General features: G+C 39.2%; 3 protein-coding genes and 4 pseudogenes across 4 annotated transcripts; all 7 read right to left on the bottom strand.

Moving 5' to 3' along the window:
• Positions 1 to 3673: 3673 nt before the first annotated feature.
• On the bottom strand, positions 3674 to 4515 carry LOC102415517 (annotated as a pseudogene).
• A 15768-nt stretch (positions 4516 to 20283) lies between these two features.
• Positions 20284 to 22657, bottom strand: LOC102415196 (olfactory receptor 8S1-like). The gene has a single exon (XM_006049130.4). It carries the CDS (start codon positions 21674 to 21676, stop codon positions 20738 to 20740), a length of 939 nt encoding a protein of 312 aa, XP_006049192.4. The 5' UTR covers positions 21677 to 22657; the 3' UTR covers positions 20284 to 20737.
• A 15950-nt stretch (positions 22658 to 38607) lies between these two features.
• On the bottom strand, positions 38608 to 39731 carry LOC102413203 (olfactory receptor 8S1-like). The gene has a single exon (XM_006049128.4). The coding sequence runs from the start codon at positions 39541 to 39543 to the stop codon at positions 38608 to 38610; it is 936 nt and encodes a 311-aa protein (XP_006049190.4). The 5' UTR covers positions 39544 to 39731.
• Positions 39732 to 51208: 11477 nt separating this feature from the next.
• Positions 51209 to 52318, bottom strand: LOC102414852 (annotated as a pseudogene).
• A 22494-nt stretch (positions 52319 to 74812) lies between these two features.
• Positions 74813 to 75817, bottom strand: LOC102414516 (annotated as a pseudogene).
• A 13229-nt stretch (positions 75818 to 89046) lies between these two features.
• Positions 89047 to 90606, bottom strand: LOC102414181 (annotated as a pseudogene).
• A 15822-nt stretch (positions 90607 to 106428) lies between these two features.
• Positions 106429 to 135935, bottom strand: C4H12orf54 (chromosome 4 C12orf54 homolog). 2 transcript variants are annotated; one of them, XM_025284063.3, is made up of 9 exons: positions 135793 to 135935; positions 135033 to 135152; positions 122092 to 122122; positions 120969 to 121007; positions 115363 to 115395; positions 111355 to 111379; positions 109109 to 109151; positions 107758 to 107927; positions 106429 to 106632 (listed from the first exon to the last, which is right to left on the bottom strand). In XM_025284063.3, exons 2-8 carry the CDS (start codon positions 135095 to 135097, stop codon positions 107789 to 107791), a joined length of 375 nt encoding a protein of 124 aa, XP_025139848.3. In that variant the 5' UTR covers positions 135098 to 135152; positions 135793 to 135935; the 3' UTR covers positions 106429 to 106632; positions 107758 to 107788. The 2 variants fall into 2 exon arrangements, with proteins under 2 accessions (XP_025139848.3, XP_044797628.2); XM_044941693.2 differs by lacking the exon at positions 120969 to 121007.
• Positions 135936 to 144179: the final 8244 nt, after the last annotated feature.

The following is a 144179-nucleotide window of genomic DNA, read 5'->3' as shown; positions in this document are numbered from 1 at the left end:
ATATCATGTGGGGTTTTAAAGGAAGGGAAAAAAAGAAAAACAGGAAATAAGGAAGAAAGGAAGGATAGATGGATAGAAGGAAGGAAAGAAAAAACTCTGGCTTCAAATATTTTTGGAAATATTTAATGACGAATAAAATAGAAATTATTTCACAGCATCTATTTCATATTTTCATTCTTATGATATGAGAAATGGGAACAAAAACTAGCAGATGCTAACTTGTTTCATAAATTCTTATATAAAAATGTATGAAAAAGAGAAATAGTAAAAATAAGAATCTTTAAAATATAAAACTTTGGTGAATCACATATTACTATGTAACATGTAATAAATCTTTCCTAAAATAATTCCTTTAAAAGGTAAACTGAGAAGGAAAACTTAAAATCCCTTAAATCATCACGGAAGGTAAAATAGGAAAACTATGCATGCAATATGCCATAATTGTAGGAAAAGTCTGAAACATATGTGAAACTTTGAAATTTTATAAATGCAGTTTTTTTTTCCCCCAATGACTGTCTCTCTAGATTAGAAACAAAAATTTTAAATCTACATCTTCTTTAGAAAAAAGGATTTATGTGAATTTGGGTCATTTCCCAAATCTTGGTGAGGTCTTTTGAGAGGCTAGGTGGAAACAGAGATATCATGGGATGGTTCAGTTCATTTCAGTTGCTCAGTCGTGTCTGACGCTTTGTGACCCCATGAATTGCAACGCGCCAGGCCTCCCTATCCATCACCAACTCCCAGAGTTCACACAAACTCATGTCCATCGAGTCAGTGATGCCATCTAGCCATCTCATCCTCTGTCGTCCCCTTCTCCTCCTGCCCCCAATCCCTCCCAGCATCAGAGTCTTTTCCAATGAGTCAACTCTTTGCATGAGGTGGCCAAAGTACTGGAGTTTCAGCTTTAGCATCAGTCCTTCCAAAGAACACCCAGGACTGATCTCCTTTAGAATGGACTGGTTGGATCTCCTTGCAGTCTAAGGGACTCTCAAGAGTCTTCTCCAACACCACAGTTCAAAAGCATCAATTCTTTGGCAATCAGCTTTCTTCACAGTCCAACTGTCACATCCGTACATGACTACTGGAAAAACCATAGTGGTAGGGCTACAAAAAAGAAAGGAGGAGGCCACCAAAACAAGCCACTTCTTCAAGGTTCCTTGAAAGTTTCTTAGGATTCCAGGGTTGGAAGAAAGAACCATTGACTCCTTCAGACCATATTTTGCTTGAGCATAGAGGAGGAATTCCTTTCTCCTGTAATGTCCTCTTTGTTTATTCGTGCAATAAATTCCTCAGGCCACATAAGCATGCCAATGCATGTGAGAACTGGGTTTCCAATTCCTGTCTCTCATGAGTGTCCCTCTTCCTCATTCTTCTGACCCTTACTGAAGACTTCTCTTTCTTTCAGTTCAGTTCACTCGCTCAGTCGTGTCCGACTCTTTGCGACCCCATGAATCACAGCACGCCAGGCCTCCCTGTCCATTACCGTCTCCCGGAGTTCACTCAGACTCACGTCCATCGAGTTGGTGATGCCCTCCAGCCATCTCATTCTCTGTCTTCCCCTTCTCCTCCTGCCCCTAATCCCTCCCAGCATCAGAGTCTTTTCCAATGAGTCAACTCTTCGCATGAGGTGGCCAAAGTACTGGAGTTTCAGCTTTAGTATCATTCCTTCCAAAGAAATCCCAGGGCTGATCTCCTTCAGAATGGACTGGTTGGATCTCCTTGCAGTCCAAGGGACTCTCAAGAGTCTTCTCCAACACCACAGTTCAAAAGCATAGCAAAATGGCTGTCTGGGGAGGCCTTACAAATAGCTGTGAAAAGAAGAGAAGCGAAAAGCAAAGAAGAAAAGGAAAGATATAAGCATCTTAATGCAGAATTCCAAAGAATAGCAAGAAGAGATAAGAAAGCCTTTTTCAGCGATCAATGCAAAGAAATAGAGGAAAACAACAGAATGGGAAAGACTAGAGATCTCTTCAAGAAAATTAGAGATACCAAGGGAAAATTTCATGCAAAGATGGGCTTGATAAAGGACAGAAATGGTATGGACCTAACAGAAGCAGAAGATATTACGAAGAGATGGCAAGAATACACAGAAGAACTCTACAAAAAAGATCTTCACGACCCAGATAATCACGATGGTGTGATCACTGACCTAGAGTCAGACATCCTGGAATGTGAAGTCAAGTGGGCCTTAGAAGCATCACTACAAACAAAGCTAGTGGAGGTGATGGAATTCCAGTTGAGCTATTTCAAATCCTGAAAGATGATGCTGTGAAAGTGCTGCACTCAATATGCCAGCAAATTTGGAAAACACAGCAGTGGCCACAGGACTGGAAAAGGTCAGTTTTCATTCCAGTCCCAAAGAAAGGCAATGCCAAAGAATGCTCAAACTACCGCACAATTGCACTCATCTCACACGCTAGTAAAGTAATGCTCCAAATTCTCCAAGCCAGTCTTCAGCAATATGTGAACTGTGAACTTCCTGATGTTCAAGCTGGTTTTAGAAAAGGCAGAGGAACCAGAGATCAAATTGCAAACATCCACTGGATCATGGAAAAAGCAAGAGAGTTTCAGAAAAACATCTATTTCTGCTTTATTGACTATGCCAAAGCCTTTGACTGTGTGGATCACAATAAACTGTGGAAAATTCTCTTTCTTTAATTTCCTCTTATTATTACCATTCTCCATTGTGGCTCATGTTCTCTCATCTGGTTAAATTGTCTTCCCTCTCATTCTCTATTGCTCATGTTCTCTCTCTCTCTTGCCTGAAGCGGATCATATATACATGATTATTTGGTACACTAGGTAGCTTTCTGTTAGCTCTCAATCCCACGCTTGTCTTGTATACTTGGTTTTATATTACCAGGACTAGACCACTACAGAGGACATTTCCCAAGGACATTTCTATTACTGCTGGCTTCTGATTAGCCTCAGCCAGTGAGAAGTATGGGCAGAAACTAAAAGAGACAGCTAATACGGTTCTGATGGAGGAAAGGTAGCGTCCCTTCAGTACTCCCAGCATCAGCGGCACTTTTCCATGCTCATGGCCTGCCACCTGGCCTCAGTACTTCCTCAGCACCTAACAGTGGTGCCCCCAGTGAGACAGCAGGGTTGAGCCATCCTCAGAGTGGATTCCCTCCCTTTTGCCACCAGTCAAAGGTGCCAGGAAAGGTACAGAGAATGGGTAACATCTGCTTTGCTTTAATAGCATACCCCCTCTCTCAGTAATTCCTGGCTTCTATATTTTCTCCAAATCCCTCTCCAATTTAAGCTCAATCCCAACCCTGAGTCTAAAATTTATGACTCTTTATTATCAGTGACCTTGCCTCTTTTATTTCTAGTAAAACTCCCCCTATAAATCTCAGATTCAGATAAGAATTCAGGTTCTAGACAATTTTCTCAGTGCTAATCTCAATGGGAATGTTTCATAAATAAAAAAGAGAATTAATCTGTACCAAATTATCTCAATCTCCTGGACTGAAATAATTAACTGATGCATTGCTTTGTCCCTGAGCAAACTGACTGAACAAAAACAGCAAGTAGCTCTTGGATTTTCTCAATAATTTCAAATGAAACAGGTTCTTGTAAGATATTTTGTCATATCTGTTATGAACTAAGAAAAGTTTTCCTCAACTTGTTATTCAAACATCTGATGAGATGCTTTTGCATTTCCCAGTCATTCCCTACCTGTTCTCTGCTGTCTGAAATGCTGTAAGCCTTTTTGCCACATTCTTTTCAGAGCTTCTTTTACTTCCTTGTTCTTCAGGCTGTAGACAAGGGGATTCACTAGGGGAGTGACCACACTGTACTGCAGGGAAAAAATCAACTCCAGCGGGGAACTTAAGGTTGGCATGAGATAGCGAAGAAAAGCAGATCCATAGAAGAAGCTCACTGCAGTGAGGTGGGAAGAACAGGTAGAGAAGGCCTTCCTTCTGCCTGCAGTGGAGCTGATGTTCAGGATGGTGGAGACAATGCGGGCATATGAGAAGAAGACCAGGAGTAAAGTTCCAGAAGCATGCACAATGGTGGAGAACCCCAGGACTGAAAAGTTGATGGAGATATCAGAGCAAGAGAGAGAGAATAGAGATGACAGCTCACAGCTGAAGTGAGGCATGACATGTGCCCCACAGAAGTCCAAGCTCAAAGTCATGAGGGTGTTAATGAGAGCATCCAGAAAGCCCAGTCTCCAGGAGAGCCATACTAGATCACATATAAACATAGCTGTTTACTCATCAGCTGGCCATAGAGCAAAGGGTGACAGATGGCAGTGTAGTGGTCATAAGCCATGACAGAGAGCATGAAGGCTTCCGTCCCTGCCATGGAAAACACAAAAAAAGCCTGGGCAAGGCAACCTTCTACTGAAATTGATTTCTTCTGAGACGGGAGATTCTCTAGCATCTTGGGCACAGTGACTGAAGTTAAACAAAGATCCAGGAAAGAGAGGTGACTGAGGAAGAAGTACATGGGTGAATGGAGGTGTGATTCCATCCTGATGACAGTCATCATCATCAGATTCCCTATCAGGGTTAGGAGGTTCTGTAATGGTGCTATGGTTTCCTAAAGCCATGAGAGAAGGTGTTCCACTGGAATGAAAGCAGAAAGAAGTGTGATGTATTCACCTCCTCTTCATGCCATCTCAGAGTTCTTATTTCATTCCATGCACACATATGTCTCTCTCAGCCTGCTCATCTTTTACAAGGAGTTAAAAAAAAAGTCTTCCTCCTTTCCCCAAATTCTTATTTGACTCAATTGCCAGCTGTTTAACTCCTGGAAACATGAGCCAGTCCATCTATCTATGTTCTTTCCCTTTGTGGCTCCTCTACCAAAATAGCTCTGGAGAACTTTATTTAATTTTTCAGTCTAGTCTATGACTAACTGGTTTCATCTTGAACTATCCCTTGTGATTTGTTTTTTTCAGCTGTACTGCATGGCTTGCAGGATCTTAGTTCCTTGACCAGGGATTGAACCCACACCCTCTGCAGTGAAAACGCAGAGTCCTAACCACTGGACCCCTAGGAAATTCCCTACCATCCCTTGCTTTTATTCTGTAACACTACTGGTCAAAACCCGTAAACCTGGGTGGTTCTGGTGTGCCTCCAGTTGCAGAATCAGGGCACCAATTGTCAGATTGTATTTGTTCTGGTGACCTCATTACTCTTCTATTCTCTGCCTTCAACTGGTAGTCTTTGAAATTTTTTCTCTTTAAATTTTGACCCAAATCCCATTGCTCTTGAATATTCACTATAATTTCTACCTCCTCCCTTATATATGTCTTCCTTCTCTTCCTGCACAGATTATAGAAAAGAATGATATCTGTCATTTTGTGTGTGTGTGTGTGTGTGTGTGTCAGTTATGTCTAGGTATTATCAAACATTTAGCTTTCCCTGTACTGGAAGATCACAACAAAACTATAAGTGCTGAATTATCTCAAATTTTAGAAGAAGGAAATTCAATCTGAAACTTTTGCAGTAACTTGCTGCTATTGAAAGAGTAAGTGAGTGGGTAAGATTTACATTCATACAGAGTTGGACACGACTGAAGCGACTTAGCAGCAGCAGCAGGTCTATGAAGCTATCATTATCTTTGATTTTTATGTTCTGACCAGCTGATATCCATTTTCTTAAACCTGTTTGCTTATCTCCACTCTGTGTTCTCTTTTACTCCTTATTCTGTAAACTCTTTCGACCTTCGTTTGGATATCTATTGCTCTGGTTTTCAGCAGAATGTGTGAGTACTATTTCCTTTTTCTCCAAGCATATTGCTTGCTTATGGAGAACAGATCTGGTATTCAATCATCTTAATTATCTTAAATCTTGAACTACAGCAGAATGAGAGGCATATGATGGGTCCTCAATATTTGTTGAATATAGAAATAATGAAACTAGTTTAGAACATATTGTGTGTGCTTTGTTTGAGGAATACCTGCCTCCTCCCTGCCCTCCCCCATACCAGTTTGATCTCTGGTTTCAGAAATAAACAACTTGAGGATGACTGGGAAGTTGTAAAGAAAAGGAAGGCTCTGTGGGGTTTTGTGATTGCAGAGGACTTACTTTCTATTGTACTAGCTGGCACCTAAAGATTCATTCCCTCTGAGGAGTACCTACTAGCTCATTTTGGGCCACATTCAGAAGGTTGCTTAAAAACATGACAATTATTCATCTATCCATCAGATAATTTATTGATCAGTTACTAATTTGTTTAGTCACTTAATATTTCATTTGTCCACTCCATTTTCCATCCTGTCAATTCAGCAAGGAAACCATCTGTTTCATTCAGTTATGCATTACTTCATCAGTTCTGTCATATATCTAATTACTCAAAGTATTATAGATTTATTTTGTGTTAGGCTTACTTACAATAGATTGGGCAAAAAGACCTTGCTTAACCTTTGCTGAATTGTTGTGTCAATACACTTATTTGTCCTGTTTTTCCAGTTACATTTTTCCAGAACCCAGGGTTGAGTTCTTGCACTGGTTAATTTTTTTGTAGCCATTGTGAAATCTCAGACTCTGTTCTGTCATGAGTGCTCTTTCCTGGTATGATAATTCCTCACTGAAATCTTGATCTGGCAACTAGAACTGGGAATCAACTTCGAATTTCCCAAGCTTTCACCTTGGGAATCTCACCAAAGTCTCAGTTGTTCTTGCCCAAAGAACTTACCAGAGTAGATTCAATTCTTGCTGGGCTAGCCAATGCCCTGCTTTTCCTAACCTTCCTTTATTTTTCTATTTCTGTTTAGACAAGTTCTTATACTTTCACCCCCTATCAGAACCCATAATGAAATTACCTCTTGATTCTATCTGGTGAGTAAGTTGTAGTCCAACATGGTGACCTAAATTAATATTTACTCTTCAGTAAAGATGAATAATGGAATGATAACCAAATGGAAAAGTCAATTTTTCCTGTCTTTGAGTTTGTAAAATCTTACAGAAATAAACAATTCTTTGTGTTCTTCAGTAGCAAAGTGGTCAATCCAGTCCATTTACTTTAACTGGAAAATTTCTCAAAATTTGTAATTTACTTTCCAATTTTGGTCAGACACAGTTTGGCCACATTTGCTCCACATTTATTCTCCAGTTTTCCATATTTACTCTCAGTGTAGACCTAGTTACTATCCAAATTTTGTTTCCAGCACTCAGCCTGAGAAAACTCTAGGATATCCAAAGGACTTTGGAGAAACCGTGAAAGATCCAATATTTGAAAACCTCTGTCTTCTGCTAACGTCTCACAAAGCCCATTAGCAAGGCAAGTGGAAGCCCAGGTTGTAAGATTCTATGATTTTCTCCCTCTGACTCCCAACATAGATCCTCTGACTGTGAGCATGCAAAGACAGAACTTCATTTCAACCTTGCAGTGAAGGTTATATACTAATTTCAAATTCTTGTCACTTACCTTGAAAGGGAACACAGTGGCTTCAATTCACATTAAAGTTGAATGCTTATTTTGAAATTCAGAAAAAGGTAGAGAGAAGTTTTGATGCTTACATAGAGAAGAGGGGAAGATAAGAACATAAAGCTCAAGGTGATCCTCTTAATAGAAATGTGCTATTTACCAATTTGCTGGGTAACTATGTGTGAGCACTTCTTAAAATAGGTCAGCTCTTAATATCTTATAAATGTTCATGTCAGATATTATCTTATAGAGAAGAAGAGCAAGATATTGCATTTCTGGATCACTGAAGAATAATAAAAAATAATTATCACTTTCTACCCTATTATTTTTTACTTGTGTTTACACTACTGTGAATTCATTTTACTTAAATCAACATTTGCCTAAATTTAAAATTCAACAAATTCAGAAAGCAAAAGAACATAAATGCCATTATAAATTATTAATTCATTTATATCCAATGATCTTACGTCATTCCCAAAAAGATATTCTAAGAAAACAGTCTCCAGATTTATCTACTAAGTATATGTGAAAGTTGCTCAATTGTGTCTGACTCTTTGCGACTCCATGGGCTGCAGCCCACCAGGCTCCTCTGTCCATGGAATTCTCCAGGCAAGAATACTGGGGTGGGCTGCCACTTCCTTCTCCAGGCTACTAAGTGTAATCACACACAAAATATCCACTAATTACATTAATGACTGGATGGACAGCTTAATGAAAATAGAAAGAGAGACAAGTATAGTGTTGGAAGGCAGAAATGGTCTGGGTAACAATTATTGGAAATATAAGAAACTCAGAAGAGTATACGGAATATGGGTATCCCAAGCACAACTTGAAAAGGACAGAAGGGGAAAATGAGAGAAGGGATGGAGGACATGTGGTTTGTATTCATGGAAGACAGACTTTGCATACCTTAATATTCTCCTTATAATCTTCACCGGATCCTGCTTTTCCTGGTCTCCTTTAACCATGAATTTTGTTGATGACCAGAGTATTGTTGATGACTAAGATGCTTAATAATAGCAGAAAGGTGAACTATTTTTAGCACATGTATTTAGAGTCTAAAAGAAGGAGGAGGATGTCAGGCTACTAAAGTTTATCAACCATGTTATGCTTTTTCCTATTCCTCCCCAGAATGGGGATCTTCAGGCTCTTGCTTTAAGCTCCCCAGATCAATGAAGATCACATAACCAGTTTGTGCTTACCTCTAAAAAGCATAGATAGGATTTATTTAGTAGATGCTAAGAGCTTCAAAGGAGAGAGACACCCATAAAGTTCTTAGTGTGTGAAACTCAGACTGCAGCACAAGGAAAAGATGATGGGAGAACTTAAGATAAAAGAAAGTGCTTGAGAAAGCCAGGTGCAGAAGGCTGGAGAAGGAAAAGAAAACAGAAACTGGAAGTCCCAGGTGGGAATAAAGGAAAATTTTAGAGAAATCATAGAGGTCTGGGTTTTTGTGGCGTAAAGCTCATCTTTTGCCTCTAGTCTCACTGTGACATAAGAAGTCATCTTTGGTCAGGTGACCACTACTCACAGGGAAAATCAATAATTCTTCAGGTGAATTCCATAAAGTGTACATGTTAAGGTTTTCTATTTACAAATATCACAAGGGAGAGAAAACTGACTACTTCAGATGAAGAAGTTGAAAGCTGCCTTGGTCCTGCCACTTTCAAATCCTGACAGGAGCACAGGAGAAATTTCTCTCATGTCATCCCAAGCCAATTCACAGAAGCTATTCTTCATTTAACACTCTTTGTGAGTTTATATACCAGGCAAAGAATATCAGTGAAGCAAGTGATTTTCAGATAGAATCTAGCTGAAGGGAAGCCAGAGAAGCTGGTGGAGCTGATGAAACTTAGCAGTGCAAGAGAGCTGTAGTCCCTGAGGTCAAATCTGAAGCCAAATTTTGAACTTAGAAGAGTGAAGGCTATAGAACTCCTAGGGGAATCTCACAAATATAAGCTATAGAACTTTAGGATTGAAGTTCTTACTGTAAACCCTGGAATAGTGTGGGTTTTAAAAGCAGGCAAGCTGAGGAACTTACCTGGCAGTCCAGCAGTTAAGACTCTGTGCTTCCCCTGCAGAGGGTGTGGGTTCAAGGGAACTAAGATCCCGCATGTCTTGAGGTGTGGCTAAGAAAAGAAAAGTAGGCAAGCTGAGAAGTCTTTGCCTATTGGCCACTTACTGGAGGGATACTTTATTAGGAAATAATCAAGGAAGGTGTTTAGCAAGACATAATTCACCTGACAGCTCACTTTCCCATATTCACAAGAAACTGTAGTTTGTGTGTGTGTGTGTGTGTGTGTGAATTTATTTATTTTAATTGGAGGCTAATTACTTTACAATACTGTAGTGGGCTTTGCCATACATTCAGATGAATCAGCCATGGATGTACATGTGTCCCCGATCCTGAACCCCTCCTCCCACCTCCCTCCCCATCCCAGCCCTCAGGGTTGTCCCAGTGCACTGGCCCTGAGTGCCCTGTCCCATGCATCGAAGCTGGACTGGCTTAAACACACCTGGGATGAACAATTTTGTTACTAAATCTGTTTTAAAAAATCAGAAACAGTTAGCAATGACACTACCCAAATTGAATTGAATGCATCTATGAAAGCTTATTTTATACAACAGTGCTGTGAAAAGCAATGTACAAATCAGCACAATCACCTTGTGGAAGGCATCCTCATCTTTGGGAATGAGTTGTTGGACTGTAATGAAAATCAGCTCAGTTTATGTGAAATTTTTGCTTTATTTTTATTTAAAAAATGAAATTGAGATATAATTGATAGGTAACATTGTACAAGTTTACACTCTACTGATATGATACAAGTATATACGTATCAATATGATTGCCACTGTAGCATTAGCTAACACATCTGTCAAGACACATAAATTTTTTTTTTTTTGGTGAACAATTAAGATCTAGTCTCTTTGCAAGCTTGATGTTTATAATATAGTACTATTGTTTATAATCTCTATAAAGTACATTAGATCTCCAGAGCTTATTTATCTACTAGTTACAAGTTTGTACTGCTAGACAATATCTCTCATATTCCACTATTCCCCACTATTCCTCAGCTTTTGTTAACTACCATTCTACTTTCTATTTTTATGAGTTTGACTTTTAGATTCCACATATAAATGATACCATGTAATATTTGTCTTTCTCTGTCTGACTTATCTCACTTAGCATAATGTCCTCAAGGTCCATTCATGGTGTTGCAAATGCCAGGATTTCCATTTTTTCTCATGACTGAATAATATCTGTATCTATATATCTCAAAGATGGACAGGACCCTGTGGGGCCTTCTCCAGGAGAGACAGCCCCTCCATGTTCCCTGCCACTTATTTGTAGAATAGCTTTAGCCTCCTAAGCCATCCCTGAGTTCCAAAGAGCAGATATAGTCAGAGAAGTAAGAAAATGCAGAAGCAAAGGAAAACAATCAAGCAAGGCAAAAGAATAAAAGTTTTAGCCATAGAACAATGTCATGGACCCTTAATTCTTCCTCAAGTGCTATAGATAATATTCTGAGTCATGTCCTTGAGTTGTTTATCAGATGCTAAAACCTCCACCAGGTGGAAGAAGTTAATTGTATGCTGACCCCCAGCACATGGACCCCAGACCTGTTGGAATCAGAAGGTTGGTGATTGAGATTCCCAAAATATTATCCTGTTACCTCATCATCAACAAATCGGAAGGATGTCCATAAGCTGATCATGTACTTTTATGTCTAATGTTACCATTAAAAACCCTTCCCTGAAAGCCATTGAGTTTGGGTCTTTTGAGCATTGGCCACTTATTTTTCTTGCTCGGCCCTGAAATAAACACTGTACTTTCCTTCACCACAACCCAGTGGATTGGTTTTGCCGCACATTGGGCAAGTGGATCCAAGTTGGCCACAGTATCTATCTATATCTATATCCATCTGTATCTATTTATATCAATACACACAGTTTACCCTTGAATAACATGGGTTTGAACTGCGTGGATTCACTTAATATGGATTCTTTTTCACTAAATGCTTACTACAGTACAACACAATCTGCAGCTGGTTGAATCTGAGGATATAGAAGGCAGACTGTAAAGTTATACTTGAATTTTTCACTGTGGTATTGGTTTAAGTTATACTTGAACAATCCTGCCTGTTCAAGGCTCAACTGTATATCTGTATCACATCTTCTTTAACTGTTTATTCCTTGATGGACACTTGTTGTTTTTACCCAGAAGTAGAGTTGCTGCATCATATGATCTTTCTATTTTTAAGTTTTTTGGGGAAACTTCCATACTACTGGGTTGGCCAAAAAATTTGTCTGAGTTTTTCATATCTTACAGAAAAAAGAATACTTGAATGAACTTTTTGGCCAATCCAATATTTTTGATACTGGATGCAGTGATTTACTTTCCCCCCAACAATGCAGGAGGTTTTCCTTTTCTCCATATCCTCACTGACACTTGTTATTTCTTGACTTTTTGATAATAGCCATTCTGACAGGTGTGAGGTGATTTCTCATTGTAGTTTTGATTTGCATTTCCTGAATGACTAGTGATTTAGAATCTCTTCATGTATCAATCAATACCTGCTAGCATATCCATAAGTCTTTTTGGGAAAAAAATACCTTTTCAGATTCTCTGCCCTTTAAAAAAATCAGATTATTTTTGCTACTGAGTTGTATGAGGTCTTAATATATTTTAGATATATTTAGATTAATATATTTTCTGGCTCAATGCCAGAAAAATAAATGACCCAATCAAAAAATGGGCCAAAGAACTAAATAGACATTTCTCCAAAGAAGACATACAGATGGCTAACAAACACATGAAAAGATGCTCAACATCACTCATTATCAGAGAAATGCAAATCAAAACCACAGTGAGGTACCACTTCACACCAGTCAGAATGGCTGCTATCCAAAAGTCTACAAGCAATAAATTCTGGAGAGGGTGTGGAGAAAAGGGAACCTTCTGTTGGTGGGAATGCAAACTACTACAGCTACTATGGAGAACAGTGTGGAGATTCCTTAAAAAAGTGGAAATAGAACTGCCTTAAGCTGAAACTCCAGTACTTTGGCCACCTCATGTGAAGAGTTGACTCATTGGAAAAGACTCTGATGCCAGGAGGGATTGGGGGCAAGAGGAGAAGGGGACAACAGAGGATTAGATGGCTGGATGGCATCACTGACTCGATGGACATGAGTCTCAGTGAACTCCGGGAGTTGGTAATGGACAGGGAGGCCTGGTGTGCTGCGATTCACGGGGTCGCAAAGAGTCGGACATGACTGAGCGACTGATCTGATCTGATCTGATGACCCAGCAATCCCACTGCTGGGCATACACACTGAGGAAACCAGAATTGAAAGAGACACGTGTACCCCAATGTTCATGCAGCACTGTTTATAATAGCCAGGACGTGGAAGCAACTTAGATGTCCATCAGCAGTCGAATGGATAAGAAAGCTGTGGTACATATACACAATGGAATATTATTCAGCCATTAAAAAGAATACATTTCAAAATATGGCAAAACCAATACAATATTGTAAAGTTAAAAAAAAAAAGATTACTAGGCATGCTCAGAAAAAAAAAAGAATACATTTGAATCAGTTCTAATGAGGTGGATGAAACTGGAGCCTATGATATAGAGTGAAGTAAGCCAGAAAAAAACAAAACAAAACACCAATACAGTATTAGTTCAGTTCAGTCACTTAGTCTTGTCTGACTCTGCGACCCCATGAATCGCAGCACGCCAGGCCTCCCTGTCCATCACCAACTCCCGGAGTTCACTCAAACTCACATCCATCAAGTCGGTGATGCCATCCAGCCATCTCATCCTCTCTTGTCCCCTTCTCCTCCTGCCCCCAATCCCTCCCAGCATCAGAGTCTTTTCCAATGAGTCAGCTCTTTGCATGAGGTGGCCAAAGTACTGGAGTTTCAGCTTTAGCATCATTCCTTCCAAAGAACACCCAGGACTGATCTCCTTCAGAATGGACTGGTTGGATCTCCTTGCAGTCCAAGGGACTCTCAAGAGTCTTCTCCAACACCACAGTTCAAAAGCATTAATTCTTCAGCGTTTAGCTTTCTTCACAGTCCAACTCTCACATCCATACATGACTACTGGAAAAACCATAGCCTTGACTAGACAGACCTTTGTTGGCAAAGTAATGTCTCTGCTTTTGAATATGCCATCTAGGTTAATACAGTATACTAATGCATATATATGGAATTTAGAAAGATGGTAACTATAACCCTGTATGTGAGACAGCAAAAGAGACTCAGATGTATAGAACAGTCTTTTGGACTCTGTGGGAGAGGGCGAGGTTGGAATGATTTGGGAGAATTGCATTGAAACATGTAAATTATCATATGTGAAACAAATCACCAGTCCATGTTCGATGCATGATACAGGGTGCTTGGGGCTGGTGCACTGGGATGACCAAGAGGGATGGGATAGGGAGGGAGGTGGCAGGGGTGTTCAGGATGGGGAACACATATACACCCGTGGTGGATTCATGTCAATGTATGGCAAAGCCAATACAATATTGTAAAGTAAAAAAAAAAAAAAAAAATCCCTGGGTAGGGAAGATCCCCTGAAGGAGGAAATGGCAACCCACTACATTATTCTTGCCTGGAAAATTCCATAGACAGAGGAACTTGGCAGGCTACAGCCTGTGGGGTCACAAAGAGTTGGATACACACACACATACACACACACACACACACATTTATCTTCTAGTTGGAAGTTTATACCTTTTAATCCCCTCACCTATTCCATCTGTCCCCCAACTCTGGCAACCACCAGTTGGTATTTTGTATTTATTAGTCTATTTCTGTTCTCTTTGATCTTTTTTTTTTTTTTTTTCAGAATCCATATATTAAAAAAGTCATATGGTATTTGTTTTTCTCTGACTGACTTATTTCACTTAGATAATATCCTCCAGATCAAGCCATGCTGCCACAGATTACCAGATTTATTTTTTTATAGCTAGATATTATTCCATTGTGTGTATGTGTGTAAAACCTATCTTCTTTATCCTTTCATCTCTTGACAGACACTCAAGTTGCTTCAATATCTTGGGTATTATAAACAGTGCTGCAGTGAACACAGGGATATACATAGCTTTTTGAATTAGTGTTTTCATTTTCTTTAGATAGATACTCAGAAGTGGAATTGCTGAATTTATATTTAGTTTTTTGAGGGACCTCCATACTGTTTTTTGAAGTGACTGTACCAGTTTATATTCCCGCCAACTGCACATGAGGATTCCTTTTTCTCCACATCCTCTCCAACACTTGTTGTTTCTTGTCTTTATGGTAATAGTCACTCGGACAGGTGTGAGGTGATTAGCTTGTTGTGGTTTTGATTTGCATTTCCCTGATGGTTAGTGACGTTGAGTACCTTTTCATGTGCCGATGGGCCATTTATTTGCGTGTCTTCCTTGGAAAAATGTCTATTCAGGTCTTCTGCCCATTTTTCAATTGTTTGCTGCTGTTGTTGTTTGATACTGAATTGTATGAGTTTTTTGTAAATCTTAGATATTAAAACCTTATTGGATATATCATCTTCTAATCTCTTCTCCCATTCAGTAGGTTCTCTTTTTGCTTTGTTGATGGTTTTCTTCACTGTGCAAAAAACTTTTTAGTTTGACATATATTTTTGCTTTTGTTTTCTTTGCCTAAGGAGACAGTTCCCCCAAAATACTGCTAAGATCAGTGTCAAAGAGGTTACAACCTATGTTTTCTTCTAAGAGTTTTATGCTTTGAAGTCTTTTATCCATTTTGAGTTTATTTTTGTATATGGGGTAAGAAAGTAGTCCTCTATCTCTTTTTCCTCTGGCTGACTAATAATATCCCTGCCCTTTTCCTGTATATAGGACTTTTTTCTGTTCCTCTTGCCCTATAACAGTGGGTTTTCCTCCGTGACCTTAAGCTACAGTTTTGATTCCCTTCTCCCTATAGATTAAAAATTTTGACCCTATTTAAAATTACATTTTCTAACCAATCACTTGAACTTTTATCATTTCGGGTGACACATTTTATCTCATAAAATTCTTTAGCCATATTTGTTTTCTATGATATAATGTAATAATTTGGTTTATATTTGTCTCTAATGCCTTTTTCCACTCTTTGATTTTTTTTGAATTTTCTTAATCCTTATGTTTTAGAGGTGTCTCCTCTAAACAATATATGTTTTTTCTACAGCTTATAAGTTTTGTTTTTTAACTGTGGAAGTAAGCCATTTATATATAGAATTAAGCCATTTATATCTATTATGATTACCATTGTTTGGATTAATTTCTAACATCCTTTTTTTATACTTTCTGTTTATCCTCCTTTCACACTTTTGACCTTAATTGAACCATTCCTTTCCACTCATATCTTTATCCCTGATCTTCAGCTTCCTTTTTTCTTCTCCTCATACTAGGTCTTATTCTTTCCACAGCTGTCTTCTTGAAATATATAAATTATATGAATTGTTACCTATATAATGCACTGAATTTCCCTTTACAAGAAATTTCCTGACTGCATTCCCAAGTAGCAGTTGGTAGCAGACTGCGTATTCATCCTTCTCTCTGGCCGTGTTCCTCTGCTTCAGGGTGATGCATCTCATTGGGCTGGCTCTCCGCTTCTCTGAAGGCACTTCTTCCCCAACTCACTATCATTCCTAAATCTGAAATGTACTGGACTTATTCTCTGAATCTTGTACTGTTGGTTTGATTAGATGACTTTATTCCATGTCACTTAGTGAGCTTCACCTATATGCATTGGAAAAGCTATCAGCACCACCAAGAAACTATCTAGGCACTTATCATACATCTCTCCTCTTCTTCCTTCCTCCTTTCCTTATCCAGATATCTAGTCATTGTTTTAGCAATGAGTTGTACTAAGTATTGATTATTTCAAAAATTATTTATTGAGTTCTCGATGTGTAAGATACCATACAAAGCACACACAGGTCAGAGAATTCTATATGCCTTTGTTGAGCTAACATATTTAAAATGTAAAAAACAGGGCTTCCCTGGTGGCCCAGGGGCAAAGAATCTGCCTCCTAATGCAGGAGACACTGATTTAATCCCTGGTTGGGGAAGATTCCACATGCCCCAGAGCAACTAAGCCTATGTGTCACAACTGTTGAGCCTGTGCTCTAGAGCCCAGGCTCTGCAGCAAGAGAAGCCTCCGCAGCAATGAGAAATCTGCACACCATAACTAGAGAGTAGCCCCCACTGACCACAACCAGAGAAAAGCCTGTGCAGCAGTGAAGACCCAGCACAGCCAAAAATACACAAATAAATATGTAAAAAACTACCTATATAATACAGTGTATGTTGCAGTCACATCTAAATGATTTACTAAGTATTAACACATTTATTCCCCATAAAAATATGTTATGAGGTCACCAAAGGTTTAAAAATCAAGGTTACATAGCTCTAAGAGATAAAGCTACAATCAAAATTTCAGAGTCTATCACTTAACCAGTACACCAGCTATGGAAGTATTCAAGTCATTTCATTTTTTTTGTGTGCCAAGATTTAACCCTGCTCTGTGGCTCAGATTGAGCTCCTTACTGTGACCTCATTGGCAGGTGGCCTCTCAACAATATATTTACCTGTCTACCAGAATTCTGAGGCTTGTTCATAATATTGGCCTTGGCTAATGACACAAACTCTGAATCTTTGAACCCACAATAACAAGTTCCAGTCCTGCTATTCCAGGGAATTTCTCAGTTCTTCACTCTCTTTCCCACAAAATTCCTGTTAGATACTCATTCAACATCCTTTCCTCCTATCTCTTCATACATCCAGAATATCTGCATTCTGACCAGAATAGCAACATTCAGCCTCAGAGGTTAAATCCAATTGTCAGAGGAAAAGGAAAACCAACTGGTCAATTTTAAGGAACTGTTTTAATCTTTGGGTTTTTCAAATTCTGTTGAATTTTGATACTATAATATCAAAATGAAATAGTGAATTAAATTAATTCTTTTAAAAATCTGAAAATTTCCAGGATGTTGGAATTTACCATCTGAATTTTTCAGGTCATCATTTCAGTTTTTCTACACACTAGTGTAGGCCTTATCAGAAGGTACATTTGGTCTCTAAGCCCCAACCTGAGAAAGTTGCCAAAACTTAGAACCCCTTAGTAAGACAGGCAGCAGACTATGTTAGTAATTTTAGACACATCACAGGTGAGTGCCAAAGCCAGAGTCTCTGACTGGTGATAACTTCATGTGAGTGAAAAGAAGCAAGTCTCCAAAATACATGTGTCTTAATTCTATTTATTTAAATTCAGAAACAGGTAAAACTAAATTACATAATGAAAATCAAGGGAATAATTAAAAATTCAGAGTAGTGTCAGTTTTGAGTCATGGCGAAGAGATGGTAAAACGAATACTTTCTTAAGCTGAGGAGTGAGTACATGTGCATTCATTTCATAATTATTCTAACTTGTACAGATGTGTTTTGTACATTTTTGTGTGATTTTTTTAAGATAAAATGATAAATGGAATAAAATAGATTGCAAAGATTTTAACAGTAAAAAAGCAAAGGACATAATGAATTAAGGTAAAATTGAAAAACTTGTCTTGAGTTGTCACTTTGCAAGTCTCATTCTCTGGCATATTTATTGCCTTTTGGGGTCACCTTTTGAAGGAAGAAACTTCAGGCCTACTAAGGGAATGGTGTTCCTGGTAAACTAATACTGAGAATTTCTGCATAAATGTAACCTCTCAGTGATAAACACTCAGGTATATGGTGGATTGTTACCAGTTACTTATACCTCTTGGGAAGACTATATGTGAGCAAGGTCTTCTCAAACTTCTGGAGGCCAGATGGACATAAAAAAACCCGGAGGGAACAGCATGAAGAGCTTCTTTGCGGCCTAGACTGAATCCTTTCACCCATCAGGCAGTCTAGTAAGCAGTAGGGTAACATTATGGTCATTGAAGTTCAAGGGCATGGCCCCTCCAAAGGAGAGAACAGTACTGGGCCTCTTGGTTTATAGGGCTGTCTTCATGCAGTTAAGTTCATGTCTTTACTTATACTAAAGAGGGTTTGACTGAGTTTGTTGGTATCTTTCTCTCAAGCACTATCATCCTGTGGCATCTGTGCACTGACTATAAAACTAGCTTTCATCCCAGGGTGCAGTTCCTTCACCATTAGAAGCTTGACCTTGGAGGTTTAGCTGGTGCTTCACCTTAAAGAAATCAGATAAGGCCTTGAATATTTTGCCTGTGGAAGGTGATAATGCATGTAGAGTTTTCTGGAGAATCAATTGAAAAGAGGCCACAATTATGAGTTATAAATGGCTAGATGAGCTTGAAAAGCCTTTACAGCAGACAACTGGAACTGAGTTTATGAGGCCTGATAAATGTTCAAGTTAATATTAAGTAAATTTAAATATTTTTGCTTAGTTTTTGCCCTTTTTCTTTTTTTTTAAGCAGGAGAATGCATTTTTATTTTTAAAAAATTTTTTTAAATTTTATTTTATTTTTTTACTTTACAATATTGTATTGGTTTTGCCATACATCAACATGCATCCGCCATGGGTATACACGTGTTCCCCATCCTGAACCCCGCTCCCACCTCCCTTCCCATACCATCCCTCTGGGTCATCCCAGTGCACCAGCCCCAAGCTTCCTGTATCCTGCATCGAACCTGGACTGGCGATTCGTTTCTTATATGATATTATACATGTTTTAATGCCATTCTCCCAAATCATCTCCCCTCTCCCTCTCCCACAGAGTCCAAAAGACTGTTCTATACATCTGTGTCTCTTTTGCTGTCTCGCATACAGGGTTGTTACTGCTGCTAAGTCACTTCAGTCCTGTCCGACTCTGTGCGACCCCATAGACGACAGCCCACCAGGCTCCCCCATCCCTGGGATTCTGCAGGCAAGAACACTGGAGTGGGTTGCCATTTCCTTCTCCAATGCATGAAATGGAAAAGTGAAAGTGAAGTCGCTCAGTCGTGTCCGACCCTCAGCCACCCCATGGACTGCAGCCCACCAGGCTCCTCCGTCCATGGGACTTCCCAGGCAAGAGTACCGGAGTGGGGTGCCATTGCCTTCTCTGAAGGTTGTTGTTATCATCTTTCTAAATTCCATATATATGCATTAGTATACTGTATTGGTGTTTTTCTTTCTGGCTTACTTCACTCTGTATAATAGACTCCAGTTTCATCCATCTCATTAGAACTGATTCAAATATATTCTTCTTCATTTTACAGTTATTTAGATGATTGCAAAATACAGATTAAACAAAGCAGAAGCAGCATGAGAATTGATTTATGTCTTACAGGTCTTATGTCTTATAGGTACCAGTGAATTATGTGAGATTGATGCAGTGCCTTAAAACCAGCAAACCATCAGCCCCTACACAGTGACCAGTTGTTTGACAGCTGAGAGGTGAGGGACAAAGATGGTTTCAGGACTCCTGTGTCATAAGATCAAATTATTTATCTAAGGCACATTGCCTACTCTACACGGGGAAGATCTTGATGAGATCAGCTAATTGGAGAATATGCAAGTCTGAATAATGACTATGTGAGAAATAAAGTTTCTAGAGCCATAGAGCCTCCTTATAGCCTCTTACACTGGTGATTTGGCCAGCACTATGCACATACATGAGGGCTTTCTTGATAGCTCAGTTGGAAAAGAATCCACCTGCAATGCAGGAGACCCTGGTTTGATTCCTGGGTTGGTAAGATACACTGGAAAAGGGATAGGCTACCCACTCCAGTATTCTGGCCTGGAGAATTCCATGAACTGTATAGTCCATGGGATTGCAAAGAGTTGGACATGACTGAGCAAATTTCACTTTCACTTTCACTTTTCACTGCACATTCATGAGTTCTTAGAAATTTTATCCTAGTCTTTGCTCCATCTCTGTACATTCATTGTCTCTCTGCAGAGCTTTTAGCTTTTTATGCCTGTCTTCTATGGCCACCCAGTTGGACTTCTTTTATTTTCAACCCTCTACCCTTACCTATGACTTTTTTCTCTTAAAGATCCAGGACCCTACATTCTTATCAAATGTATGGCTTTTTAGCATATTCTCCAGTTAGTAAAAATAATGATAGATTCATGAAACTAATAATTTTACTAAAACAGATGTTTCAGAATGAGAAAAATGGATCAATTTGTTCATAACAAAATTTTCTAGATTAAGGTGATTATTTTAAAAGAAAATAAAGGGAGCTTTCCTTCCTATAACTTTATGCCATTCTCTCATGTATTTCTAATGTAGGTTGTAGCATCTGACATTGTGAGTACTCAAGAGTGCTCCTTACTACTGCAAACTCACCTAATGTCCTTTTCTATGCAGATGTATTCCAGTTCTTCACTATCCTATATTTTCATTTCAGCACCTGATATGCTGCAAATACTTTTCCAAAGTTCTTTTCAGAGCCACCTTCACCTCCTTGTTTTTCAGACTGTAAATGAGGGGATTCAGCATGGGCGTGATGACAGTATATTGCACAGAGAAGATCAGTTCTGCAGGGGATCCTGAATTTGGCATGAGATGGCGGAGCAAACCTGAGCCAAAGTACAGTGTCACTGCAGTGAGGTGGGAAGAGCAGGTGGAGAAGGCCTTGCTTCTGCCTGAGGTAGAGCTGATGCTCAGGATGGCGGTGATAATGTGGGCATAGGATAGGGAGACCAAAAGGAAGGTTCCCAGCCCATGCAGCAGAGTGGAACAGAGCAAGGCAATGAGGTTTCTGGAGATATCAGAGCAGGACAGGGAGAGGAGAGAGGGCATTTCACAGCTGTAGTGAGGGATGATTTTGGCCTCACAGAAGATCATGTTCACAGCTAGGAAGATGTTGATGAGTGCATCCAGAAAGCCCAGGCCCCACGAGCCCCACACAAGCTGAATGTACAGCTTTTTGCTCATGATCTGTCCATAGAGTAGAGGGTGGCAGATGGCGGCATAGCGGTCATAGGCCATCACTGAGAGCAGATAGGCTTCGGTCCCTGCAGCAACAAACACAAAGAAGACCTGAGCTAGGCAGCCCTCTACCGATATCGTTTTCCTTCGAGACAGGAGGTTCTCCAACATCTTGGGCACTGTGACTGAAGAGAAGCAGATATCAACGAAAGAGAGGTGGCTCAGGAAGAAGTACATGGGCGTGTGGAGGTGGAAATCAGCCTTGATCACCAGCAACATCATCAAGTTCCCCATTATTGTCAGAAGGTAAATCCCCAGGAATAGCAGAAAGAGCAGAGCCTGGGTGTGAGGGTTGGCAGACAGTCCGAGGAGGATGAACTCTGTGACAGTGCTGTGGTTCCTCAAGTCCATTTACAAAGGCCTTTCCCTAGAAATAATATAGACAGGCATGGGAGCCAAATGTCTCTTTCCCCAGACCTCTCCCCGCCCCTGATAACAGGGGGTTTTCCTCGGTGACCTCAGGCTACACTGGAATTTTTCCATTGTATTTGTCCTCTGTTCATATCACCATTATTTGTAAATGTTTTTGCTTTCTATTTTGACCTCAGTTTGTGTCAATCACTTGAAACAAAAAGATGATCAAGATATGATATCCATTGAAGAATATGCATATGAAGAGTAAATATATAACTGTAATTACTACAATGGGAACTCAAATTGAGATTTAGTGAGGGCCAATAATGACATTACATTGAGTGAATTTGACAATATCCTTAAGAAAGCAATATGATTGCTCTTGGAAAATGTTTCTGACAGATATTTAGTTTGCATGAACATGAAGTTTGTATTCAAAGGCTCAGAGAAAAATCAAGTTATATTTGGTTTAACATAATGGCAACCTGCTCCAGTATTCTTGCCTGGAAAATTCCATGAATAGAAGAACTTGGTGGGTGACTGAGTAACTGAGCACAAAATCAGATCTAAGATGCTGACACCTAGGGAATAATGTGGGCATCAGAGATAGTGGCTAAAAATGTGGGCTCCTGCATCAGACTAGGTTCAAATTTCAGCTCTACCTCTAATTAGGTACATGACTTTGTACATGATGCATAAAACTCCTTGCTTGGATTTCCTTATGTTTAAAATGCAAATTAATAACAGTACTAAGAAAGGTTCTAGGATTAAATATGAGATTATATATAAAGTTCTTAAAAAGCATCTACTCCTAACTGTCCATTACTGTTATTATTTGAGATTGTAAGTCTAGGCAAAAGTCACCTAAATTCTCACATATGGTGAAGCTCTGTTAAAGACTAAAGTTGTTTCTGTTAATACTGCTGTTGTACTTAACTTTACATACCTGTATATACTTTATATACCTTATATACCTTTACCAAGAGAAGTGTATGAACACAGTTGTAAAGTAAATTTTAGAATTATTTTGGAGGAGAGAAATTTGTAATTACTGTGGGTACTTTCACTCAGAAAGGAGGAAATAAAAGTATTTCCACTATATATATATATATATATTTATATAGGTATTTTCTACTGTAAGTATAGCTGTAAGACTAAAGAGATGACTGGGGAAAAAAAGTGGGTGGGACTCAGTGTGAATCCCTGGGCCCACCTGGAGGAGCATTACTGGGATGGATGTGTTCCCAGGTCAGGTTAAAATCTCTAGGAAAGTCAGCAAGAGGAGTGCTTGAGAGGTTTCATGCTGCAGGAAAGAGTAGCAGCCAGGAAAGAGGACTCTGCCCAGTACCACACATTCTGGACCTCCCTCCAATACAGTGTAGCAAACAGGTTTGGAAATTAATCCTGTAGGACAGTGAGAGTTTGACTCAGAGCTCTTACCTTCTGTTGGAAATACCCACTGCAGCTACTGTCTCTCCCTTTGAAGGAAATCTCTACCGGTTTTTTCTGCTCACATTCAGAGGCCTGTTTAAAATAGGAATAGAACATTCACTCATATTCCTCTTTTGCACAGATATTTAGATGAACTTTTGTCTTTCGTCCTTAGAAATTGTCCTCACTCTCCATATCCCAAATTTCTCCTCCATGGCCAGATTCTGTTCATGTCTCTCGACTCTGTTTCTCATAAGTCTTTGGGTCTTGATTACAACATGGCTCTTTTCGCCTGAATGCTGAATAGTTACCAGTGATTTCCAGCTTTGTCCTCACACCTGGAAGTCTGGTCTTCGGTTACCCACAGGACTCATTGAGGTGGCTCAGTCAGTTTCCTGGTCCTGTCCATTCCCAGCAAGTCCAAAGCTTGGCCAAAGGGAAGTTCTGATTCCTACTCATTAACTCTTTAGCCATAAACCCACCTCAGAATCCTCCCCACTTTCCCAAAGCAGATTACCTGTACATCCTGTTGGAGAAGGCACTCTGCTTTCCAATGTGACTGCAGAACTTTTATTTAGATTCATCTGTTAAGAAGGAAGATGATTCATCTACCAAGAAAAGTGGTTTCTAAGTCTTTTATCGGAGAATTTATAAAATCCCGGTGATGATATGTTTCACTGAATTCTACACTAATAAACTTATATGGCCAGAGAGCAGTTTTCTTTCAGTGGGTCTCAAATACACCTTAGTTTTCTTTGTGTCCAGTATCACATCCCAGCCACACATAGTATTATTTGAGTTTAACCATTCCACAGAGCAGCTACATTTAGGCAGTTGGTTGGTTTGATTCCTTGCCCTTGGCAGCCTAGGAGGTGGTAAGGGCACAGCTTTTATATCACATAGTCACCATCTGAAGTTGGACTTAGTTTTCAAGAACTGTTTTCAACACTGAGTTTTGTAAAGACCAAGGGGGATCTCTTAGGTGTGGCCTTTGGAATGTCTAGGTGATGCAATGACCTTTAAATATTAATTCTAAAATCACCTGAGCTAGTGGGAGTTAGAAATAAGAATGGCCAAAGAGGTATTTATCTGAATCCCCAAGCAGGAAAGGAATAGTTTACAAGTGACACTCCAAGGGCTGTCTTCTCTCTGGCGAAATCACCTCCAGTTAAACTTGCTGTGTAAAAGTATTTTGTTCAAATAAGTAAAAAGACAAAAAATAAGGACAATCATTTTCTTAAACTGTTCTAATTTTATTTACTTTGATAGATCCAATTAGATTCCTAAGCAGGGCTGTGTTACAATTTGTGTGCTCCCATGTTTGGGAGCATTTAGGGAAATGCTTGTTAATAAGTTTATTATAGTCTTAACTAAGAATAGTCTCATATAAACCAAAATTTCTATTTGTTTGTTACAGTGAATTAAAAAGTTTTCATTCAAACTAGACTTTTGTGACCTAATAATTATTCCCTACTGTCACTTGCCAATTAAACTAGTAAGCAAAAGAAATATAATAGATGTTTGGGATAATTAAATTTACTTTTTTTTAGACATTTAATTTTTTATTAATCTATACAGAATTCTAATTTTATGTTTATTTATTTTCTCTTTACAACCTTTGTTCTTATATGTCTCTAAGACTATTCATGTATGTTGTTCAATTGCTCAGTAATCGCTGACTCCTTGTGGCCCCATAGACTGCAGCATGCCAGGCTTCCCTATCCATCACCAACTCCCAGAGCTTACTCAAACTCATGTCCATTGAGTCGGTGATGCCATCCAACCATTTCATCCTCTGTCATCCCTTTCTCATCCTGCCTTCAGTCTTTCCCAGGATCAGGGTCTTTTCCAGTGAGTCAACTCTTTACATCAGGTGGCCAAAGTATTGGAGTTTCAGCGTCAGTCCTTCCAATGAATATTCAGGATTGATTTCCTTTAGGATTGACTGGTTTGATTTCCCTGCCGTCGAAAGGAGTCTCAAGAGTTTTCTCCAACACCACAGTTTGAAAGCATCTGTTCTTCAGTGCTCAGCCTTGTTTGTGGTCCAAAATTATCCATACATGACTACTGCAAAAACCATAGCTTTGACTAGATGGACCCTTGTTGGCAAAGTAAGGTCTCTGCTTTTTAATATGCTGTCTGCTAAGTCGCTTCAGTCGTGTCCGACTCTCTGCGACCCCATAGACTGCAGCCTACCAGGCTCCTCCATCCATGGGATTTTCCAGGCAAGAGTACTGGAGTGGGTTGCCATTGCCTTCTCTGAATATGCTGTCTAGAGTTGTTATAACTTTTCTTTCAAAGAGCTGCTGCTGCTGCTGCTAAGTCACTTCAGGCGTGTCCAACTCTGTGCGACCCCATAGACGGTAGCCCACCAGGCTTCACCGTCCCTGGGATTCTCCAGGCAAGAACACTGGAGTGGGTTGCCATTTCCTTCTCCAATGAATGAAAGTGAAAAGTGAAAGTGAGGTCGCTCAGTTGTCTCCGACTCAGCGACCCCATGGACTGCAGCCCACCAGGCTCCTCCGTCCATGGGAATTTCCAGGCAAGAGTACTGGAGTGGGGTGCCATTGAAAGAGCAAGCACCTTTAAATTTCATGGCTGCAGTAACCATCTGCATTGATTTTGGAGTCCAAGAAAAGGAGATGCAATTTAAACCACAATGAGATACTATTATACACAGACCAGAATCTGTTGTTTATCCATTTAAAATTATTATTTAAACTCTATCTTCTTTTACAACTAAATTACTTAACATAATAACAAAAATTAAGTTACTAATACTTCAAAAATAAAGAGATAAAATGTGTAAAAATTATATTTAAATGAGAAACATCATCACGAACTGGTCACATTAAATGAGGTGGATGAAACTGGAGCCTATTATACAGAGTGAAGTAAGCCAGAAAGAAAAACACCAATACAGTATACTAATGCATATATATGGAATTTAGAAAGATGGTAACAATAATCCTGTATACGAGACAGCAAAAGAGACACTGATGTATAGAACAGTCTTATGGACTCTGTGGGAGAGGGAGAGGGTGGGAAGATTTGGGAGAATGGCATTGAAACATGTATAACATCATGTATGAAACGAGTCGCCAGTCCATGTTCGATGCACGATACTGGATGCTTGGGGCTGGTGCACTGGGATGACCCAGAAGGATGGTATGGGGAGGGAGGAGAGAGGAGGGTTCAGGATGGGGAACACATGTATACCTGTGGCGGATTCATTTAGATATTTGGCAAAACCAATACAATATTGTAAAGTTTAAAAATAAAATTAAAAAAAAAAAAAAAAAAGAGTTCCTCTCACTGAGGAAGGAAAGAATACCTTGCATCTAGTAGCCATCAGACTGCAGCCACTCCTTACACTGAGCCCTGAGGAAGCTCAGGATGTGAAAACACAGGATACTGGCTACAGATAATTAAGGTGCTTATCAAAGAAATGATTTTAGTGAGCCTAGGCTCTTGCATCTTCCAAACATAGAAAAGTGCTGAATTCCTTTACTTAAGATATATATATATATCTTAATTAACAATAATCTTTTGATATTCAGACTCAGTTCAGTTCAGTTCAGTCATGTCCGATTCTTTGTGACCCCATGAACCACAGCATGCCAGGCCTCCCTGTCCATCACCAACTCCCGGAGTTTACTCAAACTCATGTCTATCGAATAATTTGTGAATAAGTAGTGAATAATTCAATAACATCTGCCTGCCCATTGTATAATTGTACCACTTCTTGGTGACCCCCTTTCATCCATTTCCATCCTCTGCACTTTGCAGAACTGTTCCAGCCTCTCACTAGCTGTCCATTCTACAATAACAATTTACTCAAAAAGAGGCTTATTAAATTCCTTTTCTCTAATAATAAATTTTGTCTATAATAATAAAATCGAAACAGTCAATCCTAAAAAAAATCAATCCTGAACATTCATTGGAAGGACTGATGGTTAAGCTGAAACTCCAATACTTTGGCCACTTGGTATGAAAGGCTGACTCATTAGAAGAGACCCTGATGCTGGGAAAGATTGAAGGATGGAGGAGAAAGTGAACGACAGAGGATGAGATGGTTGAATAGCATCACGGACTAAATGGACATGACTTTGAGCAAGCTCTGGGAGCTGGTGATGGACAGCGAAGCCTGGTGTGCTACAGTCCATATGGTTGCAAAGAGTTGGGCATGACTGAGCGACTGAACTGTTTGACTGAATAATAAAATAATAAATAATAAAATTTACCAAATACATTGATTTGGTAATATCACAAATTTTACATAGAAACATATTATACCTTTTAATATCTCAGCATTTTTTCCCTTGGCATTTGATTAACTTCAAGAATAATTAAATTATTGATTTTACACATACATTTTCTCCTAGATGTCAGTTCAGTTCATTCACTCAGTCATGTCCAACTCTTTGTAACCCCATGAATTGCAGCATTCCAGGCCTCCCAGTCCATCACCAACTCCCAGAGTTTACTCAAACTCATGTCCATAGAGTCGGTGATGCCATCCAGCCATCTCATCCTCTGTCGTCCCCTTCTCCTCCTGTCCCCAATCCCTCCCAGCATCAGAGTCTTTTCCAACGAGTCATCTCTTTGCATGAGGCGGCCAAAGTATTGGAGTTTCAGCTTTAGAATCAGTCCTTCCAATGAACACCCAGGACTGATCTCCTTTAGAATGGACTGGTTGGCTCTCCTTGCATTCCAAGGGACTCCCAAGAGTCTTGTCCAACACCACAGTTCAAAAGCATCAATTCTTCGGCACTCAGCTTTCTTCACAGTCCAACTCTCACATCCATACATGACTACTGCAAAAACCATAGCCTTGACTAGATGGACCTTTGTTGGCAAAGTAATGTCTCTGCTTTTCAATATGCTATCTAGGTTGGTCATAACTTTCCTTCCAAGGAGTAAGCGTCTTTTAATTTCATGGATGCAGTCACCATCTGCAGTGATTTTGGAGCCCCCCAAAAATAAAGTCTGACACTGTTTCCACTGTTTCCCCATCTATTTGCCATGAAGTGATGGGACCAGATACCATGATCTTAGTATTCTGAATGTTGAGCTTTAAGCCAACTTTTTCACTCACTTCTTTCACTTTCATCAAGAGGCCTTTTAATTCCTCTTCACTTTCTGCCATAAGGGTGGTATCATCTGCATATCTGAGGTTATTGATATTTCTTTTTTAAATTTTTTTAATTTAAATATTTATTTTAATTTGAGACTAATTACTTTACAATATTATATTGGTTTTGTCATACATCAACATGAATCTGCCATGGGTGTACACGTGTTCCCCATCCTGAACCCTCTCTCCCACCTCCCTCCCCTTCCATCCCTCTGGGTCATTCCAGTGCACCAGCCCCAAGCATCCTGTATCCTACATCGAACCTGGACTGCCAATTCGTTTCTTATATGATATTATACATGTTTCAGTGCCATTCTCCCAAATCATCCCACCCTCTTCCTCTCCCACAGAGTCCATAAGACTGTTCTATACATCTGTGTCTCTTTTGCTGTCTCACATACAGGGTTATCATTACCATCTTTCTAAATTCCATATATATGCATTAGTATACTGTATTGGTGTTTTTCTTTCTGGCTTACTTCACTCTGTATAATGGGCTCCAGTTTCATCCACCTCATTAGAACTGATTCAAATGTATTCTTTTTAATGGCTGAGTAATACTCTGTTGTGTATATGTACTATGGCTTTCTTATCCATTCGTCTGATGATGGGCATCTAGGTTGCTTCCATGTCCTGGCTATTATAAACAGTGCTGCGAAGAACATTGGGATACAAGTGTCTCTTTCAATTATGGTTTCCTTGGTGTGTATGCCCAGCAGTGGGATTGCTGGGTCATAAGGCAGTTCTAGTTCCAGTTTTTTAAGGACTCTCCACACTGTTCTCCATAGTGGCTGTACTAGTTTGCATTCCCACCAACAGTGTAAGAGGGTTCACTTTTCTCCACACCCTCTCCAGCATTTAATGTTTGTAGACTTTTGGATAGCAGCCATTCTGACTGGTGGGAAATGGTACCTCATTGTGGTTTTGATTTGCATTTCTCTGATAATGAGTGATGTTGAGCATCTTTTCATGTGTTTGTTAGACATCTGTATGTCTTCTTTGGAGAAATGTCTATTTAGTTCTTTGGCCCATTTTTTGATTGGGTTGTTTATTTTTCTGGAATTGAGCTGCAGGAGTTGCTTGTATATTTTTGAGATTAGTTGTTTGTCAGTTGCTTCATTTGCTATTATTTTCTTCCATTCTGAAGACTGTCTTTTCACCTTGCTTAGAGTTTCCTTTGTTGTGCAGAAGCTTTTAATTTTAATTAGGTCCCATTTGTTTATTTTTGCTTTTATTTTCCAATATTCTGGGAGGTGGGTCATAGAGGATCCTGCTATGATGTATGTCAGAGAGTGTTTTGCCTATGTTCTCCTCTAGGAGTTTTATAGTTTCTGGTCTTACGTTTAGATCTTTAATCCATTTTGAGTTTATTTTTGTATATGGTCTTAGAAAGTGTTCTAGTTTCATTCTTTTACAAGTGGTTGACCAATTTTCCCAGCACCACTTGTTAAAGAGATTGTCTTTTCTCTGTTGTATATTCTTGCCTCCTTTGTCAAAGATAAGGTGTCCATATGTGCATGGATTTATCTCTGGGGGCTTTCTATTTTGTTCCATTGATCTATATTTCTGTCTTTGTGCCAGTACCATACTGTCTTGATGACTGTGGCTTTGTAGTAGAGCCTGAAGTCAGGCAAGTTGATTCCTCCAGTTCCATTCTTCTTTCTCAAGATTGCTTTGGCTATTCGAGGTTTTTTGTATTTCCATACAAATTGTGAAATTATTTGTTCTAGCTCTGTGAAGAATACTGTTGGTAGCTTGATAGGGATTGCATTGAATCTATAGATTGCTTTGGGTAGTATACTCATTTTCACTATATTGATTCTTCTGATCCATGAACATGGTATATTTCTCCAACTATTAGTGTCCTCCTTGATTTCTTTCACCAGTGTTTTGTAGTTCTCTATATATAGGTCTTTAGTTTCTTTAGGTAGATATATTCCTAAGTATTTTATTCTTTTCGTTGCAATGGTGAATGGAATTGTTTCCTTAATTTCTCTTTCTATTTTCTAATTATTAGTGTATAGGAATGCAAGGGATTTCTATGTGTTGATTTTATATCCTGCAACTTTACTATATTCATTGATTAGCTCTAGTAATTTTCTGGTGGAGTCTTTAGGGTTTTCTATGTAGAGGATCATGTCATCTGCAAAGAGGGAGAGTTTTATTTCTTATTTTCCAATTTGGATTCCTTTTATTTCTTTTTATGCTCTGATTGCTTTGGCCAAAACTTCCAAAACTATGTTGAATAGTAGTGGTGAAAGTGGGCACCCTTGTCTTGTTCCTGACTTTCGAGGAAATGCTTTCAATTTTTCACCATTGAGGATAATGTTTGCTGTGGGTTTGTCATATATAGCTTTTATTATGTTGAGGTATGTTTCTTCTATTCCTGCTTTCTGGAGAGTTTTTTTTTTTTATCATAAATGGATGTTGAATTTTGTCAAAGACTTTGTCTGCATCTATTGAGATAATCATATGGTTTTTATTTTTCAATTTGTTAATGTGGTGTATTAAATTGATTGATTTGCGGATATTGAAGAATCCTTGCATCCCTGGGATAAAGCCCACTTGGTCATGGTGTATGATCTTTTTAACGTTTTGTTCGATTCTGATTGTTAGAATTTTGTTAAGAATTTTTGCATCTATGTTCATCAGTGATATTGGCCTGTAGTTTTCTTTTTTTATGGGATCTTTGTCAGGTTTTGGTATTAGGGTGATGGTGGCTTCATAGAATGAGTTTGGAAGTTTACCTTCCTTTGCAATTTTCTGGAAGAGTTTGAGTAGCATAGGTGTTAGCTCTTCTCTAAATTTTTGGTAGAATTCAGCTGTGAAGCTGTCTGGACCTGGGCTTTTGTTTGATATTTCTCCCAGAATTCTTGGGTCCAGCTTGTGTTTCTTCCAGCCCAGCGTTTCTCATGATGTACTCTTCTGCTGCTGCTGCTAAGTCGCTTCAGTCATGTCTGACTCTGTGCGACCCCATAGATGGCAGCCCAACAGGCTCTCCCATCCCTGGGATTCTCCAGGCAAAAACACTGTAGTGGGTTGCCATTTCCTTCTCCAATGCGTGAAAGTGAAAGTGAAGTCGCTCATCTATTTCTCCGTAGTCTCCAACTCTTAGCGACCCCATGGACTGCAGCCCACCAGGCTTCTCCGTCTATGGGATTTTCCAGGCAAGAGTACTGGAGTGAGGTGCCATTGCCTTCTCCGGATGTACTCTGCATAGAAGTTAAATAAGCAGGGTGACTTATACAGCCTTGACTTACTCCTTTTCCTATTTAGAACCAGTCTGTTGTTCCATGTCCAGTTCTAACTGTTGCTTCCTGACCTGCATATAGGTTTCTCAAGAGGCAGGTCAGGTGGTCTGGTATTCCCATCTCTTGAAGAATTTCCCACCATTTATTGTGATCCACACAGTCAAAGGCTTTGGCATAGTCAATAAAGCAGAAATAGATGTTTTTCTGGAACTCTCTTGCTTTTTCATGATCCAGTGGAGGTTGGCAATTTGATCTCTGGTTCCTCTGCCTTTTCTAAAACCAGCTTGAACATCAGGGAGTTCACGGTTCACGTATTGCTGAAGCCTGGCTTGGAGAATTTGGAGCATTACTTTACTAGCGTGTGAGATGAGTGCAATCATGCGAGAGTTTGAGCATTCTTTGGCATTGCCTTTCTTTGGGATTGGAATGAAAACGGACCTTTTCCAGTCCTGTGGCCACTGCTGAGTTTTCCAAATTTGCTGGCATATTGAGTGCAGCACTTTCACAGCATCATCTTTCAGGATTTGGAATAGCTCAACTGGAATTCCATCACCTCCACTAGCTTTGTTCATAGTGATGCTTTCTAAGGCCCACTTGAGTTCACATTCCAGGATGTCTGGCTCTAGGTCGGTGATCACACCATTGTGATTATCTGGGTCGTGAAGATCTTTTTTGTAGAGTTCTTCTGTGTATTCTTGCCACCTCTTCGTAATATCTTCTGCTTCTGATAGGTCCATACCATTTCTGTCCTTTATCGAGCCCATCTTTGCATGAAATGTTCCCTTGGTATCTCTAATTTTCTTGAAGAGATCTCTAGTCTTTCCCATTCTATTGTTTTCCTCTATTACTTTGCATTGATCGCAGAGGAAGGTTTTCTTATCTCTCTTTGCTATTCTTTGGAATAGTACTAAAATTATTTATCAATAGGCAGACATTGATGTATGACATACTAACTGTGGTTTTTTAAAACATACTTCATTAGCCATGGCTGTTTCTACTCACATTTGGTAATACTTTTTGTGATAAGATAAGCTTATCAATCATAGCACCTACACATATTCATTTCCTTATAGTAAGGGATTACTCTGTGACCAGTGGACTTAGAATATATACAGCAAATTATTGGAAGTTTATTTTATTTTGACTGTAATAATCACTTGATTCTAGATGACTAATAAGGTTTTTCATTTCCCAATGTTAAAAACATAAATTTAAGTTTATAAAATTTAAAATCCTCTACTTATTACAAATAGAGGAATGATCTCTCATATTACCCTACTAACGTCACCTGTATGATTTAGACATGGAAAATATCTTATGGGAAATAATTTTGTGGCCAAATCAAACACCACTGTTTTCCACATGATGAAGACATCATAGACTTCTGCACTCTCTCAAAATATCTTCCAAATTTCTTAGACACATTGGAAACAGGAGTGGCATGGTTAACACTGGCAGATCTGGTCTGGCAACTATTACTAAGGTCATAGAAAAAGCATCTGACCACAACTGTTGGTCATAAAAATATAAATGCTGGGAAAGATTGAGGGCAGGAGGAGAAGCGGGAAACAGAAGATGAGATGGTTGGATAGCATCCCTGATTCAATGGACAGGAGTTTGAGCAAACTCTGGGAGATAGTGAAGGACAGGGGAGCCTTGTGTACTGCAGTCCATAGGGTCACAAAGAGTTAGACACGACTTGGCAACTTAACAGCAACAAAAACAAAGAATATATCTTTTTCTTTGTGAGCCCTACTTTCAATTCTGGCATAAGAGGAAAAGTCCAAATCAATTTCTCATATAATATTCTGTACTTTATGCCTGGTAACAATCATATAATTTGCAAAAGTATGAATCCAACTTACATACCTAATGTTTTAAGAGTTTTTCCATATTGATTCAAAGACATAGTAAACATAAGCTTTAGTTATCTTAACATTTTATTACACATCTTCTTCATAGTTGACTAAGCCATTTCCTGAGAATGTCATTAAAAGCATATTTCACTGTTACATTTTTAGAATTCACTTCTTTTCACTGTTTAAAACACAATTTGAGTTAGACTTTCACCCTTAAAAGTAACATTTTATTAGACTTCTTTGTACAACATTTCCTCAGTTAGAATCACTCCTGAACTGGTTTAGTGGATTAATTGGTAAGAATACTGATGAATTTCTTGTCACAAATTGACAGACTGCTTTCTGAAAGGGTTGACCAGTTTAAAGCCAGAAATGATGCTAACAACTGTTTCTCCTTTGCCTTAGATACCACTGTCTTCAAAAAATAATGTACTAATTTGAAAAGCAAGAAATAATATGAATTTTATGATTTGTATTTCTTTGGTTATTAGTGATAATAAAACATTCTGTGCCTTACTAATTATATTTATTCTTCTGTAAATATTTTCTTCATTATCTGTTTTATCTATCTTAATATATAGCAGTCAGTTTCTCAAGGTCTTTAACAAACTCACCTCATTACAATTGGTCTGATCATGGTTTTTCTTAACTTCATCATTGACCTCCCCCAGGTGAAGCCTCTTCTTTATAGCTGTCAAAAATTAGAATAAAAATTTTTAGAAATTCAATAAGCACTGTAACCCTCCATGAATGTACCTTCCATGAATAACAGGCTATTTCTATTGCTTTTCTGGTTTTAAATTGGGGCATAAACCCTATATATATATATATATATATATATATATCTCCAGGAGTCAGCGTTCCTTAGAAGATCTGGGTCATAGGGTGACTGTTGTTATCACTCTGAAAGAGGCTGGCTATAGTCAGCATTCTATTATCACCTGGATGGCAGTGATTGAGAGAAAAAACACTGAAGACTAAGGCATATACCTTACGAGGGAAAAAGGAAAGGGCACAGTAGTATAATAGCATAAAGGTAGTCCTATGGATCCCAAGGATATCCCCTCTATCATATCTGAAGACTGTTCCTACTAGATAGATGAAAATAGAGGCAGGACAGATTCTTGAGAGGAAATTTTATTTCATTTTATTGTTATATTTCATTTGGTGGGACGTTTGAGGATCTCGAGTCCAGGAGGCAGCAAGAGAGAACTCTCCAAGGAAGCTAGGGGAAGAGGACCCAGGATATACAGGAGTTTTGCAATAAAGGGCAGGTAGTCTGAGGAGGCCTTACAAATAGCTGTGAAAAGAAGAGAAGCAAAAAGCAAAGCAGAAAAGGAAAGATATAAGCATCTGAATGCAGAGTTCCAAACAATAGCAAGGAGAGATAAGAAAGACTTCCTCAGCGATCAGTGCAAGGAAATAGAGGAAAACAATAGAATGGGAAAGACTAGAGATCTCTTCAAGAAAATTAGAGATACCAAGGGAACATTTCATGCAAAGATGGGCTCGATAAAGGACAGAAATAGTATGGACCTATCAGAAGCAGAAGATATTATGAAGAGGTGGCAAGAATACACAGAAGAACTCTACAAAAAAGATCTTCACGACCCAGATAATCACAATGGTGTGATCACCGACCTAGAGCCAGACATCCTGGAATGTGAACTCAAGTGGGCCTTAGAAAGCATCACTATGAACAAAGCTAGTGGAGGTGATGGAATTCCAGTTGAGCTATTCCAAATCCTGAAAGATGATGCTGTGAAAGTGCTGCACTCAATATGCCAGCAAATTTGGAAAACTCAGCAGTGGCCACAGGACTGGAAAAGGTCCGTTTTCATTCCAATCCCAAAGAAAGGCAATGCCAAAGAATGCTCAAACTCTCGCATGATTGCACTCATCTCACACGCTAGTAAAGTAATGCTCCAAATTCTCCAAGCCAGGCTTCAGCAATACGTGAACCGTGAACTCCCTGATGTTCAAGCTGGTTTTAGAAAAGGCAGAGGAACCAGAGATCAAATTGCCAACCTCCACTGGATCATGAAAAAGCAAGAGAGTTCCAGAAAAACATCTATTTCTGCTTTATTGACTATGCCAAAGCCTTTGACTGTGTGGATCACAATAAATGGTGGGAAATTCTTCAAGAGATGGGAATACCAGACCACCTGACCTGCCTCTTGAGAAACCTATATGCAGGTCAGGAAGCAACAGTTAGAACTGGACATGGAACAACAGACTGGTTCTAAATAGGAAAAGGAGTAAGTCAAGGCTGTATAAGTCACCCTGCTTATTTAACTTCTATGCAGAGTACATCATGAGAAACGCTGGGCTGGAGGAAGCACAAGCTGGAATCAAGATTGCCGGGAGAAATATCAATAACCTCAGATATGCAGATGACACCACCCTTATGGCAGAAAGTGAAGAGGAACTAAAAAGTCTCCTGATGAAAGTGAAAGTGGAGAGTGAAAAAGTTGGCTTAAAGCTCAACATTCAGAAAACGAAGATCATGGCATGTGGTTCCATCACTTCATGGCAAATAGATGGGGAAACAGTAGAAACAGTGTCAGACTTTATTTTTGGGGGGCTCCAAAATCACTGCAGATGGTGACTGCAGCCATGAAATTAAAAGACGCTTACTCCTTGGAAGGAAAGTTATGACCAACCTAGATAGCATATTGAAAAGCAGAGACATTAGTTTGCCAACAAAGGTCCATCTAGTCAAGGCTATGGTTTTTCCAGTGGTCATATATGGATGTGAGAGTTGGACTGTGAAGAAAGCTGAGTGCCGAAGAATTGATGCTTTTGAACTGTGGTGTTGGACAAGACTCTTGGGAGTCCCTTGGAATGCAAGGAGAGCCAACCAGTCTGTTCTAAAGGAGATCAGTCCTGGATGTTCATTGGAAGGACTGATTCTAAAGCTGAAACTCCAATACTTTGGCCGCCTCATGCAAAGAGATGACTCGTTGGAAAAGACTCTGATGCTGGGAGGGATTGGGGACAGGAGGAGAAGGGGACGACAGAGGATGAGATGGCTGGATGGCATCACCGACTCTATGGACATGAATTTGAGTAAACTCTGGGAGTTGGAGATGGACAGGGAGGCCTGGCGTGCTGCAATTCATGGGGTTACAAAGAGTTGGACACGACTGAGTGAATGAACTGAACTGACATCTAGGAGAAAATGTATGTGTAAAATCAATAATTTCATTATTCTTGAAGTTAATCAAATGCCAAGAAAAAAAATGCCGAGATATTAAAAGGTATAATATGTTTCTATGCAAAATTTATGATATTACCAAATCAATGTATTTGGTAAAATTTATTATTTATTATTTTATTATTCAGTCAGTTAAGTTCAGTCGCCCAGTCATGTCCAACTCTTTGCAACCACATGGACTGTAGCACACCAGGCTTCGCTGTCCATCACCAGCTCCCAGAGCTTGCTCTGAGTCATGTCCGTTTAGTCCGTGATGCCATTCAACCATCTCATCCTCTGTCGTTCACTTTCTCCTCCACCCTTCAATCTTTCCCAGCATCAGGGTCTCTTCTAATGAGTCAGCCTTTCATATCAAGTGGCCAAAGTATTGGAGTTTCAGCTTCATCATCAGTCCTTCCAATGAATGCTCAGGATTGATTTTTTTTTTTAGGAGTGATTTGATTTTATTATTATAGACAAAATTTATTATTAGAGAAAAGGAATTTAATAAGCCTCTTTTTGAGTAAATTGTTATTGTAGAATGGGCAGCTAGTGAGAGGCTGGAACAGTTCTGCAAAGTGCAGAGGATGGAAGTGGATGAAAGGGGGTCACCAAGAAGTGGAACAATTATACAATGGATAGGCAGATGTTATCAAATTATTCACTTTTAAAATTATGCTCTACAATTATTATTTAAAATTGTTCACTTTAAAATTTTAAAAGGAAGCAGGAGGAAAAGGGGACGAGCGAGGATGAGATGGTTGAATGGCATCGCTGACTCAATGAACATAAGTTTGAGCATATCCTGGGAGGTGGTGAAGGACAGGGAAGCCTGGTGTGCAGCAGTCCATGTGGTCACAAAGAATCAGACATGACCAAGTGACTGAACAACAACAAAAATTATGCCCAGAACCCATGCTATTTTGCCATATTTTCAAAAACTGTAATGACTTTTTAAAACTCAAATGGAGAATGACTGCCCTTCAGTTGCAGATCCAGGCAGGCATTTTTGGACCAGTAACCATCTTGACCCAAAACATAGCTAGTGGTTCTGTATTGTACCAGTGAGTCTGACTTTCCTTATTCTGTGTTCCCAGAGTGTTCCCCTTTCCAGTGATGTGTTCTCAGGTAAATCTTGGTAAAAGAAATTAGTAGGACTCCCCAGGAGCTGAAATTAATCTGTGAGCCACTGCTGGCAAACAGCAGAGTTTGGGAAGGTTTACATGAAACATCTATCCCTAAAAGCAAACTCAACTTTTCTTCAGAACCTTTATCTCTTTTACTTATATCAAGGGCCACTCAGTTGAAGTTCATTGTTTTCCTTCCTGTGACCTCCAAGTTTATGACTCTTTATCCAATAATCTATATTTTCTTAATAGTAAAGTTATACTTAGTAAAAGTGAAAGTTGCTCAGTCATGTCTGACTCTTTGCAACCCCATGGACTATACAGTCCTAGGAATTCTCCAGGCCAGAATACTGGAGTGGGTAGCCTTTGCCTTCTCCAGAGGATCTTCCCAACCCATCAATAGAACCCGAGTCCTGCATTGCAGGCAGGTTCTTTATCAGCTGAGCCACAAGGGAGGCCCACGAATACTAAAGTGGGTAGCCTATCCCTTCTCCAGTGGATCTTGCTGACCCAGGAATCAAACTTGGGTCTCCTGCATTACAGGCAGATTCTTTTCCAACTGAGCTAGGGGAAGACCTTCTCAGTGCATTTTTCTAAATTCAATTTAAAGTAGTGATTCAATATACAAATACTTTACCTAATAAGAAGACCAAAGTGAATATTTGAGGAGTACTGGGAACAATGAGTCAACACTTTCATGACCACACATTCTGGATTGAGATAGTTATTTAGCCCATTATTTCCCCTGAATTTGGACTACCCCAACATCTCTCTGCTATATCTGTGCTCATTTCATATGCACTGCTAATTTATTTTGTAACTTATCACTTTGCATAGAGCCAGGAAATTTTTCTTAGTGAGAACTCTCATAATGTCTAACTGGCATCATTTTATCCTGATTCTCCATTTTCCTCTGGCTTTATTTTTTCATCTGGACCATCGCATATATTTTCCCAGTGTTCTTCTCACAGCTGCCTTTACTTCCTTGTTCTTCAGGCTGTAGATGAGGGGATTCACCATGGGAGTGACCACACCATACTGCACAGAGAAGATCAGCTCCAGAGGGGATCCTGAAGTTGGCATGAGATAGCGGAGAAACCCAGAGCCAAAGAAGAAGCTCACTGCAGTGAGGTGGGACGAGCAGGTGGAGAAGGTCTTGCTTCGGCCTGAGGTGGAGCTGATGCTCAGAACAGTGGAGACAATACGAGCATAGGAAAAGACTATTGGGAGGAGGGTCCCAAATCCATGCACCAGGCTGGAACACAGCAGGACTATGAGGTTGATGGAGACATCAGAGCAGGACAGAGGGAAGAGAGAGGGTACCTCACAGCTGTAGTGGCTAATGGTATGGTTCTCACAGAAGTCCAGGTTGGCAGCTAGAAGGGTGTTAATAAATGCATTCAAAGAAGCCAAACCCCATGAGCCCCATACAAGCTGTACACACAACTGTTTCTTCATCATTTGTCCATAGAGTAGAGGGTGGCAGATGGCGGCATAGCGGTCATAGGCCATTGCTGAGAGCAGAAAGCACTCAGTTCCAGCAGTAATAAGCACAAAGAAGCCTTGAGCCAGGCAGCCCCTTAGTGAGATGGTTTTTGTCTCAGACAGGAGGTCCTTCAGCATCTTGGGCACAGTGACTGAAGATAAACAAAGATCCAGGAGAGAGAGATGACTCAGAAAGAAGAACTTGGGCATGTGAAGGTGAGAATCAGCCCTGATCACCAGTAGCATCATCAGGTTCCCCATTAGTGTCAGGAGGTAAATCTCTAGGAACAACACGAAGAGCAGAGCCTGGATGTGTGGGTCAGTAGACAGCCCGAGGAGGAGGAATTGAGTGACGATGCTGTGGTTCCCCAAAGTCATTTGCACAGGTTATTCCCTAGAAATAATATAAAAAGACATGACAGCAAAGTTCTGATATCGCCCAATGATTTTCTCAAAGCATTTATTCTCTTCTTGTATCACTATTATTCAGTAAACATTTTTGCTCCCTGTTAAACCTAGGCATCTGGAACATAAAGATCATCAAGGGGTAGTTTCAGCTCTTAAAATGATCCCACTCCATGAACAATATGGATTTAACACCAATAAATATTGGGTTGATAAGAAAGTTCATTTGGATTTTCTCATAAGTTGGTATGAAAAAACCCAATAATTTTTGGCCAAACCAATAATAACACAGTATTATTTATGTAATGGATAATACAACTGCGGTTTTGAGAGGGTTCAGTAGTGACATTATATTGAGAATATTTGAGCAAAATTTTAAAGAAAGTATCTGATTGAGCTTGAAAAACATTTACCAGAGACATGTCGTTTGCGTGAACTGAGGCTCAAGACTGAAAAAAATCAAGCCATGTTTGGTAAAAACATGAGTAGGTCTGAAAAACTAATGCCTAGGGCTTGAGTGGGCAATGTTGATCTGTGGCTAACCATGTGGGCTTGTCCTTCAGACTAGGTTCAAATCTCAGCTCTAACACTGATTAGGTGTGTGACTTTGTATAAGATACATAAAACTCTTTGCCTCGTTTGCCTCATGTGTAAAATGCAGTTAATAACAGCATTGTGGACAGTGGTTATCTGGGAGGAAGTTCTGTAGAGAATTTTGAATAAACTCTGAGTTACTAATGGGTAAGAAACCAGTTTGGGCCCAAAAGTTTGGGCCCAACTTTTTAAAGATACATATTAGACAGCCAGCCTTGCCTATTTGTCTGAAATCTTTGTTATGGTAATATTTTTAATATTTCCAAACAAGAAAGAAATACAACATGTGTTCCAGTAGCAGATGTATGAAAAATCAAAATAAATATTAGAAGCATGGGAAAAAATAGCAGTACTGTGGAGCGTTTGGGGTAAATATTAACTTATTATTAGTTTTTAATTTGGCTGCACTGCATCTTAGTTGCGGGATGCAGGATCTTTTTTTTAGTTGCAGCATGAGAACACTTAGCTGTGTTGTGTGGTATCTAGTTCCCTGACCAGGGACCAAACCTGGGCTCCCTGCATTGGGAACATGTATTCTTAACCACTGGACCACAGGGAAGTCCCTAAATATTAACTTATATATAAAACTCTTCAAAAGAACCTATTCCTGTAAGAAACTATTCAATGACAGTAAGAAATTATAACACATTATTGTTTATTATAGTTAGATATATTTATTAAAATATATAATTGGAATATTGTTTAGCCTTAGAAAAGAAGGGGACCCTGCAGTTTTGCTAAATGAAAGAATGGAGAGGACATTATGATACATGGAATATACCAGGCACAGAATGAAAAATACTGCATGATCTAATCTGTCTGTGGAATCTAAAAATGTGAAATCATAGAGTCAGAGAGTAGGAGCATTACCAGGGACAGGAAGGTGGGGAAATAGGGAGATATTGGTACCCATAAAGGGTACAGACTGAATTATGTAGGATGAATAAGTCTTGGAATAACTATTGGACAATAGTTAATAATACTGCTCTGTATACTGAAAAAGAAAAAGATGAAGAGACTGGCTCCATCTCCATGGATTGATGTTCTTCTCTTCCTGGATAAGTTAAGAATTGAGCCAGAAAGGGGAGTAGAAACAGATGGCAGGGCACAGAAAGTGAAGTAGGAGAGGAGTGACAACAGAGGAGAGGCCTGCATCCCAAGAAGGGTGTTTTTAAAAAGTGTGAGTATCTGGTGCATCAGAAGGACACTCAGAAGGTCTCTGGGCTTGAACAGGTATGCCTCTCAGACAGAGAATTAAATCCACACCTGGCAGAGTAAACATTCTTACTCAAATCTCTTTTTCTCCTCTAAGAGTGGAGAATGTACAGCTTAGAAGTGGGAGAAGGAAAAGATGTCTGGGAGACAGACAAAGCCATTTTTCTTTGTTTCAAGTGCTGGAGTGGGGCAAAGGAGGAAAAACCTTGAGGGGCAAAGGACTGAAAAACCCTCTTGCCCACTGCAGATCCCCCGAAAGCCCAGCTCAAGCCTGTGCAGGTGCAGTGTGGATTGAGTTTGAGATTAAAATATCAGTGTGCACAGACTTTTAATAATTGCAAATAACTGGGAAGTTGTGAAATAATTCTGAGGGATCATTAAGGGATGGAAAACTAATATTGGATAAAGCAAGGGGGAAAACAGACATTGAAAAAATAATTAACTGTTAAGACCTTGATGATCTAGCCATATATATACGACTCCCACCCACTCCATCCATACACACACCATATTTTAAAAACATTTGTTGACTACTTTTTAATTTTATAACATTCTGCATCTTTTATTTTTAGCCATATACATATATTATTTTGTCAGTTAAAGTAAAGTGTATCTCTCTTGGAAAAATCATTATTATTATTTCTTGAGATTGAGTCTAGTGTCTAGGCAAAAGTCAAATACATTCTCATATGTTGTGCATGCATGCTAAGTTGCCTCAGTCATGTCCAACTCTTTGTGACCTTATGGACTGTAGCCTGCCAGGCTCCTCTGTTCATGGGATTCTCCAGGCAAGAATACTAGAGTGGATTGCCATTTCCTTCTTCAAGGGGAATCTTCTTGACCCAGGAATCAAACCCATGTCTCTTATGTCTCCTTCACTGGCAGGTGGGTTCCTTACCACTAGTACCACCTGGGAAGCCCAATGTGTCGTGAGGTGCTATCAAAGATCAAAGTCAGTGCGGCTAGTGCTGCTCTTTTGTCCCTTTTCTGTTCCTTTATGAAGAGGGATGTGAGAAAATCACACTGAAATCACTCACAGTAGCTGCCCTCGTCTGTTTATGACCCTAATTGTAAGATAAATTGGAGGTCTATAATTACTTGAGTTAATCCTGTCTTTACTGTATAATTATTGGGGTGTGTACCTTCACAGAAAGGAGGGCAGCTAGTGCCACTAATAGCTGCCAAACTGCAGGGATGTCAAGTGGGAGAGAAAGTGTTGGACTCAGCGTAGCCCCTCGGACCCACCCAGAAAAGCATTACTGGGATGCATATGTATCCTAGAATAGGCTAGATCTCTAGAAAAGTAAGCAAGAGGAATGAAACCTTGCAAGTTTCATGCCAGCAATAAAGGAATGGGTATCCTGGCTGTAGGAGCAGCCAGGATAGAGGACTTTACTACACGTTCCATACCTTGTTCCCAGACAGCACAGGAAGCAAGTGTGGCAATTCATACCTCAGGACAGTTAGAGTTTAACTCAGAGTTCTTACATTCTGTTGGAGACACCCACTGCTGCTGCTCTCTGTTCTTGAGGAAGACATTTCCATCTACTAATTTTTCTCTGCTCATGTTCAGAGACCTGTTTAAAATAAAAATAGAGCATTCAGTCCTTCCTAGTCCTCTTTTGTACAGATGTTTAGATGAACTTTTTGACTTTCATACTGGGACATTGGTCCTCCATCTCCAAATTCCGAATTTCTCTTTAACGGCTAGATTCTGTTTATATCTCTCCACTCTGTTTCTTATCAGTCTTCAGCTATGGATTACAATGCTGTATTTCCTAGAATACTGAACGTTTATTCATGATTCTCAGCTTTGACTTTACACCCTAAAATCTGACCATGGTCACCCATAGCACTTACTTTGGCAGTTAAGTCAGTTTCCTGGTCCTATCCATTTCTCAGTAAGTCCAGAGTTCAACCAATGAGAAGTTCTAATTCCTTAGTAGCCTTTTAGCCATAATCCCAGACTCAAAATGCTTCCCATACTTCAAACACACATTACCCATATTTCTTGTCAATAAGAAAATCTGCTCTCCAACTTGATTCTGGGGTTTTTATTTAGATTCATCTACTAGGAGGAAAGATGGACTGAAGAATGTGGCTTCTAAGTCCCATATCATGGTAGAGCTTACAAAATCCTGTTGATGATGAAATGTTTTACTCAATTTCACTTGTAAAGTTAAATAGCTGTAGAGCAGTTCCTTTTTCAAGGAGTCTCAAATATGCTTAAGTTTTCCCTGTTTATAATATCATATCTCAGTCATACATAGTATTGCTTTGGTTTAAGCAGTCTGCAGAGCAGCTATGTTTAGCTTGTTGATTTGAGTCCATGCTCCTGGTAGGTCATGAATATCAAGGGCATCCTGGTAGGTCATGAATATTAAGGCCATTGGTTTTTATCTTATAAAGTTACAACTTGAAGTTGGACTAAGTTGTCAAGAACTTTAGCAATGTTGACTTTTTTGAGGAAGTAGGGATCTCATCTTTGTGTGACCTTTGGAATATCTGGGTGATGTAATGACCTTTAATCATGAATTCTAAACTCTTCTGAATCTAGTGGGAGTTGAAAGTAGGCAGACTGGCCAAGTGGGTATTTGCCTGGCTCCCCAAGCTGGAAAAAAAAAAGTTTTCAATTTGTACTCTAAAGGCTGTCTCATCTCTGTGGGATTTCTCAGGTGAAATCACGTCCAGTTAAATTTGGTGTGTAAAAGTAATTTGTTGATCAAAGAAGTGAAAAGAAAAAAGTAAGTTAAACATAGTGTAATATTTGCCTAAAATATCTATTCAACTCTATTTGCTTTGATGGATCTGATCAGATTCCCACACAGGGCTCTTTTATTATTTGTGAGCTCCAAAATTTGGGTGTATTTTGGGAAGTATTTGTTTAAAAAGTTTATGATAGTCTTAATTAGGACAAAAACTGTTTTATAGATGAAAATGTCTACTTTTCTATTAAAATGAGCTATAAGGTTTTTAGTCGAACGAGACTGCTCTGGCATAATATTTTTCCTCATGATCACTTATCAATTAAACGAGTAAGCAGTGGTAGTATAACTGGTAAATGTTTGGAATAATGAAGTTCACATTTATAAATATTTTCTTTATATGGCATTGTAATACCTGTGGCGGATTCATTTTGATATTTGGCAAAACCAATACAATATTGTAAAGTTTAAAAATAAAATAAAATTAAAAAAAAATATTTAAGATAGAGCACATAAAGAGAAAAAAAATTTTTTTAAACTTTATTTTTTTGGAGGATAATTACTTTAGAATGTTGTGTTGCTTTCCACCATACAACAAAACGAATCAGCTTTAAGTGTACATTTATCCCCTCCTCTTGAGCCTCCTTCCCACCCGCCCTCCATTCCACCCCTCTCGGTCATCACAGAGCACCGAGGTGAGCTTCCTGTGCTATATAGCAGCTTCCCACTAGCTAGCTGTTTTACACATGGCAATGTACATAAGTGTCAATGCTACCCTCTCAGTTCATCCCACCTTCTCCTTCTCCACTGTGTCCACAAGCCTGTTCTCTATGTCTGAGTCTCTACTCCTGCTCTGCAAATAGGTTCCTCAGTACCATTTTTCTAGATTCTATATATATGCTCTAATATGCAATACTTGTTTTTCTCTTTCTGACTTCCTTCACTCTGTATAACAAGCTGTAGGTTTATTCATCTCACTTCAACGGACTCAAATTTTAGAGCTCACAAATAATAAAAGGGCCCTGTGTGGGAATCTGATCAGATCCATCAAAGCAAATAGAGTTGAATAGATATTTTAGGCAAATATTACACTATGTTTAACTTACTTTTTTCTTTTCACTTCTTTGATCAACAAATTACTTTTACACACCAAATTTAACTGGACGTGATTTCACCTGAGAAATCCCACAGAGATGAGACAGCCTTTAGAGTACAAATTGAAAACTTTTTTTTTTCCAGCTTGGGGAGCCAGGCAAATACCCACTTGGCCAGTCTGCCTACTTTCAACTCCCACTAGATTCAGAAGAGTTTAGAATTCATGATTAAAGGTCATTACATCACCCAGATATTCCAAAGGTCACACAAAGATGAGATCCCTACTTCCTCAAAAAAGTCAACATTGCTAAAGTTCTTGACAACTTAGTCCAACTTCAAGTTGTAACTTTATAAGATAAAAACCAATGGCCTTAATATTCATGACCTACCAGGATGCCCTTGATATTCATGACCTACCAGGAGCATGGACTCAAATCAACAAGCTAAACATAGCTGCTCTGCAGACTGCTTAAACCAAAGCAATACTATGTATGACTGAGATATGATATTATAAACAGGGAAAACTTAAGCATATTTGAGACTCCTTGAAAAAGGAACTGCTCTACAGCTATTTAACTTTACAAGTGAAATTGAGTAAAACATTTCATCATCAACAGGATTTTGTAAGCTCTACCATGATATGGGACTTAGAAGCCACATTCTTCAGTCCATCTTTCCTCCTAGTAGATGAATCTAAATAAAAACCCCAGAATCAAGTTGGAGAGCAGATTTTCTTATTGACAAGAAATATGGGTAATGTGTGTTTGAAGTATGGGAAGCATTTGAGTCTGGGATTATGGCTAAAATAAATTTATTTATTTATGGTTATGGTGGACCTTCATTGCTGCATATACTTTTTTCTAGTTGTGGCAAGCAGTGTTATGGTGGCTTTGGTATAATAAAATATGACGAATGACATCTATTATACCTTTCTTGCCAGTTATTTCCTAAAATAAAAGATTAATTGGGATTCATTGAAATTAAAATTAAGAATTTCTATTAATTGAATGACAATTATGAAAGTCATTATTATGAAAGTGAAAGTAAAAATAAAAGTGAAAGTGAAAATAAACCAATAACTGAGAGAAGATAAATACAGTTCACATATGAGATAAGATATATGTAGGGTATAAAAATATATCCTTTAAATAAATAACAAAATATAAAATAGTAAATTTATAATTAGGCAAAGACTTAAACTGTCCTTTCATAAAAGATTTCAAAATAGTAAGCAAATTAGTATGTATTTAACATTATTAGGGGAATACAATTTAAATCAGTATGAGATAATTTTATACATATCATAATTGGTCATTTGTGCACTTAAATTATTTATTCTTTTTATTTAATTCTAATTGATTATACCATATTTACTTTGCCAAAAAAGGTCCGTATAGTCAAAGATATGGTTTTTCCAGTAGTCATGTATGGGTGTGAGAGTTGGACCATAAACAAGGCTGAGCACTGAAGAAATGGTGCTTTTGAACTGTGATATTGGAGAAGACTCTTGAGAGCCCCTTGGACTGCAAGGAGGTCAAACCTGTCAATCCCAAAGGGAATCAATCCTGAATATTCATTGGAAGGACTGATGCTGATGCTGAAGCTCCAGTACTTTGGCCACTTGATGCTATGAGCCGACTCATTTGAAAAGACCCTGATGCTGGGAAAGATTGAAGGCAGGAAGAGAAGGGGACAACAGAGGATGAGACAGTTGGATGGCATCATCGACTCAATGGACATGAGTTTGAGCAAACTCCAGGAGGTGGTAAAGAACAGGGAAGCCTGGCATGCTGCTGTCCACGGGATCACAAAGAGTTGGACATGACTGAGCAACTGAACCACAACATACCATATTGTATTAGTTTCATGTGTACAATACAGTGACCTGACATTTGTATACATTGTGAAATGATCACAATAATAAGTCTAGTAGTCATCTGTCTCCATAAAAGTTAATAAAGTAACATTGACTGTATCTCCCATGCTGTGCATTACATATCCATGATATTTACTCTGTAACTTGGAGTTTGTGCCTCTTTATTCCCTTCACCCATTTCACTCCTCTCAACCCTTCTCTCCTCTGGTAACCACCAATTTGTTCTCTGTATCTTTGAGTCTGAGTTTTGTTTTGTTTGTCTTGTTTTTTAGATTACACATGTAAGTGAAGTCATGTGCAACTCTTGTGCATTGTTGGTGGAATGTGAATTGGTGTAACTGCTATGGAAACCAGTATGGAGTTTCCCCCCAAATTAATAATAGAACCATCATATAATCCAGCAATTCCACATCTGGGTATCTGTCCCAAGAAAATGCAAACACTACTTGGAAAAGATATTTTTACCCCTATGTTCATTGCAGCACTATGTACAAGAGCCAAGATGTGGAAACAATCTCAATGTCCATCAATAGTTGAATAGATAAGAATGTTGTATAGGGTTGTTTGAAGGATTGGATTCAGACTGCAGAGTAGGGAAATGCTGAGCTCACTTTCTCCCATGGACATGTCAAAACTACAACTACATATAAAACAACCTGAGAACTATCTCTGAGAACAACGTGAAGACTAGCAGAACAGGTTTTATACAGATGAGGATCTGGGCTTCCCTGATGGCTCAGATGGTGAAGAATCTGTCTGCAATTCAGGAGACTCAGGTTCAATCCCTGGGTCAAGGAGATCCCCTGGAGAAAGAGAATGGCTACCCACTCCAGTATTCTGGCCTGGAGAATCCCATAGACAGAGAACCCTTATGGGCTCAGAGGGGTCAAAAAGAGTCAGACACAACTGAGGGACTTTCACTTTCAAGGATATAATAGAAAGGCCACATCAGGATTTGTACGAGGGGCAGAGATGCAGTCTAATCAGAACCTACGCCGCCAGTGCAGTGACCCACAAGCAAGAGGGCTATCCTCGCTGTGGATGTCTTTCCTAAGGAGCGAGAGGTTCAAGTTTCATGTCAGGCTCCCTATCCTGGGGTACTTGAACTAGGAAAATGAGCTCCCATAATGTCTGACTTTGAAAATCAGCAGAGCTTAGAGTAAGGTCAGGTGGTGCCAGTGATAAACAATCTGCCTGCAATGCAGGAGACCCAGGTTCTATCCCTGTGTTGGGAAGATCCCTTGGAGAGGGGAATGGCTACCCACTCTAGTATTCTTGCCTGCAGAATTCCATGGACAGAGGAGCCTGGTGGGGTTCATGGAGTCGCAAACAGTCGGACAGGACTGAGTGACTAGCACACACACAGAGCTTAAAGAGTCAGAGGTCTCCGAGAGTCTACTAGTGAAGAGTTCACACACAAACACTTGCTCCAAGTACCAGAGCAGAGGCTTCAAAAGAGCCTGGGTCATAAATGGAGATTCATTGGCTAAAATAAATATTGGCAGTGTACTAGCATAAACATGAAAAAATGCTCAGTAGGTAAATCTGGATACACTACTGTGCATTTTGTATGATTGTTACTGAACATAAAAAAATGCAAAACATTTTAAAAATATTGATTTGAACTTTTTCTGCCATGCTGAATTGATAATAGAGTTCAGAGAGAGAGAATGGCGTATACTTTAAAGAAAGTTGGCAACAATTGAGGACAGACCCTTGTTTTTGGTCTGAATTACAAGGTGTTAGTACTGATTTTCCATCATCAACCACCACATCATACACATTTCCAAATCTATGTTAAAATTCTTGGGAAGGAAGAGAAAAATGAAGGAGTCTACAGTGTCTTAATTCTGTGGGAAAGTACAATTTTATTTGGCCATACAATCCTTCCTCCCCTGAGTCATAGATAAATGAAAGTATAGTAGAATGAAGGGGCTTCCCCTGTGCCTCAGCAGTTAAGAATCTGCCTGCAATGCAGGAGCCACAGGGGATGCAGGTTTGATCCCTGGGTTAGGAAGATCCTCTGGAGGAGGGCATGGCAACCCACTCCAGTGTGCTTGCCTGGAGAATCCCATAGATGGAGGAGCCTGGAAGGCTATAGTCCATAGGGTGCAAAGAGTTGGACACAGCTGAAGCAACTTAGCATGCACACATACACAGTAGAATGAAAACTCTTCATAGACTTTTGAAAAATATTTTTTTCATTAAAAATTGAAGCATGCTAGTATTAGAGGATAAAATTATTATGGTTTAATTACAGTGAAATTAAATGAAATGCAACTTCAAATAATTTAATGTATGCATTCTGATTCCACTGGCAAAAGAGTAGTATCTCATTATACAGAAAGGAATATGTGGTAGTTTCTGTGATTGACAAGCTCCTAGACCAATAAGTATAAACAAATGTGAATAAAAAGCTTAGAGGCAACGAAGTTTCTAAAAATACACTTAAATATATCATGTCACAATATCTGCTTGCTGATAAGCACTTTTTAGAATATAGTCTTTAGGAGAAAATGCAGTTGGTTAATAATTTTGAGTAATTGGTTAATAATTTTTAAAATTATTCATGCAAAGGAGATATATATAACATGATAAAATGTGTCTATATGAAATATGCATTATGCTTGCATAATAATATGCATTATTTTTTCTATCATGATACAAATTTGTTATTAGAAAAGAGGACATTTGATGTTTCCTGAGTAAATTGTTATTGATAAAGGTAGATAGCTAGTGAGATTCCGGGAAAGTTCTGCAGAAAGTAGAGAACAGAACTGGATGAAAAGGAACTGGGTCCCCAAAAGGAAGATAGAGACCATCTATGTTGTTTGGTTTTTAAATTCTGCCCAGAACCTACACTGCTTTCCCATATTTAAAAGAGCTATTGTCAGACTTCCTGGTGGTCCAGCAGTTAACTCTGTACTCACAATGCAGAGGACACAGGTTCCATCCCTGGTTGGGGAAGTAAGATCCCATATGCCACAAAGCATGGCCACAAAACCCCACAAACTTATTGTTGATCCCTCTTATCCTGTTCTGGGTCTCATTTGCTTATTGTGAAGTTCTGAGGAGAAAACCTGACTTTCACCTGCAGGACCATGCCAGCTCTGGTTCAGTGACTGTCTTGAAACAAACCACAGCTTAGGTCACCAGCAGTTATGAATTTTACCAGTGGATCTGTTTTCCTTTTTCCATCTTCCCAAGAGAGTCCTCTTCTTCAGACATGTGTGCCCCAGGCAGTGCCTGGAAAAGGGAATGATCAGAACTCCCATGCACTTGAGATGTGGAATTCTCCATAGACCAGTGCTGGCAAGAAATAGCAAGGTCCTTGGAAGGTTTCTGTGAGCCTGGCCTCTGTCCTAATTTGGGAACTCATTGTCTTCAGAACCTGTACCTCCTTCCTTTTGCTTATCGCCAAGGGCCACACCAGCTGATGCTCATTTTCCTCTTACTTCCTGGTCCCCAAATCTATGATTCTTTTTACCCGATATCTGAACACTCTCTTGATAGTGAAGTTACAGCTGTCACTACCTTCCCTAAGTTCAATTAAAAGTAATAATTTAAGATACAAGTATTTTACCTTGTAAGTAGACCAAAGTGATTATTGCAAAGTACTGAGAATGATGAGGGTTCAGGTGGCTCTGAGGTAAGGAATCCACCTGCCACTGCAGGAGACACAGGGAGACGTGGGTTTGATCCCTGGGTCAGGAAGATCCCCTCGAGTAGGAAATGGCAACCTGTTCCAGTATTATTGTCTGGAAAATTCCATGCACAGAGGAGCCTGGCGCTGTAGTTCAGAGTGTCACAGAGTCAGACACGACTAAGCAACTGAGCACACGTGAGAATGAAGAATTAATACTTTCATGACCACAGTCTCTGGATTCAGATGGTTATTTAACCCATAGTTTTCCCTCTATTTTGCCTAAGCATACACTTTCCTACTACCTTTGTATTCATTTCTTATGCACTGCTAATTTACCTTGTGCCAACTGGCACTGTGTAGAGCCAGGAAGTTTTCTTAATGTGAACTTTCACAGTGTCATATTATTCTGTGGAATTTGCTCAGTGTTCAAATGTTCTTTTGATGAATTTGTGGGGGAGAAAGTGGTCTCCCCATCCTATTCCTCTGCCGTCTTAGGACTGCCCCCCCTCATATTATTCTAATTCCCCATTTTCCTCTGGCTTTTTTTTTTCCCCCCAATCTGGAACAATGCAAGTACATATTCAGTGTTCTTCTCACAGCTGCCTTTAACTCCTTGCTCCTCAGGCTGTAGATGAGAGGATTCACCATGGGAGTGACCACACCATACTGCACAGAGAAGATCAACTCCACAGGGGATCCTGAAATTGGTGTGTGATAACGGAGGAAAGCAGATATGTAGAAGAAGCTCACCACAACGACATGGGAGGAGCAGGTGGAGAAGGCTTTCCTTCAGCCTGAGGTGGAGCTGATGCTCAGGATGGTGGGGACAACACAAGCACAGGAAAAGACTATTGGGAGGAGGGTCCCAAACCCAGGCATCAGGCTGTAATGCAGCAGGACTATGAGGTTGATGGAGACATCAGAGCAGGACAGAGGAAAGAGAGAGGGCACCTCACAGCTGTAGTGGCTAATGGTATGGTTCTCACAGAAGTCCAGGTTGGTAGCTTTGAGGATATTGATAAGAGCTTTCAAGAAACCCAAGCCCCATGAGCCCCACACAAGCTGCACACACAGCTGTTTCTTCATCATCAGTCTGTAAAGCAGAGGGTGGCAGATGGTGGCATAGCAGTCCTAGGCCATCGCTGAGAGCAGACAGGCTTCAGTCCCTGCAGTGATAAACACAAAGAAGCCTTGAGCCAGGCAGCCCCTTAGTGAGATGGTTTTTGTCTCAGACAGGAGGTCCTTCAGCATCTTGGGCACAATGATTGAAGATAAACAAAGATCCAGGAGAGAGAGGGATGACTCAGGAAGAAGAATATGGGCGTGTGAAGGTGAGAATTAGCCCTGACCACCAGCAGCATCATTAGGTTTCCCATTAGTGTCAGGAGGTAAATCTCTAGGAACAACACAAAGAGCAGAGCCTGGATGTGTGGGTCAGTAGACAGCCCGAGGAGGAGGAATTCAGTGATGGTGCTATGGTTCCCCAAAGTCATTGACAAAGGCTGTTTCCAAAATGTTATACAAAAAATCATGTCAGTGATGTTTTCTTTATCCTTCAATCAGTTTTCACATTATGTTGATTTTCTTTTATTATACTGTCAATCAGCAAATAAATATTTATGTTCTAAACTAAGCCATATATTATATCAGTCACTTTAAATATGATGAGGAACTAAGCATGATCTCGCTCATTTTAAAGATCACACTTCTGTGAGATACAAATATGAATACAGGTTATTAGAAACCATTATGGTTAGTGCAGTGGGAGTCCTAGAGGTGACTTTTGAAAGAGCCAGTTGTGAATTAATATTGAAGTCTTTGAGAAAAGATTTAAAGAAAGAGTAAACAAAGGTCCGTCTAGTCGAGGCTATGGTTTTTCCAGTGGTCATGTATGGATGTGAGAGTTGGACTATAAAGAAAGCTGAGCGCTGAAGAATTAATGCTTTTGAACTGTAGTGTTGGAGAAGACTCTTGAGAGTCCCTTGGACTGCAAGGAGATCCAACCAGTCCATCCTAAAGGAGATCAGTCCTGGGTGTTCATTGGAAGGACTGATGTTGAAGCTGAAACTCCAGTACTTTGGCCACCTGATGCGAAGAACTGACTCATTTGAAAAGACCCTGATGCTGGGAAAGGTGGAGGGCAGGAGGAGAAGGGGACGAGAGAGGATGAGATGGTTGGATGGCATCACTGACTCGATGGGTTTGGGTGGACTCCGGGAGTTGGTGATGGACAGGGAGGCCTGATGTGCTGTGGTTCTTGGGGTCACAAAGAGTTGGATAGGACTGAGCGACTGAACTGAACTGAAGCTTTCTCTAGAGAGACATGTAGATTGAGAGAACAGCAGATTGAAAATCAGAGGTGAAGATAAGAAATAGGACCATTCTTTATAGCTGGACTGTAGAGTATGAATGAACAGCATAGTGTAGTACTTACAGGTAAGCATCAGTGTAGGCTCAAATCTCAGCTCCACTACTAATTACCTGAGACCTTGTACAAATGACTTAACTCTTCTGTATCTCAGTTTTCTTGCCTATGTGGAATAATTATCTCAATCTCATAAGGTTTCTATAAGAATAAAATATACTTATATATAAAGTATTTAGAAAAATGCTACATAATACTCACCTATTATGATTATTATTTTCATTATTGTTATAAGCTACAATTGTAGGCATAAGTCACATAATAAATAAATCCTCTTGCAGGGTGATGTACCATCAGGAATTCAAGTTTTTGCTATGATAATTACTGCACTTATTTTGTAAAGGAGGTATAAGAAAATCATGTAGAAATCACCAACATAGCTGAAGACTGGCATTTTGCATTCACTCTGGAGTGGTTCCCTGTGCCACCTGGGATGCCTTCCAAAGCTAAACCACTGTGGGCAGTTTGACTCAGAAGGGGAGGGCATGTGATTATTCTCAAAAGGAAGAGCAGCTGTAATGAGACAGGGTAGGGAGTATTAGGGATGCTCGGCATATCTTTATCTTTGGCACTTGCCCTTATACTACTTTTGGGATGGATGCATAGCTCAGTTGGGCAGAAAACTCCAGACAAAGAAGGAAGTGAATGATGCAAATGGAAATTATGCCAGTACTCAGAGGAGCAGCTGGGATAGAAGATCCTCTCTAGAACAACTCTGGACAGTTCCCTGAAACAGAGGAGAACAGAGAGAATGTAAGAGAATATCGGGAACTCACCCTCTTGGTCCTGTACCAGCTGGTGCTTAATGAGGGCCCCTACCTTCTGTTCAAATTTCCAGTTGCTGTTTACTCTGTCCAGATAAAGTGGATCTCACCTTTTTTTATCCAGTCTAGAAAGGCATACTTAAAACATTCAGCCCTCTATGTACCTCAGTTGTGTACATCTATGATCTTGATCCTTAAACACTCTCTGTGTTCAGTTCCAGTCCTTTCTCATGCCCGGTTATGTTCCTGCCCTCAGATCTATTTTTATTTTTCATTTGTTGTTGTTGTTCAGTCACTTAGTTGGTCTGACTCTTTGTGACCCCATAGACTGTAGCCCACCTGGCTCCTCTCTCCATGGGATTTTCCAGGCAAGAATACTGGAGTGGGTTGCCATTTCCTTCCTCAGGGGATCTTCCCAACCCAGGGATTAAACCTTCACCTCCTGCCTTGCAGACAGATTCTTTACCACTAAGCCACTGGGGAAGCCTCTTTTATTCTTAGACTTTATAACTAGTTTATAACATCCGGGAGTCTAGTTAAACTTCGTTACCCTGTTTCCCACTCTGGTCTAGCCTAGGGCCTATGCTTTAGGTAGCTCAAGATTCATCACGGTGTCCCAAATTGACTCCTGGTTTTACCTAGTCCTGAGTTGCTTGGTACCTGATTATGCAAGGTCTGGCCCAGACATAAATACCTAGCAAAGGTGAGCCCTTACTTATCAATTCTTCATCCACAATCCCAGCTTCAAAGCCCTTCTCAAAACCCCAATTATGATTACCTATAAATTCTGTCCAACAAGGCAACCTGATGCCTAAGAAGGTGCGGGAGTATGATTTAAAGCTAGCTTCTAAGATGATGAATGAGTTGGGGAAGGTGGTTTTCTGCATCCTGAAATGTGGTTAAGTTTGTGAAATCTATTGATCATTAGATATATTACTGGAGTCAGCACTTAACAACATGAAACAACCATAGGACAGTTGGCTTCTGTCAAATGATCTCAAATGCTTTCTTCCAGGCATTTCCTCACTTGGATTTCCACATATTTCTTTGTAACCTGTCTCAGCCACACATGTCTATCTTGTCTAGCTGATTCTCAGAATAGTTATGTTTAGACAGCCTAAGCATCGACTCCCTGGCTTTAGAGGTTCAGAGTAATGGCAGCTCTGCTATTCCCGGCAGTCACAATTTGAAGCCAGTCTTGCACTTAAGAACTTTAGCAGCTGCACTCAAGAATGTCAGCAAGCTAAAATTCAGAAAGCGTGCCTGAATGTGGAACTACTATGGAACTACTGGCTTGGTGTAATGCCCATGAAGCGCTACACATGAACCTTTGTTAGTCTCGGAGAAGGCAATGGCACCCCACTCCAGTACTCTTCTAGAGGGAGTTAATTGGATATAGACTGTACCATGAATATTTGACTGGTCCCCATAAGGCAGTGGGAATTCACTTGAAAGTGAGTTGCTGACTCACTAAATTGATTATCAAATTAGTAAAGAGAAAAAAATGAGTGAACTCAATCATTTTTCTAAACAGTTTGACTGCCTTTGTGTGATACATCTGTGTAGATTCAGTCCACTTAAAGGTTCTGTTAAAGTTTGAGTGCTCACAGATTGAGATATCATGTGACAAATCGTTTGTTTAAATTATCATACTGCTGATATAAAACAAATTTCCATTTATTTATTAAAATGAGTTTTAAGCTTATTAATAATACTAACTCTAGAATAAAAAGTAATCCTTAATATTTATTAGGAGAGCAAACAGAAGTCCAACAAAATTGGAAAACTCAGGTCCACCTCTCTGTCTAGAGAGAGGTGTGGTCCAGTAGAAATTTCTACCATAAGGAAAATGTTCGATATACACACTGTCCAGTAAAGTAACCACTAGACACATGTGATTATTGAGCCTTTGAAATATGGCCAGTGAGACTGAGGAAGTGGATTTTTAATTTTATTTAATTTTAATTAATTAAAAATAAAATTTAAATAGTCATGTGATTAGTAGCTACCACATTGGACAGCTCAGGTACAGACCACTGTTTCTGTATAGAAAAATCTATGCAAAAAGTAAAATTTTCATTTATTTCTCTGGCTATAAAAGCTATATATATAATCTAAGAATATGGTTAATGACTTGTTACATGCATGTTGGTATATTTTTATGTGATGGTATCTGCATGTGTTGCAGAACATGTACCAAGTATTAATAGTAGTTATCTCTTAATTATTCTTTTTGAGGGGATTCTCTGTGTTTCTATATTGAGCATCTACTAAAATAAGGAAATAAAAAGTGTCAGAACAAAAGTAATGCAAGCTTAAGTAAAATAGAAGCATAAGAAGATTTAAAGCCCTCTTTATTTGCAACAGAGACAAATACTCTGGTGCATGCTAAGTTGGTTCAGTCACATCAGACTCTGTGACACTATGGACTGTAGCTCACCAGGCTCCTCTGTCCATGGGATTCTCCAGGCACGAATACTGTGAATGGGTTGCTATTTCCTCCTCCAGGGGATCTTCCTGACCCAGGGATTGACCCCTGTCTCTTATATCTCCTGCAGTGATATAAAGCCCTCTTTATTTGCCACAGAGATAAATATTCTAGTATTAAGGTATTAATATTTTTCTTTTAATTCTACCCATCTATCTTTCACCCATCTACAATCCATGTATCCATGTATCTACAATCAACTTTCCCCTCAAAAATGATTACACCTTTGCTTCTCAACTCAAACTATGGTCTATGGGCTAGCATTAATTGCATCATCTGGGTATTTGTTAGAACCAGACTCTTAGGCTCCATGCTTGCTTTATCAAATTAAGATCTACAATTCACCACATCTTCATTTGTGCATAAAAGCTTGGTAAACAGTGGATTACATCCAAATATAATTTAGTATCATTTTTATGGAGGATTTTAACATGTAAATTTTTCTTATATTAGATACTTTTCTAAGTTCAGTTCAGTTGCTCAGTTATGTCCAACTCTTTGCAACCCCATGGACTGCAGCACGCCAGGCTTCCCTATCCATCACCAACTCCTGGAGCTTGCTCAAATGCATGTCCATCAAGTCAATGAGGCCATCCAACCATCTCATCCTCTATCGTCCCCTTCTCTTCCTTCCTTCAATCTTTCCCAGCATCAGGGTGTTTTCCATTGAATCAGTTCTTTGCATCAGGTGGCCAAAGTATTGGAGTTTCAGCTTCAGCATCAGTCCTTCCAATGAATATTCTGGACTGATTTCTTTTAGGCTTGACTGGTTGGATTTCCTCGCAGTCCAAGGAACTCTCAAGAGTCTTCTCCAACATCACAGTTCAAAAGCATCAATTCTTTGGTGCTCAGCTTTCTTTATAGTCCAACTCTCACATTCATACATGACCACCACTTTTCTAAATGTGATTTCAAAATATGGATTACAGTATTCAATAGAATGGATTTACCTTAATCAAGCTGTGTATTCCCTAGTATATCAATTAAAGAGTTTACAATTTTCTTCAGTATCATGAAAAATTCTGATAAGCAATTTGGTGGCTAAATGTTGATGCAATGTATCATTTCACTTAATGTGAAACTAAAATAAAGGGGAAAAGAATATGAGCTTTGTGATACATTTAACCACACATCTAGAAATATTGAACCAGTTTACACTTCGGTCTAAAGCATATGATTATATGATTATGCTTATCTCTTTAGATTTTCACCAACATTGAATATTACTAGTACAATTAATTTTATAATTTATTCATAAAATTTTTATTTCACTTTATATTCACTAGGGTGAATATAATTTGGGATATTTACTATACAATGCAAATGTAGGAAGTCAAGAGATACCTGGAGTAATAGGCAAACTTGGCCTTGGAGTACTAAACAAAACAGGTTTTTTAAAAGCTAACAGTGTTTTGCCAAGAGAATGCACTGATCATAGCAAACACCCTCTTGCAACAACACAAGAGAGGACTCTACACATGGACATCACCAGATGGTCAATACCGAAATCAGATTGATTATATTCTTTGCAGCCAAAGATGGAGAAGCTCTATACAATCAGCAAAAAAAGACCGGGAACTGACTGTGGCTCAGATCATGAAGGATTTATTGCCAGATTCAGGCTTAAATTTAAGAAAGTAGGGAAAACCACTAGACCATTCAGGTATGACCTAAATCAAATCCCTTATGATTATGCAGTGGAAGTGACAAATAGATTCAAGGGGTTAGATCTGATAGACAGAGTGCCTGAAGAACTATGGATGGAGGTTCGTGACATCATATAGGAGGCAGTGATCAAGATCATCCCCAAGAAAAAGAAATAAAAAAGGCAAAATGGTTGTCTGAGGAGGCCTTACAAATAGCTGAGAAAAGAAGAGAACCTAAAGGCAAAGGAGAAAAGGAATGATACCCATTTGAATGCAAAGTTCCAAAGAATAGCAAAGAAAGATAAGAAAGCCTTCCTCAGTGATCAATGCAAAGAAATAGAGGGAAACAATAGAATGGGAAAGACTATAGATCTCTTCAAGAAAATTAGACATACCAAGGGAATATTTCATGCAAAGATGGGCAAAATAAAGGACAGAAAGGGTATGGACCTAACAGAAGCAGAAGATATTAAGAAGAGATGGCAAGAATACACAGAAGAACTATACAAAAAAGATTTTTATGATCCAGATAACCACGATGGTGAGATCACTCACCTACAGCCAGACATCCTGGAATGAGAAGTGAAGTGGGCCTTAGGAAACTTCACTATGAACAAAGCTAGTGGAGGCGATGGAATTCTAGTTGAGCTATTTCAAATCCTGAAAGATGATGCTGTGAAAATGCTGCACTCAATATGCCAGCAAATTTGGAAAACTCAGCAGTGGCCACAGGACTGGAAAAGGTCAGTTTTCATTCCAATCCCAAAGAAAGGCAATGCCAAAGAATGCTCAAACTACCACACAATTGCACTTATCTCACACACTAGCAAAGTAATGCTCAAAATCCTCCAAGCCAGGCTTCAACAGTACGTGAACCAAGAAATTTCAGATGTTCAAGCTGGAGTTAGAAAAGGCCAGCTTGAACCAGAGATCAAGATTCCAGAGAGAGGAACCAGATATCAAATTGCCAACATCCGTTGGATAACAGAAAAACAAGAGTATTCCAGAAAAACATCTATTTCTGCTTTATTGACTACACCAAAGCCTTTGGCTGGGTGGATCACAACATGCTGTGGAAAAGAATTCTTCAAGAGATGGTGATACCAGACCACCTGACCTGCCTCCTGAGAAATATGTTTGCAGGACAAGAAACAACAGTTAGTACTGGACATGAAACAACAGACTGGTTCCAAATAGGAAAAGGAGTACGTCAAGGCTGTATATTGTCATCATGCTTATTTAACTTAGATGCAGAGTACATCATGCGAAATACAGGGCTGGGTGAAGCACAAGCTGGAATCAAGATGCACAGGAGAAATATCAATAACCTCAGATATATGGATGACATCACCCTTTTGGCAGAAAGCTAAGAAGAAGTAAAGATCCTCTTGATGAAAGTGAAAGAGGACAGTGAAAATGTTGGCTTAAAACTCAACATTCAGAAAACTAAAATCATGGCACCTAGTCCCATCATTCATGGCAAATAGATCGGGAAACAATGGAAACAAAGCCAGACTTTATTTTTGGGGGCTCCAAAATCACTGCAGATGGTGATTGCACCCATGAAATTAAAAGACGTTTGCTTCTTGGAAGAAAAGTTATGACCCACCTAGACAGCATATTAAAAAGCAGAGACATTACTATGCCAACAAAGGTCTGTCTAATCAAAGCTATGGTTTTTCCAGTAGTCATGTATGGATGTGAGAGTTGGACTATAAAGAAAGCTAAGTGCTGAAAAATTGATACTTTTAAACTGTGGTATTGGAGAAGACATCAGTCCTGATATTCGTTGGAAGGACTGATGCTGAAGTTGAAACTCCAATACTCTGGCCACCTGATGCAAAGAACTGACTCATTGGAAAACACCGTGATGCTGGGAAAGATTGAAGGCAAGTGGAGAAGGGGACAACAGAGGATGAGATGGTTTGAAAGGTTGTTGCTGGAACAAGAATGAAACTGGGATTTTTGGCCTCAGGAGGAGAGGAATTCATTCTGGGGCCAGGGCCGAGGCTTGATTGCTCAGAGCTTTTGTGTAATAAATTTTATTAAAGTAAAGAGATAGAGAAAGCTTCTGACATAGACATCAGAAGGGGGCAGAAAGAGGGCCCAGCTCCTAGTCTTTAGCCAGATGTTATATAACTACTAGCAGTCTGCTAATTAGAGAAAGGAAATGTCTCAAAACTCAGATTGGCACCAGGCCCATCATCCACAGCAGGCAGTTTGAGATAACATTGGCACCAGGTGATTCATCCCGGGCCTTAATCATCTGGAGCCATGTATCTTGAAGAAAGGCAGTTTTCCAAGTAAATATATAGTTTCATTAACATAGATTAGGAGAACAATGTATGAGTAAAATATACAGGTTTGTCAAATCAGTTTGAGTCTTAGGTGAAACCGACTTGAATAAAGACAGAATCTTAGGTAAATACATAGTTCATTACCATAGTTAAGACAAACATTTCCATAAGAGAAACACATTGGTTAGCTCAGGGTTTGAGAAAAGTTAAGTTCAGGTGGAGCCAGGTGTTGTCATGGCAACACAGAATTTTAAGAGGAACCTCTTTTTAAATTTGTATAGAGAAGGGGAAAAAATCTTAACACTTGTAGTTTGTTTCTCCAGCCACTTAAGAGAGAGATAAAAAATGTTTGACACTTCCAGCCTATTTCCTCCATTTGGAGACCCCTCGCCTTCCTGCCTGTTACCCTCTCAGTTGGATGGCATCACAGACTCAATGGACGTGAGTTTGAGCAAGCTCCTGGAGTTGGTGATAGACAGGGAAGCCTGGCATGCTGCAGTCCATGGGGTTGCAAAGAGTTGGACATGACTGAGTGACTGAACTGAACTGATTCAATTATGTATCTCTATTGTGAAGGACATATTTTGTATTTTGCAAACATTTAATTCACATGTCTGTGCTTCTGAGTGGTTTGTAAAATTTTCTGCAGTTTTCAATCAAAAGCCAAAAAGGGCCAAATGCAAAAGGAAAACTGAGCTGGAGAAGAGTGAAATATGAACTAACTGTATAACAAAATAAATAGAATGAGAAATACATAGCTTGAATAAATAAAGTTGAATAAAACAAATTTATTGAAAAAGACCTCATTTTATCATGAAATAAAGTAAATATATTTTCTGGCAAAGAGATATTGAACTAGAAAGCAATATGAAAAAAAATAAATAGAAAAGTCTCCATCCCTCTGGGTCATCCCAGTGCACCAGCCCCAAACATCCATGGGAGGGGGGTTCAGGATGGGGAACATGTGTACACCCGTGGTGGATTCATGTTGATGTATGGCAAAACCAATACAATATTGTAAAGTAAAAAAAAAAAAGAAGAAGAAGAAGAAATTAAAAAAAAATAAAACAGGCTTCACTTTCCAGCTAGTTGAATTTATGATGGAGAATGAATAACAAACAAAAAAAGAGAAAAGTCTCCAATACATTTCTCAATGTATAAGGGTTAAAAGAGACATTGCAAAGGAAATAAGAAAATACCTTGATTTAAAAGAAAATGAAAATGATGTAACAAAATCTACGAGTTGTACCTATGGCAATGCTAAGATGGACACAAACTCTTTAATCTGTTAGAGACTTGTGCCTCAAGAATTTTGGGGAAAAAAACCAATAAATTATATATAGAAAAATGAAAAGAGAAAAAAATAATCAAGAACAGTAAACACAGAATATAAAGCATATATACAACATTTGCTGGATCATCAAAAAAGCAAGAGAGTTCCAGAAAAACATCTATTTCTGCTTTATTGACTATGCCAAAGCCTTTGACTGTGTGGATCACAATAAACTGTGGAAAATTCTGAAAGAGATGGGAATACCAGACCACCTGACCTGCCTCTTGAGACATCTGTATGCAGGTCAGGAAGCAACAGTTAGAACTGGACATGGAACAACAGACTGGTTCCAAATAGGAAAAGCTGTATACGTCAAGGCTTTATATTGTCATCCTGATTATTTAACTTATATGCAGAGTACATCATGAGAAATGCTGGGCTGGAAGAAGCACAAGCTGGAACCAAGATTGCCAGGAGAAATATCAATAACCTCAGATATGCAGATGACACCACCCTTATGGCAGAAAGTAAGGAAGAACAAAAGAGCCTCTTGATGAAAGTGAAAGAGGAGAGTGAAAAATTTGGCTTCAAGCTCAACATTCAGAAAACGAAGATCATGGCATCTGGTCCCATCACTTCATGGCAAATAGATGGGGAAAGAGTGGAAACAGTGGCTGACTTTATTTTGGGGGGGCTCCAAAATCACTGCAGATGGTGACTGCAGCCATGAAATTAAAAGACGCTTACTCCTTGGAAGGAAAGTTATGACCAGCCTAGACAGTGTATTAAAAAGCAGGGACATTACTTTGTTAACAAAGGTTTGTCTAGTCAAGGCTATGGTTTTTCCAGTAGTCATGTATGGATGTGAGAGTTGGAGTATAAAGAAACCTGAGCACAGAAGAATTGATGCTTTTGAACTGTGGTGTTGGAGGAGACCCTTGAGAGTCTCTTGGACTGCAAGGAGATCCAACAAGTCCATCCTAAAGGAGATCAGTCCTGGGTGTTCATTGGAAGGACTGACGTTGAAGCTGAAACTCCAATACTTTGGCCACCTGATGCGAAGAGCTGACACATTTAAAAAGACCCTGATGTTGGGAAAGATTGAAGGCAGGAGAAGAAGGGGATGACAGAGGATGAGATGGTTGGATGGCATCACTGACTCAATGGACATAAGTTTGGGTAGGCTCTGGGAGTTAGTGATGGACACGAGGCCTGGTGTGCTGCCGTTCATGAGGTCGCAAAGAGTCGGACATGACTGAGTGACTGAACTGAACTCATACAATGGAAAATAAGCAAACCAGAGTTGATTTCACAAAAAAATTAGTATAACTGACAAACTCCTCACAGTGATGACAAGGAAGGAAGAAAAGAAAGAAAGAAGAAAGAAAGGAAAGAAAGAGAAATTTGTGATACCTGAATTGAAAGGATGATATTACTACAAATCCTACAGACATTAAAAAGATATTATAAAGATATGATGTACAAATTTACCAAATACTTTAAAAAACATGTTCAGTTCAGTTCAGTCACTCAGTCATGTCTGATTCTTTGCAACCCCATGGACTGTAGCATGCCAGGCTTCCCTGTGCATCATCAACTCCTAGAGCTTGATCAAACTTATGTCCATCGAGTTGGTGATGCCATCCAACCATCTCATCCTCTGTTGTTCCCTTTTCCTCCCCATTCAGTCTTTCCCAGCATCAGGGTCTTTTCAAATGAGTCAGTTCTTCACATCAGGTGGCCAAAGTATTGGAGTTTCAGCCTCAGCATCAGTTCTTCCAATGAATATTTAGGACTGATTTCCTTAAGCATGGATTGGTTGGATCTCCTTGCAGTCCAAGAGACTCTCAAGAGTCTTCTCCAACACCACAATTCAAAAGCATCAGTCCTTTGGCTCTCAGCTTTCTTGATAGTCCAACTCTAACATACATGACTACTGGAAAAACCATAGCTTTGACTAGATGGACCTTTGTCAGCAAACTAATGTTCCTTTTTTAAATATGCTGTCTAGGTTGATCATAGCTTTTCTTCCAAGGAGTAAGTGTCTTTTAGTTTCATGGCTGCAGTCACCATCTGCAGTGACTTTGGAGCCCCCAGAATAAAGTCTGTCATTGTTTCCATTGTTTTCCCATCTATTTGCCATGAAATGATGGGACTGGATGCCATGATCTTTGTTTTTTCAATGTTGAAACATGAAGTATGAAATTTGAAAGTTGAATATTAAAACATATTAAATACACAAATTCTTTGAGAAATTCAATCTAACAAATATAACATAAGAAGAGATATATTTGATTACTGCAATGCTGCTGCTGCTGCTGCTAAGTCGCTTCAGTCGTGTCCGACTCTGTGCGACCCCATAGACGGCAGCCCACCAGGCTCCCCCATCCCTAGGATTCTCCAGGCAAGAACACTGGAGTGGGTTGCCATTTCCTTCTCCAACGCATGAAAGTGAAGGTGAAGTCACTCAGTCGTGTCCGACTCTTTGTGACCCCATGGACTGCAGCCTACCAGGCTCCTCCATCCATGGGATTTTCCAGGCAAGGGTATTGGAGTCGGTTGCCATTGTTATAAAATTTTCCATAAAGAAACTCTAGAAACTCATAATTTCCCTGACAAAGAAATCTTTCCAATTTTATATGCAAATTTATTTAGAGAATAGAGATGGTCAGAACTGTTCTCAACCTGTTTTATGAAGTCAGTAACAACCCTGAAACTAAAATCTGACAGGAACATTTAAAAGAAAAGAAAATAGTATGTATCATGAATGTCAATGGAAAAATTGCAAACAAAACATAGCAAATATAGTCAAGCAATATATTAAAAAGATAACATATTACATTCCAACCAACAGTGTGGGAGGATTCCCTTTTCTCCACACTCTCTGTAGCATTTTTCATTTGTAGGTTTTATGATTGGCTGCTCTGATTTTTGTAAGTTGATAGCTCATCATAGTTTTGATTTTCATTTCTCTAATAATTAGTAATGTTGGGCATCTTTTCATTTACCTGTTGTTTATCTAGGACTTCTTTGGAGAAATATCTATTTAGGTCTTCTTCCTATTTTTCAATATTTTAGAATATTGAATTGTATGAGATATTTGTGTATTTTCAAAATTAATCCCTTGTTGGTCACATTGTTTGCAGATATTTCCTCCCATTTCATAGGTTGTCTTTTCACATTATGAATGGTTTCTTTTACTGTGCAAAATCTTTTATGTTTAATTAGGCCCCATTTATTTATTTTTGTTTTTATTTCCATTATTTGAGAAGATGAATCAAAAGAATTTTGTTGTGTTTTATGTCCAAGAGTTTCCTCTAGGAATTTTATAGCATATGATCTTATATTTAGGTCTTTAATCTATTTTGAGCTTATTTTTTGTGTATGGTGTTAGACAATGTTCTAATTTCATTCTTTTACATGTAGCTGTCCAGTTTTCTCAGCACCACTTATTAAAGAGCCTTATTCATATTTATATTCTTGCCTCCTTTGTTTCATATTAACTGGCCATAAGTGCATGGTTTATTTACGGACTTTCTATCCTCTTCCTTATCTTTGTGTCTGTTTTTTTGTGCCAGTACCATACTGTTTTTGTTAGTGTAGGTTTGCAATATAATCTGAAGTCAGGGAGCATGATTCCTCCATCTGCATTCTTCTTTCTAAAGGTTGTTTTGGCTATTTAGTGTCTTTTATGTTTCCATGCAAATATAATATTTTGTTCTGTTTTAGTTCTCTGAAAAATGCCATTGGTAATTTGATAGGGATTGCATTGAATCTGTAGATTGCCTTGGGTTGTATGCTCATTTTAAAGTAAAGAGTCTTCCAATCCATCTTTCTATCTGTTTATGTCATCTTCATTTCCTTTCCTCATTGTCTTATAAATATGGGGCTACAGTTCTTTTGCCTCTTTAGGTAGCTTTATTCTGAGATATTTTATTCTTCATGATGTGATGGTAAATGGGACTGTTTCTTTTGTTGTTAGTGTATAGAAATGCAATAGATTTTTGTATATTAATTTTGTATCCTGCAACTTTCCCAAATTCATTGATGAGTGCTAACAGTTTTCTGATAGTACATTTAGGATTTTTTATGTGTAGTATTATGTCATTTGCAAAAGTGACAATTTTACTTCGTTTTTTTCAATTTGAATTTCTTGTATTTCCTTTTCTACTCTGATTGCAGTGGTTAGAAGTTCCAAAACTATGTTGAGCGAAAGTGGTGAGAGAGGGCATTTTGTCTTGTTCCTGATCTTATAGGGAATACTTTTAGTTTTTCACCGTTGAGTATGATGTTAGCTGTGGGTTTGTCATATATGGCTTTTATTATGTTGAGGTATGTTTTCTCTATGGCCACTTTCTGGAGAGTTTTTATCATTAATGAATGTTGAATTTTATCTGAAGCTTTTCCTGCATCTATTGAGATGTAAGTTGTGCATCTATTGAGATATAAATTTATGCAGCCACTATGGAGAACAGTATGAAGGTTCCTTAAAAAACTAAAAATAGAGTTACCATATGATGTGGCAATCCCACTCCTGGGCATACATACCTGGAGAAAATTCTAATTTGAAAAGACACATGTGCCCCAATGTTCATGGAAACACTATTTGCAATAGCCAAGACATGAAAGCACCCTAAATGTTCCCTGATGATAAATAGGTAAAGAAGATGTGGTATAAATATATATACAATGGGATATTACCTCGCCATAGAAATGAATGAAATAATGCCTTTTTATTAGGTCATAGATGGACTTAGAGATTATCATACTAAGTGAAATAAGTCAGACAGAGAAAGATAAATGTCATACAATGTCACTTAGATGTAGAACCTTAAAAATTATACAAATAAACTTATTTACAAAACAGAATTAGACTCACAGACATAGGAAATAAACTTATGGTTACCAAAGGGAAAAGGGAAGGGAGGAATAAATTTCGAATTTGGGATTAACAGATACTCAACCTAGATAGCATATTGAAAAGCAGAGACATTACTTTGCCAACAGGCTATGGTTTTTCCTGTGGTCATGTATGGATGTGAGAGTTGGACTGTGAAGAAAGCTGAGCACTGAAGAATTGATGCTTTTGAACTGTGGTGTTGGAGAAGACTCTTGAGAGTCCCTTGGACTGCAAGGAGATCCAACCAGTCCATTCTGAAGGAAATCAGCCCTGGGCTTTCTTTGGAAGGAATGATGCTGAAGCTGAAACTCCAGTATTTTGGCCACCTCATGTGAAGAGTTGACTCATTGGAAAAGACTCTGATGCTGGGAGGGATTGGGGGCAGGAGGAGAAGGGGATGACAGAGGATGAGATGGCTGGATGGCATCACTGAGTCGATGGACGTGAATCTGAGTGAACTCCAGGAGTTGGTGATGGACAGGGAGGCCTGGCGTGCTGCGATTCATGAGGTTGCAAAGAGTCGGACATGACTGAACGACTGAATTGAACTGAACTGAACTATGTATAAAACAGATAACCAACAAGAACCTACTGTATAGCACAGGAAACCATATTCAATATTTTATAACAACCTGTAATGAAAAAGGATCTAAAAAAGAATAGAATATATATATTCATGTATATAGCTGAATCATTTTGCTGTACACCTGAAACATTGTAAATCAACTGCACTTTAATAAAAAATAAAAAATTTAAAAAGTATATATATTTCAAAATAAAAGCTGTAAAAGTTTCAGAAGTATGTGCATTAAAAAAGATAATGTACTATAATGAGTGCATTTTGGGGATGCTAGATTAATGTAATAGTAGTCAAAAAAACCTTCAAGATAGGGCAGGACTAGAAAGAAAGATGAAGAAAAATGAACAGTACCTAAGGGACCTATGAGACACCATTAAATGTACCAACATATGCATTATGTGGCTCAGCTGGTAAAGAATCTGCCTGCAATGTGGGAGACCTGGGTTTGATCCCTTGGTTGGGAAGATCCCCTGGAGAAGGAAAAGGCCACCCACTCCAGTATTGTGGCCCAGAGAATTCCATGGACTGTATAGTCCATGGAATCTCAAAGAGTCGGACACGACTGAGCAACTTTAATTTCACTATGCATTATGGAAATCTTAGAAGAGAGTAAGAAAGGGGCAGAAAAAAATTATTTGAAGAAGTAATGGTGAACTTCCCTGGTGATGCAGTGGATAAGAATCTGCCTGCCAATGCAGGGGATACGAGTTCGATCCTTGGTCTAGGAAGATCCCACATGCCAAGAAGCAGCTGAGCTCGTGTGTCACAACTCCTGAGCCCATGGGCAGCAAGTACTGAGCCTGAACTCAGTATGCCACAACTACTGAAGCCCATGGGCGTAGAGCCTGTGCTCTGAAGCCACCGCAATGAGAAGCCGAAGCACCACAACGAAGAATAACGCGTATTGCTGCAACTAGAGAAAGCCCACACAAAGCAACCAAGACCCAGCACAATCTAATAAATAAATAAAAATTTAAAAACAGTATTAAAAATTAATGGCTGAGAAGAGCTTTATCATTTTAGCTCTTATATTTAGGTCTTTGATTCATTTTGAGCTAATTTTTGTATATAGTGGAAAGTAGGGGTCCAACTTTTGCAAGTAGTTATGCAGTTGTCCCTGCACCATTTGAGGAAAAGATTCTTTTTCTGTTGGATAGACCCTGTTCTTCTTTTTCAAGATTGTTTTGGGGTCCTTTGCAATTCCATAAGCATTTGAAGTTTGGCTTTTCCACTTCCCCATAAAAAGGCAGGTGAAATTCTGATTGGGATTGCATTGGATCTGTAGACCACTTTGGGTCCTATTGACAACTTAACAATATTTAGTCTTACAGCCCATGAACACAGGATGTCCTTCTGTTTATAGGCAAATCTCAGAGATGTTGTGGGTTCAGTTGCACACCATTGCAATGAAGCAAGTATCACAATAAAGTGAGTCACACAAATTTTTTAGTTTCCCAGTGCGTGTAAAAGTTACATGCTATATTAAGTGTGCAGTAGCATTACGTCTAAAAAAAAAATAATGTATGTACCTTAATTAAAAAACAATTTTATGAAAAAAAAAACAATTTTATGGGGGAAATGATACTAATAGACTAGTTTGGAAAAGGAAATGGCAACCCACTCCAGTGTTCTTGCCTGGAGAATCCCAGGGATGGGGGAGCCTGGTGGGCTGTCGTCTATGGGGTCGCACAGAGTCGGACACGACTAAAGTGACTTAGCAGCAGCAGTCAAAATTCAATGGGAAATAAATCTAAATCACAATGAGAAAACACTTCACATCTATTAGAATAGCTGTTATAATAGCAAAACAACAAAACCCAGAAAATAAGAAGTGTTAGCTAAGATGTGGAGAGATTGGAATCCTGTAAGTTGGTGGGAAATCTAAAATAGTGTAGATACTGTGGAAAACAGTATGATGGTTCCTCAAAATAAAATTAAACACAGAATTATCATGTGATCCAGAAATTCTCCCTGTAAGTATATACCCAAAGGAATTGAAAGCGAGGACTCAAACAAGCACTTGCACCACATTGTTCAAAGCAGCATTATTCACAATAGCCAAAAGGTGGAAAAATCCAAACGTCCCTCAGTGGATGAACGGATAAACACCACTTGGTATATACATAGGTGGAAGATTGTTCAACCTGACAAGGAAAGGAAATTCTGATATATGCTCCAACAAAGATGAACTCTGATGACATCAAGTGAAATAAACCAGTCACAGATACTGTATGATTTCATTTACATGAGACATCTAGAATAATCAAATTCATAGAAACAGAAAGTAGAATGGCGGTTGTCATGGACTAAGGGAAGGAGAAATGGGAGTTATTATTTAATGGCTATGGAGTTTCTGTTTTGGAAGATGAAAAAGTCCTGGAGATGGATTGCAGTGATGGTTACACAACAATGTAATGTTTTTTTTTTTTAATTAAATTTTATTTTATTTTTAAATTTTACATAATTGTTTTAGTTTTGCCAAATGCCTTTGAACTGAATTTGCACTAGAAAATGGTTAAAATGGCAAATTTTGTGTCATGACTATTTTACCACAATTTTAAAATTTAAAGAATCAATGCAATTCATCAAATTAAAAACATAATACAAATATAAGATCACATCAATAGATTTATGAAAAGCAACTTACAGTATTCAGCATTCAATAATGACTATAATTCTCAACAAATTAGGAATGTAAGCACACATTCTCAATATGATAAAAAGCATTTACAAAAAAATCTACAGGTAACATTGTTAAGCATCAAATGCTAAATACTTTTCCCTCTGAATTTAGGAAAATGAAGTAGATGTCCATTAATACTTTCAGAACTTCTAAGTATTTTTACTAGAGTTCCTAGTCAGTGCAATAAAATAAGATAAAGAAACTTTGTGCATAGCAACCTGGAAATGAAGAATAAAACCACCTGATAATATAACTGTGAATGTAGGAAAAAAAAGCCTAAAATCTCACTCATCTCTAGAACCAAGTAAAGTTAACAAAGTAGCTGATATATAGGCTCTATATACAAAAGTTTATTTTGTTCATAACTACTAGTATTAATCAGTTGGAAAAATAAAGAATAATTCTAATTCAATGGAATAAAAAAGTCATTTTCCTAGGAATAAATTTTACAGAAGACACAGACAACTTCTACACATCAAACTATAAACTTTGCAGAGATAGATTAAAGAAGACCTAAATAAACTGAGTAATATACCATGTTCATGTATTGGAAGATTATAAATGTAAGCTGTCATTTCTCCTTAAATTGATCTCTAATGTAAAAGTCTAGCAGGTTATTTGTATAAAAATTGACATCATTGTTTTAAAATTTATATAAAAATGCAAAGAACCTAGAACAGCCTAGAAACAATCTTAAAAACAAGAATGTGTAAAGCTTAGAGTATGGAGTCATATTGATGGAGAGAGAAATAGACAAACTGTAGAGAGTTGAGAGTCTGGAAACAGATTGATTCATATAGTATCATCTGATTTATAGCAAAGATTACATTCAAATTCAGTGGGGGGAGTATTAACAGTCCTTTTGACAAGTCAAATATATTACATACAAAGTAAACCTTGACTCCTGACTCATAATCAAATTAATTTATTGCAGAGACACAAATATAAAGGTAAAACAATAAATGTTGTAGAGAAAAAAGGATAATTTCTTTATGACTTTCAGATATGCAATGATTCTTAAATGAGAAAGAAAAAGTCTAATTAAACATAAAAGGAAAGATTGATGAATTTGGCCTACTCTTTGTGACCCTATGGACTGCAGCCCACCAGGCTCCTCTGTCCATGGGATTTTCCAGCAAGAATACTGGAGTGGCTGCCATTTCCTACTCCAGGGGATCTTTCCATCTGTGATCTTAGAGATCTTCCCTCTGTGTCTCCTGCATTGGCAGGTGGATTCTTTACCACTAAGCCACCTAAAAAGCCCCATAGCAATTAAAAACGGCTCACCAAAATAAACATCAAGAGAATAAATAATAATTCCCTTTTGACTGGCCTTAAAGTTCAGTTTTATCTGGCAACCCTAAACTGCCCCATACTAGGTGGACACCTGGAACATTCTATGGAAGGTTATAAAGCCTTCAGAATTGTTTGTTTGTTTACTTATTTATTTTTTAAAAGTAGTGATTGTGAAAAGACTCCACCTGAAGGATGTCAGATACCAAAAGAGTAAGAAAGGCCATTATTTAAGTCAAATCATTAAATATGAATTTGTAAATGGGGCTTGAGAAAGGTATAAATTGACATCAAATAATTCTGGAAATTCTGATTCCTTTAGTATCACTTTTCACATAATATAGGGCTTCCCTGGTGGCTCAGAGGTTAAAGCGTCTGCCTGCAATGTGGGAGACCTGGGTTTGATCCCTGGGTCGGGAAGATCCCCTGGAGAAGGAAATGGCAACCCATTCCAGTATTCTTGCTTGCAGTATCCCATGGACGGAGGAGCCTGGTAGGCTGCAGTCCATGGGGTCTCAAAGAGTCGGACATGGCTGAGCGACTTCACTTTGATTTTCACATAATAACAGTCAGTCACTTCAGTCCCTCAGTCATGCCTTAGTTGTGTCCGACTCTTTGCAACCCCACAGACTGCAGCATGGCCTCCCTGTCCATCACCAACTCCTGGAGTTTACTCAAACTCACGTCCATTGAGTCGGTGATGCCATCCAACCATCTCATCCTCTGTCATCCCCTTCTTCTCCCACCTTCAATCTTTCCCAGTATCACGGTCTTTTCAAATGAGTCAGCTCTTCGCATCAGGTGGCCAGAGTACTGGAGTTTCAGCTTCAACATCAGTCCTTCCAATGAACACCCAGGACTGATCTCCTTTAGGATGGACTGGTTGGATCTCCTTGCAGTCCAAGGGAGCTTATGATAACAGTAAATCAGATAATTTTAAATATAAATGAAATATGCAAAGCCATGTTAAAATGTATTTGTAATTTTTAGAAAGACATGACTTCTTGTATCAGACTTAAGCACTGGCATTAGAATCATCTAACACAGCATACACTAAACATCCACTAGTTGCCTATTTGACAAAGAGAGAACCACAAAGATGGTCTCAGGACCCACTAAAGATAACAAAACCAGACGACTAGTCTGGGCTACTATGTGTAGCCTATGTTCTGCAAATGCATGCACCCTTATACCTTAAGAAGAATGGGTGTGAAACTAAAAAGGAATTGGAAAAAAGTTTTCCTCATCAGACAACGAAGATTATACGAGGAATAGAAATTTTCTTAAAAAAAAAATTCTATATTGCAAAGCTTCTTTGTAGCATTTCAGACTTGAAATGCTACAAATAGTTCTCTGTAAGTGCATGTGTGTGTCTGCATGTATGTATATAGAAAGCTAGAGCAAGTCATTATTTATATCAATAATCAAGTCACTTTTGTTTCAGCTTGTCTGTTTTGCATTAAAGAACATGGCCTCTAGATTCTGAGCTGCCTAGTTTGATTCAGAGTTACACCATTTAATATGGATGACTGAGTTATTTTTATTAACCTCTTTGATTCTCAGTTTCCTTGTCCGTATAACATGGCTGATCAAACTCTACCTTATACATAATAAGGTACAATGTCGATAATTAATGGGAGGGTGAATGTAAAGTATTTGAGTTCTAAGACAAATTAAATGTTCAAAACATGTTTGATATTATTGTTTACCAAATATTAATGAAATCATTTTATAAGCTTAGGGAAAAAAGAATCTTTGTAAAAGAAGTTAAGCAGATTTGAATGCATAAAAATTAACATTCTATCAAAAAGAAGAAGCCCATGGTATTAAAAGACATTCTAAGAAAATATACAAGTTGGAATCAGCTATGCCAGATCAGATTAAATGTATTTATTGTGCTCACAGTGGAGGAGATGCTGAATTCCTCATTTTAAATAAAACTGTCAGCAGCTGTGATTAGATCCTTTCCGCCTCAGCTTTCTAACAGGTGATAAAAAAGATCTGATACTATTATTCTAATATACACTGAACAATACATAAAAGAAATTATGAGGTCTTCAAGGCAGGAGAGTGAGCCTTCATGCTTTTGTCCTTGTGCAGAATTCCAAAGTGTGTTTGATGGACAAACATTTCCTCTTCTTGTAGGTGAGACATGGATGACTCCCTTCCTGGATATCAAGTAAAGGAAGCACCAAGAAATTTACTTAAAAACATAGGGATTCATGAAAGGATGGGAGACTGATCTGTCATCTCTCTGTTTGGAAACTTTTGATAAATGCTATTTCTTTCAAATTGGTTCATGGTCATGTGTATTACTTGATATAGTAACAAAACATTTTATTTTGAATGTAGTGAAAAGTTAATGGAAGCTTAACAGCAAATGCTTTATTGTAGCTATTACCGTCTGCCACATTTGCTGTCCACAGAGCAATACCTCATTATTCAGAAATGAATATTGAGCAGCAGTTAAATTGATCTATAATTTCTTGTGATATAATATGTATGCAAATATGAATGCATAGAAAAAACAGATAAATAATTTAAAAATGCATACTTGATGAATTGTATGTCAAGGATGGCCTATTGATATGCATTTAAAATGATTTAAACATAAAATGGTTTTTCTCAGTTGGCTAGTAATCCTTCACATTCTCCAAAAACCAAGTGAAAAACATCTCAAAATACTATAGGTGCTCAAATGTTTTTCTCCTATAAGAAATTTTAAAATATTTTGATGATAGAATTTAAATGAGTGTATTACTATGGAAATGTACCATTAAGGACATTTAGGATTATTCAGTTTCAGTGAGTTATTTTTCAACTGCTAACCTAAGGAAATGCAAGATTCTTTCAGGGAATACAAATGTTGCCCTGAGCACTTAGATCAGAAGAGGTATCAAGGACTGGAAAGGATCCACAAAGGAAAGGAAGAAGCCACTGACCATGTCATTTTTGCAATTCTGTCCAGAACCTACCTTCTGCTCTGTCCAGAGCATACCTTCTGTATGCTCATTTTGGAAACAGGAGTGCTTCGCCCCGGTACTTGTGTTTTTCCCATGTGTTTTTCAGGCAGTATGCCTCTACCTGTAGCTGTGGGCCCTACTGAAATCCAGGAAATGATGGGTAGGTTTGTTATGCCACTCTAGGACAGAGGAGCCTGGCGGGCTACAGTCCATGGGGTTACAAAGAGTCAGACTTGACAGAAGCAACTGAGCGCGTGCACACACACACACACACACGCACACACACGGAGTGGAATTCTCCACAGGCCTAGTTCCTAACTTAAACTCCCTGTAAGATAAAATATCTGGGATAGCTTTAGCCCCATTATGATGACTCACTCATTTATCTCCCTGTAACTTTAACCTGAACTCATTATCCAATAGCCCTATGAACTTATGACCTTTGTCCTTCAAAGATTCAGGAAATTTTTTGCTTAGGAAAACTATAGCTTTCAGTGCCTTTTGCAAACTCAGCTATAAATTCTGATATCTAATTTACACCAAACTCACCTTAATATGCATATATGAGAACAAATAGGAAATATTGATGAATATGTTCTAAGCAAATTTTTACAGTGTCACATGAATATTTAATCAATGTTGTGCCTCTGAGAAGATTGAACTGAATGATCCACTGTATAATAGATCTATATTATTTTTTCTTTAGTCCTTTCTGATTAATTTTTCCAAATTTGACATTATGAGCAGTCAGAAAATTCCCAATGTCAGTGATGCGATATCTTGCTTTATGTATTTCTCTTACAATTACCTGTCATTATCTCTTTATTCTGCCTTCAAAAACATTGTAAATACTTGCCCGATATTCTTTGCAGAGCTGCTTTAACTTCCTTGTTCCTCCGGCTGTAGATGAGAGGATTCCGCCTGGGAATGACTACACTGTACAGCACGGAGAAGACCAGCTCCAGAGAGGATCCTGAGGTTGGCGTGAAATAACGGAGAAAACCTGAAGCATGGAACGAGATTACTGTGGTGAGGTGGGAGGAGCATGTAGAAAAAGCTTTGCTTCTGCCAGAGGTAGAGGTGATGCTCAAGATGCTGGAGACTATGCAGGCGTAAGAGAAGAAGATTGAGAGGGACGTTACAAGGCCATGTGGGATGAGGGACCAGAACATGACAATGAGGTTGGTGGAAACATCTGAGCAAGAGAGAAGGAAGAGCGAGGGCAGTTCACAACTACAGTGTGGAATGATATGGGTATCACAGAAGTCCATTTTCGTTGCCAGAGGGACATTGATGAGTGGGTTCAGAATGCCCAGGCTCCATGAACCCCACACAAGCAGTACATACCGCTGTTTACTCACCACCTGGCCATAGAGTAGTGGCTGGCAGATGGCGACATAGCGGTCATAGGCCATGACTGAGAGTAGATAGGCTTCAGTCCCTGCAGTGATAAACACAAAGAAAACCTGAGCCAGACAGCTCTCTACTGAGATGGTTTTCCTTTTAGAAAGGAGGTTTTCCAACATCTTTGGCACAGTAACAGAAGAGAAACAGAGGTCTAAGAAGGAGAGGTGACTCAGTACATGGGGGTGTGAAGGTGAGAATCAGCCCTGATTACCAGCATCATTATGTTTCCTGTCAAGGTCAGGAGGTAAACCAGCAGGAACAGCACAAAGAGCAGAGCCTGGATATGCGGATCACTAGACAGCCCGAGGAAGATCAATTCCATCATGGTGCTGTGGTTTCCCAAGGCCATTTACAGAGACTTGTCCCTAAATGTGATTAAGAAAAGCATGACAGTGAACTTTCTACTATCCTCCTCCAAGCAATTTTCATACTGCACTGATTGTCTTTTAATATCACAAGCATTCAGGAAATATGACTTCAACTTGGGTCAAGTTTTGTGTCAGTCTCATGGAACATAGAGAATAAGATTCATTGCTAATGTTTTAAAAGGCAGTAGTTCAAAAAAGAATATAAAAATAAAGGTAAATAATTGAAACAGAGTGTGATTAACTGCGATGGGAACTCTGTGATTTAGAGAAATGTTGGTGATATCATCTAATTTAAGATAATGGAACAAAATTGTTAAGGATAAGTATCATTTCTCTATGGACACATGGAATGGAAACACATTTACACTGAGGTAGCTGTGTAGACCTTCAAGGCCTACAAGACCTAGAATTGACACCCAAAAAATATGTTCTTTTCATGATAGGAGACTGGAATGCAAAAATAGGAAGTCAAGAGATACCTGGAGTAATAGGCAAGTTTGGCCTTGGAGTACAAAATGGAGCAGGGCATACGCTAACAGAGTTTTGCCAAGAGAACACACTGGTCATAGCAAACATCCTCTTCTAACAATACAAGAGATGACTCTACACATGAAAATCACTGGATGGTCAATACCAAAATCAGATTGATTATATTCTTTGCAGCTGAAGTTGGAGAAGCTCTATACAATCAGCAGAAATAACACTGGAAGCTGACTATGGTTCAGATCACAAAATCCTTATTGTAAAATTCAGATTTATATTGAAGAAAGTAGGCAAAACCACTCAATCATTCAGGTATGACCTTAATCAAATCTCTAATGACTATACAGTGTATGTGACAAACATTCAAGGGATTAGATCTGATAGTGCCTGAAGAACTGTGAACGGAGGTTCATAACATTGTACAGGAGGTAGTGATCAAAACCATTCCCAAGAAAAAGAAATGCAAAAAGGCAAAGTGGTTGTCTGAGGAGGCCTTACAAATAGCTGAGAAAGAGGAGAAGTGAAAGGCAAAAGAGAAAAGGAAAGATACAACCATCTGAACGCAGAGTTCAAAAAATAGCAAGGAGAGATTAGAAAGCCTTCCTACATGAACAATGCAGACATAGAGGGAAATGATAGGATGGGAAAGACTAGAGATCTCTTCAAGAAAATTAGAGATACCAAGGGATCATTTCATGCAAAGATGGGCACAATGAAGGACAGAAATGGTATGAACCTAACAGAGTCAGGAGATATTAAGAGGTGGCAAGAATACATTGAAGAACTACCCAAAAAAGATCTTAATGACTCGGATAACATGATGATGTGATTACTCACTTAGAGCCAGACATCCTGGAATGTGAAGTCAAGTAGGTCTTAGGAACCATCACTATGAACAAAGCTAGTGGAGTTGATGGAATTCCAACTGAGCTATTTCGAATCCTAAAAGATGATGCTGTGAAAGTGCTGCACTCAATATGCCAGCAAATTTGGAAAACTCAGCAGTGGCCACAGAACTGGAAAAGGTCAGTTTTCATTCCAATCCTAAAGAAGGGCAATGCCAAAGAATGTTCAAACTATTGCAAAATTGCACTCATTTTACAAGCTAGCAAAATAATGCTCAAAATTCTCCAAGTTAGGCTTCAACAGTATGTGATCTAAGAACTCTCAGATGTTCAAGCTGGATTTAGAAAAGGCAGAGGAACCAGAGATAAATTTGCCAACATCTGTGGGATCATAGAAAAAGCAAGGGAATTCCAGAAAAACATCTACTTCTGCTTCATTGACACGGCTAAAGCCTTTGACTATGTGGGTCACAACAAACTGGAAAATTTTTAAAGAGATGGGAATACCAGACCACCTGACATACCTACTGAGAAACCTGTATGCAGGTCAAGAAGCAAGTTAGAACCACATATGGAAAAATGGACTGATTCCAAATTGGGAAAGGAGTACGTCAAGGATATATATTGTCACCTGCTTATTTAACTTAAATGCAGAGTACATCATGCAAAAGACTGGGCTGGATGAAGCAGATACTGGAATCAAGATTTCCGGGAGAAATATCAGCAACCTCAGATATGCAGATGATACCACCCTTAAGGCAGAAACTGAAGAGGACCTAAAGAGCCTTCTTTTTTTTTTTTTTTAGTGTTCTTTTTTTTTTTAATTTTATTTTATTTTTAAACTTTACATAACTGTATTAGTGAGCCTCTTGATGAAGGTGAAAGAGGAGAGTGAAAAACCTGGCTTAAAACTACTGCATTCTAGATGCTTGCAGTAACTCAACATTCAAAAAACTAGGGAGGGGGGTTCAGGATTGGGAACACGTGTACACCCGTGGCGGATTCATGTTGATGTATGGCAAAACCAATACAATATTGTAAAGTAATTAGCCTCTAATTAAAATAAATAAATTTAAATTAAAAAAAAAAACAACTAAGAATGTGGCGTCTGATCCCATCACTTCATGACAAATATATGGGGAAACAATGGAAATAGTGAGAGACTTTATTTTTTTGGGCTCCAAAATCACTGGAGATGGTGACGGCAGCCATGAAATTAAAGACGCTTGCTCCTTGGAAGAAAAGCTATGAGAAACTTAGCATATTAAAAAGCAGAGACATTACTTTGCCAACAAAAGTCTGTCTAGTCAAAGCTATGGTTTTTCCAATAGTCATGTATGGATGATGGACCATAAGGAAGGCTGAGTGCTGAAGAATTGATGCTTTTGAAGTGTGGTGTTGGGGAAGATTCTTGAGAGTCCCTTTGACTGCAGAGAGATCTAGTCAGTCAATCCTAAAGGAAATAAGTACTGAATAGTCATTGGAAGGACTGATGCTGAAGCTGAAGTTTCAATACTTTAACTACCTGACGTGAAGAGCGGACTAATTAGGAAAGACGCTGATGCTGGAAAAGATTGAAGGCAGGAGGAGAAGGGTATTACAGAGGATGAGATGGTTGGATGGCCTCACTGATTCAATGGACATGAGTTTGAGCAAGCTCTGGGAGATGGTAAAGGACAGGAAAGCCTGGCATGCTGCAGTCCATGGGGTTGCAAAGAGTCGGACACCACTGAGCAACTGAACAGCAACAATAAAGCTGTGTACCAGGAGGTTTAGCATTGAGAAGCAGCAAGATATGTTTGGTAAAACATGGACATTTCTTAATAGCTAGAGCTCAGAATATGGGTAAAAAAACCTAGTACAATGACTAAAGATATAGGCTCTTGCATTAGACTAGGATCAAATCCCAGCTCCGCCCTGTGCATGTCACATAATTTTCCTAGACTTCTGTTTCCTTGCTGAAAATTGGGGTAACAATAGATTACTCTGTTAGAGTTGTTATGAGAGTTAAATGTGATAACACATGAAGTGCATTAAAAACTCTATATAGTATTACTCAATGTAATAATCATCATTATTATTTGTAATTATAATTTAGCCTACAAAAATAATATCCTCAGGTAGGATGGTCCCCTTATCAGAGTTAAAGCTGTTCTTTCCACTTTTGATCCTCTTTCTTATTGAAGGGGGTGTAATAAAGCCATTTTAAAATCATTAAAAGTAGCTGTTCTCCTTTTCCCATCTCCCAGCTGGAAGACAGTGTGGCGTTTGGAATCACACTGATGTGTCCAAGTATCAGATAACTTGAAGTTACTGAGGACAGCATTGTTCAGGAGGAAAGGGCAGCCAGACTCAAGAAATGACAGGGAAAAGAGAACATGGACCCTTGGCTCCTGTCCTAAAATTACTTTCTGGGGTGGATGTGTTTTCCATGAAGTGTCAGGCCTCCATTCGAATAAGGAAGAGGTGATTTAAAGGAGTACTGTGCCAGCGTCCATGGCATAGACCACTCACTTGGGCACAGTAGTAAAGTAGGGACCCAAGTGGGCTTCCCTGGTTGTTCAGTGGTAAAGCATCTGCCTGCAATGTAGAAAACGTTGGTTTGATCCCTGGGTCGGAAGATCCCCTAGAGAAGGACATGGCTATGCTTTCTAGTATTCTTGCCTGGGAAACCCCATGGACAGAGGAGCCTGGCAGTTTACAGTCCATGGGATCTCAAAGAGTTGGACATGACTGAACAGGCACCCAGGGCAGGGTCCCATGTTCCTAGAACTTTGAGAGCTTGCCAGGATACCTAAATTATTTTGGAATCACCAACTGTGGCTGTTTCCTGTGCCACAAGAATAAATCCTTACTAAATAATATTACTGTGCTCATTCTAAGGCTTCTTTTTTAAAATTTTATTTATTTATTTATTTTTTACCATTTTTTAATTGAAGTACAGTTAATTTAGTGTGTTGGTTTTGGGTATATAGTGATTCAGTGATATTCAGTGATATATACATATATTCAGATTCTTTTCTATTATAGGTTATTATAAGAAATTGAATGTGGCTCCCTGTACTATACAATACATCCAGTAAAGAATTCATCTGCAGTGCAGGAGACGTGGGTTCAATTCCTGGGTTGGGAAGGTTCCCCTGGAAGAGGAAATGGCAACCCACTCCAGTATTCTTGTCTGGAAAATTCCATGGCAGAGGACCCTGGTGGGCTTCAGTCTGCAGGGTCGCAAAGGGTTGGACATGATTGAGCATGCATGCACTGAAATATTATACAGTAGGTCTTGTTGCTTATTTTATATGTAATAGTGTGTATATGTTAACTCCCCTAAGAAGGCTTCTTAAGGAGGGAAATAGAGCAAGCAGTCAGTCCTATATATCTCAATTGTGCAGATATTTGAATTTGTCCTTTGACTTTCATCCTAATACACTTTTCTCAACATTCCAGTACCAAGACCTTTCTGTGTCCCTTGACTTGGTTTTTACCCACTCAGGTCTGATATACAGAAATACTCTGAACACTGGATGCTATCTGTGAGTTCCAGCTTTGGTCTGATGTGCTAGAATTGGACCTTTGGGTCACTTGTAGGACTTGTCATAGTGGCTGAGTCTATTTTTCTGTCCCTGGCCATTCCTTTACTGCCCTCTTCCCAATAAACTCATAACCCATCTAAGGCGGACTTTGAGTCCTTACTTTTCAGCTATTCAGTCATGAACACATCCCAAGTCCTTTCCCAGTACCCAAATGTATGTTACCTGTACATCTGCTTCAGAAGACAGTCTGTTCCCAAGTGTGGCTGCAGGGCTTATGTTTGATTCACCTGCTAAGAGTGAAAATAATCTGGAGAAGATATTTGCTTTACATCTGGCTTTATGACTGATGTTATAAAATTCTACTGATAATGTTTTCTTGTATTCTTCATCGTTAAAGTGAAATAATATAGGGCAATTCTCTCAGATTGTCCGAGACACCATCATCCTGCCACCTCTTCATTTGTACCTGTTTTTCTAAATGGTTAGTCTCAACCATTTATAGAATACATCGGTCTAATTGATCCTCAGCTATGCTTAGGTAGTCGGAGTTTGACTGCCAGGCATCAGTTGCCCAGAGGATGGCTGAAGCAGAGCCAGTTATTCCCTGGGTGAGAACTTGAGGTAAGACTTTGTAGTCAGTAGTGCCAATGGGACTCCCTTAAATGTGGCATTTGGAATTTCTAAGTTGAAGCAATTACCAGAACTATAAAATGTGAACTCTTGCTAAGGAGTTTCATAGGAAAAGAGGAGGCAGAGGGTATTTAACTATTTTCCTTATAAAAATATTTTTCAGTTGACACTATGTATATGTGTATGTGGGCCTCCCAAGTGGCACTAGTGGTAAAGAACCAGACTGCCAATGAAGGAGATGTAACAGACATGGTTCAATTCCTGGGTCAGGGAGATCCCCTAAAGGAGGGCATGGCAACTCACTCCAGTATTCTTGCCTGGAGAAGCCCAAGGACAGAGGAGCCTGGCGGGCTATGGCCCATAGGGTTGCAAAGAGTCAGACACAGCTGAAGTGACTTAGCACAGGTGCATGCATGCATGTGTGTCTGTGTGTGTGTGTGTGTGTGTGCGTGCGTGTGCATACTCAGTCATATCTAACTCTTTGCAACCCCATGCACCGTAGCCCACCAGGCTCATCTGTTCATGGGATTTTTCAGACAAGAATACTAGATACAGGATGCTTGGGGCTGGTGCACTGGGATGACCCAGAGGGATGGTACGGGGAGGGAGGTGGGAGGGGGGTTCAGGATGGGGAACACGTGTACACCTGTGGTGGATTCATGCTGATGTATGGCAAAACCAATACAATATTGTAAAGTAAAATAATAATAATAAAATAAATAAATGATAAATGGTTAAAAAAAGAAAGAATAATGGAGTAGGTTGCCATTTCCTACTCCAAAGTACGTGTGAGTTGAAGATAAAATGAGTAGAAAATTATGACAAACTTAAAGGAGAAAAACTCAGTAACCAGTCATTTGCTTAAACTACCCAGTAAACTTTTTGTAGTATGATGAATCTATATATCCTCAGGCCTTGCAATAGCTGTAGGACAATTTCAAGGCTTAGTGATTAAGATTTTATTTAAAGAAGTATTTACTTGTTGAATGGATCATGCATTGAGTCATAATAGATTATGATGTGTTGTAATGTTATCATTCAGACTGCAGTGTTTCCTAGTGATTTTCATTCTCCCTCTGTCAGTTTTGTATATAAGCATAAGAAATAGAGGGCTTCCCAGGTGATTCAGTGGTAAAGAATCTGCCTGCAATGCAGGAGATGCAGGTTCTATCTGTGGGTCAGGAAGATCCCCTCGAGAAGGAAATGGCAACCTATTCCACCCAGTATTCTTGCCTGGAAAATCCCATGGACAGAGGAGCCTGGCAGGCTGCAGTCCATGGGGTTTCAGAGTCAGACACACGTGACTGAACACAGCACATTGCACCGTTAGCTGCTACAGTGTGAAAAAGGACATCAATTCTCCAAATGTCACAGCTTATTAAGCAAAAAATATATATATATTTTTAATTGAAAACCATACAGCTGTTGAAGATACTTGGCTCTGGCAGTTCTGTGTATAGGCATGAAAAACATCATTTCTAATCTTTCTGATCTCATCTCTTAAATTTGTCCATGATCATCCCCAAATTAGTATTATGATAACCTCTATGCTTTTTAACACTGAAAACATACTAACTCCTCTAGGAATTCTGCTACATGATGTCTGTTGTATTTTGCAGGGAGATCAGAAAGCAATGTTCAGGGACCCAAAATAAACCTTGAGGTGTTATGCTGATTTTGTGGCAGAAAGTACCAAGGTAGAGTAAAAGTGTAGACAGGAAATGAGAAGTGAGAAATGTACATCTCGAGGTGACATCACATTGGGCCAAATGTGTTGAAGAGAGGAGGTACTTGAGTAGAGGGCCTTGCTATTATCAGCTTGTAGCCAAAGTTGGGAAAGTTCACCCTTTGCTTGGTTCCAATTAAGTTAAGTGGGATCCATTAGCACTGCCCGCACCCTCTTTTATAGTAATTATTAGTCAGTACCAGAGTACAAGAGAACAGTGAACCTCAGCCCTTATTAAGAAGCGTTAGAATAGGAGTGCAAGTCTCCTCTAACTCTATCTGTGATATTCATATATGGCTTATGGAAAACATTGAACAGATGACTATTGACTTGAATTTTTAAGTGCTTCTATCCACAACCTTGGCTATGCCAGATATGGGGATAGTTCAGCAGGTTAAAGGTCAATGCTTTGCTTAAAGTGACTTGGTTTTTTTATACCTCATTCTGGACAGCAGGTCAAATACAGTTCCTCTTCCTGCAAGATGGACTCCATTATTCAATTACTGCCCTTCTATAAGGGTACCTGAATTATGCATCGTATTCACTGTCACAATCTGATGAGATTTAGGTATGAACACTTCCAAAAGTAAGTTGATTCATGACATTGATAATATCCTCAATATTATTATCAATATAATAATAATATTATTATTATCAATATTATTGCTAATAAAATTTCCTTTTTGGGAAAGGAAGCCAAGAGAATTTGGAAATTACCCTGTGAAAGAATAGCCAAGGATGACTGATTTAGGGCTGAAACAAATCAAATATTTGGGGATATCCCAAGTTGAGGCCTCTAGTGACATTTCATAAATAGTAAGGAATGAATTACTATCTGTAGTGGGTCCTAGTTACAAGAAAAGGGACAAGGTCTTGTGGAGCTATAGGTTCTAGTGGACACACACCACATTTGTGTATCCTGTCATCTCTCATAGAGTTAACTAGGGAAAAAGACTAAATATGAATAAACTAGAACAAAGGATATCTTTGAGGATATTCAAAGGGTAATAATACAAGCTGCATCTCTGTTACTATATAATACTAATCGACCAATGATTTTATACATGTCTACTATTAACATTCAAGTAGACTGAAGTTATTAGCAAAAGTCTAATTCTGCCACCCAATGGCAGTTACTGGTGTTTTGAATTAGAAAATTATGCTGTGACTAAGTACAACCCACTTCACACACAGTTCCTAGCACGCTTTTAAGCTCTGGTGGAAACAACCCATTTGGCTGGAGGACAACCAATTACCAAGATATGAGTGATTTAAGGAAGACATTCATACAAAGAGAGTACTGTACAACAAAACTCCTTGAAAAAATGTAAATGCTATACTTAGGAATATGCTGAGATGGAGTGAGTGTACCTTATTTGTTGCTGCAACTCAGCCTCTGTTCACCAGTGGCAAATAGAAACGGAGACAGAGTTCTGGGTGAAGTAGAAAAGAGTAGCTTTTATTGCTTTGCTTGGGAAAAGGGGCTGCAGGGGGCTAATTCCCTGCAGACCATCTGACCCACCCAGGAGGAGGTAGTGAATAGTTTTATAATGTCCAGAGAGCAAAGCGTGATCAGCTCGTGGACAGTTCGGGATTGGTTGGCATCAAGGTGAAGTTTCAAGCATCATCAGCCTTCTGGTTTCAACCAATCGAGGGTGTATGTTCTTGTGGTCAGCAGTTTTCATCTGGAGGGGAGTCCGCTTTCTGTAAAACAACTTAGGAATGTGTGTCAGGCCTTTCTGTCTTCCAGGGAACTGGGTGTTTGGTAATACTATTATGTGGCAGAATTATAGTCTAAATTGTATCAGTTCCCTAGTCCAACAACTATTCTTTGTTTCTGTATCTTCACATTTCCCAATCATTAATTCTTGGATCAGCATTTTACTTCAAAAGACAAGGACACAGTGGCTTGTACATGGTTTCATGTTCATGAGTAGGTAGCCTTTCTATTGGTAGGATCTAAATGCTCTGACTTTTATGACCCCTTCTCATTGAAGTGTAATGGTCTGCTTGCTCCACCAGTGGGAGCTCCTGTATCGAAAAATGACATTTCTTGTAGAAGCCTGCTGCTATGTGGCCATGCATGCCTGCTCAGTGGCTATTTTGTCTGACTGCTTGCAACCCCAAGGACTGTAGCCTGCCAGGCTCCTCTGTCCATGGGATTTTCCAGGCAAGAATACTAGAGTGGGTTGCCATTTCCTTCTCCAGCAATGTGCCCAGTGGACAGTAAATCCCTTGTTGAAAAGGCAACAGTATTCTGAACAATGTACTGAACTGAAAGCAGTTCACTAGCAGTACAAACATAATTTTGCTCTAGAACAAAGTCCTAATTGGTAAAATGGTACATAAAAAGTCAGGTTATCACAGACTTAGGCCATAGCCAGTGGCCCAATGGTCTAGCTAGTAAATGTTTGATGGATGAACAATTAAAGAATATGTGTAAAGAACAGTTGTGGAAGACCTATGGAATTTTAGAAAGAAAATTAGAGTAGATCACATAGATACTCAGCAAAATAACCCAATTACTGACTCAGAGAACTGGCATACCAAGGTGATGCATTGGTCTACTTTCTGAAGGCAGCCAGTTGGATACATGCTATAAATAGGAATGGAAGTGTCCAAGCCATGCAACAATGCCTGTTACAAAAACATAGTCTCCTGTCACTCACCAAAGTCTCTGCTGTGGAAGTTACTAATGCAATATCCTGGATGTTAACAGGAGAAAAACTATTCAAAATTGGCCTAGGAGAGAATCTCCCAAGAACAAAGAGTGATATAATGCTAAAAGGTGGTTGACATAGGGCCACTCCCAATGTTTGTGGAAGATTCAAAAAAGATTTCCGTAAAAATAGACACTTATTTCTCCTTGGTACTTTGCTTACTCTTTAACTGAAACAGCAGCTGAAATACCATCAAGGTCCTGGAAACAAGTATTTTAAGGACCTTTAAAAAATCCGTAAAGCAGTGACTTAATTGAACAATTAGAATATGAAATTCAGACATTTTAATTAAAGACATGATAGGATCATAAAAGGCTTCCTAACTCAATTCAGTCATTGTGTGTCTGATCTGAAAATGAGGAATGGTAAATGTGGAGCCTTTTAAAAGAGATTTCTGGACACTGGGCTTTAAAAAACATTTAATTTTATTTTTAGCAGCTCCGGTGATCCCAGGCCCAGGACTATACCTGTGTGTTTGAGCTAAAAAGAATATTGCTTCTCAAATGCTACTATCTCTATTTTTTTGGGGGATAAAGATAGGCCAAGCACCAAAGAATTGATGCTTTCTAACTGAGGTGCTGAGGAAGACTCTTGAGAGTCCCTTGGACAGCAAGGAGATCAAACCAGCCAATTCTAAAGGAAATCAACACAAAATATTCATTGGAAAGACTGATGCTGAAACTGAAGATCCAATACTTTGGCCACCTGATGTGAAGAGGTGACTCTTTGGAAGAGACCCTGATTCTGGAAAAGATTGAGGGCAGGAGGAGAAGGGGGTGACAGGAGATGAAATGGTTGGATGGTATCACCAACTCAATGGACATGAGTTTGAGCAAACTTGGGGAAATAGTGAGGGACAGGGAAGCCTGACATGCTGCGGTTTATGGGGTTGCAAAGAGTTGGACATGACTTACCGACTGAACAACAGCCATTCTTTTGAATTAGACTGCTATTTTCCAAAAGCACCTCTGGATTATTGATTATTGATATTGCCTCATGTGTACAAACTAGAATTGACTGTAAGTGCCATCCCACTTCAACAATCTTAGATTTATCTCTCCAACTCTAACGTCTATCCCTGGAAAAAGACAAAGGAGAGCCTTTGACCAAGTTCTTATTGCTGCCTTGGTAGTGGTGGTGTGTGTATGCTCAATCATGTCTGACTCTTCAACCCCAAGGGCTCCTGTGTTTGTGGAATTTTCCGGGCAAGAATACTGAAGTGGGTTGCCATTACTTTCTCCAAGGAATCTTCCTGACTTAGGGGATGAACCTGTGTCTCTTGTATCTCCTGCATTGGCAGGTACGTTCTTTACCAGCTGAACCACAGGGGTAGCCCCTATTGTTGCCTTACAAGCTTTTTTTTTTTTTTTTTTAGAAGATGTAGCATTTTTTTGTGCTTTTGTTGTCAAACTTTCTGTATCTGATATTTCAGATAAAGCAGAATTTGGTTGATAATCTCTTTTAGTCAATATTTAGTCCATCAGACTTAATATACTTAGTGATGTGTTGGATTTAACTTCCCATCTTACTACTGTCATACCTGTTTGATATCCTTTTTCTCTATTACTTTCTTTTGGATTAATTAAAAAAAAAATCTTTAAAAATAAAAAATCTTTTCTTTCTGTTAAGAGACAAAATTTTACCCTTGTTTTAGTTGTTACCCTGGATATTAGCATATGTTGATATTGTTTCACTAAATCATGTCCGACTCTTTGTGACCCCATGGACTGTAGCCCACCAGGCTCCTCTGTCCAAGGGCTTTCCCAGGCAAGAATATTGGAGTGGGTTTCCATTTCCTTCTCCAGGGGATATTTCTGACCCAAAGATAAAACCTGTGTCTCCTGCTTGGCAGGCATATTCTTTACTACTGAGCCACCTAGGAAGTCCCATGTTGGCATATGCATCCCGTAAATGAGTACTTTATAGTATTTTTGGGACAATATAAAGATCTCAGCATAGTTTTAAACTTTTTCCCCTCTCCAGCCTATTGTAAAGTTATTATCATGTATTTTGATTATGTGTGTATGTATGTATACATATGTACATGTGTGTATAATGCCTCAAGACATTATTGTTATTATGAGATCAATAGCCATTTAAATTTACCTACATGTTCAAACTTACAGCTGCTCTAAATTCATTCCTCTATTTCAAAATGTTTCCATTTAGGAACTTATTCCTTCTGTATAAAGAAATATTTTCAGTTATTTCTGTTGGGAAAGTATACTGGTGCCAAATGTCTTCAGCTATTTCTTGTCTGAAAATATTTCCCTTTCATTGTTTTGTTTTGTTTTGTTTTGAAAGGCAAATTTTAAACAGTTATTTTTATTACCAGGTTAAGTCATAAAATTACAAAGTAATTAGAAATTTCTGAAAGAGAATGTCTGTTTTTAAAAAAATGACTCACTCATTACATAAATAATGTCTAGTGTTTCACTGATATTCTGCTGTTCAAAAGGCCTTAACTAAAAAATGCCAAACAAAACACTCAACTCAATGTTTTAAGCTCCACTGTGTTAATTAAGCTTGTGTGTATATGTGAGGCCTCTAAAAGAAAAGGGATACAAAATCAGGCAGGGCCGGGGACATCGGCAGTGCTTAGAGCTGCCAGGCAGACTCCAGACAAGGAGACTAAGTAGTATTTTTCTGGGTTACTCTACTTGAATTCAATTGATAATTAGAGAAATGGAAAACTAATTAACATGATAAGGAGATTACTGTATTTTTTGGACTGCATGTCATATTTGCATTTAGCAAATTCAAAGAGCCATAACAAAAACAGCTTCCACCATCTATCCTCTATAGATAGATAGTTGTTATATTCAAAACTGTAGCAATTATCCATCTAGCTTTTTATGTTTGCAGGATAACAATACAGAACTGATGAGCTACAAATGATACCGCTGATATCATAAAAATGCTAGCTTTCTAAACTCATGTTTATAAGCATTCATTGCTTCCAGTATAGGCTTAAGTGATTAAAGGCAATTTTATTACAGCATCGTGTCCTTATTTCATTCTAAAATAATAGATTTCATAAAGAGAAACAACTGTTATTTTTGCTTGCAACCTGTGAAATTGAGTTATTTTGCTGATGTGAAGTAATAAAACTCACTTAAGGACCATAGCACTTTCCGAAAATGCTACACACCCACTTCTTAAATGCAAAGTTACAGTCCCATCTCATACTTGGCCAGAGCAAAATATTGCAAGCAACTGATTACTGAGGTCAAACAACAGGTAACTAACATATTGAGAACAAGCTATGGAGCAAGGGAGCATGACTAGATGAAAAGAGTCTTTTTATTTAAAGGTATGATATTCCAAACAGCCCTCTGGCACAGTTAATTTCTGTAATACTTTCACACTCTTCAAGCTGTCTATGATATTCTAAACTTTAATTTCTTTCTTAAAGGGCTGATTTGGGTTGACTTGTTGAGAATAATGTCCGTAACAGAAAAAGATATCTGTGGTTATAGAACTTATGATAGTTTAGCATAAGTTATAGATAAATAGGGTAGTGAAGAAGTTAACCAGCTTCACTGTATACCCCAAAGACTTTCTCAATGGCACTGACATAGGCAGCCAATCCTAGGTGATACTTTGTGGCTGTGGGCATGATTTGCCTGGCAGAAAATTCCATAGTGTAAGCTAAACCAAATTACACAATATCTTTCTTGGATGTACCTGGTACTCTGTTTTAGAATCTGCTGTGGGTACAATGGGAATATTTCCACCACGCCCTCCAAATTTTCTTTCTAAATTCTCTTGAAAAAACGTGAACAAGTGGTGGTTAGAATCTGTCATATTTGAAGGTCAAATGGCCACAGCTGACATGATTATATTCCTCAGCCACTCCCTTAGCATTCAAGTGTGTATATGTGTGTTAGTCGCTCAGTTGTGTCCAACTCTTGAGACCCCATGAACTGTAGCCTGCCAGGCTCCTCTGTCCATGGGATTTTCCAGGCAAGAATACTGGAGTGGGTTTCCATTCCCTTCTCCAGGGGATCTTCCCGACCCAGGGATCAAACCCTGGTCTCCCACATTGTGGGCCAATTCTTTACGGTCTGAGTTACCAGGGAAGCCCTTAGCATTCAAGCAGAGATCAGAAATAACCATACTATTCTTCCCCAGAAAAACCTAAGGTTCTGGAGTTGTTGACCCACTGGCAGCTTCAGCAATGATCCTTGCTTTCAGTGTGCTGGATTTGGTTAACTGCTTCTCGTTGGCTGCAGGGACTGGTATGTCACAGTCTGCTTCCAAGATGTTTCCTTCCAAGGGTTTTGCCTTGGGGAAGTCCAGAATTGATTCATGTTGCAATTTGTAGTCTTCTAGTTCCTTTGGGTCAGTGCCATCTGAATTTCATATGCTACCATCGACTTCACCACCATCAACACATTTAGCACCAATATGATGTAAATATGCCATACAGTATAGGCCCACATTGCCAAATCTCTGAAAAAAAATGTTTATCTCCAAACCCCGGTGTATTTGTACAATGCTTGTGTAAGAAATTTCATTGAGGAAATTTTCAATCCCATGGCAAACACCACAACCAGTGGCAGAGATACCTCTGTGGATGCCACTCTGACTGATGGGTTTACCAGTAATAGCAGGGATGTGCATTAATATCTCAGTGCCCAATGGTGCTGGCACAGGTATCAGCAATCCAGGACATTTTCTCGCTCACATGTAGCCCTGACTTGGGAAGGCACATCAATGCCAGGACCAATAAAGCTCCATGTTCCATGGCGAACCTCCTTGGGATCTTTTCCACTTAATTATCAGTATGGTTCCTGGGATTGATCTTAACATCAGCTTTAGCACCACCAAATGGCACATCAACATAGCACATTTATACGTCATCAGGCAAACCAAAGCTTTTACTTTATCTACACTCACATCTTCTCACTAACCAATACTTACTTTGCAGGGTGTGCGATACTAAGCTCTGCTGGACCCAGTAGCCCTCAGTGACCTCCCAGGAGCCGTACTGGCACAGGATGGGGATGGACTGGATACGCACTTGGTTGCGGGGTTTGATGATTCTCAGGATGCCACGCACCGCTTCTGCTCTTCACTCTTCCAGGTCTCGATGACTTCCATCAGCTTGTCCTCCATTATGCTAGCACCATGGCCAAAGGAGCCAGCTTGAAGAAACCAGCTTTAAGTTTCATCATGGTTGCCATGGTGCTGCCAGGTGAGTGGAGCCGGCCTGCGTGGTTGGACTGAGGCCAAGGGCCAAAGCACATGTGAGTGCTGCGGAGGGGCCACGAGGAGAGGTGTGCTTGCGTTGGCCCTGGGGCAGGCTGCCTTCTAAGCTCGAACTTTCTTCACAGTCCTCTCCCTTCTTGCCACCAGCCACCTGATCTGCAGGAGCCGAATCTGCCTGTTGGTGCCAAACCACACGGTAAACAGTGGTGTGGAACCAGGAATCCAGTGCACGGGGCGTGGGGCTTCTCTTGCCTCCCCTTGCCAGGGCTTTATGAGCTATGTGTTTTGTTTTGTTTTGTTTTTTAGAGTAACTTTTTAAAAATTTTAAATTTATTTATTTTAATTGGAGGCTAATTACTTTACAATATTGTATTGGTTTTGCCATATATCAACATGAATCCACCACAGGTATACACATGTTCCCCATCCTGAACCCTCCTCCCACCTCCCTCCCCGTATCATCCTTCTGGGTCATCCCAGTGCACCAGCCCCAAGCATCCTGTATTCTGTATCGAACCTGGACTGGCTATTCGTTTCTTATATGATATTATACATGTTTCAGTGCAATTCTCCCAAATCATCCCACTGTCTCCCTCTCCTTTTCTTTCCCTTTGAGGTACATTTTTATTATAAAGTGTGTTTGCACTTTTATTTTCTTTCATGCTTTCCGGAATATTAAGCCATGAAATTAAAAGACGCCTACTCCTTGGAAGGAAAGTTATGACTAACCTAGATAGCATATTCAAAAGCAGAGACATTACTTTGCCAACAAGGTCCTTCTAGTTAAGGCTATGGTTTTTCCAGTAGTCATGTATGGATGTGAGAGTTGGACTGTGAAGAAAGCTGAGCACTGAAGAATTGATGCTTTTGAACTGTGGTGTTGGAGAAGACTCTTGAGAGTCCCTTGGACTGCAAGGGATCCAACCAGTCCATTCTAAAGGAGATCAGTCCTGGGATTTCTTTGGAAGGAATGATGCTAAAGCTGAAACTCCAGTACTTTGGCTGCCTCATGCGAAGAGTTGACTCATTGGAAAAGACTCTGATGCTGGGAGGGATTGGGGGCAGGAGGAGAAGGGGACGGCAGAGGATGAGACAGCTGGATGGTGTCACCGACTTGATGGATGTGAGTTTGAGTGAACTCTGGGAGTTGGTGATGGACAGGGAGGCCTGGTGTGCTATGATTCATGGGGTAGCAAAGAGTCGGACACAACTGAGCAACTGAACTGAACTGAACTGAACCCACAGTCTTTAGGCTTCCATCACTTCTGTTGGGAAATCAATTTCAGTCTAATGTTGGCTCCTTGGAAAGCAGGCTCATAATTACTTATTTCCTGAGTGAAAGGTACAGATGGAGGCCCTTGGGTCATTCATGAAGTGAGGGAGTTGTACATGGTTGCAGAATTCAGCACACACTGTCGAGCTCGATGCTCACTCCTCTGGCCTGATGTGTGCGCTTCTATGGAAAGAGGGCCCTGAGACCCTCTCAGACATAGAAGCAGCAAGAAAGCACTCCTTCCCAGGTCCATTAGACACCCCCTTCTCTGAGCTCCTGAGATGGCAGCATAGATGGACAGCATCCCCGTTAGGGATCTGAGTCCCAGCTCACAGAATCTCTTGCAGGCTTTCAAGTGCTGATGATACAACCTCTTATCTTTGTTCCCTTAGCCCCAGTTCCTGTGATTACTATCTCTGTATTACCATAATGTTCCCTTTTCTCTTTTCTAATTTTTCAACTTCTGTTTAACTGTGTTTCTATATTAAATTATATTGCTCTGTCCCATTCTGTCTTGTCCTCTCTTTCTATAACTCTAAATATGTTAGATCTTTACTATTTCCCACAAGACTTTGATGATTTTATGCTATATTTCTCTCTTTTAAAAAATCTCTTTCAGTTAGGATATTTTCTGTTGACCCACATTCTAGTTTTATTATCTTCTTCTGTTTCTAATCTGTTTAATTTTGGTTATTATATTTTTCAATTCTAGAGTTTACTGTTGGTTATATTTTATAGAATCCAGTCCTCTAGAGACATTCTCCATTTTGTCATATATTTTCTTGAACATATTAATCAAAGTCATTTAAAAAATGCATGTCTGAATAGTAAACAAGTGTTGCCAAGGATGTGGAGAAAAAGGAACCCTCGTGCACCGTTGCTGGGAATATAAATTAGTATAGCCATTATAGAAGACAGTATGGAGGGTCCTCAGAAAATGAAAAAAATAGGACTGATGTATGATTCAGCATCCTACTTCTGAGTGTATTCCCAAAGGAAGAGAAATAATTGAAGAGATATCTGCATTACTATGTTCACTGCAGTTTATTCAAGAGCCAAGACATGGAAACAATCTAAGTGTATGCCAGTGGATGAATGGTTAAAGAAAATGTGGTATATCTATACAATGGAATATTATTCAGCCACAAAAAGGAAATCCTACCATTTGTGACAAAACGGATGGACCCAGAGGGCAGTAAGCTAAGTGAAATAAGACAAAAAGGGAAAGAAAAATACTAACAGAGAGAATATTGGTGGTTGCCAGGGGCTGAGGATTGGGGGAAATGAGTTGCTGGTCAGAGGGTATAAACTTTGGATTTATAAAATGAATAAATTCTGGGAATCTAATGTACAGCACAGTGACTAGTTAACATTATATTACATTCTTTAAATTTTCTGACAGAGTAGGTCTTAAATGTACTCAGCATGTAGCCACAAAATGGTAATTACCTGAGGTGATGAATGTGTTAATTAACCTTGCTGTGCTCATTCACTTGATCATGTTTGACTCTTTCCAACACCATTGACTGTAGCCCACCCAGGCTTTGCTGTCCATGGAATTTTCCAGGCAAGAATAGTGGACTGTGTTGCCATTTCCTACTCCAGGGATTCTTCCTGACCCAGGGAAGGAACCGTTATTGTGGTAATTATTTCACAATATACATGTGTATCAAATCATCCTGCTGTGTGCTTTATACTCACACAATGTTATTTGTCAATTGTATAAAGATAGGAAAAAAGGCAAATGTTTATTGAACAAACAAATGGATGAATGAATATGAAAAAAATAAAAAGGATGTCTACTAACTACTGAGATCTCCAGTGAGTCTGTTCCTATGGTCTTTTTCTTTCTTTTCTTTTTTTTTTTTTTGACTCATTTAGTCCTGTCTTAAGGAATATCTGACATTTTTAGAAATGAAATTGAGACTGTGGCTTATGTTATCTTAGTACAGAAAAGAATGACTTTTGCTTTGTTCTATTTCCTGTTCAGTATTACTCTTATGGTATAGTGCTTCCATGACCCTCCATGATTCTAACTAAAGGAATAATTACCACTCACCCCTTCTTGGTGGGTCCTCAGCTCTACAGATAGATCTGCTTGGCTTCTCAGCTTCATAGCCTCCACTTTCTGTTCAGTTTATTATCCTCTTATCATGTGCTGCATATGCATAAATGTATCTCCTGAGGAAAATTGATGCAGAATGTTGGGCTCACCTTAAAACATTTTGCTTCTTTTGGGAATCTTGGCCAAATAAATCCTGGCTGCTTTGGTATCCCTGAACTTCAAGTTTTGTGTGTATACCCATAAACTGCCAAAAGCTCAACTAGTGTTCTCAGCCTCTTTGCTATTAGTTTCTGCTAGGCTTCTCAGTCTCTTGGCCATGTACCACTTACAAATAGACAAAGGCCTTGAGGAGACAGTTAATGCAGAATATCAAGCTCATCTCAGTATTCTTCTCTTCCCTGTGAGGTCTTATTCTCTGACTCTTGGCAGACTTGTTAGACTTTCCAGTACTTTCAAACAAATGCATTTTCCTTTTCATTTATCTTTTTCTAGTTCTCAAAGGGAATGTTGATCAGATAAAGCTGGCCCTGCATGATCAGAAGTAAAGTGTCTACATTCTTTATAACTCAGAAAACATGAGATTTATAGAATGATGGCCTAACTTTTAAACTAAAGCCTTGACTTCCCCAAAAGTCTCAGTTTGGGCTGTCTTATATTTCTCTATCATTCAGCTCTTAGTTGCTTTTCTCTGGATGCTCTACCTTCACCTCTGTGATAATTGGGCAGTGTGAGGTGATTTAAAGAGAAAGTCTAAATCTTTTCATTTTTCAAATGTTTGGGTGGGGGAAAGAGAAAGAAAGATGAAAAAATCTGGTTTGATAGGATCTGGCAAACCACACTCTGTCCACCTCTGCACCCTTCTCTAATGCCCAGAAAAATTAAATGCATTGATAGTGTTCCTAGTATTCATATCCCAGGTTTCTGAATCTTTCAACAAAGTCCTTTAGGAATATCAGGATAAGTATCATTCCCTATTCAGGGATGACATTTGAGTGATTGCTTCTATTAATTTCTCTCATAAATATTCAACTCTCTGAGTGTATATAGCTGAGGCGTGTTCAGCAAAAGACAGACAATCCTAAGGCATTCGTTTCAGTGTGCCCAAGCACTACACACTTGCTGCCAAGGTAACTGTTGGACTGTGGCTATTCAGATTCTGTATCTTTTCTTGCACACTTGGCGATATTTAAAATATTTTCTGTTAACAATAACAACACATTTCCAACTTCCTATTTCTGGTTTGAAAAAACTTATCAAACACAAGTTCATGTGCTGCATCCATAGAGAGGCCAAGCAAACTGAAATATTGGAGTTTGAGATAGAGAAAATTTAGTGCAGGGCCATACAAGAATTAGTGGCTCATGTCCCCCAAAACCTTGAACACCCAAAAGGGTTTCAGCAAAACATTTCTAAAAGCAAGGTGAAGGAGCGTTGGTTGTTGTAAACTTCTTGGTGGGGGAATCCCTTGTTCTTACAGCTACCCCCACAGGTCAGGTCATGCTGTACTTGTAAACTTTCAGCAAGACTCATGTTATCCTTTATTTTGAAACTTTTTAATCTCTGGATGAATGGAAAAATAAAAGGTCAGAATCTTGAGAATGGGCTATCCTATATATTTCAGGGTATTGGCAGCATTCTTATCTGGCAGCAAATGCAATAGAATACAAAGGTTAAAGTAAAAGAAACAGATTTCATATGGAGTCAGATTTGCTCTTCACCGTTACAAAACTGGTGCTGTGTTTGCCCCAAGGATTGTAAGACTTTTATGCAGAATGTATCCTAGGGAACCACATTGTATTTAATCCATGCTCTGGAAAAGTGGACTTCTATTTATAGGTTTTTTAAAAGTTTATAGGGTTTATAAATTTTCTGCAGATCACAAATGTAAAAATACTTTCTACAATTCACCAATACAAAAAAAAAATGGTGGAGGAAGGGGAAAAGAAATCCTTGACAATTCCTCATTTTCTTTTACTAATAAAAAATGAAAACAAAAGTGTTTTCTGTTTTCTATACTGAATGTCTAGGTACACTATTACAATTTAGCCAAAGACTGACGAGTTCAATTGAACTCTTATTATAAAGTATTGATTGGTTAGAAGAGAATTATCTAAAGCCCAGACTGTCAAGAACTGTTATTTAAACACTCGTGTGTGTAATTTTACCCAATGCATTCATTTTATACTAGTGCACTATTCTAATAACATTTAAAAAAAACCCTAAAATTCTATTAAAAAGATTGACTTTAAAGAAACTATAAGATGATTTTGAAAAAAGTCAAAGTGAAAGTGCAGTTGTGCAGATGTGTCCAACTCTTTGCAACTCCATGGATTGTAGCCAACCAGGCTCGTGTGTCCATGGAATTTTCTAGTCAAGAATACTGGAGTGGGTCGCTGTTCCCTTCTCCAGGGAATCTTCCCAACCCAGAAATTGAACTCAGGTTTCTTGCATTGCAGGCAGATTCTTTACCATCTGAGCCATGAAGAAAGAACAATAGAGATCTTTAATCTTAAGGAAACTGTCTTACCATGTTAAATTTCACTGAGATTTCACTTAAGATTGGCATTTTCCCGACCCAGGGATTGAACCCAGGTCTCCTGCATTGCAGGCAGATTTGCAGATTCTTTACTGTCTGAGCCACCAGGGAACCCATAACAAATACTGGAGTGGGTTACCATGCCCTCCTTCAGGGGATCTTCCCAACCCAGGGATCAAACCCAGGTCTCCCGTGTTGCAGGTAAATTCTTACCATCTGAGCCACTAGGGAAACCCAAGAATACTGGAATGGGTAGCTAATCTCTTTTCCAAGGATCTTCCTGACCCAGGAATCAAACTGGGGTCTCCTATATTGCAGGCAGATTCTTTACCAGCTAAGATGCCATGTTAGGCCAAATTGTTTCATCACAGCAGTGTCAGGGGTCCAAAAGTTATTTATATATACTTTTATGGACATTAAAATAGAATGGCAGCCTCTTATGAACTATATTTTTCACTTATTACATGTATATGTATTATTTCTTTCAGTACTCTTTATGAGGAGTATAATATGAGGAGTTCTTGTTCAGTCACTAAGTTGTATCTGACTGTTTGCGACCCCATGGACTGCAGCATGCCAGGCTTCCCTGTCATTCACCATCTCCCAGAGTTTGCTCCAGTTCCCATTGAGTTGGTGATGCCATCCAACCATCTCATCCTCTGTCGTCCCCTTCTCTTCCTGCCTTCAGTCTTTCCCAGAATCAGGATCTTTTCCAGTGAGTTGGCTCTTTGCATTAGGTGGCCAAAATATGAGGAGTATATACTATATATTATAGTATGACTATGAGGAGTATAATAATTATGTTTTCTAGGTGAGGAAGCTTAAGACCAGAAATGCCAAGCTAACTTGCACTACATTACACAGCTGTTAAATAGCAAAGCTAAAATTCCAATCAAGACAGCCTTATCCAGAGCCATAGATACAAGCACTACAAAACATAACTTCATAAGAAATATATCACTGTAAGTAAGGTGTATTTTAGGAATTGTATTCCAATTTGGCAGATAAGGAAGTGCTTCCTTGAGAAAGTGATATGTGAGATAGACTAGAAGGATAAGTAAGAGTTATGCCAAGGTTTAGAAAACTGAAGTAAATTCCAAGTGAGGATAGAGTAACAGCACTCTGTATCCATAGTCCCAAGATGAAAAATGTGACCTGCTCTAAGAACAGAAAGTAACCTATTGTGCCTGCAGTGGGAATTTTTGACAGAGTGGTGAGAAATGTTAAGAGGGTAGAAATTTAGACTGGACCACATGTTAATCAAGTGTTCTTTATTCTATGTAAAGAAACTTGGACTTGGTTATGTGGGTGATGGAGCATCACTGAAGTGCTGTAAGCTGGGGGTGTTAAATATATTTCATTTTGGAAAGATCACTCTCTATAGAGTTATGCTTTGTTTTTGCATCCCTCCCACTGGTTTTCTAGTTAAGGCAGAGCATTTTGTTATCAAAAAATTCTAATATTGACCCCAAATTGGATCCCCCAAACTTTCTGTGTACTTAGTCACTCAGTCGTGTCCGACTCTTTGTGACCCCATGGATGGCAGCCCACCAGGCTTCTCTGTCCCTGGGATTCTCCAGGCAAGAATACTGGAATGGGTTGCCATGTCATTCTCCATTCAGTGCTATAGTAATGTATAATAATAAGACATGTTTGTTACATACTCACATAAGTGGTCCATGCCCAGCTTTCTTTATATTTACCCATCTTTACATTTCTTCATTTACTCATACATTGATTTACTTGTAAAAATCAGTCTATCTCGAGAAGATGTCTGTGATCCAGATATCTGAATATTCTGAACTTCTGCTGTATACTCATTTCCATAAAGGAAAAAAAAAGAAGGCCACTTGTAAATGACTCTCTAGATTAGTCTTATTTCCATTCTCTCTAATTAACATAGAGTATAGTCTAAATGACATACATGTCAAATTTATATATGATGGGATTAATATAATTATGGTAGAAAATATGTGTATACCACCATAAAGATAAAATGTAAAAAAGTAATCTAGATATGTTTTAATTTTTTCCTTGAATTTTCACAACTTGTAATGAGGTTTGTTAATTCATTTCAGGCACATAAAGTATTAGCTCTTATTTTCTTCAAGTTATCCTGCTTGTTTTATAAAAATATTTTTATTGTAAATTAGAATACATATATTATGTATAAAATATATATGAGTATTATATACATGTTAGATATATTATATATTTGTGTGTATATATATGTAAGTGTGTATTAATATATGAAAAATGAAAGTGTTAATTGCTCAGTTGTGTCCAACTCTTTGTGACCCTATGGACTGTAGCCCACCAGGCTCCTCTGTCCATGGAATTCTCCAGGCAAGAATACTGGAGTGGGTTGTCATTCCCTTCTCCAGGGGATCTTCCTGACCCAGGGATTGAACCCAGGCCTCCTGCATTGCAGGTGGATTGTTTACCATCTGGGCCACCAGGGAAGCCCCCTTGTGAGTGTGTGTGTGTGTGTGTATGTATGTATAAAACCTAAAAATATGTAGCATGGTGTTACATAGTTTCTTCACTGTAAAGTAGCCTTTTCTTTTGTAATTAATTTGCAGAAAGGTATTTTGAGACTATATAAATATCTTGTTCTTTGGTTGCCATGCCCTCCTCCAGGGTGTCTTCCCTGGTGGCTCAGATTGTAGAGTGTCTGCCTGCAATGCGGGAGACCCAGGTTTGATCCCTGGGTTGGGAAGATCCCCTGGAGAAGGAAATGGCAATCCACTCCAGTATTCTTGCCTGAAAAATCCCATGGATGGAGGAGCCTGGTAGGCTACAGTCCATGTGGTTGCAAAGAGTCGGACACGACCGAGCGACTTCATTTTCACTTTTCACTTTCTTTCCTCCAGGGTATCTTCCTGACCCAGGGATTGAACCCGTGTCTCTTATGTCTCCTGCATTGGAAGGTGGGTTCTTTACCACTAGTGCCACCTGGGAAGTCCCATTAAACTTTTACCCCATAGATAAATATTGTTTAATAACTTCCTAACGCCTTCATTCCTTCTTTATTAGTTTATATTCTTCTGCAATTATAGTCTTTCTTCCTATCTCTGTGTCTCTTTCTCCTCATTTTCTCAGTACATACTCATGGGTTCTTATTTTATTCATAGATTATAATCAATTACTATTATTATTTATTGTTATGCTCAAGTTATCTCAGATATGCCCAGTGGGTTTCCCTCCAAGTTGGCTTCTCTTTCCTTTTGTTGTGTCCCATCATTACTTGTGGAGAAGGAAATAGCAACCCACTCCAGTATTCTTGCCTGGAGAATTCCATGGACAGAGGAGCCAGGCGGATTATGGTCCATGGGGTCGCAAAAGAGTTGGTCACTATTGAGCTACTAACACACTTATCATTACTTAATCAGTTCCTTCCAGAGCACAGAAAGATTCATCCTGTACTTTCCTTGCCTTAGCCTTGGATCAGTCTTTATTCCAAGATACCCTGGTTTCTTAAAGGGAAAATATATTTAGAAAATAAGATCTGGATCCTAGGTGAGTCATCATTATGTCATTATTATATCATTGCCTCTAGACTCTCTTAGCAGATAAGAGCTAGGAAAAATGAGTTTGTGTATAATTATAAACACATTTATATAAATGTATTATATAAACATACAGATTTATCTCAGCCTTTCCGTATTTGGTATTCTCTTTTCTAACAGTGAGAACCTTGGCTCCTATTTGTCTCCAAATCCTTTGTAGATAAATACATAAAAAATGTATTTTAGAAATACATTTGTAAAATCTATAGAAAAATACATTTTACAATGTAAAATGTAAAAATATATACAAAAAATTTTTAAAATACATTTCAGAATTTATGGTGAGAAACCTATTAACTATCAATATTTATTATTATTCTTTTAATATTTAAATTAACTATTTTTCAGAAGTTATTTTTGAAGTAACTATTTACAGAAAAATTGAAAAGATAGGATATTTTTCATATCCCCTGAATCCAGTTTCACCTATTAACATCTTATATTAATGCAGTATACATTAAAATTAATGAAACAATATTGAAAATTATTCATTGAGCTCCATAGTTTAAAAGTTCAGATTTATTTAGGTTTTACATAATGTCCTCTTTTTTGGCTGCCCTAGGGTCCTATCCAGGGATACCATATTATATTGAGTTGTCATGTTGCCATAAGACTTACTTGGTTGTGACAGTTTTTTAGGCTTTTTTTGTTGTAATGATCTTGACAATTCTAAGTAGTTCAGTTCAGTTGCTCAGTCATGTCCTACCCTTTGCAACTCCATGGACTGCAACACGCCAGGCTTCCCTGTCCATCACCAAGTCCCGGAGCCTACTCAAACTCATGTCCATTGAGTCAGTGATGCCATCCAACCATCTCATTCTCTGACGTCCCCTTCTCCGCCCACCTTTAAAGTTTCCCAGTATCAGGGTCTTTTCAAATGAGTCAATTCTTTGCGTCAGGTGGCCAAAGTATTGGAGTTTCAGCTTCAGCGTCAGTCCTTCCAATGAATTCTGGTCAGATATTTTGAAGACTGTCCCTAAATTTGAGCTTGTCTGATGTTTTCCTCATGATTAGACTGGAGTTGAAGGTTTTAGAGAGGAAGATCACAAAGGTAAAGCACCATTTTCATCACGTCATCTCAAGAGTACACACAACCAACAAACCTTATCACTGTTGAAGGTTACCTAGCTCACGTGTCTCAGCTAGTGTTTTTCAGATTTACACATTGTAGTTATTCTTATTTCCTCCAAGTTGGCTTCCCCCACCACCTTTGGAAGGAAGTTACTATGCACACCTTATAATTATGGAATGAGGTTATTCTTCACCTCCTTGAGGGTGATGTATTTGCATAAATTATTTGAAATTCTGCATGGGAGATTTGTTTCTTTTTAACCATTTAAGTGTTCAGTCATTTATTTACATCATTGTGATCACATGTTTTGTGTTTTAATCCAGTACTACTTTAGTTTTTGCTCAAATTGTTCTGGCTTTGGTCATTGAGACCTCTTTCAATTGGTTCCTGTGATCCTTTGACAAACACCCATTATTTATTTGTGTGTGTGTGTGTGTGTCTTTGTGTTTTTTAGCATTTGCATACTCTTTGGTACTATAAGATGCTTCAAATTCATCTTGTATATTCCCTGTTTTATCCCTAGAATAAGCCATTTCTTCAAGGAGTCCTGGTACTAGAAACCAAGATCTGAGAAGTCGATGTGATTTGTTGCTTCTAATATGTTCAAGGCCCTCTCAATTGATAGCAAGAAAATATATGTGTGCATTCTAACCCATCTGTATAAACATATCTATAAATATTTTTATATGAAACCATTTGTAACTGTATTAAGCTAAACATGAGTTCATACTGATGTTTCCAACTCTGTTATCATATGGATCATTCTAGTCTTCCCTGCTTATCTGTAATCTCCTGTTTCAACAGTGAGAATCTTGGTTCCTACCACCTGCTGTTTATTTATTTAATTCCAGTATACATGAATAGAAGCATCAGAATTGTTAACCCATTCCCACTGTGGGAAACAAGTTTGTCAATTAAGGTACCGTGCTTATGTATAGTTGCTTTTGTCTTTAGTCATACATCTTACAGATTCTACTAATTTCCAGAGCTATTTAGATCAGCCCCTTTTCCCCATAACCACTTCAGTGAACTTGTTTCATATATTTATAACATAGTTGAATTGCTTGATTACATTCTGCTTTCCATCCTGCTAATGATATGTTTTTAAATTTGTATACATTAGTTTACTATTTTTTTTTGCTGTAAAGTTTGGGGGGCCTCGTCAGATGCCTAGTGTGATGTATCCACAATTATAGTACCACACGGAATAGTTTCACTGCCCTAAAAGTCCTACGCCTCACTTATTCAGCCCCTACCACTTTCCCCTAAAGTAGTGACTACTTATATCTACTGCCTGTATAGTTTTGCCTTTTCTAAAAGATTATAAAAATAAAAAATAGAGTTCAGACTGACTTTTTTCACTCACCAATATGTATTTAAGATTTATTTGTGTTTCTTTTTCCCCCTCTGTGGTTTGATAAAGTGTGTGAAAGTTGCTCAGTCATGTCCAGCTCTTTGTGACTCCGTGGATTATATGGTCATGGAATTCTCCAGGCCAGAATACTGGAATGGGTAGCCTTTCCCTTTTCCAGGGGATCTTCCCAACCCAGTGATCAAACCCAGGTCTCCCGCATTGCAGGTGGATTCTTTACCAGCTGAGCCACAAGGGAAGCCCCTGTGATTTGATAGCTCATTTCTTTTTATCACTGAATTACATCCCTGTCTGAATGTACCCTAGTTTATCCATTCAACTACTGAAGAACATCTTGGTTGCTTCTGGTTTTTATACAACTCTAAGCACAGTCAGTTCTAATTACTCATGATAGTTCTGTAAAGTCCCTGTGAACACTGAATTAGTGAATACAGACTTTTGCTCCTAGGGGAAATACAGGATCAGATTCCTGTAAACCTTCAGTCCACATTTTCACCAGGTGATCAGTACATAACCTTGTTTTATGTGTTTCTGCCTAAAGACATCTTATATATACTTACAAATAATTAATTGCACAGTCTTAAAAGATTTTAAACCAGGGGCTTTGGAGCTCATTTTTATTATATATGTTTATTTGCCAACATCCTTGTAAAACAAGTCAGTCTCATCAGTGTTGAAAACTTTCTCTTCCACATAACCCTTTCCCTGTGTAACACTTAATAGGTATTAAAAAAAATTCTTCCACAGCCTCCTGGTCTTCAGAAACTGTATCACCTGCAAATTTAACATTTTTGATGTTGTGTTACCTTTTGAAATGTGAGTCAGCTAGCCAAGAGGGTTTAGCATTTTCCTCAGACTGGGTAACATTCTTTTGGTCTTCAGCCTCATGACAATGTGGTCCACTATACTGGATGCTTGGGGCTAGTGCACTGGGACGACCCAGAGGGATGGTATGGGGAGCGAGGAGGGAAGAGGGTTCAGGGTGGGGAACACATGTATGCCTGTGGCGGATTCATTTTGATATTTGGCAAAACTAATACAATTATGTAAAGTTTAAAAATAAAATAAAATTTAAAAAAAGATAAAAATAAAAATATTCTTAAGTTTTAGATACAAAGCAAAATTGAGCACAAAGTACAGGCCTTATACTCCTTCCCTGACCCATGCACAATTTCCTCTCCTATCAACATTCCACACCAAAGTTATCTTTCTACCTTCTCTGTAGTTTTGTCTTTTCCAGAATGTCATATTCTTGGAATCATACAGTATGCTGCCTTTTCAGATTGGCTTCTAACACGTAGTAATGTCTTTCCATGAGTTGATAGCTCATTGTTTTTCAGGGCTGAATAATGTTCCGTTGTCTGAATGTAGCAGTTATTTTTTCCATTAACCTATTGAAGGAAATCTTGTCTGCTTCCAAGTTTGGGGAATTATGAATAAAGCTGCTGTGAATATCTCTGTGTCCATTTTGTGTGGATATACCTTTTCAACTCATTTGGGGAATACAAAGGAGCATGATTGCTGAATTATATGGTAAAAGTAAGTTTAATTTTCTAAGAAACTGCCAAATTGTCTTTCAAAGTGATTATACCATTTTGCATTCCCCCTAGCCGTGAATGAGAGCTCTTGTTGTTCTACATTCTCACCATTTATGTATTGTGAGTTTTTAGATTTAGGCCATTGTAATAGGTGTCTCATGGTATCTAATTGTTATTTTTGTTTTAAGTTCCCTAATGACATTGATATTGAGTGTCTTTTTATATGCTTGTTTCAAATCCTGAAAGATGATGCTGTGAAAGCGCTACACTCAATATGCCAGCAAATCTGGAAAACTCAGCAGTGGCCACAGGACTGGAAAAGGTCAGTTTTCATTCCAATCCCAAAGAAAGGCAATGCCAAAGAATGCTCAAACTACCGCACAATTGCACTCATCTCACACGCTAGTCAAGTAATGCTCAAAATTCTCCAAGCCAGGCTTCAGCAATACGTGAACTGTGAACTTCCTGATGTTCAAGCTGGTTTTCGAAAAGGCAGAGGAACCAGAGATCAAATTGCCAACATCCGCTGGATCATGGAAAAAGCAAGAGAGTTCCAGAAAAACATCTATTTCTGTTTTATTGACTATGCCAAAGCCTTTGACTATGTGGATCACAAGAAACTGTGGAAAATTCTGAGAGAGATGGGAATACCAGACCACCTGACCTGCCTCTTGAGAAATCTGTATGCAGGTCAGGAAGCAACAGTTAGAACTGGACATGGAACAACAGACTGGTTCCAAATAGGAAAAGGAGTTCGTCAAGGCTGTATATTGTCACCCTGCTTATTTAACTTCTATGCAGAGGGATTGGGGGCAGGAGGAGAAGGGAACGACAGAGGATAAAATGGCTGGATGGCATCACTGACTCGATGGACGTGAGTCTGGGTGAACTCCGGGAGTTGGTGATGGACAGGGAGGCCTGGCCTGCTGCGGTTCATGGGGTCACAAAGAGTCGGACACGACTGAGCGACTGAACTCTTTGTATCTGTATATCTTCTTTAGTGAGCAGTCTGTTCTCAATTTTTAAACTGAGTTGTTCATTTTCTTATTGTTGAGTTTTAAACATTTTTTGGTATATTTTTGTTTATCTGATGTGTCTTTTGCAAATATTTTCTGCCAATATGTGACTTGTCTTCTCATTCTCTTGACTTTTAGAAGTAAAATTTTGAAGGTAACTTCATCAATACTCCTTTTAAAAAATTTTTTGCCTATTTTTCTTGATTAATTTTACTGTCTGTCAACTTCTATAAAATGTCTTACAGGGATTTATATTTATCTGCTCTGGGAACTGGGAAAAGCACTGAAAGCATTTTAAATACTTCTGAATTGGCATGAAAATATAAAGGATGCTTGTGTTGTTTCTGTTTTCAGTACAACCCGGAAATTATGGGGTCTCTCTATCATGTGAAAAAAATTCCATTACTTTTGTAGTCTCAATTTAAAAACTCAAGATTTGTCTCCTAACAAATGCCAAGTCAGTATCTAATGAGGTGATACTTTTTAAAACTTATTTTATTGTTAGAATGGATTTTTATTTGTTATTTTACTGGTATTGTGACAAATTCTCACCACTGGTTTTAAAATCTATGTTGTATCATTTTTAATATGTTATTTTCTTTTTGTCTAAATTTTATTGGGAAAAGAACAAGTAATAATTAAAAACTCCACCTTTTATGTCATGATATATGCTTTATATGTGTTTGCAACATCTTTGATAAATATCCTAAGTAGTTTTTTTCTTGCAGGAAGTATTTTTGGACTAGTTGGCTTTTTCTGTAGTTTCGGGGGATATAGCCATGTTGGAGCCATAGACTGTGAGGCTAGTCAGATCACAAGATATTAGAAATGAAAGGAGCCTCCAACATTTTCTAGTTATGTTGCCTTATTTATAGGGGAGGAAACTGAGACCTATGAATCCATAAGTTGGGTAAAATTAAAATGGGTTTGTAACTTTCTAATCCAGATCTTCTCCTAACTTATGCTGTTCTCTGAACCAAATGCAAGACCATACTTGGACATTCAAGCACTACATTCCACTACCCAGTAAGAGCCAATAGGATAGACGTCTTTTACACCACATTTATTTTTATCAGTTGTTTGCTGGTTTCTTTGCTTGGCAGTTGTGATGTGTGTGGGTCTCACTTGATTTCCAGGTTCCCGGTTGTAGACATAGACCTTGGCATCTCTGCCCATGAGTATCACTCCCTCTTCCAGATCAGTGGTGATGCCTTCCCAATAACTTTGCTTTTCAGGCAACCAAAGCTGTGCCCTAGATTTCAGAGTCATATGGATGAGAATAAAAGAAATTTAGTTTACCAGGAAGAAGGCACCGAAATTAAAATCAGTCCTACAGGTGATACTTCTGCCCTCATGACTGTTTCCCAGGATATCAAACACACTCTGAGGGAGGAGACCCACTGGTTGTACACCATTGTAGGTGCCCATGCTTTGCTGTCCTACACTTGCTGCCTATGTTGTACTGAGGAGAAAGGACATTTTCTGCCTTAATTTCTGAGTCAAAAGTGAGTTTTAAATGATGACAGAGGTTTTGTGGGTGTGTATATTCTTTCAGAAAGGTGTGATCTTGTTGCCAAAATACTGGGACATTTTGTATTTTGATGCTATATGGGGGAGATGAGATAAAATATTTGAAACAGGACTATTCAGGAAAATACACAGAGTCACTGTACTTAGACACACGCAGATGAACCTGATTTTCTCTACCATTCGTCACTCAGATTCTGTTTTCAGCAGTTCCCAGTAAGTTTTATATAGGGCCATAGAGAGGGTATCACTAGCTTAGCCTGTGACACAGATAAATATCTGAGAATGGTCTTTTTCTCCAAATGAGATTAGGTGTCAGATGAAACTAGAGAGGGAGTTTGAAAGGTTGAGGAAATGGGCTATCACTTAAGCAGTTCCTTTGAGGGCAGTTTATTTAACTGCTTTATTAATGAAAATCCTGACAATGGAGTCTATTGTAGACCTACAGTGTTTGACTCTTGTTTCTGAATTAAGCCCTCAAAATAACATAGGTTTACAGAGTACTTTCCCGAAGGGGATAATGGACCTCATGTTTCTTAGTGTGTTTTAAAACTTTCTATCTGTCCATTTCTCTATCCCATAATTATCTCTCTTGATTTCTGAACACTCCTCCCTATACAGATCTGTACCTGACTCACTCTGTCTGGCTCTTCCTCAATCAAGAAACTGAAAGATTCCAGCTTGGCCCTGCCCTCAGTCTTCTACCTTCTCAATTGATTGCTCCTCAGGTAACCTCAGCTTTGGAGAGGGGATGGAGTTTGCTACTCTGCCATTTTGGAGTGAGGACTTGAGGCCTGGGTTCCTGAGGATATGAAGGGTGGAGTTCAGGGGAAAGACCTCGGTGAAATACCTGAAGATGGTCTTCTTCATTGATTGTTGGATTAAGGTTGAGGGTAGCAAGCTGACTGATCAGAGGACTGTCCTCTCAGGCTTTGGGCCTGGATCCCTGATGGCTGCTCTCCAGTGCCTGACAGCAGTCCTCCCAACTTTGGGGTCATTGCAGCATCTGAAGTCTTGGTGCTTTGTACCAAATAAGAGGAGGCTGTGAATGTATGAGGGAGAGAGATCCCATCCCTTGGGCCCCCTCCCTGGCCTCCACTGTCCTTAAGGATTTATTCTGTTTTCAGACTTCACCAGGAATGGGCATCATTAGCTCTGGGAATTGCAATTCCCTGATGATCTTGTGTCCTATAAGAGAGCACCCTTAATGGGATTAGGAGATGTGTCTTATCAGAGCCTATGTTTTCATCAGGAAATTCAGGTAAATTCCTCATGTTTGCCCCAGAAAGGAATACTGAAATAAAGTAAAATCATTGATCCAATATAGTTTTGACCAATCAAAAATGCTCTTCATATGTAAAGGTTTATAATAATTACATTTAAGATTTATGTAAATATGAGATCTCCAGTCCATTATTCCTTTCATGGTTTCAGGAATGATCAATTTAAACTATAGTGATATATCTTTTTAAGAGGAATGCTTTTTTACTTCACTAGGGTCAATTCTCTAGAATAGGATCAAATTGGGTTGAAACAGGGATCTAGGAAGTTCACCTTATCCATTTCCTGGTTCAGGTGGAACCGTATCTTTAACAGGTCAAAGTGATTTTTAAAAGTACTTTCGAAGTTCTCTGCAGAATATGCTACACAGTACTCTGATTTTCTGTTTTCACTCTCATAAAGTTTTTCCTAGTGTCTAAATTAAATCTCTGGTGGTATAGCCTGAATTTTTTTCTCCTAGTCTTTCTTTTAGATGGAAAATAAATGGACATCTCCCAGTGTCGAGGCATTAGACTTCCAAGTTTTTAAAATTTTCTTTTTCTAAGTCCTTCTCTTTCTAAGTTCCTCATTTTACTTTTTTTTTTTTTCTTTGTGTGGCTTTCCTTTCTTATCTGTCATTCTTTCTGCGTCTCCTTTTTTCCCTTAAATTGAGTGAATAGAATCTCCCAAAATCTGTATGGTGAGGTGCAGACTGATCCTGAAATTCCAGAGATTTCTGGTGGGGCTGAGGATGAAGGAAGAAGCCCTGGCTCTGTAGTTCACCATTAATTGAGAATGGTGGGGGACCATCTCCTGAGAGATACGTTGGAAGTACAGTGTTCTGAAGGCTCAAGGCTCAGAGATGGCAGTATTCCTAGTCACTACACCATATCCAGGTGGATGCTACCTCCCTTAGGGACTCTCAAAAGAGGGTCACTTACCCAATCTTGGATGCAGATGATGTGGGTGTCACGGAGCTCATCCCTGAATGGGACACAGGAAGGAGTCATTCCATTGCAGGGCTCTGAAAGTTATCTCCTTAGGAATCTTGAGCCCTGCTCACATCCTTAGTTTGGAGTATGGCCAGTCAAAGTGGGAGAGACCAGAACTTGTGGAGAAGCTAAAGAACTATAGGCCTGTCAGAGAGGCAGTTGCAGAACGTGACAGTGGACATTTGGTCACTTACAAAGCATATATCAAATCATGGCCACCAGATTTAACAGCTCTGGGCATTTGGAGTTAGTCAAATTCCTCAGTCCCGGGGCACTGACACTAGATTAGTGTCATTAGTAGCATATGCTATCTCTGTCTCCTTGCTCTCTCTGCCTTCTAATCCACCTTGTCTCCTTTTCTAGTATGGAAAATACAATGAGATGAATTCTTCTTGTCTTATTCTGAATTCCCTCACCCACCCACCTTTTAGGAAGCAGAAAACAACAACAATCAAGATCCTAAATCCATGTTTTTGACATTGGATCATCAAGCAGGTATTCCAGGGCTTGTAGTGACCTATTTGGAAAACAGCCTTCCTTGAATAAAGGAGAACATCTTTCAAGCTTAGGTAAACTTAACCCTTTTGACCTGAAGACCCTTAGGCCTTGGCAGCCAAGAGAAGTTTTCCCTGTACTTCAAGATGGATTCTTCTTGGCCATATTTCCATATTTTTGGTCCTGTCTGCTGCCCTGCATGGGCCCAAGGAATGGAAACTGATATTCAGAATTCAGCAGAGATTCCTGGGTGGTAACTTATGGATATTTTCAGTACTCTACTCACTGAATGCTATTAATCTTATGTGCACCTCCAAAGCTAAGATCACCTCCAAACTGTACAGAGATAGCATATGCTACAGAATGAAAACAAAATAGCTTACATCACTGAGCAAGTCCTGTTTGGAGAACACTTCAAAAGACAAAACTGAGTAGTGATACTTTTGGGCTTCCCAGGTGTCGCTAGTGGTAAGTAATCCACCAGCCAGTGCAGGAGACAGAAGAGACATGGGTTTGATCCCTGGACCAGGAAGATCTCTTGGAGTAGGCAATGGCACCCCACTCAAGTAATCTTGCCTGGAGAATCCCATGGGCAGTGGAGCCTGGCAGGCTATAGTCCATGGGATCACAAAGAGTCTGACACGACTGAGCAGCTAAGCACAGCAATACATTTAACCCAAATTACATGATCAGTTATAAATGTTCTTGTGGACAAATATTAAAATAATATACATTGAATTAAAAATGAAAAAAGTAGTTGATTTCCAATGTTATGTCAGTTTCAGGTGTATAGCAAAGTGATTCAATTATACGTATACATATATTCATTCTTTTTCAGATTCTTTCCCCATATGGGTTGTTACAGAATGTTGAGTGGAGTTCCCTGTGCTATACAGTAAGTCATTGTTGGTTATCTGTTTTATATGTAGTAGTGTGTGTTTGTGACATTAGAGGATATTTCAGTGAATTCATTTATATCCTTAGTATTCAAAGTCTGATTCATGAACCACAGGTTCCAGCATCACATGATTCTCAGGCCTATTGAATTAAGTACCAAGGTAATTTGTATACATTCAAATGTTTGAAAAGCCCTGATTTATAAGTTCCTTTTTGGAAAAGAAAGAACTCCAACTATGGCTAAATTTATGCTATAATTCTAGGCTCCTGGAGGAGGGCATGGCAACCCACTCCAGTATTCTTGCCTGGAAAATCTCCATGGATAGAGGAGCCTGGTATGCTACAGTCCATGGGGTTGCAAAGTGTTGGACATGACTGAGCCAACTAAGCACAGCACCTACATGTTTTAATTGAAACTTAAAATCTGCATATGATCATTTGAGTACTATAATTTGACCACCCTAAATAATCATTCCATTTTGGTTTCCCCACTCTTCAGTGCCTCCTAAACCCTAAACACAGAGCTGGGAAGCTTCCCTCCGATTGTTGTCTCTCCTCTCCTGACAAGTGCCATGTCTGACAGGGCTGAGAGTGTCCTCTGGCCCTCAACAGCCATTCCAAGGGAGAAAGGGACGCTGCTGTCTCTGTCCAGATAACTGGACCGGAAAGAGGAGAGACTAGCGGGGCCCAGACTCCAGCTTTCAGCCAAATAGAAGCTCCCACGTTGAGACTTTGATATAAACTCATTCTTATTCCCTCCCCTCACCCTTGGTTTACCCGAACCTTGAAATATTGCTTTTTACCTCGAGTCCGAGCATCTTCTTGCAGCTGAAAAAAATGAGAGAAAGTCAGAGAGTCAGGGGCCACTCTCCTCTTCAGTGTACTGGCTAGACTTGGTAAGATTATAGGGGTGTCTGTGTGAGACATGTGGGCTTCTTGGGAATGTAATGAAATTCCAAGTTTCCTGAAAGAGTGTGTGTTGTTTTTTTATGCCTCACATCAAACACAATGCACTGCATATAGCATATTCAATAAATGTTTGCTGAATAATAAATAGGACAAACTCTGGCCTTATTAGGGGTAGGAGATACACAGTTCATTACCTACAGTCATAATGATTCATGCAATGACCTGTCCTCTTTCATTTTTTCTGGCCTTTCTGTGCTGTTTTCTGGCCTCTTTCATTCTCTTCAGGCTTCCCTAGTGGCTCAGATGGTAAAGAATGCACCTGCAATGCAGGAGACCTAGGTTTGATCCCTGGGTTGGGATGATCCCCTTGGGAATAGAATGGCAACCCACTTCAGTGTTCTTGCCTGGAGAATCCCATGGACAGAGGAGCCTGGCAGGCTACAGTCCATGGGATCACAAAGAGCAGGGCACGACTGAGTGACATTCACTTTTCTTTTCACTTTCACTCTCCTCATTCAAGAAAAGCCTACACCTGGACATCACCAGATGGTCAATAGCAAAGTCAGATTGATTATATTCTTTGCAGCTAAAGATGGAAAAGCTCTATACAGTCAGCAAACACAAGAACAGGAGCTGACTGTGGCTCAGATCATGAACTCCTTATTGCCAAATTCAGGCTTAAATTGAAGAAAGTAGGAAAAACCACTAGATCATTCAGGTATGACCTGAATCAAATCCCTTACGATTATACATTGGAAGTGGCAAATAGATTCAAGGGATTAGATCTGATAGAGTCCCTGAAGAACTATGGATGGAGGTTCATGACATTGTACAGGAGGCAATGATCAAGACCACCCCCAAGAAAAAAAAATACAAAAAGGCAAAATGGTTGTCTGAAGAGGCCTTACAAATAGCTGAGAAAAGAAGATAAGCTAAAGGCAAAGGAGAAAAGGAAAGATACAACCATTTGATTGCAGAGTTCCAAAGAATAGCAAGGAGAGAGAGAAAGAAATCCTTCCTTAATGATCAACGTAAAGAAATAGAGGAAAACAATAGAACGAGAAAGACTGTAGATTTCTTCAAGAAAATTAGAGATACCAAAGGAATATTTCATGCAAAGATGTGCACAATAAGGGACAGAAATGGTATGGACCTAAGGGAAGCAGAAGATATTACAAAGAGGTGGCAAGAATACACAGAAGAACTATACAAAAAAGATCTTCATGACCCAGATAACCACGATGGTGTGATCACTGACCTAGAGTCAGACATCCTGGAATGTGAAGTCAAGTGGGACTTAGGAAGCATCACTACGAACAAAGCTAGTGGAGGTGATGGAATTGCAGTTGAGCTATTCCAAATCCTAAAAGATGATGCTGTGAAAGTGCTGCACTCAATATGCCAGCAAATTTGGAAAACTCAGCAGTGGCCACAGGACTGGAAAAGGGCAGTTTTCATTCCAGTCCCAAAGAAAGGCAATGCCAAAGAATGTTCAAACTAAAGCACAATTGCACTCATCTCACACACTAGCAAAGTAATGCTCAAAATTCTCCAAGCCAGGCTTCAACAGTACGTGAACCATGAACTTCCAGATGTTCAAGTTGGATTTAGAAAAGGCAGAGGAACCAGAGGTCAAATTGCCAACATCCGTTGGATCATTGAAAAACCAAGATAGTTCCAAAAAAACATCTATTTCTGCTTTATTGACTACACCAAAGCCTTTGACTGTGTGGATCACAACAAACTGTGGAAATTCTTCAAGAGATGGGAATACCAGACCACCTGACCTGACTCCTGAGAAATCTGTATGCAGGTCAGGAAACAACAGTTAGAACTGGACATGGAACAACAGACTTGTTCCAAATTGGTAAAGGATTACGTCAAGGCTGTGTATTGTCACCCTGCTTATTTAACTTATATGCAGAATATATCATGAGAAATGATGGGCTGGATGAAGCACAAGCTTGAGTCAAGATTACCAGGAGAAATATCAATAACCTCAGATACGCAGATGGCACCACCCTTATGGCAGAAAGTGAAGAGAAACTAGAGCCTCTTGATGAAAGTGAAAGAGGAGAGTGAAAAAGTTGTCTTAAAAGTCAACATTCAGAAAACGAAGATCGTGGCATTCAGTCTCATCACTTCATAGCAAATAGATGGGGAAACGATGGAAATAGTGAGAAACTTTATTTTGGGGGGCTCCAAAATCACTGCAGATGGTGACTGCAGCCATGAAATTAAGAGACCCTTGCTCCTTGGAAGAAAAGCTATGATCAACCTAGACAGCATATTAAAAAGCAGAGGCATTACTTTGCCAACAAAGGTTCATCTAGTCAAAGCTATGGTTTTTCTATTAGTCATGTATGGATGTGAGAGTTGTACTATGAAGAAAGCTGAGCACCGAAGAATTGATGCTTTTGAACTGTGGTTTGGAGAAGACTCTTGCAAGTCCCTTGGACAGCAAGAAGATCCAACCAGTCCATCCTAAAGGAAGTCAGTCCTGAATATTCATTGGAAGGACCGATGCTAAAGCTGTAACTCCAATATTTTGGCCACATGATGTGAAGAACTGACTCATTTGAAAAGACCTTGTATGCATTGGTTCTCTGAGATGAACCTTTAAGTATCTGTTTTTTAAAAAATTCCCTCTTACTCACCCCAGAGTAAATAGCTGCTGATGCTATGTAGTTTGGGGCCCCTGAGCTCTTAGGAGCTGGCTAGATGGTGTTTCTATGTAACAGTGCTCTGGGGCAAGGAAGTGCTTTCTAGTTCAGTCTCTCCCAGATATCTTTTGCTTGATTTTCTTCTCTCAGTGTGTCTATATGTTTGAAAGTGTTTGTCAGACTGACCTAACAGTCTGCTCCAGCCCAGGTGTTCCATGAGGGCAGGGACTGTGTCTGATGAACCCCAGAAGAACCACTAGACCTAGAATAGAGCTTCAGCACAGAAGATGTCAGGTGGGACATTTAACTTTGCTTATGGGCCTTGTGAGGATGAAATCAACACATGTGAGTCCCACTTATGGACAAACCTCCTTCTCTCACTAGCTCAAGTCCTGCTTGGAGGACACTTAGGAAGGACTCAGGGGACTAAAATTCTGGGTAATATGAGGTGCCCTGAGGCCGAGGAATACTTTGTGAAAATACCAAGCTTTTGATCTCTTCTCCTTTTTACCTCCAGCCAGAGGCAGAGGCTGCTGTAGTTTTTTCCTAGGGCAAGTCCCAGACACAGCAGCAGGATCCAATGGCATGGCTTCTTGGACTATAGGAAAAGGGTTAGTTCAAAGGCTAAGAGTGGTCCAGTTAATGAAGTAGAGGAAATTTCTTTCAGGTCCTTTTGGTCCAACCTTAGTAGGACTGAGACATATCAACACCTTGAGCAAGCAAATGTAGTAACTCAATGTCTGGGGTAGGCCAATAACATACTCCATTTTTGGACTATATTTTTAGATATTTAATTAGTGTTTGTATAGAAAAAATACTAGAACCTGCATGAAAGAGCAGAAGAGGAGGATTGTTGTAGAGCAAAATTTAGCTCTGGACTCTAATTTGTACTACCCTATAATTAATAAACATATGATCCTAATAATTTACCATGTCATTTGGATCCTCCCAACTCAGTCACCTATCTGTTTCACGTAACTGCATAGTATTCTTGCTGAGAGTAGTTCTGATAGATATGATTTTCTCTCTGTATTATCATATTTTCATAAGGGAATTGTTAGGCATCTTCTGGTTTTACTAGACTGACAAATGAGTACTAGTCTTTAAGGGAGAAATCTCTAGATAAAGAAATGAAATTAAAAGCTTGATCAAAGTCAACAGCACAGAAGGGTATAGGAAAATCAGAAGCAAGAGAAGTGATATGGTCAGGGAATTTAAAGAATGGAAATTTAATCTCACCTCATTTTGTATATCCTTAAAGGCCATTAGCACCTGACAGAAGAGAAAAAATTATGGAAAAATTAATGTTACAGGCTTTATTACAAAGGGATTTTATATATAGAATCTCTCAGTCATTAGTAGGCTGTAGAGTATGAATGCCAACAGACTATGGCTTCCTAGCTCAAAGAAATAAATCCCATTGAATTCCACTCTCATTCATATTTCTGGGCCACCATTTCTTCATATGGTAGGTGGGTGAAATACGGGAAGTAGGCCAAGTTGTGAAAGGAATATCAATGAAACCCACTATTGTACTTCATTTCATTGGTGTTTGTTCTGAAGCTAAACATAGCTGTGGAAATCAATACATTTACATTTAGATTATAACACACCAGTAGACCAAGACCATGTGTTGATGAGAACATAGAGAAGCTCAAACTCTCATATATTGTTGGAAGAAGTACAGAAGTGTATGATTACTGTGGGAAAAGCTCTGGCAGATTCTTCTAAAACTAAACATGTACCTATATTCTTCATCCAGACATAGATGGATACAGTGACTATTGGTAGTCTGAGTTTCTTCATTGTGGGGAAAGGATGAGGACTTTAAGACAGATAGGTATACCTTATTCAGTTGAAATATAGAATTGTTTTTGTTGATAATCAGGAATTTTAACATGCTTTGTTGTTCATTCACTAAGTTATGTCTGACTCTTTGCAATTCCTTGGACTGCAGCACCCCAGGCTCCTCTGTCCTCTGGAGTTTGCTCAGATTCATGTGCTTTAAATCAGTGATGCTATCTAACCATCTCATCCTCTACCGTCCCCATATCCTTTTGTCGTCAATCTTTCCCATCATCACAGGCTTTCAGGTGAGTCAGCTCTTCGTATCAGGTTGCCAAAGTATTAAAGCTTCAGTGTCAGTCCTTCCAGTGAATATTCAGGGTTGATTTCCTTTAGGATTGACTAGTTTGATCTTGCAGTCCAGGGGACTCTCAGGAGTCTTCTCCAGCAGCACAATTTGAAAGCATCAAGTCTTTAGCACTCAAGTTTTCTCTATGGTCCAACTCTCACATCTGTATATGACTACTGAAAAAACCATAGTTTTGACTATATGGACCTTTGTTGGCAAAGTGATGTCTTTGGTTTTTAATATGCTGTTTAGGTTTGTCATAGTTTTCCTTCCAAAGAGCAAGTGTCTTTTAGTTTCATGGCTTCAGTCACTGTCCACAGTGATTTTGGAGCCCAGGAAAATATAATCTGTCACTATTTCCACTTTTTCATCATCTATTTGCCATGAAGTAATAGGAGCAGGTGCCATGATCTTACTAGTTTTTTGAATGTTGAGTTTTGAGTCAGCTTTTTCACTCTCCTCTTTTACCCTCTCATAAAGAGGCTCTTCACTTTCTGCTGTTAAAGTGATATCATCTACATATCTGAGGTTATTGATATTTCTCCTGGCAATCTTGATTCCAAGTTGTGATTCACCCAGCCTGACACTTTGCATGATACATGCTTCATAGAAAATTAAATAAGCAGAGTGACAATATAGAGCCTTTCCCAGTTTTGAACCAGTCTGTTGTTCCATGTCTGGTTCTAACCATTGATTCTTGACCTGCATACAGGTTTTTTAGGAGACAGGTGAGGTGGTCTGGTACTCCCATCTCTTCATCTGCATAGTTTGTTGCCATACACACAGTCAAAGGCTTTAACATAGTCAATGAAGCAAATGTAGATGTTTTTCTGTAACTTGCTTGCTTTCTCTATGATCCAGTGAATGTTGGCAATTTGACCTCTAGTTCCTCTGCCTCTTCGAAATCCAGCTTGTATGTCTGGAAGTTCTCAGTTCATGTACTGCTAAACCTAGCTTGAAGGATGTTGAGCATTACTTCGCTAACTGGTGAAATGAGCGCAATTGTATGGTAGCTTGAACATTCTTTGGCATTGCCCTTCTTTGGGATTGGAATAAAAACTGATCTTTTCCAGTCATGTGGCCACTGCTGAGTTTTCCAAATTTGCTGACATTTTGAGTGCAGCACTTTCACAGCATCATCTTTTAGGATTTTAAATAGCTCAGCTGGTATTCAATCACCTCCACTAGCCTTGTTGGTAGTAATGCTTCCTAAGGCCGACTTGACTTCACATGCCAGGATGTGTGGCTCTAGGTGAGTGACCACACCATTATGGTTATCTGGGTCATTAAGACCTTTTTTTGTGCAATTCTTCTGTGTATTCTTGCTACCTCTTCTTAATCTCTGCCTCTGTTAGGTCCTTTATCATGCCATCCTTGCTTGAAGTGTTCCCTTGATATCTCCAGTTTTCTTGAAGAGACCTCTAGTCATTTCCATTCTATTGTTTTCCTCCACTTCTTTGAATTGTTATTTTAAGAAGGCTTTCTAATCTCTCCTTGCTTTTCTCTGGAACTCTGCATTCAGTTGGGTATATCTTTCCCTTTCTCCCCTGCTTTTTGCTTCTTTTCTTTCCTCATATATAAGTAAAGCCTCCTTAAACAACCACTTTGCCTTCTTGCATTTCTTTTTCTTTGAAATGGTTTTGGTCACTGTGTCCTGTACAATGTTACAAACCTCTGTCCATAGTTCTTCTGGCACTCCGATACCAGATCTAATCCCTTGAATCTATTTGTAATCTCCACTGTGTAATCATAAGGAATTTGATATAGGTCATACCTGAATGGTCTAGTGGACTTTCCTACTTTCACATGCTTATAAGGGAGCATATAGAATCTGAATAGTCAGTGGGATGGGCTGTGCCAATTATCAGCTTATTGCTTCTCATCAACTCTGTGTTCATTCTTTGTTTTATCAGTTCAGTCACTTAGTTGTGTCCAACTCTTTGCGACCCCATGGACTGCAGCACGCCAGGCTTCCCTGTCCATCACCAACTCGCAGAGTTTACTCAAACTCATGTACATTGAGTTGATGATGCCATCCAACCATAACATCTTCTGTTGTCCCCTTTTCCTCCTGCCTTCAGTCTTTCCCAGCATCAGGGTCTTTTCAAAAGAGTCAGTTCTTCACATCAGGTGGCCAAAGTATTGGAGTTTCAGCTTTAGCAACAGTCCTTTCAATGAATATTCAGGACTGATTTCTTTTGGGATGGACTGGTTGGATCTCCTTGCAGTCCAAGGGATTCTCAAGAATCTTCTCCAACACCACAGTTCAAAAGCATCTATTCTTTGGCGCTCAGCTTTCTTTATAGTCCAACTCTCACATCCATACATGACCACTGGAAAAACCATAGCTTTGACTAGACAGACCTTTGTTGGCAAAATAATGTCTCTGCTTTTTAATATGCTGTCTAGGTTGGTCATAAGTTTTCTTCCAAGGAGCAAGCATCTTTTAATTTCATGGCTGCAGTCACCATCTGCAGTTTTATATTCATCTCTTATATATTTATATAAATCTCTTATATATTTATATTTGTTTTATATTCATCTTTTATTATGTTGTAAGTATCCAGTTATGTACTTGTTCCCTATAGGACGGTTTTCTGACCTATATAATCAACTCTTTAGTAATACAGTAATTATAAGAACATTAGTTATTTTTGTACAACATAATTTGATTACGTTACATAGTGCTGTTCAGTGGGGCCTTGCAGGAGAGAGGCTATGGAGACTTTCACTTACTTTTTTCTTTTAATTTAAAGAATTCATAGTCTTTGATTTAAAGTCTTTTTCTGCTTAGCTTCATGTGAATAATTGCTATTATAGGTTCAGAAGTGATCACTTTTCCTCTAATTCTCATCTCTGTATCACAGTTTAAATGTGTATGCAACTAGAATGTCAAGATTGGGAAGTTGAAATAGCTGATAATTTTGGAAAGGTCTCAGAAACTCCAAGTGAATATCTGTGTTCTGTGAAAGTTTATAGCAGTTTGCTTTGGCTATTAATGAGCATAGTTAGCTTCTGCACTAATAGATCATTTAAATATAAAGTGAAATCTTGTGTTTTTATATTTGAGAATTGTCACCTTGGTTGTCATTTTTCTATTTCTGGGAAAACAAGGAAATTTCATCAAAGTGAAAAAGACATCCCTTTTTATAGAATTAAAATAATTTTCTCTCACATTCTCTAAATACAAGTCTATTTTAAAGCATTTTCAAAATGCAGGGCTTAATCATGTGGATTCTGAGAGTAACTGCTCATGACATTGCCTCAGTTAGAAGACTGAAGGCAACAAATTCCCATTGGTGACCTAATGAACCTGTATTTCTCTTTCAACTCAAAAAGTTTTCAGAACCCCAAACACTCTCTTGATAGATTCAACAGTTTCATTCATTACCAAACATATGATTAATCTGTCTTCTCTAAAAGAAGATTTTTTTTCGACTTGTTCTCTTTAAAACAATTCTAATTATTTTATCTAATTTCCTTGAAATGATGTTAAAACACTATGTTTTTCATAACCACACAAAGGGCAGTTCTTCACATCCAAGTGCAAACTCACATTCTTTTCTTTTCAACACCTCAGACCTCTCCAATAACAGGTATGAATCTCTCAAATATATTAAGTTAAAGGACAGGAAAGCTCCATGAATGTTTCTGCTGCTGGCCATTATTCTGATTTAAATTATTGTCAATAAATTTGGTGGTCTGTAGAACATTTTGAAGCATTAAAAAAATCATGTTGGTAATCTCTGATGCCGCAGAGTGAATCTGGCATTTATTCTTCTTCAGAATCTATATTAAAATACTCTAAAGAAATTCAGTAACAAAGCAGTTTATCACTGTAAATAATCAAAACAGAATGATGTCCCACCTATTGAAATTATGTTTAAATTATATATGAGTGACTTAAGCAAATTCTATGTCTTTTAATGCCTTTATATAGACCTTTTTGCCATAGTCGATGGAACAAAAGAATCCTCTTCTGTGCTAATGACACGATCATAATCATGTTACAAACAGGAACTCCAGAAACAACTGGCATGTTTCCCTCAGAAACAACAGCTCACTAGTAATTATGCAGAGATTAGTCGTTTTATGGTTAACTTTTCATTCAAATGAATGAAATTAAACGTGTCTACTCTTTAGGTTGACATATTTATTTTTGAGAGGTTAATTTTGAAGGTACCTCATTCTGGAAGGGCCAAATCTTTATTTTTTATGACATAGGAATCAAGGGCTATTGGCAGACAATTTGTCATATCATCTGAGTGGCTCTGGAGGTAAAATATTTCTTTCTAATAAGAAATGGAGTTAGGATCTTTAATTTTTGTATCAAAATGGTAAATTGTCTTCCTCTCATATGAGAGTTAAAATATATGGGTTTTTCAGTACTTGCCCGAAGGTACTTGCTAGTGGATGAGATTTAAATTATTAATTTTACAGTGCTTATACAATGCTGGTAGAGAAAATATACTTGAAAGGGCTTATCTAATGGAGAGTGGATGTTGAGAATGGGCACCGAGATGCACAGACACAACGAGTGTCTGAGGATTTGGGACTAGATGAGTAGTAGAACAAGATGGGAGGGAGCATGGGAATTCCTTACCATCAATCAGTAAATTACTCATGTAGAAGGAAATGTGCTCTTTTTTTAAGCTTCTCTCCCTTCTCTCATCTCTCACTATGCTGTCAAAGAGGACCCCTCTGTACTCACCTGATCCCACAGGGTTTCAGTGATCATTAATTCTACTGCCTGTTGAAATAAGATACACATATTGGGAACATTACCTTAACTCTCCCAGAATCTGAACTGACACATCATGAAACAGATAGAATATGACGCATTTTTTGGAGTTGAGATGGACATTCAAAGGCATGCCATTTGTCAGGCAGCCCTAAGTCTTCTTCAGCCCTACTGAGTCATTTTTCAGCCCATATGCCTTGTCATCTCTTAATCTAGCTAGTCGGTAACAGATATAAGCAGACTCCTATGATGACTCACCTTAGTAATACCCACATATATAGCCTGCCTGCTTTTGAAGTCATCTAGTGTAGTTGTATTGGAGAAGACTCTTGAGAGTCCCTTGGACTGCAAGGAGATCCAACCAGTCCATTCTAAAGGAGATCAGCCCTGGGTGTTCTTTGGAAGGAATGATGCTAAAGCTGAAACTCCAGTACTTTGGCCACCTCACGCGAAGATTGACTCATTGGAAAAGACTCCGATGCTGGGAGGGATTGTGGGCAGGAGGAAAAGGGGACGACAGAGGATGTGATGGCTGGATGGCATCACTGACTCGATGGACGTGGGTTTGAGTGAACTTTGGGAGTTGGTGGTAGACAGGGAGGCCTGGCGTGCTGCAATTCATGGGGTCGCAAAGAGTCGGACATGACTGAACGACTGAACTGAACTGAATTGAGTGTAGTTGTGGCATTGAAGATGTTACTTAGTCATGGTGCACAATGACCCACCACTTGGTCAAGAGCATTCTGAGCTACAGTGCCCAAGTCTTCCAAGATATGGTTCTTGTTAGACAGTTTTCCTGCCTCCTGGACACATCCTTTTCACCTCTGCTTTCCCCAGGAACCTTGATTCCCAACCAGTGAAGCTGCTTAGTCATATCTGACTCTTTGCAATCCCATGGACTGTAGCCTACCAGGCTCCTCCATCCATGGAATTTTCCAGGCAAGAGTACTGGAGTGGGTTGCCATTTCCTTCTCCAGGGGATCTCCCTGACCCGGGGATCGAACACAGGTCTCCCTCATTGCAGGCAGATGCTTTACTGTCTGAGCTACCAGGGAAGCCCAAAGGAACTAGTATATTTGGAAGTCTCACCCACCTTTGGTTTCACTGTGTCTTCAAAGGATTTTCTGGAAAGAAAGGGTGATAAAAATCTGATGAGTCACTAGATAGGTGACATAAAAAAAGTGTCAGAATAGGAGGTTACAGCCCTCATATCTTCAGCATAAACATCAATTTTGACAACCATCCATGGATGAAAATACATTTTGGGAAATCAGGCGTCCAGGGGAGAGCTTCCAAAACCTCATTTAAGCAAAAGAAATCCATGAATAGATGCATTGAAGAGGGTAAGAAAGACAGTTTCACTCCACCACCCCCCCAAGACACTCCTCCCCAAAGGCAGCATAGCTTAGTGCCAGTAGGGACCTTCTCAACCTGTGATTTCTCCTATGAGGGAAGTGAGAGTGGAATTAGCTCTCTGATTGTCCAGGCTTATAAGACATTGACTAGGAGGCCCACTTCTGTCTCATCCCACCCAGATGGCTAAGGTGATTGGCACAGCTGAATAGTATTGGGGGAGTTGGGAACAGAAGAAAGGGGTGGGCACTCATGGCATTCACTACATGGATCTCCAGAACCAGCTGCAGATCACCTATTAGATCTAGGTGAACTCCACCAAGAGGGTTATCCAGAACACCTTTTGACTTCTCACCTGTCAGTTACATCCCTCAACTGACTGACAAATGCTCCTGCTGCTAAGTCGCGTCAGTCGTGTCCAACTCTGTGTGACCCCATAGACAGCAGCCCACCAGGCCCCACCGTCCCTGAGATTCTCCAGGCAAGAACACTGGAGTGGGTTGCCATTTCCTCCTCCAATGCACAAAAGTGAAAAGTGAAAGTGAAGTCGCTCAGTCGTGTCCGACTCTTAGCGAGCCCATGGACTGCAGCCTACCAGGCTCCTCCGTCCATGGGATTTTCCAGGCAAGAGTACTGGAGTGGGTTGCCATTGCCTTCTCCACAAATGCTCCTAGTATTTCACATAACCTTGAGATGGTAACATGTAAGCCTCCGCAGATGGCAAGTAAAAGCCTCTTCAGATGGTATGAAGATATCAGCAGCTGGCACAACTATGTGAGAATGAGAGAAGGAACATTTGAAAGAATCTTGAATACTCTGGGGAAAATAAACAGGAGGCTCTCAGTACCCAGACTGACTTTCTGGGATTAAGAGAAGGCCTCTCCTCAAGAGGTAACAAGAAAACAGAGATGAGCGCACCCATAGGAAAGACCTGAAAGACTCCCAAAATCTTTGGCTGGGCTGACTGGTGAAGATCTTTCACTTTTTTTTTTTAAAATTTTATTTTATCTTTAAACTTTACATAATTGTATTAGTTTTGCCAAACATCAAAATGAATCTGCCACAGTTATACATGTGTTCCCCATCCTGAACCCTCCTCCCCTCTCCCTCCCCATACCATCCCTCTGGGTCGTCCCAGTGCACCAGCCCCAAGCATCCAGTATTGTGCATCAAACCTGGACTGGCAACTCGTTTCATACATGATATTTTATATGTTTCAATGCCATTCTCCCAAATCTTCCCACCCTCCCCTCTCTCTCAGAGTCCATAAGACTGTTCTATACATCAGTGTCTCTTTTGCTGTCTCCTACACAGGGTTATTGTTACCATCTTTCTAAATTCCATATATATGCGTTAGTATACTGTATTGGTGTTTTTCTTGCTGGCTTACTTCACTCTGTATAATAGGCTCCAGTTTCATCTACCTCATTAGAACTGACTCAAATGTATTCTTTTTAATGGCTGAGTAATACTCCATTGTGTATATGTACCACTGCTTTCTTATCCATTCATCTGCTGATGGACATCTAGGTTGCTTCCATGTCCTGGCTATTATAAACAGTGCTGCGATGAACATTGGGGTACATGTGTCTCTTTCCCTTCTGGTTTCCTCAGTGTGTATGCCCAGCAGTGGGATTGCTGGATCATAAGGCAGTTCTATTTCCAGTTTTTTAAGGAATCTCCACACTGTTTTCCATAGTGGCTGTACTAGTTTGCATTCCCACCAACAGTGTAAGAGGGTTCCCTTTTCTCCACACCCTCTCCAGCATTTATTACTTGTAGACTTTTGGATCGCAGCCATTCTGACTGGTGTGAAATGGTACCTCATAGTGGTTTTGATTTGCATTTCTCTGATAATGAGTGATGTTGAGCATCTTTTCATGTGTTTGTTAGCCATCTGTATGTCTTCTTTGGAGAAATGCCTATTTAGTTCTTTGGCCCATTTTTTGATTGGGTCATTTATTTTTCTGGAGTTGAGCTGTAGGAGTTGCTTGTATATTCTCGAGATTAGTTGTTTGTCAGTTGCTTCATTTGCTATTATCTTCTCCCATTCTGAAGGCTGTCTTTTCACCTTGCTAATAGTTTCCTTTGATGTGCAGAAGCTTTTAAGGTTAATTAGGGCCCATTTGTTTATTTTTGCTTTTATTTCCAATATTCTGGGAGGTGGGTCATAGAGGATCCTGCTGTGATGTATGTCAGAGAGTGTTTTGCCTATGTTCTCCTCTAGGAGTTTTATAGTTTCTGGTCTTACGTTTAGATCTTTAATCCATTTTGAGTTTATTTTTGTGTATGGTGTTAGAAAGTGTTCTAGTTTCATTCTTTTACAAGTGGTTGACCAGTTTTCCCAGCACCACTTGTTAAAGAGATTGTCTTTAATCCATTGTATATTCTTGCCTCCTTTGTCAAAGATAAGGTGTCCATAGGTGCGTGGATTTATCTCTGGGCTTTCTATTTTGTTCCATTGATCTATATTTCTGTCTTTGTGCCAGTACCATACTGTCTTGATAACTGTGGCTTTGTAGTAGAGCCTGAAGTCAGGTAGGTTGATTCCTCCAGTTCCATTCTTCTTTCTCAAGATCGCTTTGGCTATTCGAGGTTTTTTGTATTTCCATACAAATTGGGAAATTATTTGTTCTAGCTCTGTGAAGAATACTGTTGGTAGCTTGATAGGGATTGCATTGAATCTATAAATTGCTTTGGGTAGTATACTCATTTTCACTATATTGATTCTTCCAATCCATGAACATGGTATATTTCTCCATCTGTTAGTGTCCTCTTTGATTTCTCTCACCAGTGTTTTATAGTTTTCTATATATAGGTCTTTAGTTTCTTTAGATAGATATATTCCTAAGTATTTTATTCTTTCTGTTGCAATGGTGAATGGAATTGTTTCCTTAATTTCTCTTTCTGTTTTCTCATTATTAGTGTATAGGAATGCAAGGGATTTCTGTGTGTTGATTTTATATCCTGCAACTTTACTATAGTCATTGATTAGTTCTAGTAATTTTCTGGTGGAGTCTTTAGGGTTTTCTATGTAGAGGATCATGTTATCTGCAAACAGTGAGAGCTTTACTTCTTCTTTTCCAATTTGGATTCCTTTTATTTCTTTTTCTGCTCTGATTGCTGTGGCCAAAACTTCCAAAACTATGTTGAATAGTAATGGTGAAAGTGGGCACCCTTGTCTTGTTCCTGACTTTAGAGGAAATGCTGTCAATTTTTCACCATTGAGGATAATGTTTGCTGTGGGTTTGTCATATATAGCTTTTATTATGTTGAGGTATGTTTCTTCTATTCCTGCTTTCTGGAGAGTTTTTATCATAAATGGATGTTGAATTTTGTCAAAGGCTTTCTCTGCACCTATTGAGATAATCATATGGTTTTTATTTTTCAATTTGTTAATGTGGTGTATTACATTGATTGATTTGCGGATATTGAAGAATCCTTGCATCCCTGGGATAAAGCCCACTTGGTCATGGTGTATGATCTTTTTAATGTGTTGTTGGATTCTGATTGCTAGAATTTTGTTAAGGATTTTTGCATCTATGTTCATCAGTGATATTGGCCTGTAGTTTTCTTTTTTTGTGGGATCTTTGTCAGGTTTTGGTATTAGGGTGATGGTGGCCTCATAGAATGAGTTTGGAAGTTTACCATCCTCTGCAATTTTCTGGAAGAGTTTGAGCAGGATAGGTGTTAGCTCCTCTCTAAATTTTTGGTAGAATTCAGCTGTGAAGCCGTCTGGACCTGGGCTTTTGTTTGCTGGAAGATTTTTGATTACAGTTTCAATTTCCGTGCTTGTGATGGGCCTGTTAAGATTTTCTATTTCTTCCTGGTCGAGTTTTGGAAAGTTGTACTTTTCTAAGAATTTGTCCATTTCTTCCACGTTGTCCATTTTATTGGCATATAATTGTTGATAGTACTCGCTTATGATCCTTTGTATTTCTGTGTTGTCTGTTGTGATCTCTCCATTTTCATTTCCAATTTTATTGATTTGATTTTTCTCCCTTTGTTTCATGATGAGTCTGGCTAATGGTTTGTCAATTTTATTTATCCTTTCAAAAAACCAGCTTTTGGTTTTGTTGATTTTTGCTATGATCTCTTTTGTTTCTTTTGCATTTATTTCTGCTCTAAGTTTTAAGATTTCTTTCCTTCTACTAACCCTGGGGTTCTTCATTTCTTCCTTTTCTAGTTGCTTTAGGTGTAGAGTTAGGTTATTTATTTGACTTTTTTCTTGTTTCTTGAGGTGTGCCTGTATTGCTATGAACTCTCCCCTTAGGACTGCTTTTACCGTGTCCCACAGGTTTTGGGTTGTGTTTTCATTTTCATTCGTTTCTATGCAAATTTTGATTTCTTTTTTGATTTCTTCTGTGATTTGTTGGTTATTCAGCAGCGTGTTGTTCAGCCTCCATATGTTGGAATTTTTAATAGTTTTTCTTTTGTAATTGAGATCTAATCTTACTGCATTGTGGTCAGAAAAGATGCTTGGAATGATTTCTATTTTTTTGAATTTACCAAGGCTAGCTTTATGGCCCAGGATGTGATCTATCCTGGAGAAGGTTCCATGTGCGCTTGAGAAGAAGGTGAAATTCATTGTTTTGGGATGAAATGTCCTATAGATATCAATTAGGTCTAACTGGTCTATTGTATCATTTAAAGTTTGTGTTTCCTTGTTAATTTTCTGTTTAGTTGATCTATCCATAGGTGTGAGTGGGGTATTAAAGTCTCCCACTATTATTGTGTTATTGTTAATTTCTCCTTTCATACTTGTTAGCATTTGTCTTACATACTGCGGTGCTCCCGTGTTGGGTGCATATATATTTATAATTGTTATATCTTCTTCTTGGATTGATCCTTTGATCATTATGTAGTGACCTTCTTTGTCTCTTTTCACAGCCTTTGTTTTAAAGTCTATTTTATCTGATATGAGTATTGCTACTCCTGCTTTCTTTTGGTCCCTATTTGCATGGAAAATCTTTTTCCAGCCCTTCACTTTCAGTCTGTATGTGTCCCCTGTTTTGAGGTGGGTCTCGTAGACAACATATGTAGGGGTCTTGTTTTTGTATCCATTCAGCCAGTCTTTGTCTTTTGGTTGGGGCATTCAACCCATTTACGTTGAAGGTAATTACTGATAAGTATGATCCCATTGCCATTTACTTTATTGTTTTGGGTTCGAATTTATACACCCTTTTTGTGTTTCCTGTCTAGAGAATATCCTTTGGTATTTGTTGGAGAGCTGGTTTGGTGGTGCAGAATTCTCTCAGCTTTTGCTTGTCTGAAAAGCTTTTGATTTCTCCTTCATACTTGAATGAGATCCTTGCTGGGTACAATAATCTGGGCTGTAGGTTATTTTCTTTCATCCTTTTAAGTATGTCTTGCCATTCCCTCCTGGCTTGAAGAGTTTCTATTGAAAGATCAGCTGTTATCCTTATGGGTATTCCCTTGTGTGTTATTTGTTGTTTTTCCCTTGCTGCTTTTAATATTTGTTCTTTGTGTTTGATCTTTGTTAATTTGATTAATATATGTCTTGGGGTGTTTCGCCTTGGGTTTATCCTGTTTGGGATCTCTGGGTTTCTTGGACTTGGGTGATTATTTCCTTCCCCATTTTAGGGAAGTTTTCAACTATTATCTCCTCAAGTATTTTCTCATGGTCTTTCTTTTTGTCTTCTTCTTCTGGGACCCCTATGATTCGAATGTTGGAGCGTTTAATATTGTCCTGGAGGTCTCTGAGATTGTCCTCATTTCTTTTAATTCGTTTTTCTTTTATCCTCTCTGATTCATTTATTTCTACCATTCTATCTTCTAATTCACTAATCCTATCTTCTGCCTCTGTTATTCTACTATTTGTTGCCTCCAGAGTGTTTTTAATTTCACTTATTGCATTATTCATTATATATTGACTCTTTTTTATTTCTTCTAAGTCCTTGTTAAACCTTTCTTGCATCTTCTCAATCCTTGCCTCCAGGCTATTTATCTGTGATTCCATTTTAATTTCAGGATTTTGGATCAATTTCACTATCATTATTTGAAATTCTTTATCAGGTAGATTCCCTATCTCTTCCTCTTTTGTTTGGTTTGGTGGGCATTTATCCTGTTCCTTTATCTGCTGGGTATTCCTCTGTCTCTTCATCTTGTTTAAATTGCTGAGTTTGGGGTGTCCTTTCTGTATTCTGGCAGTTTATGAAGTTCTCTTTATTGTGGCATTAGATCTTTCACTTTTGAAGCCAGTCAGTAAAGACTAGAAGAAGACTGCTTCTTCAAATAAAGAGACAGAAATGGAAGAATTCAAGGAACATGAAGAATCAAGGAAACATAACACCACCAAAAGAACAAAAAGATCCAGTGATGGATCTCAAAGGAATAGAGATCAATTGCAATTCTAAACAGTTATATTAAAGAATCTTTAAGCCAGAAGAGAAGATGACCAGTGAATGGAAATCAAGAAAACAGCAAAATGAGAAGTTCAACAAGGAAATGAAAACTATAAAAAAGAACCAGACAAACTCATGGGACTAAAGAATACAATGGCTGTGATGAAAAATTCAATAGAGGTCTTCAACAGCAGACTTGATCAAGAAGAAAAGAGAATGATTGAACTTGAAGACAAATAATTTGAAATTCAGAAGAATAAAAAGAAAAGAACTGAGAAGAGTAAAGAATGCCTATATGACTATGGGACACCATCAAATGACATAATATGGGCTATTTGAAAGCCACAGAAAGAACAGGGAAAGTGAAAATGGTAGAAAGCTTATTTAATGAAATAATGACAGAAAGAATTCCCAAATCTGGTAGGGAAGTTAACATCTAGATCCACAATGCTTAAAAATTCCAAGGAGGCTGAACATCAGGAAATCGTCATTGACACATTATAATAAAATTGTCTAAGGTCAAAGACAAATAGAATTTGGAAAGCAGCAAGGGAAAGTGAATTACCACATACAAGAGAAGTCCCAAAAGAATACTTCTCGGCAGACGCCTTGTATGCCACGAGGGAGTAAGATGATACAATCTAAGTGTCGAAAACAAACAAACTTGCTAACCAAGAATACTTTACCTGGCAAAGCTACTCTTTAGAAATAAAGTGGAGATAAAGACTTTCCCAGACAAACAAAAGCTTGATCATGACTAGACTTGGCATACAACAAACGCTAAAGGGAGTTCTTCAAGTTGAAAGGATATTAAACAGCAGGAGGAAAACATAAGTATAAATCTCACTGGAAATGGGATATATATATAGTCAAATTTGAAGACTTAAATACTGTAAGGGTGGTGCTTATTAAATCACTTGTAATGCTAGTGTGAAAGTTAAAAGTATTAAAAGTAGCTATAGCTATCAATACAATAATTTTTTAATGGATACATATTATAAAGAGGTCTAAATAGTGATATCAATGACATAAAATGTGAAGGGAAATGAAAAAATGTAGAGTTTTTGTATGCAGTTGCTGTTACCAGCTTAAAAAGACATACTGTAGGATATGTCTCATGGTAATGTAAACCTCTAGAAGATACACAAAAGATGGGGAACATGTGTACACCCGTGGCGGATTCATGTTGATGTATGGCAAAACCAATACAACATTGTAAAGTAATTAGCCTCCAATTAAAATAAATAAATTTATATTTAAAAAAGGAATCGGAGCAAACTGTTGCAGAATTTCAATAAATCACAAAACAAGATAGCAAGAAGGGAAGGAAGAAACAAAGGAACTACAGAATAGAATACAACAACATGGTAATAATGGTAATTACTGATAGTTACATATTAATAATTATTTAAACATAAATAGATTAAATTCTCCAAACAGATGAGTTAAATGGATTAAACACAATCCAGCTATATGCTATCACACACCCACATAGACTGAAAGTAAAGGGATGAGAAAAGATATTTCAGGCAAATGGTACACAAACGAGAGCAGGACTAGCTATATTTATATCAGACAAAACAGATTTTTAGTAAAAAACTGTACACTTTGCCATATGAGACAAAGAAGGTCATTATATAATAAAGAGTTCATCAAGATGATATGACAGTTGTAAATATATATACATCCAATTTTGAAGCACCTAAATATATATATAGCAAATGTAAGCAGAACCAAAGGGAAAAACTGACAAAAATAATAAGAGCAGACCTCAATACCCCATTTTCAATAATGAATAGATCATACAGGCAGAGTTACGAAGGAAATAACAAACATGGCATTATGGACAAAATGGATCTATACAAAACACTGCATCCAATAACAACAAAATACACATTCTTCTCAAACACACACAGAACATTCTCCAGGCAAGGTCATATGCTGGGCCACAAAGCAAGCTTAACAAACTTAATATTGATAACATATCATGTATTTTTTTCCTACCACAATGATATTAAACTGGAAATCAATAACAAGAGGATATTCTTAAAATTCAACAACATGTGGAAATTAAAGAGCACTCAAACAAAAAATATGTTGAAGAAAAAGAAAGACTTAAATAAAGATATAAAAAGATATCACAGCTAATACCAAAGAGACTACTATGAAAAACTATATACCAAAAAAAAGTAGATATCTTAGAAGAAATGGATAAATTCCTAGAAATATGCAACCTACTCAGGCTTCTCTGGTGGCTCAGCAGTAAAAGAATCTATTTGCAGCGCAGGAGTTGCAGGAGACACAGGTTCAATTCCTGGATCAGGAAGTTCCCCTGGAGAAGGGCATGGCAACCCATTCTGCCGGGGTCCAGCCCCGGCTGATCCAGGGTATTTGAAGGAGAGATGGCATTGGCGACCTATTTAGTTAAATATTCATCAAAGATATAAAGAGTAATAGAATGAGGATAGCTCAGTGAGGAAATTCAGTGGAGAAAAGAGGCTGAATAATTCAGCCAGAAGGTGAGAGAAAGAACGACATGGGGAGACCAAGTTTCGGTGAACAAGGCCCGCACTTTATTTTCCAAAGTAGTTTTTATACCTTAAGTTATGCATAGAGGATAATGGGAGAAGGGGTAGAGTCATGCAGTAAGCCAGGCTTTCTTCCTGCAAACTTATCATATGCAAAAGTTTAGGTGATTTGCATCATCTTCTGGCCCAGAGGCCTGTTAACATTTTAAGACCCTTTCTTCAGAAAACTTATTTTTCTTTAAAGGTGATTAGTCAGGCGCCACCCTCCAAAAGCATTAAAGTTGCATTCCTATAGGGCAAATGTGTGGTGGGCTACAACAAGAAAAAGAATTAACTCAAGGGTCCAAGGTTACAAACATTAAAGCTACTACTTACACCAGTTATATTAATCAATACACTGCCAGGGACACAGTAGGTAAGGGATATGGAGACTTAGCAGCGAACATTGGCCCAATAAGTGAAAAACCCTTCACCAATACAATTTCTAATCAATCTTTTAACTACTCAAAGGAATCTGTGTTTAGACAGTTTAGAACATCTCCTGCCTCTCACAGTTGGGAGGCTCTGAACGATCACATGTGGCCGGAAAAACCTATTCAGGCAGGCTAGAGGATTTCCAAAGGAGTTTGTAGGTTGAAACACTGTCACACCTAGGAATTATTAACTGGAGCTGTAAGCTAACTCTTTTTTCAGAGAGAGGTAGTGGGGGACAGCCCCCCGTAAAGTCAGAGGTGTAGGTGAAAGCACAAAGCAGAAAGTAGGCAGACTCTGGTTTTGGGGGTAGATGCTCGAGAATTTCCAGGGGGACTCCTGAGGCTCGATCCCGCCTTTGCGTATGCTGAGCCTCCTTCCTCATGACCTTTGCCACGGGCAGAGTTCCTCACGCTGGCTCCTGGCAGTGATAGAATTCCAGCTGAGCTATTCCAGATCCTGAAAGATGATGCTGTGGAAAGTGCTGCACTCAATATGCAATATGCAATATGCACTCATATGCAATATGCTGGCTCCCAGCACCACTCCAGTATTCTTATCTGGAGAATCCCATGGGCAGAGGAGCCTGTCAGGCTACTGTCCATTGGGTCGCAAAGAGTCAGACACAACTGAAGCATCTTAGCACGCACACATACAACCTACTAAGACCAAATCATGATGAAATACAAAAATCTGAACAGACCAATAATGAGTAAGAAGATTAAGTTAGCAATCAAACTCCTCCCTACGAAGAAAAGCTGAGAACCAGATGGCTTCGCAGGTGACTTCTACCAAACAATGAATTGACACTAGTTCTCCTCAAACTCTTCCAAAAAATTGAAGAGGAAGGCACATGCTCAGACTCACTCTATGAGGCCCACATTTCTCTCATACAAAATCCAGATAAGGATACAACAAGAAGGAAACTACACACCAATATTCCTGATGAATGTAGATGCAAAAATCCTCAACTTCATACTAACAAACTGAATGCAGCAATGCATTAAAAGGCTCATACACTATGATCAGATGAGATGTACCCTGGGCTATAAGAATGATTCTACAAATGGATATCAACTGTGATACACCACCATATCAACAGAATGTGAAAGTCACTATCATGTCTAACTCTTTGCAACCCCATGGACTATACAGTCCACAAAATTCTCCAGACCAGAATACTGGAGTGGGTAGCCTTTCCCTTCTCCAGGGGATCTTCCCAACCCAGGGATCTAACCCAGGTCTACCACATTGCAGGCAGATTCTTCACCAGCTGAGCCACCAGGGAAGCCCAAAATCAACGGAATGAAGGATAAAAATCATATGATGTTCTAAATAGATGCAGAAAAATAATTTGATAAAATTCAATATCCGTTCAAGGTAAAACTCTCAACAACTAGTTATAGAAGAAATTCACCTCACTATAATAAAGGCTGTATATGACAAACCTATAACCAATGTCATACTTAATGGTAAAAAGCTAAAAGCTTTTCCTACAAGGTTAGGGAAAGACAGGGAATCTCACTCTCACCTTCCTATTCAACAGGATATTGGGAATCCTAACCAGAGCAATTAGGCAACAATAAGGATTAAAAGGCATCCATGAGTTTGAGGAAACTCATGGAGATAGTGATGGACAGAGAAGCCTGGCTTGCTGCAGTTCGTGGGGTGGCAAAGAGTGGATACAACTTAGCAACTGAACAGGAACAACAAGAATGCATTTTCCCAAACAGAACTCTCTGACTCCACACCTACCGACTATTTTCTCCTCATAGTTCTGTAGTGGAACTACATAACTATTACTCATATTCTTAGAACTTGCTTCTATCTTCCTCCAAGTGTCAGGCTTTGCAATTCCTCAATGGCTCTCAGACTTGAGGCTCAGTTAATCGTTATGAGCACCTTAATCAGATATGCCACCTAGAAACCTTAGAAGACACTTTTAACTCTTTTTCTTCCTGAATTCCTTTAAACTCATTTCTTTTTCTTTTTTTGGTCTTTAAAGTCTTTACTACACAAAATCCTGTGATTTTTTGATTCCTGCATTCTTAGTTTTGATGATGAGAAACACCTCAATACATTTGGAAATAGTGGTACTGTGCATTTCATGGAAGTTGGCTAAAATGGTGCTGAAGACATTGAGTAATTAGAATCACAATTTATAAAGCTGGGTTTATGAGGAATAGTTTATATACAGTAAATATTATTCTTTATCATGTACAATTTTGCTCATTGACATATGCAAACATCATGTAATCACCATCACAGTAAAGGTATAGAACACTCCCATCACTCTCCAAAATTCTCTCTTATCTCTTTGGAATCAGTCTCTTTCCATTACTCCCAGACCTTGTTAACTAAGCACTGATCTATTTCTTCTCAGTGTAGTTGTACCATTTTCAGAATGTCCTATAAATATAATCATACATTGCTACTGCTGCTGCTAAGTCGCTTCAGTCGTGTCCGACTCTGTGCGACCCCATAGACGGCAGCCCACCAGGCTTCCCCATCCCTGGGATTCTCCAGGCAAGAACACTGGAGTGGGTTGCCATTTCCTTCTCCAGTGCATGAAAGTGAAAAGTGAAAGTGAAGTCGCTCAGTCGTGTTCGACTCTAGCGACCCCATGGACTGCAGCCTATCAGGCTCGTCTGTCTATGGGATTTTCCAGGCAAAAGTACTGGAGTGGGGTGCCATTGCCTTCTCCAATCATACATTAGGTAGCTTTTTGTAAATTGGAGTATAACTTCTTTACAATATTGTGTCAGTTTTTGCTTCCTATAAATTCTTATAACATCTCCTGCATACTTTAAAAGCTCAAACCAAGGTTCCAGTTCCTTTCTGAATCTTTCTTGACCTATACCTGCACAGAAAACCTACTTTTTTTTTTTTTTCAGATTTTATGGATAATATTTCCTGGGTCTCATATTCAGTCTAAAGCAGCAGATTCTGGCCGTTCTCTGTACCCTAGGACAAGGAAAGCAAAGTTTCGGGCATCTGGCCTTGATTTACATTGTAGAGGACATAAGAACTTCTTAGAGAAAGTTGGTCTTAGGATAAATAAATGCCCCTTGGTGGTATTCACAACTAACTCCTCCCAGAGGAATTTCAGATTCATGCCCACCTTCTAAGTAGAATGAGAATGACTTGCTTTTGTTCCTTCCATTAAGGAGAGGAGAAAAGACACGTGAAAGTCCCAACTTTCCCAACCAGGAAATAGGCGCAGCTGTGGCAGGGATGGGAGACAGGGGACCTTGATTCTTCTCCCATAGAAAATATCCAATCTAAGGAATTTTAAGGTCATCATGAGCCCCATTTACCTTTTCTGCTGCCTGGAGTTCCTTCCTCCCTCTTGTTCTTGATCTTGGAAGGCATGCTGTGCCATTAGTCTGAACGGAAACTAGATGCTCTGGAGCTGAAGATGGAGATAGCTCCACGTCCTGGAGATGAGTAAATGAATAGGGGAAGAGGGCAGGTAAATGATGAGAGGAGACTTCCCTGTTGGAGAACTACCAGGACAGATGTCTCAGTAGTTCAGGAAGCACCTGTATTTTGAATGGGTCAGTGTGTTTGTGTGAATGTGTGTGTATGTGCATGTACACATATGTGTAAAGATAAGGGTGTGAGGGAAGAAGTGTTTGCACCAGATAAAGAAATTCCAGTGAGAAGGTGGGTAGAGAAAAGAGAAACTCAGTGAAAAAATAATAGCTGGTTGGGATTGGGGGAGGGAGCGGGCCAGTGGCTGCTTGAGGTAACGGTGGCTCTAAGACAAGGTTAGGAAGTAGTAATGTAATAAATTCAAGAATGGACAGTTTCCCATCCCATCCTCCATCCTAGTCAGGCAGCTAAGGGTAGCACCAGAGGCTGGAGGTCTGTGAGCTCCAGCCTTCAAGTGTCTTGGAGGCATGAGGAAAACCCCACAGCTGATACTGTCAAAAACACGTGGGGCTGAGAGGTCAAATCAGTGACTCAGAGTTAAATCCTCCTTTGAGAAGTTGCTTCCCAGAACCCCTGGTCCCATCCTTCCCATCTCCAAACCTGAGTCAGGAACTAATAAGAAAATTATGTCCAGAAACTTACCCAACTGGGCACCCCAAATAGCTCTTCTCCCTACCCCTAACCTCCTAGAATTTCTCCTCCTTGAGCCGCATCTCACAACAGCTTCCTATCATCTCGCCTATCAACCTAGCCCTTTTCAACTCTTCTGTGACCTCAGCTGTGACCTCATAGATCTGAGACAATTGACTCTCTCCTCCCACCCTCAACCCAGGCTTCATTTCATACAAGTGATACAATAGTGAGATAATACTGTTAAATTTTAATTTCTGGGAATTTTTGTTACATCATTGACCACCACCCATTGCCTTAGACATTCTGTACTTCTGAGAGATGATAGGAATGAGCCCAGAAGAATCCATGTTTTATTTTGAATTTCAAAATAGGGTCTAAAGAGTTAGGTCTTTTGATTTCAGAAGTTAGGTCCTGGTGACTCACACGCCTGCAATGCAGGAGACCTGGCTTTGATCCCTGGGTCAAAGAGATCCCGTGAAGTAGGACAAGGCAATCTATTCCAGTATTCTTCCCTGGAGAATCCCATGGGCAGAGAAACCTGGTGGGCTTCAGTCCATAGGGTCACAAAGAGTTGGACACAACTGAGCATAGCACAGCACCTTGAGAAAAATGGTTTTGTTTTGAATTCCAAAAGTCTTTGATTTGAAAGAGCAGCAAAGATTGGTGAATTGTTGTGGCTGTAAAGTTTTAGAAGGGATGAAAACAGTTCTCTGCAGAAAAAAAGATAGTTTTTATCTATAGATATTAAAAATAGGTGTAATAGTGCTAAAAAGAAGGCAGGAAATGAGTATTAGAGAAAAGTTAGATGTAGATGTGCAGCTCTGAGAGGAACCTGTTACTATTTGGTGATCGTGTATGTAAATTGGGGCTTCCCAGGTGGCACAGTGGTAGAGAATCTGCCTGCCAGTGCAGGAGATGCAAGAGACATGGGTTCGATCTGTCGGTTGGGAAGATCCCCTGAAGTAGGAAATGGAAATCCACTCTAGTATTTTTGCCTGGAAAATTCCATGGACAGAGGAACCTGGTGGGTTACAGTCCATGGGGTCACAAAGAGGCAGATACAACTGAGCATACATACACACACATGTGAAATATCCCAATATGTATAGAAATCTTAGAAGAGAAGGGACCAAGGACCTACTTCTTCCCTGCAACTGGAACCCTAGGAAGAACAGACTCAGAGAGTGTGCTGCACCAACAGGAGGAGATTGTGATAAAATGGGACTTGTGGTGTGGTGTGTACTTAGGCAGACAGGGACTAACATGGTACCTTCCAGTTCCCCACAGCCTGCCCAGGCTATCCATCAGGCAGAAAAGATCCAGACTATCCCTCAGGCAGAAATTACAGAGTGGAGGAGGAGAGGTCTGACATATGACGAGGACTCACAGTGTGTGAGCCCTATAGCAAAAGACCATTGTAGGTTCATGGATAAAAGCATGGACATTGCTTGTCCCTACCTGTCTTCAGCAGTATTTAGGGAAGATCTATTATACTGCCCACCCCTAGCTTTGAAGAGAGATTTTAGAGCTTTAAGTGCTACTAATGAGACACACCAAGACCACCATAGGCTGTCCCTGAATACCACCTTCTTACTATTATGAACTACTTAAAAGATTGGTTACCAGAAGAAGCTCTGATTAGAGATTACTCTCTCCCTCCCTCTCAGAGGCCACTGGGGCCATTCCCATCATGACCTGACTCCCTGTTTGCGTCAGTTTTCACAAAAAGTCTAAGCTCCTCCCTCCATGACTCCACATACAGGAACTTTTAGTCTTTTATGGCCAGATACATGCCATAGCCTAGCTCAAGTTCCTAGTTCTCTCTAACCACTCCAAATCTTTTACCCTTTAAAACTGAATTCTTGATTCTTCCCACCTTGAAAACCTGTTCCTCTCCACCACATTATATGGTGCCACCATTCATCCAGGTGCTTAATTAAAAAACCCTGGAATCATCAAGTTGCCTCTTTTTCTGTCTCAGTTCAGAAAATCTCATTGGCTGTATCTTGAATCTGGTCACTTCTCATCCAGGTCAAGCCATATCATTTCTCTTTCGGACTATTGCTGAAACCTTTTAATTTGTCCATTATTTTCCTGCAGCAGCCAAAATGATCATCTTTAAAGGCATACAAATCACATAACTTTCTTCTCAAAACCCTGTATTCCCTTTGCATCATGCTTTGAACAAAGTACACAGAGCTTCCAAGTCAGGCCTACTCCTTAGACATCATTTCCTGCACGCTGCCATCTTGCTCATTCTGCTCCAGTCACACTGGCTTCCTTGCTTTTCCAGATGCCCAGCACACATGAGCATCTGGCTCATGGTTTCCATTCTTGCTGTCCCTTCTTCCCAGAACATTCTTCTCCTAAACATGGGTTCGGTGACCTTGGTTACTTCGGGTCTCTGTGCAATGATGTTTTCTCAGAAAGGTCTTTCTGTGTCTCCTCTCTAAGGCAGCAGTTGCTGCCACTGACTAGCCCTTTATTTTGATTTACATTTATTTTAATCATCATTTGCCATTTTAATATAAATTCCTATTAGTTTTGTTTGTCTGCATGTTTCATCTCATAGAACATAAGCGCCACGAAAGCTTTTGTCTTATTCAATATTGATTATATCTACCATGCCAAGAACCATGTCTGGAATATAGAAACAGCTCAAATGTATGTTGAATGATTAGCCAATCAACAATACAGAGACTTCTCCCAAAGAAATGGATAGAAACCATTGGTAAGGATACAAGGGGTATCCCACAGAGGAGAGGAACCCTTCTTCTGCCATGGTATTGTCTTCTCCTACAAACAGAGGTCACCAAGAGTGAGAAGGAGAAAAGTAAGTTGGCAATACTTAATACATGTGATCTCTCTCATACACGCACACGAAGATTAAATTCAGATTAAATTAAAAAGTTTAGTTCTCAAAAGAAATTTATTGAATTATAATTGACACACAATAAACAGCACATATTTGGCAAATTTGGGCATATTTGTACACCCATGAAATCATTATTAAAAGCCATCTGTGATGATCTAGAGGGGTTGGATAGGGATGGAGTGTGGGAAGGTGGGAGGGAGGCTTCAGAGGGAGGGGATATATGTACACTTATGACTGACTCACATTATTGTACTCCAGAAACCAACACAACATTGTAAAGCAATTATCTGCCTTCATCTTCACATGACTCTCTCCTCTGATATGTCTGGCTCTCCCCTTCTCTCCTAAGGACAATTGTCATTGCATTTAAAACCCACCCTAATCTGGTATGAGCTAATCTTGAGATACTTAACATAATTATGTTTGCAAAGAGCCTTTTTCACATTTACACGTTTTGAGTGGACTTATCTCTTGGTGGGGGGCGGGCACCATTCAACCCCACAAAGAGGTAGTTAAAATTTGCTAAGAATAAAATTTTAGTGAATGAACAGTATGCAGTTCTTGAAGAAAAGGGTAGATGAAAGCCAGCTTACAGAGGAATTAGGGTTTAAGAAAAGAATTGCTGGGTAGGAAATGTCAGTATACTTGGACATGCTTTGAAAAGCACAGCAGTAGAAATAAGACAAAAGATATGAAAAACTCTAATAAGTGCTTAGAATCTGTTTAAAAACCTAATTAAACCTAATTAGAGATTTACATGTTTTGGTGAACACTAGAAGTATATGAGTACGTTCGTCCATGCTGAGCCATCTCAGTCTGCTTTCTGAAATACAAAGAGCAGTTATCACCAGGATAGAGACCTTTTTTAAGCTTTCTAAATTATGTATTTTTTAATTGAAGGATAAATGCTTTACAGAATTTGTGTTGGTTTCTGTCAACGTTCACATGAATCAACCATAGGTTTACATATATCCCCTCCCTCTTGAACCTCGCTCCCCATCCCACCCATCTAGGTTGTTACAGAGTCCCGGTTTGAGTCCCTGAGTCATACAGCAAGTTCCCTTTGGCTATCTATTTTACATGTGGCATAAAATTTAGAAAGCAACTGAGGTAAACTTGTGGAAAGGATATCAGGGATAAAACGATAATGACTAGATAATAACTAGATAATAACATCAGGAAGTTGATGTTAACATTAGTTCATTATTTTTAAAATGTTTGTTAAGTACCTCATGTGTTTTGAGCACTAGGTTGGAAACTGGGAGTGAATAACTGGAGGAGAATGGTCCCAGTCCTTGAGTAGCTGTTCTGTTGTTATTTAGTCACTAAGTTGTGTCTGACTCTTTTCGACCTCATGAACCAGACTCCTCTGTCCATGGGATTTCCCAGGCAAGAACACTGGAGTGGGTTGCCATTTCTGTCTCTAGGGGATCTTCCTGTCCCAGGGATTGAACCTGCATCTCCTGCTTTGGCAGGCAGATTCTTCACCACTGAGCCCCCTGGGAAGCCCCTTGGTGTTCTGCAGTGAAGCAGTAATGCTTGGATGAACCATGCAGTAAATGGCAAAGTTAATCAGGGATGAAGGTCATCAAAGCAGGGACTGTTACAACAGCAAGGCAGGAGAAGGTGTATGTGAACAATTACGAGAAAGAGAAGTCTATTCTGACCAAACACCCCACAAATAAAATGCCATATACGTTTAATTATTTGAGTTATATGTTTTACATGTTTATGGTTCAGGGTCTTGACAGTTCTAATTCCTCTGTGTATCGGTCAACAGATATTTTCTAAATCCAGAATATTCTCCCAGCTAGTTTCTGAACAATTGCAGCGAGAGTGGCTCAAGGCAATTTGTGTATGTAATTGGCAGGTCAGGCTGAAGCTCCTTAGGAAAGCCTCAGGAGCATTCCCTCTTTTTTTTTTTTAATTTTGGTACTTTTGCTGAGAGGAAGCTGAAGACAAAGTGGGCATCTGGCCAAATTCTTCAGAAGTCTCTCGATGAGGGAGGCTACATTCTCACCCTCAAGCTGTAATTCCTGGGTTCAGATGCTGGGGAGCTGTTTCCATAGACTTCCCTCAGCAGCTTCCTGTCATATGTGGGATATAAGCTGTTTCCACAGACTTCCCTCAAAAGCTTCCCTCAGCAGAAGCTGCCAGGGCCTGCAGGGACAACAAGGGCAGTTTGTAGTGACAACAGCTGGGACACCTGGCAGTCTCCCTCCCCAGTCATCTCTTCCTCTGGTTAATAATGCTCAATGGGATCAGAGTCACTTCTTCCCAGGACAATATATCAGTGTCATTTTGGATGCAGAGAATGCCAAACAAAACGGAGGTAAAATCAGAGCAAGAAGCGGGCTGGAGAGACTCACAAGTCTTCTGGGCCTTGAGGCAGACTTACTTATCCCACTAGAGTGAGATTTAGATGAGCCAAGGGCCCCCAAAAGAAAGATTGCCCCTGGCTGAGGCTCTGGAGGCTCAACTTTCTCCACATCAGTAGTTTTCAAAGAGTAGTCTTCAGACCAGATGCGTTGGTACTGCCGAGGAAGTTGTTAGAAAGTCAAGTTCTTGGGCTCTGCCCCTGGACCTACTGAATTAGAAACTCTAGGGGTGGGGTTCAGCAATTGGTTTTAACATGTGACTCAGATGCTCACAAAAGTTTGGTAACCACTGCTGTACTGGTTACTTCTCTAGGATTGCCAGACACATGGAGGAAGTGAGCTATCAGCTATAAAGTTCAGGCAAAAATGCTTTTTTGGCATTCATTTGGCATTGAGCCAAATGCTTATTCCTTTGAGCTCTAGGATGGGACTCTGATGACCACCTCTCACCCTCAACCACCCCCAAGTTGGTCAGATACTAACTCCATGATCTTTGGAGTGTCCACTGTGTGCTGAGAACATTTACAGAGAGACCACGTGAATGAGAAAGCTAAACAGTAACCATAATTTGTGATTTAAGAACTACAAAATGTCCCGAAACCACTAAGAATGGAAGGATTTTAGCAATAGGATCATATCTAAATACACAGAATTACATTAAAGATTTATTGCATAATGGTCCTCATAATGATGATAATACACTTTCCTTGATTTTGAGATGCACATTTTTCATATTTTAGTATTTCTGAAATTAAGACACATCTTATAATTAATATATGTGTTTAATGTGGTTAGTCCTGCTTGATAATATATATTTTTTTAATCTAACAATTAATAGCTCAGTTGGTAAAGAATCTGCCTGCAATGCAGGAGGACCCCGGTTCCATCCCTGGGTTGGGAAGATCCCCTGGAGAAGGGAAAGGCTACCCACCCCAGTATTGTGGCCTGCAGAATTCCGTGGACTGTATAGTCCATGGGGTCACAAAGAGTCAGACGCGACTGAACTATTTTCACTTTATTGTTTACGTGTGTGCATTTTAATTTGCTTTACTTGTGTCTGACCCTTTGCAACCCTGTGGACTTTAGCCTGCCAGACTCCTCTGTCCGTGGGATTCTCCAGGCCAGAATACTGTAGTAGGTTGCCATGCCCTTTTCCAGGGGTTCTTCCTGACCCAGTGATTGAACCCTCATCTCTTATGTCTCCTGCATTGGCAGGTGGGTTCTTTGCCACTAGTGCCACCTGGGAATCCCTCACTGTTTACAGTGAATGGCAATTTAAAGGGATATATATTAACACTAATGGGCTAGATGATGTGCTTGATGCACAACTCATTTAATCCTCACAACCAATCTATGATAGGTTGTAATCACCAAATCCATTTTCTAGGCAAGAAAACAGCAGAAAGAGACAGCATGCCCAAGGTCACAAGGCAGGTGAGGAGTTCAACTGTGTTTAACTTCAAAGTCCATGGTTTTCATCTAAACATTATATGTTCTCTCTGTTTACCTTTTGCCTGGATGATTTTTTTCTTTTACTTCTTTTCCTAAGACTTGCTTATTTAGATAAAGCAGAGTCAAATAGTATCTTTCCTTAGTGATTCTGATAGAAGTGATTTTTCCCTTCCTTATAACTCCCATGACAGTCTTGTCACACTGTTAGAATATAAATTATTGTATTCTATTATAACTGCTAACATAAGTTTGTACCTTGTTACAGTGTGTCTGGACAACAGTCTTTGTTGACTGAACTGCTTAGGTAAATGTGTTTCTCCTACTTGGTTGAGATAAGCAGAAAGCTTTCCAGACCTTATTGAGTATAACTCCTGACATACTACTAACTAAGAGCTTTCTGTTCAGTTCAGTTGCTCAGTCATGTCGACTCTTTTCGACTCCATGGACTGCAGTACACCAGGCTTCCTGTCCATCACCAACTCCTGGAGCTTGCTCAAACAAACTCATGCACATCAAGTCATTAATGCCATCCAACCATCTCATCCTCTGTCATCCCCTTCTCCTCCTTCCTTCAACCCTTCCCACCATCAGGGTCTTTTCCAATGAGTCAGTTCTTCACATCAGGTGGCCAAAGTATTGGAGCTTCAGCGTCAGCATCAGTTCTTCCAGTGAATATTCAGGACTGATTTCCTTTAGGATTGACTGGTTAGATCTTCTTGCAGTCCAAAGGACTCTCAAGAGTCTTCTTCAACACCTCAGTTCAAACTCAGAGCTTTACATGCTTTATAAATGTCTTGAGAAGAAATAAGATAACGTAAAAAGACTTAAAATAGCATGTGACACATTGTAAAGATGCAATGCTGCTGCTAAGTCACTTCAGTTGTGTCTGACTCTGTGTGACCCCATAGACAGCAGCTCACCAGGCTCCCCCATCCCTGGGATTCTCCAGGAAAGAACACTGGAGTGGGTTGCCATTTCCTTCTCCAATGCATGAAAGTGAAAAGTGAAAGTGAAGTCGCTCAGTCGTGTCCGACCCTCAGCGACCCCATGGACTGCAGCCTTCCAGGCTCTCCGACCACGGGATTTTCCAGGCAAGAGTACTGGAGTGGGTTGCCATTGCCTTCTCTGAAATATGCAATAATATTAGTTATTTTTGTTATTATCATTATGCGAAAAATTACTAAACTGAGTTGCAAAAATGCACTAAGTAGTTACTATGATTGTTACTTCAGTTCAGTCGCTCAGTTGTGTCCGACTCTTTGCGACCCCATGAATCGCAGCACGCCAGGCCTCCCTGTCCATCACCAACTCCCGGAGTTCACTCAGACTTACGTCCATCGAGTCAGTGATGCCATCCAGCCATCTCATCCTCTGTCGTCCCCTTCTCCTCCTGCCCCCAATCCCTCCCAGCATCAGAGTCTATTCCAGAGTCAACTCTTCTCATGAGGTGGCCAAAGTACTGGAGTTTCAGCTTTAGCATCATTCCTTCCAAAGAAATCCCAGGGCTGATCTCCTTCAGAATGGACTGGTTGGATCTCCTTGCAGTCCAAGGGACTCTCAAGAGTCTTCTCCAACACCACAGTTCAAAAGCATCAATTCTTCGGCGCTCAGCCTTCTTCACAGTCCAACTATCACATCCATACATGACCACTGGAAAAACCATAGCCTTGACTAGACAGACCTTTGTTGGC

The sequence above is a fragment of the Bubalus bubalis genome, chromosome 4 (genome assembly GCF_019923935.1).
Source record: "Bubalus bubalis isolate 160015118507 breed Murrah chromosome 4, NDDB_SH_1, whole genome shotgun sequence".
Taxonomy (NCBI): domain Eukaryota; kingdom Metazoa; phylum Chordata; class Mammalia; order Artiodactyla; family Bovidae; genus Bubalus; species Bubalus bubalis.
This window is presented reverse-complemented; position numbering and strand designations above follow the sequence as displayed.

Bases quoted from the DNA above. Each gene is read 5' to 3' on its own strand.
- LOC102415196 (XM_006049130.4), bottom strand. From the start codon at position 21,676: ATGGACTTGAGGAACCACAGCACTGTCACAGAGTTCATCCTCCTCGGA.
- C4H12orf54 (XM_025284063.3), bottom strand. From the start codon at position 135,097: ATGGCACAGCATGCCTTCCAAGATCAAGAACAAGAGGGAGGAAGGAAC. The intron at 122,123-135,032 runs GTAAATGGGGCT...CTTTCTTTCCAG, and splicing joins AACTCCAGGCAGCAGAAAAG to AAAATCCTTTGAAGACACAG. The intron at 121,008-122,091 runs GTGGGTGAGACT...TTATTTCAACAG, and splicing joins AAGACACAGTGAAACCAAAG to GCAGTAGAATTAATGATCAC.
- LOC102413203 (XM_006049128.4), bottom strand. From the start codon at position 39,543: ATGACTTTGGGGAACCACAGCATCGTCACTCAATTCCTCCTCCTCGGG.